Consider the following 144,179-nt stretch of genomic DNA (forward strand, 5'->3'; position numbering starts at 1 on the left):
CTCTGAGTACTTTCCTTTAGTACTTGCCCTTATCCTATATCTAGCTTGGCCTTATGCCTATCCCATGCTTGCTTAAATGCCTTTACTGTATTAACATCTACCACTTCTGCTGGAAGGTTATTCCATGCGTCCACTACCCTTTCCGTAAAGTAATATTTTCCGATGTTACCATTAAACCTTTGCCCCTCTAGTTTATGGTTGTGTCCTCTTGTTGTGGTAGTATTTCTCCTTTTAAATAAACTATCTTCCTTTACCTTGTTGATTCCCTTTCAGTTTTTATCATATCCCCCCTGTCACGTCTTTCTTCCAGGCTATATAGGTTAAGATCCTTTAACCTGTCCTGGTAAGGTTTATCTTGTAATCCATAAACCATTTTAGTAGCCCTACTCTGCACTTTCTCCAACATTTCTATATCCTTCTGGAGATCCGGTCTCCAGTACTGTACACAATACTCCAAGTGAGGTCTCACCAGTGACCTGTACCACGGCATGAGCTCTTCCCTCTTTCTACTGCTAATACCTCTTGCTAGCAGTAGAAAGAGGGAAGTGCTCATGCCGTACAGAAGATGTGATTTATGAACTTTGTGACATACCTTTATGGGTGAATCAATATTGATTTTATTGCCGGTCCGGGCACGTCACCGAAATTCAAGTCGATAACGACAATTGACGTGCCAGGACCGGCACGTCTTTAAACGGGTGCAGAAAGCGAACTATTTTCGCTTTCTGCACCGAAACGGCGTTGCTGTAATGCCTCGACCTCAAGGCATTCAGCAACGCCATGATCGGCACAAAGGGGCCATCTCTGGCCCCTCCCCGGGGCGTCAACGATCGCCTCCTAAACTTAAATGGTGTCGCTGGAATGCCTCGATCAGGAGGCATCCAGCGACACCAAACACTTACCTTTGGATGGACTGTGACCGCTCCGGAGAGCGGTCACAGCCGCCGCTGCCGGTGTTCTTCGCCATCAAGCAAGATGGCGGCGGCCCGGGAAAAAAAACAATAAAGACTAAAAAGTTCGCTAGACGGTCTCAGACCCTCTAGAGAACTCTGGCTCCACTTGCAGGTTGAATACAGGTACTGCATTCAACCATGCAAGTCAATGGAGCTCAGCTTTCTAATCACAGTGTGATTAGTAAAAATAAAATTAATAATAATTAGAAAAAAATAGTAAAAAAACAGTAAAATGTAAAAATAATTTCCCACTGATGTCACTATTAGGGGAACCTTCAAGTTGAAAAAAAAAATGTAAAAAAAAAAAAGGTAAAAAAAAGGCAAAAAAAAAATATATATATATAAAAAATATATTTTTGTGAGCAAGTCCTAAAATTAGCACATTAGCTTAAAACAATTCTCACATGGAAAGAGTTAAAATACTTGCATATTAAATGCCCATGGGGTGTCTACTTTTAAAAAATGTATGATTTGATGGGGTAAATTGAATTGGCCAGGTTCAACAAGGTCCCAATTAACACGGGGGGAAGGATGGCCACACATCTAATTTCCAATTAGAAAAATGCACACGTACCAAATGTGGCCTTTTAGTTCCCCCAAAAAATGACAAACCCATGCATGTGGGGTATCACTGTACTCAGGAGATGTAGCTGAACACATATTGGGGTATCGTGTGACAGTAGCATATACCAGGAGCTGTAAATTCATACATAAAGTATGTGTGTGGGAAAAATACACACACAAAAATACTACTGCAAACTTTGAAACAATGCTGGTGGTAAAATGTGTGCATGCAAAGAGTTAAAATACCAGCATTTAAAATACCCTGTGGTGTGTAGTTTTGAAAAATATATGGTTTTGTTGGGCACACTGAAATGGCCCGGCTCAAAGATGTACCAAATAGGGAATTTCCTGCGCTCAGGAGATGTTGCTGAACACATATTGGTGTGTTTTGTGATAGTGACATATACGAGAACTTTTTAATTCATACCTGAAGTAAAATGTGTGTGACAAAACAAATGCAAAAAAAAAAAAAAGACTACCATAAAGTTTGACAAAGACTGGTGGTAGATATGGTGCATGGAAAGAGTTAAAATACTAGCATTTGAAATACCCTGGGGTGTCTAGTTTTCAAAAATATATGGGTTTATTGGGCACACTGAAATGGCCCGGCTCAAAGATGTACCAAATAGGGCATGGGCAGTGGATCCCCAAATGCCAAAGTTCAACATTGAAAATGCGCATGCCCCAAATGTGGCCCTTTTGCCCCCAAACAGCCAGGCAAAATCATTCATGTGAGGTATCGCTGTACTCAGGAGATGTTGCTGAACACATATTGGGGTGTTTTATGATAGTGACATATACGAGAACCTGTTTATTCATACCTGAAGTAAAATGTGTGTGAAAAAACAAATGCAAACAAATTACTACCATAAAGTTTGACAAAGGCTGATGATAGAATATGTGCTTGGAAAGGGTTAAAATACTAGCATCTGGAATACCCTGGGCTGTCTAGTTTTCAAAAAGATATGACTTTATGGGGTAAATTGCATTGGCCGGGTTCAAAGATACCCGAAATGGCACATGGGGGGAAGAATTACCAGATTCGGAAAAAATGGCTTTGAAATAGCAAAACGCTACCTGTACTTATTGCCCCATAATGTGTAGAAAAAAGCAAAAAAACATTGGGTATTTCTAAACTCAGGACAAATAGTAGAATCCATTTAGCAGGTTTTTTTTTTTATTACCTTTTATAGATGAGTAAAAGATTTTTCAACTAAAAGTTAGAAACAGTCATTTTTTTCTAAATTTTTCACCATATTTTATACTTTTTTTAATAGTAAATAATACGATACAATCAAAACAATGTCATCTAAAGAAAGCCCTTCTTGTCCTGAAAAAAACAATATCTAATGTGTGTGGGTTCAGTAAACGGGAAAGAAGAAAATTACAGCTAAACACGAGCAGCGCAGAAATGTTAAAACGGCCATTGTCACGAAGGGTACAAAAAGTAAAATCAGCCTTTGTCACGAAGGGGTTAAACTTTACCCACCATCAAATTATATGTTTCTCCACATTTACATGTAACCAGTCATTTACATATCATTTCATTGAACATTCTGAAATCTTGCGCTTATGGCATTGGAGAAGTGGAGTTTCATAACCCAGCCTAAATAGAAAACAAAACCCAGAACTGTTATCTGTAATAACCCAGATTATAACCTTTGACATGAAAATCCTACAAAGTAAAACATAGTACATTGCAAACACCTAATGAACAGAAGGGGTTAAACACTTTGGCGACTTAAAGTTTCCAACAGGTGGCAGTGTCCTCAAATATCAGAACACCACCAACCCAGAGAGGAGCCTTGCTTCTCATCCTTCAGTGTATCTATATTCAAAGATGGAGGATATACACAATACTATATATTTTATATACGGACTCTTTGGTGTGGCAGAGATCAAATTACCAAAGCAAGAAGTTAACGGTAAGTTTAGACCTTCCACGACATAGTAAAGATAGAATGGGAAATAACGTATTTGGAGACATCACAGCACAAAGTCAGAATGACCTGCTGTGAGAAGCCATGCACACTTCCAGTGTACACAGAGCAGTTACCATAGCAACGAAAGACCAAGGTAATTTATCAAATACCCACCAACCCTTCTCTCAGTATGTGTATGATTATTTCTCCCCAATAAGTCATATTTTCCCTGTTAACCTGTCATGACGGCATGAGAAGGCAGACAGTACCTTGAGGAAGAAAAGACATTTTATTATGTTAGTTCTGAAATGTATTGCAGTCTCCCCAAAATAAAAAGATTTCCTTTACTTACCCATTCCTCAAAAAATTACACCGATGGAGGTATTTGTGCTAAAATTTATTAAGATGACTACATCCATTTAAAGCGGGCACATTTATTAGAGCCTCATCAGGATTATCAGCACACACTCACATGGCAGCAGCACAGTCAACCCCACTGCAGTTAGAGCCGTACAATTCCTATAGCAGATCCTCAATCTGGTTGAAGATATTGCACATCCGACTGAGGATCTGATATCAGGTCAACACACAGGCTAGTTTATAACCTTTTTATTGTAAGGGTCTTATTGCTTGAATTTCTTATGCTTTATTATACTATACTTTTTTTTTTTTTTTTTTTATTTATTTCTTCTTGACCCTGACAAATGTTCTGACTCACTCGAGAAGGGTATCGAGAGATTGTATTTTTATATTATTTGCAGTTGTGCAGACACTATTTGGTATTGTTGGATTATATTCACATACAGCTTGAGAAAGTGTTACGATATCTCAGTTAATGCTACATTTTTCCAATAGAGGAATACAAACTACACAAGGTGACTTGGCATTGAATAGAATCCTGAACGCCTTACGCACCCGATATTAAATACCCTTTCGTATCGATTGTACTGGAAGGAATAGGAGACCATATAACCAGCAGCGTATCTTGGATTCAAACAGTTCTAAAACAGCGAGGGATGAAAACAACATTCTTCCTAGGAGGGAAAGATGAGAGTTGTGTCAGATTTAACAAGAGGAGATGCAGCACATAAAACAATACATAACAGATGTCATTGAATCACACAGGCTTGCGAGCAATAATCACTATCAGCAGTCTCAACAAGCACAGGCATTGAAAGAGTTTAAACGTTTCCAGGCAGCAAAGGGGCAAAAGTTCCCAAATATAAAGGGTGGCAGCATAGCACCTGAAAGCCTGTGTCGCCGTTCTAATTCATTGCAATTCAGCGTCGAATTAGATGGGGTCACAACATTTCAAGAAACCAATATTTCGTCCACGAAACCTAGATAATTATGCCAATTCCCAATAGGAACACCAGCTGTGGATATACGGTATATTACATTCATGTACATTATAAGACTGGCACCAATAACAATAAAAACCCTGCGCGGTACAGTCTTAGTGAACTCTGTGAACAAGGAGCCCAATTAATAGCTCCCAGTAATCCCGAAGACGTAGTACAAGTTAAATATACCACATAACCTAAAACACCGCCGAAGCGGCTGCGTTCCATGGCCACCCCGCGACATCTCCGGCCGCACTTCCTGGTTGTCACATGATCTGGATTACTGCCCGTCTTCCCCGCCTTGGCGCCTTTATTCAAATTTTGCGTGGTGACGTCAGGCAGCGCGTCGGAGCCACGTCGCGGCGGGTTCATTACGCCTGCGCGTAGAGCGGCAAGATGGCGGACAGTGCGGAACTGAAGGTAAAGCGCAGCTGGAATTGCGGGACCGGGATCCCGCCCTGTGTTTATCAGGGGAATCCCTAAGTTGGTGTGTGTGGGGCCGAGATATCGGGGAGCTCAGAGAGGCGGGGATCGGAGCCGGGAGAGGCTAGCTTGGTATGAGGATGGGTGTTAGCGGCCGCTGTTATTGTTGGTACTTCATGGGGAGGAGGGGGTCTGGGGTATGAGGAGGATGAGCGGAGATAGGACCTCGGCAGTGACCCGCTCATTCAATGTCATTTATGGCCTGAGAGAAAATTGGCGAAGTCGTCGCTAACTGACAGATAATGGATGGCGATGGGATGATCGTGGTGATGATCACCGCCAGTGACACCGAGGACCCGGCTAGCGGTTAGTGGATGACCTGCTGGCTGCTCCTCCGAGCACTTGTTTGAGGAAGGTACCAGACACTTGTCGCACCGCGGCTGCTGCTGATGTGGTTTCTTGGGCCATTTTTTGTGTCTTTCCAAACTGCTTGAGGATTATTATTATTTCCTACACCCATTCCTGTCTGTCCGCTTCCCTCTCACTCACTCCCACCTCCCCCATCCTTTCTGTTCCCCTCCCCCACCCTTGGCTCAGCGTGGCCGTGGCTTTCCTCCCAGCTCTTGTCAGGATAGTCCCTGCAGGAAGGTGATCGTGAGAGGATGGGTAAGAGGCATGTCCCCCTGGGGGTTACTTGCTGTTACCGGCGTGTGGGTGAAACGGCTCTGTGAATATGGCTTGAGCTATCGCCGCAGGTCAGTGCGATGTATGGGGTCGTGCTGCTGTTGACATTGGAGATTTGCATGTTGAGGAAATGTCAGTCTAGTTACTAAGAGATCGCATCCAGGACAGCATTTTGTTCATCTGTAGGTGATCGTAGGGCATGGATTTTTCCCTGGCCCACGTGACTCATCCAGCAATCAATAATATATATATATATATATATTATGTGTGTGTGTGTGTGTGTGTGTATGTATATATATGTATATATATACACACACACACACATTCATAATAAGGAAGTGTTGCTTTACTGAGCATGTGCTGGATATACTCCTGTGTGTTAATGTATATTTGTTATGTTTGCTAACTGTTAATACATGGAGCAGCCTTCCATCAGAAGCGGTAGAGGTTAACACACGCTTGTGATGGGCATAAACTGATCCTGAATCTAAAAGATTAAGGACTGCATCTGTACATCGGGAAAATTGGGCAGAATGGACGAGACGAACGGTTCTTATCTGCCGTCAGACTCTATGAAATTCAATTTATTGAATCCAAACTTTGTATCTATTATTGGGGTAAAAGAGGAACAAAATTATTCCAAACCTATAATGCAGAAGTAGACTGCAAATTTGTGTATGTATATGTATATATATATATGTGTGTGTGTATGTATGTATATATATGTATATATATATATATATATATATATATATATATATATATATATAGTAAAGCTGCAGCGATTGTGTTAAATGATTGTCTGTCTGTTTCTCTTGGTTGCCGGGTATTTGCATTAGAACACAACCCCCCCCCCCGGCACAGTGAGTTCATCAAACCTTTCTGAGATTTTTTTGCGCGTTTTATCTTTTGCGTTTCTCAAGTGTTGTTGTTTTCCTCTTTTTCTTCCAAGTTATTCTCTGTGTATCTGACCAGTGATTAACGTTACTAATAGCCTCTTTCTCTAATTGCCTGACTTTATTGCTGCCTACGATGGCTGAAACTCTGGCCGGGTGCCGTTACATCGCAGTCATCCAAGCCTCAGTGTGATGCTGACACCGGGCTGCCTTACCGTGAACCTGTCCCGTTATTCAGTTGCTGTTTGCCAGTTGGTAGTCGTTTCAGGATTTGGGCACCAAATGTTCGCCTTCTGCCAGGGGGGTCGAAATATTTTCTCCATGTGGCTGTTGTGTCCCTTAAGAGGAAGTCAAATGATTAGCGATGCATTTTATTATTTTTTCACCCACTTTGGGTAGTTAAGCTCACCCTGTTCTGACTCCCCTCCCCCCTTTAATATTAATTTTATTAGTGAAAGTTGAGGTTTCTGGTTTGCACTAATGACTAAACTCCAAATTGCCGGGTGAAGTTTCCTGCTTAAAATAGCCGCCGACTGATGTCATAGATCTCATCAATTTAGGACTAAATCTATTAAGGGTAATCTCAGGTGTGGATTTTGGGTGCATTTTCTCTTTTCCGCAGCCAGTTTGCTCCATTTTGGTCGGTATTTCCCCTGATATAACTGTCTTAACCCGTTCTAAGTCTGACCCGTTGGCTTTGAGTCGCTCTGTTTTAGAACGCGAGTACCGAGCGCTTGTCTTTGAATGAATGGCCGTGTTATATTTGTGTGCGGAGGTTTAGCGTCTGACCCCTGCTCTCCTTTGTACCGTAACATTGTGAGGTGTAAACTCATACACACCGTAAATGCTATAAAGTCTCATTAAGGGGAAACACTTGATCATTAAGTATAGTAATCCATGCAGCGCTGCGGTTTGGATTTGGAAGAAAAGGGTTTTGCTGACTGTATTAACTCAAATGATCAAATCGAGTGCCTTGAGGTTTATTGCCAGGCAGTAGGATAAGGGCTTGTTATGTTATAACATGTTATGTTATATTATGTTATATGTTATCTGGCACATTATAGTAAGTTAGACTTGGCGAGGGAAGCCCAGCGGGGTCCCCCCCCTCTGTCTTGTGCTTCGCAGAGGCGCTTGGTCCCACCAAGGTATGACTGGCTTATAGGTAAGCAGGCTACTGTGCCAATGGGATGGACGGGTCGCATGGGATGTTTAAGGCCAACGGCCTGTTCGTATGCATAGCCGTATATTTGCTGTGAATATTCTTTCTGCTTTTGGGTCAGAGCCTCCGTCTTGCAGTGAGTCGTCCTCTACTCTCTCCCCTACGTGTTGTTAAACCTCTAATAAAACGAAATGTCCTCGCTGGGCTTAAGCTTGGGGAACATCACATATACCGATACGTCCATCTTAGCGGGGCCGCTGCGGACGAGATCACTAAATGGATGTGGATAGGGAGGGAAAAGCGTTTGGGTCGGCAGCAACCAGGTGACATCTTGACATCCATGCTCATGCGCGGTGTGCTACCGGCTGTAATGGTACGGATTCCTTGCGCGTCCTGTCGTGATGTAAAGGTTATCGTCCTCCTACCTGCTGTGTTGCGATGCTGCAAACTGGGTTACTGCGGCCAGTTTTAACCCCTTCACGACAAAGCTTGTACATGTACGGGCTCACAATGCATTGTCATTAATGGGTTTAAGGACAACTCGTCCTTCAGTGACATTGGCTTCTGAAAAAGGGGTATAAAGGAAAGGCGTTGTTGGCAGATAAGTCCATTTCTCCATCTACTCTGCATAATCACGGGCCGCCTCCTGGGTCCGGCAGATGCCATTTGAAACCGTACCTTTGGAATAAGAGTTGGCCGGGAAGCACTTGTATTTGAGAGCCATCGGTGATTAATCTTACGATTCCCAGGAGCTGAATAGTTCTGAGACCTTTACATATATTTTCACGTGGAGTGTTTACAGACTGACTTATATTAGCGGGTGATTTATTTCTATGGGTTCATATAAATAGGTCGTCGTCTTAGGAAACCTTCTCGTGGATGTGATCTCAGTAATAAGTAAACTGTATGGAGAGACGGCAAGCGCCAACACCTCTCTAATGTCCGTATAACACTCAAAAATACTTTATACCCCCCCAGAAGGGAGGAAAACAAGACACATTCTACGTATCATGCAGACTTACCTGTAGCATGTCTAACATAATTGGATCAAATCATTTAACCCCATGTATGCTCCATACACAGTATATTCATATTCACATAACACTAACATAACTATGAGAAAGTATTCCGTTTCTAGCAAGCGAGAATGAATATACGACACAAAGTCATTATAAGGGAGTTTCAGTAACACGCTGACACTTGATATCCGTGTGGCATAAAAAAGCCTATAAATAGTTAACTACTTGACTGTTTAGCAATTTCCACGTAAATGCTGGGGAATGACATTGTAGAGAAACATGAAGTTCTGTATGCTTATTGCCGGTGGATATGGCTTTAAAAGTCTGATTTTGTCTTTCCCATCTTGCGTACAGATAGTATGACGCACAAATAATACATTATAACGGTTCTGACCTTAAATGTCTAATCGTAACCCACCTAACTTCACCTTAGCGCTAAACATAATACTTTACAACTTGGCCTTACCGTGAAGCCGTCCCGTTATTCGGTTGCCATTTGCCAGTTTGTAGTAATTTCAGGATTTGGGCACCAACAGGTGTGTATCGAAGCAGGGGGACGGAAATATCGGGTAAATACGGCTGCTAGATTTTTTGTGCTTTTTTATTTATTTTTTACAAGTATTTTATTTTGTTATTTCGATTGGTATCCCCCATTCCAGCCGCTATAAAGTATCTCGCTGGCTCCTAACTTCTACAGAAATGCAGCTTCCGAGAGGGTCATCTTTGTGCCGTTTGTTAAATCCGCTTTACGGGTGACGCGTCGCTGAACTTGTGTGCTAGCGACAAACTAGTGTTGGTTTGTTGTCGCTGTACCAATATGTACATGCGCGTGTGAGCAGCAATAGAAGTCATGTTGATTTAGATTTTGAGAAATCTGTCTATTCAGCATCTAGCAGAGGAAGCGCATGGGTCAGATGTTTGCTTAACGGAAAAGAAGGCATGCAATAATATATATATACCGTATATTCCGGCGTATAAGACGACTGGGCGTATAAGACGACCCCCAACTTTTACAGTCCAAATATAGAGTTTGGACTATACTCGCCGTATAAGACTACCCCTCTACCCAGCGTACAACAACCAGCCAATCACGGCAAGCGATGTACCTTACCGGTGATTTGCTGGTTGATTTGCTGACATATACATACATGCACTGCCCTTACACACACACACACACATATATAATATATATATCTATATATATATCTACACATATGCCTGTCCATACATACACATTTATACACTGCCCTCACCACACACCCCTGCCTTTACACACACATGTATATGTATATGTATATATATATATATATATATATATATATATATATATATATACACACACACACACACGTATGTATATATTTATATATACACACACACACGTGTGTGTGTGTGTGTGTATATATATATATATATATATATATATATACACACACCAGTGTGTGTGTGTATATGTATATATATATATATATACACACCAGTGTGTGTGTGTGTGTGTGTATATATATATATATATATATATATATATATATATATATATATATATATATATATATATATATACACACCAGTGTGTGTGTGTGTGTGTATATATATATATATATATATATATATATATATATATATATATATATATATTTCTCCCCCCTTTGTCCCTTTCTCCCCATCTCTTACCTTATCTTCTGTCTTCTTTCTTCCATCCAGTTGTGGGAGCCCGATGTCTGGCACTTCAGACCTCGGCTTCCCTGCTCTCTAATCACTACGCGCCGGCTATTGATGCCGGGCGCCGGGACATGACGTCATCCCTGCGCTCGACATCAATAGCCGGCGCCTAGTGATTAGAGAGCAGGGAAGCCGAGGTCTCAAGTGCCAGACCTCGGGCTTCCCTGCTCCCTCATCACTACGCGCCGGCAATCGATGCCGGGCGCCGGGACATGACGGCATCCCTGCGCTCGGCATCAATAGCCGGCGCGTAGTGATTAGAGAGATTGGTGGCTTCGTGGGAACCTCCGGCTTGGTAAGTACCCGGCGTATAAGACGACCCCCCACTTTTAAGAAGATTTTTGGGGGTTAAAAAGTCGTCTTATACGCCGGAATATACGGTATATATATTATGGCTTCAGGAAATCAGTGCTGTTTGTTTTACGGCCGTGTATCTTCTGTATGAGCTGGGATTCTTGGTATAGGGTTTGGAAGATCGCATCTGTATTGTTTGGCGAGGGCAGCTATGGTGCAGCCAGTTCATAGTGTTTTAAAACGCTGTCTTGTGTCAGCTAGTTACTAGTTTATAACGTATAGCGGACGTGGTTTTATGGTCGTCTGTCACGTTAGTGTGTGTGTGCATACGCCAGTGGGTTTCACTTATCCGCTTGTTTGCTTATTGATGTTACGGCGGTTATAAAGATGGGAATGACTGATTGCATGTCTGGAAGTTTAAACGCACCATAACTTTTTTTTTTTTGTTTCCTCTCTACAAAGCAAATGGTTATGAGCCTTCGAGTTTCTGAGCTACAAGTACTGTTGGGATACGCCGGGCGCAACAAACACGGACGCAAACACGAACTCCTCACCAAAGCCCTGCATTTGTTAAAGGCTGGCTGCAGCCCCGCGGTTCAAATGAAAATAAAGGAACTATACCGGCGGAGGTTCCCCTTGAAAATCCTCACTCCCGCAGACTTCTCTCTTCCCAGTGTGCACTCCAGCACCATGCCCGCCAACCTGTCTCCAACCTCCATTCCTCAGCTTTCGTACGACAGCCACCCTGCCTCCTCCCCGCTGCTTCCCGTCTCCCTCCTGGGACCCAAACATGAACTGGAGCTCCCGCACCTCACAACCAACCTGCACCCTGTCCACCCGGACATAAAGCTGCAGAAGCTGCCCTTCTACGACCTGCTGGACGAGCTCATCAAACCTACAAGTTTAGGTAAGCCGTGATCCTCGGCCGTTTATGGGGGAAGCCCCTCTTATCTTGGTGCGCTGCATTCAAGAGCTTGTGATTTGGAGTTACTACATGTGTCCACGGCCCTTAACGTCTGCTGCATGTGTGCAGGTGGTTCAGTCCATCACGATCTGTGTCGATTAAAGTGCATTGTTGGGTGGATCTTTCACGTTGGAGCACCCTGGTGATCTTACTTTGTTGGCTAGAGTCATGGTGTGTAAAGATGTATTACGTGTTTACTAGCAGCCAGATGTCCTGCGTTTGGGACTTTATTCCTGTGCAGATCTTTTCGCTATTCATTGCCTCTGCTTTGTGCTAAAACAGGACTGGGAAAAGCCATCAGGTGAATGGAACCTAAAATCGAGTGAGGTCTAAAGATAGCAGTATTCATGAGTTATGTTACTGACATGCGTTACACTTTTAAGGTTGTAAAGTTTGTGGAAATGCTTATAGGATGGCAGCCGCTCGTGGAAATGGCCTTCGGCTAGCAGGCTAAGTGGCCGTCTGCCAGCGCTTTAGTATATATATGTAGCCTGCAATTAACTTTGCCTATCACCAAGCAATGTATTAATTACCTTGATGGACAGGTGTAGGTCATGGAAGGTGGAGTGATAATGTTGCTGATCATGCCCTGACCTGTAACGCTTGCTTGGAAGTGTGCTCGGAATGACCTCGATTGCTTTTTACTGTCATGGATCAGACTGACGAGGCGAGTGTCGTGTCTATCTCAACGAGAGGAGTATGCAAAGTTTGCTGGATGTTGATCGCCGTGTGTGTGGACGTTGATCCTTCGGGAAAGCCGTGATTTGGACACCTAGCTGAAATATTTTGGCACGCATCATGTCAGCTGTGTTTTCAGGATTGTAGGTAGCTGTGGGGGGAGGTGCACCCTTGGTATCCATGACAACAGTTAAGCCTATCCAATTTCCCCAGCATGAGAGATCTGCAGACTCTTTTCTAGTGAGGTCATGTGGTCCTGTGGTTTGTTTATTGGCCAATACCAGATTGTTAGTGTGTGTATAAAATATATATATATATATATATATATATATATATATATATATATATATATATATATGTCTGCCCGTTTATTCATTTATTTCATATGGCCCTTGGTGCCGAAATGACTGACACATTCTGTCCTGCTGATCTTATCTTTGTGATTATGGCTTTGTTGTCCCCTCAACCTCGTTGACTGAGTGAGCGTATTAATCTCTCCCAGTATGATCTGCCTCTCCCAAATATTTAGTTTTTTACTTTCATAGCCTAATAAATCTATATTTTTATGGATTCTTTAAATATATGTATCTTTTATAAATTTTGTTATTGGGGAAGACTGATTTGGCAGTAAAGATCTCCTGTTCCCTGTTTGTGTGACTGTGCTGGGCTGGTATCAGTCGGCTCCGTACAGTAGGAGAAACACTATGTGCCAGCGGGTCGTTCCTAGTCGCCTTGGTTTTGTTGTATTTGGATATGTTCTCCTTTATTTAAGTTTATGTAGTATACTGAACTGTAAAATGTTACCGGAAAGGGGGCATATGCGAAAAGAAAAGGAGGGGTGCGGAGGTTTAGTGTGGAAAAGGGATGAAGAAGCAAAGCATTTTTTAAATTCAAATTAGGATGTAGGCAGCTGGCTTTAGGAATGGTCCCCTTAATTATTATTTATTGTTTTATATAGCGCCATGAGATTCCGTAGAGCTGCACAATGGGCAGACAGGACATAACCAATAGCATCTAACATAACAATTTGACTTACAGAAACAGATGCCATGGGTTTGTTTGAGTGATGTACAGCGCTGCGGAATATGATGGTGCTAATAAATAATGGCCATGTGTTTCTTGGCTAGCATCCAGGGTAAGGGGCGGCAGACATAAAAATCATTATTAGAGAGTGACCTCTTCACTGTGATTACCGTACATTAGATGTGGGAGCTTAAGGTGGAAAGGTCTATTTTCAAAGGGTTGGATAATATTCCCAATGGACTAGGAAATGGGTAGGAAGATCAGTGGGAAGACAGCCAAGGTGTTCTATCACACCGTATGCAATCCGTGCTGGAAGCGCAGAATCTAGACTGAACCTAGAATGGAGTCGCTCTTCATAGAGCTGACAAGATGCTTGGAGGGGTAACAGTAGTACTGGAAGAAGATGCACCAAACTTTTGTACAGGAAGCAGGGACATCATAGTCTCATGCAGCTCATGTCATCCTCTGTTTATTAAATTTAAGATCATAAATGACCTCTGTAAGTGCCATATAAATCTACAGCAGCCACGCAGCACATGGGTTAATAAAGAGTTAGAGGCTCATCTCCTGAAATTAATCAATGTCATGCATGTCTAAATATAGTGCCTCCTGCTCTGCGAGATATGGTCCCACCCATCGGGACTCTCTCTGCACTCTTCTAAGGAATCCCTCCCCTCCCCCTTCTATCAGCACAGCACCTCCCCCACCACAGGAAGTACTCTTTACCCTCCCCCACCCATGCATGAAATGGACTCGAGCATCAATTTATTACTTCGAAGAAGAAGAGAAAAAAGAAATTGCGTTCATGCATTAAATGGGTGGCACCCTAAAAAACACACTAAACCAGAAACACCCAGCTGTGACTCCCTGTGGAATGCGGGTGTAGCACGACTGCATGCCGTTTCATTAGACGTTATTACAAATTACAATAAAGATTATTTCGGAGCTTCGCTGGACCACCTCAATCCGATGCCATTTTGGCTATTGTCTAAAATGTGGGCTTGTTAATAAAGAATTCTCTTTGCCGGCCCCAGGTTGTTTATCTACGATCCCACCGTAAAGGGCCGCAGCATGCCAGCGTTATTAGATAGACGTTCACCGCTTAAGGGGACATTATGCAGAAGAGCCTTTACACTCTTAACGCATAGTATTTTTTGTTAGGAAGAAAAACTCTTGGTAACGCATGGGGAAAAATTCTCTATTTTTATATAAAAAATCTACATGTCTGTAATGTTACCAGTGATGCTAACCATAGAATGCCGGACTGCTTAGTGGTACCTTTGTCCTAACTCTATACGCCTTTAATACATCATTCATTCCATCCTTTGTCACAGTTTACTTAGTTGACGTTATATCATGTGTGCTGAGATTATCGCCATGTGACATGGCCCTTGGATGCAGATAACGTGGACTCCTACCTGCTGTGTAGGCTTCGTGGGTTGTGCCAGATGGATACCAGCTTCTGCTAAAGAGACCAGGTCACTGAAATGCGTAAGAGACCTCTTCGGCCTTTTAAAAACAGCCAAGCATTGTAAAATGTCATGTTTATACGTTTATTTAATGGCATGCCTACAATACAGGGACCTTTAATACTTCTGCTACTGTGAAGACTTTAAAAAGAGGCTTCTTACAACTTGTGGGTCATGCTTTACGAGTGTTTTTAAGGATCTGGTTTTGGTTTAAAATGCAGACGTAACATTCTGGTGCTCGAAAAGCTAGTTCTGTTTAGAAATTGCTTGGATATACTTTCTACTTTGTTTCAAACCCTCCAGTAGCCTCCTCCTTTTGGGTTTTTGAAGGCATCAGCAGAACATGTTCCTCAGCTGAGAGGTGGACAGCGTGATGAAAGTGTGTTCCTTTAAGGGGACCGGGCAATTATAGAATTATTGTGTTATTACATTAACACTGTACAAAACATGTTTTTACAATATTACTGAGTGTGTTGCGTGTATCGAGCTTCTACATGGCTTGTGTATGTATGGAACGTGGGGGTAAGCCTGCTGCGGGTAAAAACTGCATCTAATGGACAATCGTAATTAATATAACAATAGGATCTGCGGTTAATTGGCCCCTGATTATTTATAGAACTCCATAATACTCTTTGGTGCTGTAACACAGGCATGACATAACAATTTGAACCTCTAGAAGTGCCGCTAGCGGAGGCCCCTGCTCAGTGGTTTTCCATTACGGCACAAAGTTGTTCCTTCAGGGTCAAGAAACACTTCTAAAGGCGTTTAGAAAAGTCAGAAGCTGCAGCGTTAAAGGATCAGTCGCGTCAAACATATTCTTTAAAAGTAATTTTTGCGTAAGTCTCCCTAACGATTCTGTGTTCTGCAGAGTGTTTCTACATGGAAGTGTTTAATATGATAATGCCCACAAATTTCTTCCTGAAAAAGATCTGATCATTACTGCTCTTTAAAAAAGAGACTGAAAACACAATTACAATCAGTAAGGCCAATGCGGTTTCTCCCTGAAGCCTGGCAGAAAAAAGGACATTATTGTCCCGGCTGCATGTCTGTGTATATACGGTGAAGTATGGGGACTACGCAGTCATAAAAATTTACTATACATCTATTTTCCTGAAATTATGAACAGTCTCTCATCCCTCCCTTCCCCCAACTTAATTAAAACAAGATGTCTCATCTTCGAGTTAAGCATTATTATGGAAATATTTACATTTGGTGATTTCACTGGCGTGGTGGGAGCGTCATGCCTTTGTTGGTTGTGCCGTGTATAGAGTTTCAAGAGTTCTGTGTAATGCGAACAGTATGTACATTGTTATGATACTGTATAATGTGAACTACAGGGGTATCCACCAAGCCATGTGAATTTTTTATTTTTTAGGTTTTATACTTTTGGGTTTAAATCCTTAAAATCATTAAAGACCCCCGTGGTCCTGCGTAGTGTTTCTGTGAGAGATGATATGCCCGTCTCCAGTGCCCCTCGTGCATGGTGTCCATAAACCTGTGATTTCTGCCGGTAGCCCAGCATTGCTTCTCGCTGTGCCTCTCGGACTACAGAAACACAGACCTGTTAATGAGTCTGGCTTGGTTCAGTGATCCTTCAAAGGAAGAGTCTGGTGTCCAAACCCCTCCCCCACTCCACATTCCTAAATGCATATAACAGTTCTTCATTAGTAAAGTGCAGTTTGGCTCCTACTTTCATCCTATCGCCATTAAGCACACCAGTCCCTCTGAGTGTAATGCGCGCGCAGTATTTATTGCATGGATACTCTGACCCTACATGCTCTAACACCAGCCTTGTTTGCGATACAATACAATTGACAGGCACTAAAAAAAAAAAAAAAACACACTTATTTTGTATACTATGTGGAAAGGTGTATTAACCCTTTTATTGTGTACACTGGAGCAAAGCAGGGGCAGATTATATCAAACATATGACAGCACCCCTCTGTTCTTGAGTAATGCTGGTGTGGCTGTGGTTTAAACCTTTATGGCCCATGTTCTGCAGTACTTAGAGTAGCTTAGTCTAATATTATGATCTAATAATGTTGCAAAAAGTTTGATGTAAAATCCCAATAGTTTCAACCTGCAAAATGTGGACTGTTCATTTGAAAGATTATGAGATGAATTAGAATCGTTACTGGTGTTCTGTGCCAACTAGTTAGTTTTGCACCAGAATAGGGCTCTGATCTTTGATTTATAAAATGTATATATGTGCCCAAAGCTTTGAGAGTTATGTTGAGATGGGCTCACCTGAATAGCGCTCCCTTTACCAAACCCCGGGGTAGAGGCTTCCCTAGAGTCAAAGTGGGGACATCATCTCAGGATACATAGTTTCGTTTGGGGACGTGATAAGAAATATGTTTAGAAAGGTCCTGCTTTTACAGTTCTATATCTAGAACAATCTAGAATCTAAAGCAGCTCAGAGTATGAAGAGCTCGATGCTATGAAGGTCTTGTCTTTTTGGGACTAGATTTTAACTGAACTGTTGAAGATGAGGTGGGATTGGGGTAGTTGTATTCTTGGACTCGGCCAACAACATCCAGGTGCTTGACTTTGTTCCGCTGCATGTGCGTAACTTTTTGTGCTATAGTAGTGATTTCTAAGACCAATTGTCCTTACTAACAAAAATAAATCTAAACTGGATGGTAGGATTGTGGGAGTCCACAAAAGGAATTCACAAATCCCAGGTAGCCATGCCTTCTAGATAATTTTTTGGTATGGCTCTTCATTTTGTGACATTTTATATTGACCTCATGGGTGCCCCTCTTTCTGACTCCTAAAAAATGTAAAACTGACCCCATGTTTGTCTCTCTGCCATTAAACTTCTAAGAAGGCTGATGCATTGGAATTTACGTATGTATGTATGTATGTAATAGCGGTTTGTTTGTATAGAAAGCAGGAGGCAATTAAGAAGATCTAATTGTTGACAATGGAGCGGTGAGGCTGTGTGAAGGCTGTCACCAAGTGAGAGATTGCAGCCTCCATTCTTGTGGACCTGCAAGCTGAGCGGGTTAACAAAGATATCAGATATCACTGGTGTCTCATTGTTCAGCAATAAAGCTCAACTCCGCCTCCTATTTCCTGTTTTCTACAGCAATTAAAATAATAAAAAAGTGACAAAAAGCAGCCAATCAGGAACAGGATGTCATCTTGATGCTGGGGTGTGCCATAATACATCTAAGGTATACTGCAAACTAGGTCTGCAAAAAAATGGAAAAAGTAACTTTATTTTGACATGGCATTCAAACTATATTACATGAAGACCTTTATAATATAAGATGCACAAATAATGCCAGTTACTTCACTTTTTCATTTGTAATTTGTTCTAAGGAGCTAATCTTATTGGGCGATCTGGTTTTGTTCATTTATTTTGTTGTGTTTTTCCCCCTGATTTTTCTGAACGTTTCCATCTTTTCGGGGTGGGGGGGGACTTTTTTCCTATGGCTTCAAAATTTCTGGAAATTTTACATCTCTACCACAAGCATATAGCTCTGCGTTATAGGATGCTTACTGCCTTTTGGCTGTATGGTAAATTGTGACTTTCGTTTTTGCTCAGTAGTACCAGCTTTGTGCGTTTCCTTTCTGAATGCCTTGTTCATTTGTTGGGTACTTTTATTTATTTTTTTATATACGGTCCATGCTGCTCTTCTCTTTAGTCTTGTGTTGAGTCAATAGTTACTTCTCTACAGTGGCTTTGTGGTGGTTTTCACTGTTTGACGCTTGGGGTAATGCGGGAGGTCAGACTTGTTGCGGTATTTCCGGTAGGACCATTGGTGCCCAATCCTATGTTGAACATAGAGGAGTAGTGATTTCCATTAGTGAATGCCACCCACCTTCATATATAGGTAAAGGGACTTTTTGCCTTGATGTTTGGTCTTCCAACCCATATCCACATATGTTGATCTATACATAAAGCTTTACCTATGGATTGTGACTACTGCTCTTGGCCTACGCAGGAGAGATCTCCATGCATTCGTGTTCCTCAGTGCACTCGGAGTGGACAGTCTTGTTAATCCAATTGTATCTCAAAATCCCTTGATAATAAGAACTTCCTCTTGATAAATTGCACACCATTCCAGTTGTATCAATTAAAGTATTTATTTCCATATGTATAATTTTATATTGCCTGTGAAATGCGCATAGTCTTTCTGTTGTATAGCATGCTTACACCTGTTTGGTAGGCCTCGTATTATACATTTGTATTATTTGAGCCTGTGACTAGCTCAGCGCACCAACATTTTTTCTTTTCCCTTTCTGTTGTCTAATAACAGCTGTTTATGGGTTGAGGACAATGTCAGCCCTGTTCTACTGCCCTCTACTTCTCTTATATCCGGGGGCTTATGATTTATTATGCTGTTTGCTGGGCACAGGTGTAAGTGTTACACGCGTGTAATGTATAGCTATGTTCCTGCTTGATGGATGAAACCTGCGCAATAGTAGCAGGTCACGTACACCGTTATGTATCTCGGGAGATGTTTAGAAGTTGCTGCAAAATGGTAATAAAGGCTATGTAGAAACATTCTTATTTGAGTATGGGGGGTTATGGCGTGGCTCATTGCTCGGTTTTCTGACCTGTTTTTTGTGTCTTTCCAGCCTCGGACAACAGCCAGCGCTTTCAAGAAACCTGCTTTGCTTTTGCATTAACGCCACAACAAGTCCAACAAATCAGCAGCTCGATGTAAGTCGCCCTCTCCTTCCCTCTGCTATCTGCCCTGCCCCCACTCCTCATCATTCCATTCCCCATCCTCCCACTCGTCACTTGGCAGCTCCACATCTCCTAATAGAATCAGTGTGCGAGGGCTAGAGTTACATCTGTGGCTGAAAGATAATTAAGGGTTGTATTTCTAAGGAAACAGAGTGGGATCCTGAACAGGCAGCATTAGATGATTTTCTCACAGGTTCTGACTGTCCTTTCGTGTCTCGTGTTTTACCAAGAGACTTTTTCCCATGTTTTAAACCTTAATGTCCATTATTTCACTTCTTAACAATTTACTGGCAGAGGATCGGAAGTAAAATCCCATTTTCCTCTCAGGCTTCTCTTCTGCATGGATGTTGTAGGGATGAGAGTCATCCCTATGTGCTTACTCTGACATACCTTTTCATTTTTTCATCAGGGATATCTCGGGGACAAAGTGTGACTTCACTGTACAAGTGCAGCTCAGGTGAGTTCTCCATGAGATGCCCCAGAATGTGCCTTCTATCCACCGGTTAATGTAGAGTTTAATCAGTGAATCGTGACCTTCATGGCCAAGAGGGATCAGGCTAAAGGCTCCTCAGTACTGACCACATTTGTTGTCTTCTCCTTCTTGTAGGTTCTGTCTATCTGAAACGAGCTGCCCTCAAGAAGATCATTTCCCACCCAACCTGTGTGTGAAAGTCAATGGCAAACCTTGTAACCTGCCTGTAAGTGTTCTTTACTTGAACTTGGGCTATAACTCTCTTAGGTGGCCGCATTGCCCATTTTCCCCCCCAGGGAACACAATGGTAGCGCATGTGGCTGACCAGCTCATTTAAAGTGTTGTCCTAATACCCTCCCTAAACCAAAATGTGTTCTTCTTTTTGAAACGAAATTATATCCTCTATTGCAGGGTTATCTTCCACCAACCAAAAATGGGGTTGAACCAAAGCGACCAAGCCGACCAATTAACATTACCTCACTTGTGCGACTGTCCACCACCGTTCCCAACACAATTGTGGTTTCTTGGACAGCAGAAATTGGAAGAGTAAGATTGCTGTTACCCCCCCCATACGTTCTTCACGTTCTGTCATATAGTGCCTACTTACAACAAAAAAGCAGTGTATACAGGAATGTACCATAAAAGATACTAAGAACGTGTTTGTATACGGCGGGCCACCTCTTCCTGATTGTTCGATTAGTTTCTAAGTCTCGTGTGTATTCTGGTACTTCCCCGGTGGTTTCTTTTTGAAGTGCTGCACTTAAGAACAGCGCTAAGAGTGCCCCTTAAAGGGCTTACGTTTAAAAGCTATGGTAATTGTTCCTGGGGCATAGAAGTTTTTTTGGTTTTTTTTTTCACCTTGGTGTATTTTTTTTTCTCTTGTTCTGGGATCTGACTCTTACTATAAATCTTTTCATAGAATTTTTCATTGGCTGTATATCTGGTCAAGCAACTGTCGTCGGCCATCTTGTTGCAGAGGCTACGGGCGAAAGGGATCCGCAACCCAGACCATTCCAGAGCGCTCAGTAAGACTGCTGTTTGATACCTTCCCCCGGCACGCTCTTTTGTTATTGCTGGGCATTCTTTATGTTAAAACTTAATTTAATAAAGCTAAAGTAGTCCATATAACTAAGGTGGGGGCGTCCAACCAGCTGCTGCAGGACTACATCTCCCATACTCCTCAGCCAGCCCATTAGCTGAAAGAGCATTATGGGAGATGTAGTCCTGCAGCAGCTGGAGCGCTGCCGGTTGGACACCCCTGAACTATGGGGTAGTTTTGTAGCGGGACTCAAATCAACTCAAGTAGGTTTTTGTTTTTGCTCATTACAATTTTATATTGAACCGTGTGCCTTTCCATTCCTCTCCCCTGATTTGACTTATTTGTGTACAATGTTTCTGTAGTTAAGGAGAAGCTCACAGCAGACCCAGACAGCGAAATTGCCACAACCAGTTTAAGAGTTTCCCTCCTGTGTCCGGTAACTACGTCTCTTTTTTTATTTTTCCTCTTATGCTTAGAAATAGTGTATTATTGTTGCCCATTTTTGCTGTAGTTTCTCAGAGCCTTCTTCATCTTAGTGTTTTATTTTTATCACTTTCGATATTGCCAACGTTGAACCTTTTGCTAATAGACTGGCATTACCCTGTTTTTATACAGATCCGAAGGTACATATTAGTAAATTTGCCTGGTTTAAGTTGTCAAGAGTTTCTTTTTGCTGATCCAGGGGACTTGTAAAGCCTTGGAACGTTTTTTAATCCACATTTTCACATCCTCAGCTTGGCAAAATGCGCCTGACCATCCCCTGCCGATCGCTGACCTGTTCGCACTTGCAGTGTTTCGATGCCACGCTCTATATACAGATGAATGAGAAAAAGCCCACTTGGGTGTGTCCGGTCTGTGACAAGAAAGCCCCCTACGAGCATTTAATTATCGACGGGTGAGCCGATCATGTGCTGTAAAATATAGACTAATTCAGTAACAAATTAAAACATGCATGGAAGGGGCATAAAGCCATCCTGATCTAACGACTGATCAAGTCTACATCAGGAAAAATGGGCAGACTGGATGCGCTGAATGGTTCTTATCTGCCATCAAATTCTATGTTATCTTCCATACTACCTGTTTGTCACCCCATTCCACCTTTAAAAGCAGATGATCATCCCCTTAGCCCCTGCTGATTCTGAAACCCAGTGGTAAGAGCTGGAAGTTGTGACACTTTAACTCACTTTAATAGAAGTCTCGCACGTTCAGTGAAACATGCTGATTATGTGATGTCATCTTCTGAAGTTATGTTTCAGAAAATGTTTTAAACCGGTTTTTTCAGCTCTTTCCTTAGTTAGGGATCATTAAGGGTGTGGATGATATAAGTCTTGGCGTATGTATGGTTTAGATTTAATACCAGATAAAACTGTGCACTGCTCTATTACCCATTTTAACACTATTCATTTCTAATATGTTTCAGTCTTTTTATGGAAATACTAAAGTGCTGCATAGACTGTGATGAGATCCAGTTTAAGGAAGATGGGTCTTGGGCTCCCATGAGGTCAAAGAAGGAAGTACAAGAAGTCACAGCTTCTTATAACGGAGTGGAGAGTGAGTGCAGGGAACGGGGTGGGAGAGCGTTTGAGTTTGCTGAATCCTGTAGTAACTATATAGAGCTGTCACATAAATGTGTATTGAGTTTTCATCTTATGTCTTGGTTTTTCCACTGTAAAAAAAAAAAAAAACGTTACATTTTGAAGCAAAATCTTTAGTTTCCAACCTTTCAGCCATGCTGGTAGCCTTTACAAATTTTAACAATATATAGGAACAGCAATCGCCTTTTAGATGTATTGGGATTAAAAACCTTTTGTGTGGAGCGGCTCCTAAACCTTTTTACGTGTGTGGTGTTTCAGGTGGATGCATCAGCAGCACAGTGGAGCACCAGGTGAGCTCTCAGCAGTCAAACAAGAACAAGAAGGTGGAAGTGATCGACCTGACAATAGACAGCTCGTCTGAGGAAGAGGAGGAGGAACCCTGCTCTAAGCGGAGCTGCCCGTCCATCACGCCGGCATCTCCATTGAGCAATAAAGGGTGAGAATCGGCTGCAAATACCAGTGCAAGCTGGTACGAGTGCCCCAAAACCACCATGCCCGATAAGCTGAGCCTGTACTCTTTTTGTCCTAGGTTGCCCAGAAAAACATAATTTTCGTGCCTACTCTAAAGATTGTTATTAATAATGCTACTTACCTTTAGTTCCTTAAAGGTCACAACATTGTTCCTTGTAAAAACATGTAATTGACTCCCCTTTGGCACCAAGGTTGATCCCTGCTACGAATGTTTGAAACTTTGGGGGGGTGAAATACTTATTTCTCATGAGATCGTGCCTTCTGACTGCTGCCTCTCTCTCTGTTTTCCATCCCAGTATGGTCAGTATCCCACACCAGGCCTCTCCTATATCTCGGACACCCAGTCTGCCTGCTGTGGATTCTACTTATATCAACACCCCTATCATTCAGGACTACAGGCATCCCTTCCACATGACACCCATGCCTTATGACTTGCAAGGTAGAGACTATATTGTCTGTAAAGTTTCCGCGGGGTTTCATTCGGCTGATGGGGGTGAGACGCTCATTAGGGCTTAAAGGTCTCAAAGGGCCAGTCTCTGTATGTTTCACACTGTGATATTTGTTATATTTGAATTGACAGTATATATCACTATGAACTATTAAATTTTATAATACACTGTTAGGCGTAATTAGCTATATAAGTGTAATGCACGCTGTCCAAAATTAAGGAAACATTGGGAGGGTGTTCTTGATGATTTACAGTAGACTGTAAGTTTTGTCTTTCTCTTTTATAGGTCTTGATTTCTTTCCATTCCTTTCCGGAGATAACCAGGTGAGTGTGTGTATTTTTCCTTTTCTTTTGTCCTCCTTATTTGTAAGAGGGTAATCGATGGTTATAAGCCATTGTCTCAGTTGAATATCTGCTTCGCATCTCTTATTTCAATCACACTGTATGTTAGGTTGCCATGACGTTTGCAGGGCTGCCATCGCGAATCCAGTGTAGCGGGTGATATGAAGCGCCCAGCGTGTGCACGCTAGGTGTACCGGATTCGCGATGGCAGTGTGTATACTATAGTGTCAGTGTGTATATATATATAGTGCCGGAGTCGGTCTGTGAGTGTATATGTGTGTATAGTGCTGGAGTCAGTATTTCTACTGTTTTGTAGTTATTAGTTGTGGTGCTGGAGTGTATGGTGTTCCGTGTGTTACAGTATGATATTAGCATAAGTGTATATCTGCATAAAGCATTAGAACGCGTGTATTATGTTAGCATGTGTGTACGTTAGTGTGTGCGTTTGTGAGCATAAGATGTTTGTGTGTGTCTGTTAGTGTATGGTATTAGAGTGTGTAAATATATGTTGATGTATGGCAAGGCTTGACAAACCCTGGGCGCAGGTTGGGTAATAAATGAAAATAAAAACATGATTAGGGAAAAAAAAGCTGGCTACTAGATCCAATCCAGATCTGTCCACCTTGCTTTATGTGATTTGTTGGATGGATTCCTGACTTGAAGCTCTACTTTTTTTCTGTACAGCATTACAACACCTCCCTGCTGGCAGCGGCGGCTGCTGCGGCCTCCGAAGAAACCGATCTGCTTCACTCTTCCCGCTTCTTCCCTTACACCTCTTCGCAAATCTTCCTGGACCAGCTAAATGCGGGGGCAAGCGCTTCTCTCCCAGCAACTAACGGAAGCAACAGCGGCAGCAACAGCAGCCTGGTGTCCTCAAACAGTCTACGCGAGAACCACAGCACGGCCAGCCGGGGGCCAGCAGACAGTTCGTCTCTCTATGGCATCATCCCAGACGTTATCTCTTTGGACTGATATCCCTGTATCACCTGATTCCTTTATTTTATTGTTTTATAACGGAAATGCTAAAACAAATCTAACAAAAAAAACACAAAAAAACAAAAGACATGTACAGAGAACAGAACTATATTTTCAGTTTTACTTTTGTATATAAATCAAAGACTTTACTCATCTGGTAACAGAGATATGGACCCACCTCTTCCCCCTGCACTTCCTTTTCATTTCCAACTGGACGCTGGAGACAGACTCATGGTCCGGAGACCTCCTTCCCAGTTGATATGTTTTCTTTTGTTTGGCATCGATGCCACCACCGGTTTTATTTTCCAAACCCTTGTAAAATAGGCACAGTATTGGTTACAGAAGCCCCACTGAGGGGGTACAAATCAGTCATTCACGGAAGGAACCTAAGCTGGAGTGATTTTGTTTTCATTTAAATTGTGCACTTTTAACAAAGTATTTATTCAAACAGAGGTCACAAGCAGCAGGAGTCCGCCGTAGTATCTCCATCTTACTCGGAGCTTGGAGGGGGCTGGATGGTTATTGATGGAAGTCTTTTTGTTTTGCTGCCAATTGGACGTTTCAAAATGGAGCACTTCAGCACCAGACGATGTTTATAACCATTGAAAATGTTAAACCCGGCCCATCAGTCCCCATGCCAGAAGGGCAGAGAGTTATAGTAATGTGACTTAGTCCTTGACCCTTGGATGGTCCAATGGCTCAATTAAATTTGCTTTCTTGCTGGTTTAATAATGCTTTAAAGCATTATCAACTGTATAAACATGATGGCACTGTAACACAACCCCCTTTACAAAAGTAACAGAGCTTTGGTCTTCCCGCTTCTAGTTAGATGATGCTTCCAGAATCTTTGATGCAGTCTGAGGAGTTCTGCCCAAGTTCCATATCCACACATGACTGTTCTTTTACCTGTTGTGATCAAATAGTAATTTGATTATTTAGCAGGGTGACACCCCTTTTTTGCTCTTTTTAAGAGTGTTTTAAGACCCATGGCAAGATTTATTGATGATGATGATGATGCTATCCTGTGAAAATATCAGTTCATTCCTTGCTTCAGGATGATGAATGAGAACTGCATTGAGTTCCCCATGTGCTCGCTAATATAAGGAGATAATCTGTTGTTTTTATAGTTTGTTTCTTGTACTCACACTCCCTGTTGGTTGTTTAATTTCTTGTTCCAGTCTCGAGTAGACAAGGGAGCACGTTAGATGTGTGTGTGAAGACTTGAGTTTAAGCATAATAGCTCCAAAACATTTACTTATGTTCCTAGGTGCTTAATTGCATTTTCTGGTTATAAGGTTACATACCTTTTACTGCTTCCTTAAATTAAAAAAAGGACTTTATTACATTTTTGTATAACCTTGGGCCACCATGCACTTTAGGCACGGATATATATCCCATCCATACTGTTTATGTATGTATGTATACATACATACAGTAATGTTCAAAGGTGGAGTTGCTCAGAAATTTCCTCGTTTATAAATCAGTGGTTTCCCGCTAAAGTAGTAATTTTCAACATTAACAATGTCTGCACTGTATTTATGATCCATTTCATCGTTTATAAAAAAAAAAGGAAATTTGTAAGTGACCCCAAACTTTTGAACGGTAGCGTAACTTTTCTATAACTCTCTTTCTGGACACATCCTCATAGCGTGGTAGCCATGGTTCATAAAAAAATATTTTGTGTTTATTAGAAACGTCATTAAAAAAAAAAAAAGATTTTAGCAAACTAAGAACTGGACATAGTCAAAACGAAATAAGCATACATTTTAGGCTATTTGTATTTGTTTTTAGCCTGTCTGTGAATTTTAACGGCCTTAGCTGGTTATGTACCTGAGAGCGCTGCCCATCTTGAGACCACAGGCGAGAGGCTGGAGTCTGTCCGCCGGACCCCTAGTTGACCGGAGACGTTGTCTAGTAGCTAAAACTCACTTGAGGCCACCTTTAGTTAAAGGGTTGCCAAAATCATATGGCGCGCTCGAGCGTAGCTCCCGGGTTAAATATCTGGAAAAGTTGGTTGTTCAGAGGTGGTTTTGACCTCCAGTTTGCCGAGTTAGTGAATAAACCTGTGTATTGCAATAATATTTTGCACCCTGCCAAGGTCCTACAGTCCAAAGCATGTACAGAATGAAGGATTGTCAATGCCCCCTATAGAAGATGATTATTGCACCTACTTATTTCCTAAGTAAATAAGACAATGATCCTGAACAATTGCAAGTAGTTGTTGTCCCTGTCATGGGTGCAGGAAATAGAAATCTATATATTTCTATAACGTTCTTTCTTGGCAAGTTGTCAAGCGTACAAAAACCTGTATTCCTACTGCTGCCGCAATAGTGGCTGTTTTTAGCATCGTATGGCAGCCTCACATCTTGTGGCTTCTATACTATCGTGCCAGTTTTTTTAGATTTGGTTTTTAAACATTTTTTTTTTTTTTTTTTTACCAAGGCCATGTTTGGAGTGTGATCGGCCTTTTAGTTACAAGTTTCTGCTCCTTCTTCTACCATTTGTGTCACAGTGTACCCAGTGGTTCTCTCTCCTGTGTGTATATGTAATAGATTACATATGGCACTAATGTGGAGGGTCTCGTACCGTCGGGAAGCAAAGGGTGCTGGAAGTTAGCTTTGTTTAGGGTAGAACCGGGGTGTTCTTCAGGCACCGGAGTTCTTTGGCAATACACTAAGTAATGCGTCTCAGTGTTTTGTGTCTATGACCCCATCGTCCATTAAAAGTTGATGCCGCCACGTTATCGGAGTCCGCTGTAACAGATTTTCGACGTGTCTCTGTGTTTACCGAGTGAGATGCCGCAAGTTGCACGCATCTGGATTTCACATCCCTTCTTGGGGGACGGGGATTAAACATTACGATATACAAGGCAGGGTGGTGTGCTGCTTGGCCAGCCATGATCTTCTGAATGAGGTTCTCTACAATCTTCTTGCCGTCTTGGTCTCTCTAAGGCTAAACGCTTATTGTTTTGACCCAAGCTTTACAAATGCTGGTTAACTGTTTAAAGACCACGCTCTGGGAAGTGTCTTTAGGACCTTCTTAAACAAAGGGGGGCAGTGCCATGCATAATGCCGAGTGTCCATCTGTGTCGGCTAAAGCTTCCAAAGCTGTGCCTTGTGAGCGGTGAACATTACTATAATTTCTCAATGTATCAGTCGTCCTCTGCTGCTTCCTTCGCAAACAATACCTTAAAGTGAATGAACTGTGTGCAGCCAACTTGTACACCTAAGTAGGAACTCTCAGTGCTCTGTAGCCAATCTTAGAAAGTTTGTGTTCTGTTTTGTGGTTTCTTTCCACTTTTTTAAAGCTAATTTTGCTAGCGCTGGGGATTTGGTCCTGCTTACTCATTATATTTTCCCACGTAAGCAGCAGATTGGGCAGGAGCTGATGTACATACCACCAACCGGGGCTTATCACTGGTTTCCATGAACTGTACCCGTAACTCATTGCCTTAAAGATGTGTCCATATGGCATGCCAGACCAGCTGAAAGGCTTTTAACCCTGTGAGTACCAGAGGCATGTGCAGTGTCACAAACGCCCTCTGGCTCTCGGGGGGTTAAAACTTGTATAGTAGGCCAATGTCGGTTTGTATAAAGTACCAAGTGAAAATATTTATTACTTGCATTGGAAAAATTGTTTACTTATTGAATGTTTCCTGTTTCTGTAGAAGTCTTTAGATGTAATAAAAAAGCATTCAGATGTTCTGTGGTTGACTTTTCTCTTGGATGCTCAAACTCTATGCAATTCTAACCACTAGATAGGTTTATATGACACTAGAAAATGCTGAGATTTATGGCCCATAAAGGAACTCGTCTAATGATGTGGGAGTCACGACAGTTAGGATCTGTTCCAGGTAAATGAGCCACCATGCTCCACTAATGGTGTGGTTACTGGACCCAGGGGACTATGTATAAAACAAAATCCTCAACCGGAGTGCTTAGCGTGGAGCAATCGGCAGGGACGCGGTGTTGGTTGCTCAGTTGATTGCGCATGTCAAGCACAGTGAGAGCTAGGCCACAAAGCTCATCTCTACCTGTAAGGTGAAAGAGGCAGGCCGTGCTCTGTGTGATGTAGGCACGTTAACACCAAGAAGCTACAGCACCGTGGAACCTAGCTGTGCTTTTTTATATATATATTCAAACTTTTACCCTCTGGTAAGTATAGCATACAGGAAAGTTTTAACTTCACGGTCGCATTGCGTTTCTTTCTGATTCATTATCTGTGCCGGCTGGTTGGGCGTCGTGATGATGACCTCAGACCTGGGTGGAATGCTTGAGTTAAACCGGATCTACCGTTTTTCACACCGTTCTTACAGCAGCCAGAGTAACGTGACGATTATTCCATGTCACTATTCATTATTTTGATGGAATGTGATAGTCCGTGCAGTCCCAACCGGACAAAGAGACCAATAGAACTGAGTACCGTGCAAGAATAGTGTGAAAGCATCTCCTACACAATGCTACGAAAATGTCATGTCTATTTTAAAGGGGACCTGTCCTCCAGCCCCTGTCTGCGTTGTGTAAATGTAAAGAGGTCACCTTTTAAAATGCTTCATTTTGTTCATTCAGTTATTTATTCCACCAAGAAGGTTATGTGTTGGTAACTTAAGGAGACGTGATTGAAACGGAGGGAAATTCAGAACAGGAGAACGGTAAAAAAAAAAAAATTCTTCAACTGCAATATTTATTTATTTTTGGTCTTTTATAGCAAATTACCATCGAATGCCGGTCTAAATGTATACTGTAAACATAAGATAAGCTCTACTTTACGTTTTCATCTTAATGAAGTCTACTTGCTCCGCTTCTTCATTTTGTGTTTCCTGCTGCTATTTTAAGGCCCTATCCTCTGGTTATGCAAACATTTCTGTTGTAGAAGTTTTTATGGTTGCAACCCACAGTAACAACATATTACTTAGTGTTACCAATAGCAATCCCTGATGTTATTTAACTGTACTGAAAATATGACCTAAAACATGTTAGATACTGAGAGGTTTATTCACTAAAGATAGTTTGCTGTTGTAGTTTTACCCCTTTTTACGTCACTATATATATATCATGAATGTCCAATCCCTCTCTACCGCAGGAAGAGTTTGGCTGGCCGTGTATGATGTTTAGTTAAATCGGTAAGATTTCCTTTGTCTTCTCATTTATTTAAACATTACGCAAGGCCGGCTCAGCCCTTCTCGCTGGAGTAATTGCAAGTGTTGGCTCTTTATATCCCACAGTTAAGTGAGGGAGTTGAAACCGCAACAATCTATTTAGTGGCTGTGGTTGAAACATCTTGAGTTCTGGCATTATAAGAACTAACAGATGTTCTACCGTAGTAGATCTCCAGTAAATTTCCTTTCTACACAATATACCGTATTGGCTCGGATATAGGCCGCCCCCGTATATAGGCCGCACCCTAAAAGTTTGGTGCTTTTTTAAAGAAATTTTTTTTCTTTAAAAAAGCACCACAAAAAACATGCTGCCACTCTGTCCCCCCCCACGAGATATGCTGCCACTGTCCTCCCTCCCCGAGATATGCTACCACTGTCCTCCCTCCCCCCGAGATATGCTACCACTGTCCTCCTCCCCCCCGAGATATGCTGCCACTGCCCCCCCCCCCCGAGATACGCTACCACTGTCCTCCCTCCCCGAGATATGCTACCACTGTCGTCCTCCTCCTCCCTCCCCCGAGATATGCTGCCACTGTCCTCCTCGACTTACCGGAGCAGACTCCCGGGTGTCTTGCGGGGCCGGCGGGGGACATCTACGCAATACGCGTATGCAACTTCCGGTGCCCGGGAGTCTGCTCCGGTAAGTCGGGGGTGGGCAGAGGTAAAACGCATCGTGCGGACGGCCCGCACGATGCGCTTAGACAACCTCCCGTGCCGGCACCCCCCCCCGTGGGAAGTGCTGGCAGGGGAGGCTGTCTGAGCATATCGGGGAGTAGGATGCAGGTCCCCTGCACCGCTGCGGGGGATCTGTATCCTAACCCCGCTGCAGTCCCGGGCGTCGGGCGCTAGACCCCGAATATAGGCCGCACCCCCACTTTAAAGACTTAAAGTGGGGGGAAAAAGTGCGGCCTATATTCGAGCCAATACGGTATTTTAATAGTAGAGTCCCAAATATCATCATCTGCATCAACGGAGAGAGAAAAAACATGGAATGGCGGATCTACATGAGATACACGGATACTCCAGGCTATTAAAAGATTTGCATAGGATAGCCATCTGTGCAGGCTTGCTAAAAAGAAGTCTGAAAACTTCATCATGTACCCTCTTAACATGTGGGGAAACAATTTGTGAGGCAAATTTAGGTAATAGATATTCTTTATTGTTACCATGCTTATGCTCTTGGTGTGACATCTTGGTACCAGGTCTCCATGACCTCCTGTTTGATCTCTAGACATGGAGTGAATCGTGTCTAGCTGTACCCATTACCTTCCTGGCTCCCAGATCAAAATCTAGACTCCTAGGCCAATAAGGGTATGTCAGGTATGGTGACCCTATACCGTGTATCAATAGAAAGGGTTATAAGGGGCAACAGTTAAAACGAGCATATGCAATTGGCGGAATCAACTTATTGTACTGGAAAGCCCCCCCCCCCCCCCCCCCCCCCACACACACACACACACACACACACACACACACACCTTGTACCTCCTAGATTGAAGAAGATTGGGAAGTGCAGGGGGAGACATTGGGCCTAGCTGGCAGAGAGTCAAGATGGGTACAGTCATAGTCTGGGACATGACGTGTGAAGTAGATGGTTGAATGACCAACTGTAATTTAGGGTGCAGTAAAACGTGTCTAGTCGCTATTGGCAACGTGCAGTCCTCCAGCCATTGCTTGAATAAAACTCCCACGTAAGCTGTAGTCCGTGAGTAGATGGAGGATCACAAGTTGCCTTAGTCAGGTCTAATAGGAGAGCATCTAACATTCTAGAGACAAATGACCACAGGGTCCCAGATCTTCCTACTTGCTTTCCAGGATGCCACGCCATCATCTCTCGTTGGAATCTTGCTGCTCGTTTAGTAGTCAGGGGCCGGTAGTGTTATCTTCCTTACAAACTCTTCATATTTAAGCATCCCGTCAGGCCCAATATGAGCATCTTTGAAGAGGTCATCAACTAGCAAGAAACAGCTGAATCAGTGTATTATCTTACAGAACAAGATCAAGATATGGACATGCAACCTTTTCCTAAGCAAAGGTTAAAGGGACAAAATAACCTTTGTCGTACAACAACAGCATTTTATGTATCTCTGCATTTCAGGGGCGTTATGGGGATCATTTATTTTATAACATTTGAGTGATTTGCTTGATATATTGATAAACACCACCCTTCACACATGTATCCCATATACATATTATTCTGCTCTCATATATATTGAGTGATCCTATGCTTTCAAAATATTGTTGCACATAATCTGAGATATTATATGAGGAGATTGGACTAATTGCATGCAATCCCTGGGTCCCAATGTACCTTCTTCAGGTGTCAGTTTTTCCCCCATCTGAGTAAGTTTTGCTCGCAGTTCGGATACAGAGATAAGGCCGTTCTTTCGTTTATCCGACATGAGCATGGCAACGAGGATCTCATTCTCCGGGTCTTCCTGCTTCTGCTGCCGGTACATGATTGTCAGGAAGGTAGAGAAATCCACTTCACCATCTTTGCCTTTAAAAGACACTCAGATTACGGCATTTCCAACAGGTATTGTTCTCCATCGCACTATGCGCCCAACATGCTATATCTCATTAGAGAGTTTGATATATATATATAATATATCAATTTTACGACATATTAGATGAAAGTTTATTTCAAATGAGAAGCTTTATGTTATTGAGAGGGTGGTAGATAAATAGAACAACGTCTCAGCAGACGTGGTAGAGGTTAATACAGTGAGGGAATTTTAACAATGCATGGGATAGACAAATGGCTGTCATGAATATTATACAAGGCCAAGGGCCAATTAAGGCTTTACAGCAGAGAAATGGACGGATAAAATGGTTCGATCTCGGTTCTTCTGTCAAAGTCTATATAGTTACCTTCCCGTACATTTGTTACAGCTAAATAAATCTATATACTTTTAAAAGCCACAACATTGAGGGGCTTATTAGGTTTCAGAGTGTACTTTTTACTGTCATCTCTACACACTAGAGACCGAATGATTGGCTTCTCGTTCATGTCCTGTGTGATTATACCCTCCATTCAACTAAAATGATGTTACAAATTGATTTGTGCCCAGAATCATCAATGGTGTCCATTTAGAACCCTTTTGTTTGCAGAGTCATTGTGGCCCAGAAAGACAAACCTGGAGAAATCTTGATTTTATTATTATTATTATTAGTACCTGTAGCATGGCGGGTGGTGTTTTGTTGGTCTGTGAATCGCTCCCTTATCAATGTATGATAAATAAACTTGCCATTATCCTCCTGCACACCATAACCAATAGAGTCTTTGCATCTAAATTCCGAAGGAGGAACATCGCATATTGCAGCAAACTTGACTTCGTTGTAAAGCGATCTGCGGGTTGCGGATGACGTGTAGATATCTCCGGCCTACTTTCTGTGTACGGATATGGTATTTTTTTTAGATCTAGGGTTTTTTTTTCGAAACACAGTGACCACTTTGGGCAGTGGCGGAACTACCGGGGTCGCAGGGGTCGCGACTGCGACCGGGCCCTGGAGTTCTGCCAGTCAGGGGGGCCCAACGGGTGCCGAGCAGTTGCTGAAAACGACCGCTCTTGGGCCCCCCCAACTCTTGGGCCCCCCCAACTCTTGGGCCTCCCTGAGTGACAGAAATCCAGGATGCCTCTGCTCCCCGCCGCTGCCGCCGTGCCGTCGCCTGCCTCAGCACTGCCCAGAGTGCGGTGTTGGGAGCGTGAGGTGTTTGTCTATGTCAGCAGTGAAGCGCCGGCACCCGAGACAAACGCCTCACGCTCCCAACACAGGAGTTGACGGTAAGTGACCTACAAAGGGGGGGGGGGGAGGGAGTGGGTAGATCGTGAGAAGGGGGGGTAGGGAGGGAGGGGGTAGATCGTGAGAAAGGGGGGTAGGGAGGGAGAGGGTAGATCGTGAGAAGGGGGGTAGGGAGGGAGAAGGTAGATCGTGAGAAGGGGGGGTAGGGAGGGAGAAGGTAGATCATGAGAAGGGGGGTAGGGAGGGAGAGGGGAGATCGTGAGAAGGGGGGGTAGGGAGGGAGAGGGTAGATCGTGAGAGGGGGGTAGGGAGGGAGAGGGTAGATCGTGAGAAGGGGGGTAGGGAGGGAGAGGGTAGATCGTGAGAAGGGGGGGTAGGGAGGGAGAGGGTAGATCGTGAGAAGAGGGGGTAGGGAGGGAGAGGGTAGATCGTGAGAAGAGGGGGTAGGGAGGGAGAGGGTAGATCGTGAGAAGGGGGTAGGGAGGGAGAAGGTAGATCGTGAGAAGGGGGTAGGGAGGGAGAGGGGAGATAGTGAGAAAGGGATAGATGGGTTGGGGGTGGGGGGGCCCTGAGGTTTCTAGTTACGCCCCTGACTTTGGGCATTAATATGGTAAAATAGTGGAAGCCCAGGCCTTTAGGTTCTCAACTCCATAACTATTTGTTATGTATGAGTTAACTGCCCCAGTTAAGTTGCACAGCACTGCTTACTTTGCTAATTATAATTAAAAGGTAGTAATAATAGGGTGTTACTGGGATCATATATATCTAAAGGCAGCTCAGACCATGGGCTGTATACCTTGTAACATAGTATTCCAGATGCCACCTTGTGGCCATATGTGGAACAACATGTAAAACCAAAATGTTTGCGGAATGCTCTCAGAAAGAAACACAGGGTGTTCAGGTAGTGTGCGCTCTATTGGGTCTATTAACCAAAGGGAGAGCTGGAAGGAGAGTCGTGGCTCTTACTCTCTCATATCACTATTTATTATTATGGATCAACACTAGCAAGTTCCCCCCAACAAGAAGGGATGAGCCTGCCCTGTATAATGCATACTTTAATGGGGGGGGTGTATCTCACTGATTTAACTATACATTACCAGGGTCATCCAAGCTCTTCCAACAGTAGAAGCTCACAGGGGATGGGCCTTCATAATGTATATGAGCTGAAACATGACTCTCCCTTTCGACGAATAGACTAAGTATTGCAATCATTTAAATAATCAAATTTAAATATTTTCATTCTGTTTATCATTTGTATATTTTATGGAATCTCTCGTGTTGTTCTGTCGCCGCATCATACCAATTTTTTGGACTTGCAGGTGCCGCGCGACTTCACTTTGGGTGGGACACGTTCCCAGGCAGCGCATCACGGTCTGAAGATCCAAGGCTGGGATTTTACCTCTACCCTTCTTATCGTAGAGAGAAAAGCATTCTTTGAACTCTGCGTGAAAATAAGTGAGTTAGAAAGGTGAAGCCTGCAGATTGATTTTCTACAAATGGATGCTTAGCTGCAGCGACTTGATAAATATTGTTTGTTTCTGCGCTTTTTCCATTCACGTTACCTTTTTTTCATTTAAAGGGCAGGCTAAATGGGGTTATTGGTATCTATACATCTATAAACAAAAGTCAAGTCTCTAAAATCACACGTTATAGAAAAAAGAATCTGATGTTATTATTCTGTTTAAAACGAATGCATGTAAAGGATTAATGAGTCTCTAATATATTTGCTGCTTTAACAAATATAAGTCATCTCTGCATGTTTTGACATGTTTTTTAGCGATTGGCACTCTCGCATATTCTAATTCTATAATCTCCATCATGAACGACTATGAAAAATGTGTTTGGACAAGTTAGGTGTTCTAGTCCCTGGCAGCTGCAGTTGCCCATCCCTGGGATGGACTCCATACACTTTAACGTAACGTTTATGAGTAAAACCCCCCAACGTGCATTTGCCCCTCTCCCCACCACCCAGCTATATGCCGTAAAGGAGGTTCGTTTGGCCAAATGCATCTCAATGCTTGTGAAATATCAGTCAGCTCCAGCACTGGCTCTGTGAATACTGCTCTGAACTTGCGCAGAAATCCTCAGGTAGGGCTGCAGCTTCTACCTCATATAGGTCATGTAGGTAAATACGCAGAGAGAACTTTGAATTGCATTCTTCTTTAATGAGGCTATCAAGGAAAGTAAACTATCTGCTTAGGTGCTTCTCCAGCATTGTGCTTGATGACATGTCACACGAACTGGTGGACAAATATAATGACCCCGATGAACCACAATAGTTACCCCACTGGCCAAATCACACATCACGCGACCACTATAGCGTGTTCACTCACTTTGGATATCATCCTGAGACAGGAATTTGGCCTGCGGAAACAGTATATAGACAAAAGACCTGTAACTATGATATCACATACCCCGCCAACAAATACCCCGCCGCATCCTTTGGAAATGAAGTGAATATGTTTTAGGCCGATCAACTCATATTCAGCTCAATTTATTCTAAAGCGAAAAACAAACAATTTCTTAAAATACTTAGACTTTAAGACCAGGGAAGCTTTACGTTAATAGTGAGCTGTAGAGAGAGCTTATATGAGTGAGACATTCTACCCCTCCAACTTTAGGAGCATTCAGACAAATATAAAGCTGGTCCAAAACATCATTCTTCTTTTTGATATAATAAAAAATGACACATTTAGTCCTGACACCTCAATTGACTAGTGACTTCTACATTAAAAGAATAATTAACCCCGATAACAGATTTGATTGGAATGCTTTGCGTCAATCTCCCAGTCCCTGTATCTGCTGTTGGAAGACCCCTTTTAGCACGACCAGCGGGGTAACTTACCATGTTATTCCCAGTTTGCTTCCTGCTTTAATGCGAGATACTAAAGTCCACACTGGAACATACTGGTTATTGTGGGATGGGTACACTGCTGCCATGGAGACCCAGGGTCAGATTCCAGTCCTTCTGCACCAGATGCATGCGCGGCGGAGTCTCATTACCTTCACGTTAACAACTGTTACAGGACACCTCCATGAAACATGCATGGGCTGCAGGTAATACATCCTTCCCGGTAACTTAGAAGCCATTTGTATTGCGCCGATTCCTCCACTACCGTAATAAAAAGTGACATTTCTTCTGTAGACCCCTCACGTAACGTGCAAAACAGCTTAACGGACAAAGCATGACCATGTTTATCTTTATCCGACCAGCGAATGGTCATCAGATGTCCATGAAACCCGGTTTTATATGCGTGTCTAAATAGTATAAAGCAGATAATGTAGGATGGGTACAGGTTAAGGAGAATAGCTAGGATTTCAGTAAAGACCTATATGTCTGATTTTTTTTAAAAAAAATATATATATTCAGAAGGTCCTTCTATGTGAGAAGTTTGCAAAGCAGGTCTATGAATACCAGAGATCGAGCAACTTGTTCCTCACGGGAGACCAGGCCACTTTTGGTAGTTTTTCCATCGTTAGATATAAATGACCACCATCTAAACAGTTTACACTTTACCTAGGAAAACCTAGATTTTTATTCAGGTGAAGTGAAGCTATTCATAGTTACCGTATTTTGTTTAAGGCAAACTCTGTATCATCCAATCACACAATACTGATGTAAGAATACAAAGAAACATTAAAAAACAACCCAAAAGAAATAGTAAAAGTAATGAAAAAGAAATAATCTTCTAAAAAAGCTACGACCCCACATTTTGTTCATATATGTGCAGCGTTGCAAGTAGATAAGAATAACACTGGTTCTAGTGCTTTAAGTCAAGTGCAGGGAATCTTAATTGGGCATCGCTTTTGGGCAATGGTCATTTACCCGAAGGTCCTTCTGGGCCTTACATCTTGTGAGACACAATAAAGTTAGGATGAACATAGATGGCAGCCTTGATGAAGCAATTAATTTATTTTCTGCCATCACTATCTATGCATCTATAAATCTCCAGCTTAACCACGGCCATCTAATCTCCGTGAACATCATCTACTGAAAACAACCTTGGGAACCGACCAGGGGGCCAACAAGCAGGTCTGGACAGCATAGCAGGGACATGTTCTCTCTCCAAGCCTTGTTCACGTTACAGGTCACATTAAAGGTGGAAAAAGTTCTGATATGATTTATCTTTGTCTCATTCTTTCACATCACAAGAACCTGGCAGGGGTGTGTAGACTTTTTATATCCACTGTATGTGTTACTAAAGGGCCGGTTTACAGTATAAAGCAGGTTACACAGTCAAGGTAGAAATGCGTACATATTAAAAACAACTCCATTAAAGAATAAATAGGAGAATGATGGATTTAGTGTCCTTTTCCCAAGATCCATGGAATATAGTTGGTTCCTGAGCACCTAGTGGAGATCCAACCGCATTCAGTGGAAGGTGTTGATATGAAGGGTATAAAAGGCCCAAGGCTCGGGGATATATATAACCCCAGGGTACTTCTTGCGCAGGACTTTGTCATTCCAGAGCCAAATGATCCAGGCGGCAATGAGAAGGAGGGTAGCGGAGAAAGAGAACAGCAAGAAGAGGCCGTTGCTGTCTAGATGTAAGCCCTTGCGTTTCTGATGAAGGATGATCGCCATCATAGCAAAGAACGTGAAGATGAAAATAATGAAGATTTGTCCCTCAGTCACCAGATACCTGTGAACGGAAAACACGAGAGTGACATTAACATAACTCTCCAGAACACACAGAATAAAAGGAGAGAGGACTACTAACCAGTAGTAAAGGCTGCTGGGGGCGAGCAGAGCCCAGGCTGATAGCGGCATTCTGGTCTCCCCCCGTGAAGTTGTGAAGCAACCGGTGAAGTAGATAAACAGGATAAGAAAAAAAGGAATATACCTGTAATGACAGAAGGGTTTATTAATCGACCAAACAATACGGCGAATGCGTAATGTAATAGACTGCCAGGAAAAGGACATATAGCCACCGAACAACATCCAAACACAGCCACTTTCCAAAGCCGTAGCTGAAGGGGAATTCTTGCATCCTAGAATTATGGCTACTCTTCCACTAGCCAATCGATCACATACACTATTTGACCAAAAGTATGAGGACACATGGCCAGCAGGCCTATATGAGCTTGTTGGACATTCAATTTGCACAAATTAGCACGTGAACTCTGTAGTGAGAGACGCTACCGAGGACAGGTGATTTTTACACACTGCACACTCCAGCAGCCCGTCTGCCGCTCTGTGGTTGAGCCGTTACTCCTAGACGCTCCACTTCACAATATCGGCACTTACAATGGAGCGGGGCAGACATTTCACAAACGGGATAGCAGCAGAGGTGGCATCCTACCACCGTGTCACAGTCACTGAGCTCTTCAGTACGACCCATTCTACTGCCAATGCTCGTCTATGGAGATGGCTGCCTGTGTGCCTGATTTTATACACCTTTTAGCAATGAATGTGGCTGAAACACTCAATTAGGAGGGATGTCCACATACTTCTGGTCATGTAGCATATGATTTAAATATAATCACATTCAATAACCCTTTCAGCACAAGGGACTGGGACAGATTTATTTTGTTACTGGGGGTCTACGCCAATTGTAGTGTTTCTCCAGATATATTTAGATGACAACCCTATAAACAAGCTTACACTCTACGGAAACCTACAGAATATGTTTTTCGGAACAAGTTAGGCTATTCATAGATGCCATAACTAATATATAAACCAAACCAAATAATAATAGTAATTAAAAAAAAAGAAATCCTTGACTCTCCTTACTGTTTCTCCATTATATTGTGTTGTACATACAAGTAGATTGTACATGATGCCCATGTAGGTGACACTATAGCATGCTGGATAAATAGACATTGTGTTAACTGCCACAATTATACTAAAATAAAAACAGTTTAGTGTGAAAATACACATTTACACAGGTATGACACCTTTCTGCACCTGCTTTTGTGGACTACAACTCCGTATCAACCTCATCATCATCATCATCATCATTCATGCAGTCAGGGTAGCTGTAGAGCACAAAAGCTCATCTGCACATTAAAATGTAGGTTATAAAATATATATTTATATAGAGAAATATCAGCCTTCCATCTCTAATGGAAATCTAGCATGTAAATGTAAACGTACACCTCTAGGTGGAGGGGCCATTGGCATGTATGGGACACATGGGTGGTTCCTTAGCTGTACTTAGCTCTAAGGGTTAAGTGCGATTCATTTAGTTGTCCTCATGCCGAATGAAGATTCTCTATCAATGGATTCATGTCAAGTCAAGTCCTTACCACATGGAGTGGCCGAGGTACTCGTCGTAGTAATACAGCAACTCAAAAGAGTCAACCTGTTATGGCGACAGCAGTGGAGAGACATGAGGGAAGCACACATGAAAGGGTTGAAGAGCAAGAACGAGTATAAGGGGTTAAGAAAAGGATGAAGAAAGAGGCAAGATGAAAGAAAAGGACAGACAGGCGAGGAAAGAAGAGGAGGGGGTAGGAGTATGATGTGAATGAACCATAGGAAGGGTACCAAGAACATGGAGGGAAAGCAGAAGCCACAAGGGAGATAACACAAAACCAATTAGTTCAGCGGCAATTATCACATTTTACAGCGAGCCATCACATGCAGACGTAACAAACGAAGATTTCTGCAAACTAAGCCTACTGATGCCCCTTCCATGACCGGGGGTCCTCCTATGCATCAAACCCATATGTTTAAAGGATGTTATGCCCTCCACATTCTCACCAAGGTAGGAGGCTGCAGGTTCTGCATGATGGGGTTATCCCGCACTGACAGGTGCAGCTGGTAACCGCTGAAGATCAGCCTGTGGTTGACAGAGTCCCCCACCAGATGGATACTGGCCCCCATCACAAACGTTATGATGCTGACATAGATGACAGAGTTCGGGAGAGTCTTCGGAGATCGGTCTATCAGCTGAAAGACACAAAGAACATTCAAAGAACATTCAAAGAACATGCAGCTTTGGTGCTAAAAAAAACAACCCCAAACCACCCAGGTCTCTCAGTAGTAGATTTACTAAGAAACTCCAATAAAGGGAAAAACTCCAATCTAGAACAACACTTTCAAGCTCTACACTAACGTGTTGTGGTTTATTATTCACCCGGTTTTACCTTCAGGAGCAGTAGTGGAGTTATAATGTTATATGCCATGTGGAAATAATCCCCTGCGCTGGGTTTATTCAGCGGGAACCAGTCCAACGGGAGTAGAAGCTGCGAAAGGAACCAGACAGATGGGTAACGTAGCGCGTTCTTTACAGGTAGTCAGATCAGTCATCGGACCAGAGGAACGACCACCTCCACTATCCTAATCTTAACCTGCCCAGGAATAAGCACGTTTTTCCTACCACATGATCGGTGGCAGCCTGTGGCAGATCCAGCAATTCTTAAACCATTTACTTCTTCCCAACCACCCTTACAAAGGCTGTCTGAACGAATATACAATGTAACAATAGAGAGATAACATAATGGGAGAATGAGATCTTCCCATGACGTGCATGTACAGATGAAACAAGCAGCGTGTAAACACAATCACATCAGGTTACTGAACAGAACGACAACCTGTCGGGTTTGGAAAATGTGATAGACTCGTTAACTGTTCTCGTATTAATTCTTTATGGTGTATTATCTAAAGGGGGAGTTCACAGAAGAGTTGTGTTTCAGCTCTTTGACTTCACTGTACATCTTCTGCAGTAAGCTCTTGACCCACAACTCTTGACTTAGTGAATAAAGCACCTTGAGGCAGCTATTTGCCGCTCTGCAACTCCTATCACTGGATAGATTTCCAGAAAGCGCTGAAACAAACACACTCGGTGACCCGGCGCCTGCGATGCGGAGCATCACGTTACCCCGCTGGATAAGGTGTCAGTCAGCAGATCATCCGTGACAGGCGCAGGCAGGGTGTGAGCGCACGCTTCCCAGCATCACACCTGCTCATCCTCACCCGTTAAACATTATTATTACATGCTTTTGTCATGTGATCTTACGGTACCTTACAGCGTAAACATTAAAAGCAGCCACACGGCTGACCGCTGACTAATGGAAAGACAGCAGCTTGTGAAACGATATAGATGAGTCCATCCGCCTCTAACACGGGGGCTCTCCGACAGATCATTCAAATGATTTCAGGATCTCCTGTGCTCAGTGGTGTACGTAGACCTAGGGCCGGTCTGTATGGGACCGCTGGGCTCCTTTGGTACAAATCTCTAAGACATCAGCACTGATAACACATATGACATCATATGTTTGCAGTGATGCATTTATGGGGCCTCTACCCCATTCTACCCCAGGGGTGTCCAAGGACAGCACTCCCATCACTCACTTCTGTGATTTCTGTCTTTCCATGTGGCTGAACCCGCACTAATGTTTAGAATAAAAACCATCAACGTATCAGCCGATGGCGAGCGTTCTGTAACAACACCCCACCGCTATTACACACCGTACAGAAAAACGCCCCACCGCTATTATACACACCGTACATAACAACGCCCCACCGCTATTATACACACCGTACAGAATGCCCCACCGCTATTATACACACCGTACATAACAACGCCCCACCGCTATTATACACACCGCACATAACAACACCCCACCGCTATTATACACACCGCACATAACAACGCCCCACCGCTATTATACACGCTGTACAAAATGCCCCACCGCTACTATACACACCATACATTAACAAGGCCCCACCGCTATTACACACACCGTATACACGCTGTACAAAATGCCCCACCGCTACTATACACACCATACATAACAACGCCCCACCGCTATTATACACACACACTGTACATAACAACGGCCCACCGCTATTATACACACACTGTACATAACAACGGCCCACCGCTATTATACACACACTGTACATAACAACGCCCCACCGCTATTATACACACCGTACAGAACGCCCCACCGCTATTATACACACCGTACATAACAACGCCCCACCGCTATTATACACACACTGTATATAACAACGCCCCACCGCTATTATACACACACTGTACATAACAACGCCCCACCGCTATTATACACACACTGTACATAACAACGCCCCACCGCTATTATACACACCGTACAGAACGCCCCACCGCTATTATACACACACTGTACATAACATCGCCCCACCGCTATTATACACACACTGTACATAACAACGCCCCACCGCTATTATACACACACTGTACATAACAACGCCCCACCACTATTATACACACACTGTACATAACAACGCCCCACCGCTATTATACACACACCGTACATAACAACGCCCCACCGCTATTATACACACCGTACATAACAACGCCCCACCGCTATTATACACACCGTACATAACGCCCCACTGCTATTACACACACCGTACATAACAACGCCCCACCGCTATTATACACACCGTACATAACAACGCCCCACCGCTATTACACACACCGTACATAACAACGCCCCACCTCTATTACACACACCGTACATAACATCGCCCTCCCGCTATTATACACACAGTACATAACAACGCCCCACCGCTATTACACACATCGTACATAACATCGCCCTACCGCTATTATACACATCGTACATAACATCGCCCCACCGCTATTGTACACACCGTACATAACATCGCCCCACCGCTATTATACACACTGTACATAACAACGCCCCACCGCTATTACACACACTGTACATAACAACGCCCCACCGCTATTACACACACCGTACATAACAACGCCCCACCGCTATTACACACACCGTACATAACAACCCCCCACTGCTATTATATACGCCATACATAATGACACCCCACCGCTATTACACACACCGTATACACGCTGTACAAAACGCCCCACCGCTACTATACACACCGTACATAACAACGCCCCACCGCTATTATACACACACCGTACATAACAACGCCCCACCGCTATAATACACACCGTACATAACAACGCCCCACCGCTATAATACACACCGTACATAACAACGCCCCACCGCTATTATACACACCGTACATAACAACGCCCCACCGCTATAATACACACCGTACATAACAACGCCCCACCGCTATTATACACACCGTACATAACAATGGCCCACCGATATTATACACACCGCCCATAACAACGCCCCACCGCTATTATACACGCTGTACAAAATGCCCCACCGCTACTATACACACCGTACAGAATGCCCCACCGCTACTATACACACCGTACATAACAACGCCCCACCGCTATTATACACGCTGTACAAAATGCCCCACCGCTACTATACACACCATACAGAATGCCCCACCGCTATTATAACACACAAAGTACAGAACGCCCCTCCGCTATTACACATACCGTATACAGAGCCCAACTATTACATAAACATTATATATATATATATATATATATATATAAAATGCCCAACTACATAAACAACACTTTTTAGGGCTGGGCACATGATAGAATATTTTAAGCGCTTGTTTCGGCTCATCATCAATACGGTAGAGCGGTACTAACCATGACAATTGGACGGCCAAAGTCAAGGAGCCAGTTCTGAAGAGTGAAGTAGAACCAGAGATCCAGGTGGAAACGTGACGTTCTGGAATCACCTTCATTCTGACCGGAGCCAAGTCTGTGTGAAGAAAGTATATGATATATAGTATCAGTGCCAGATGCAGACACCATGAGCAACTCAGAGACATGTGATCAGTCATACAGCTATTCACTCACTCAGAGATTCATTACCAGTTTTGGTGTTTGGTACGGAGATGGAGGAGGTGGTGGTGGTAGTAGTAGTACATACCTGGCCGGAGATCCCGGGGTCGGGGGTTGTCGCCGCCGCATCGAAGTCTGCATCCCGCTCGGGCTGTTTCCTCTGTCTGTTCACTCTGAGCATCACACTCATAGGCGGTGCTCCAATCCTGCTTTCTGATTGGCTAGTACTCAACAGCGGTAACCATAAACGTGCGAGAGATGGGCGGGGCGACAGAGGTGGCAAAAAATGAAAAAGTAAAAAAAAAGTAAAGCGAAACATGAGCGATCAGGAGAAGCGATGAGAAGCGCGGACAGCGGAGCGGGGAGATAGGGGCAGAGAAAGACGTGCAAGCAACAGCCGCAGGATACACGGGCTGTCCCGCCGATACGGAGTATATATAAAGAATATCCAGCCTAGGGTCATCAGGCGTAGTCTTCCCACCTAAACACGTTTATGGTTCTTTTAGCACCAATCCCTATTGTAAATTGGAAAGGGTCCCCTAATCCTGCACCCCATCCCTGAAACCGTCAGCTGTTCCTTTTAGTAATGAGGTTTCAAGATACGTCAGAGGATGGATACAGCCCGCTAATTTATCTGTACAATAGGAAGCCGACGCCAGGAGTCCCGACGTAATTTAGACACAACAACCGCTCAGAGCCTCAGACTGCAAAGCTGGGGACTCCCGGAACCAAAGTAAAGTGGATACATTCTCCGGCGTACACTTCCGTGAACGAACAGGAAGTGGGGATCGTCGGTCTTCCTGCTGCAGCCCCGGGATGGCCCTGGACGGGCTGGCCGGCTATGTGTATAAAGCGGCGGCTGAGGGTCGGGTCCTGACTTTGGCTGCCCTTTTGCTGAATCGGACGGAGTCGGAGATCCGGACTCTGCTGGGCTCTGTCACTCAGCATGGCGGACAAAGATCCACCCCGCTTATCATCGCCGCCCGCAATGGGCACAGCAAGGTGGTGCGTCTCCTGCTAGAGCATTACCGGGTGGATACGCAGCAAACCGGCACCGTGCGCTTTGATGGGTGAGGATGATAACACGGGGACCGGGGCTGGCGCGGACACGCGTGTCAGGCACCAGGCTAGAATAACACAACGCATCCACGTAGCTGATGTTAATGGGAAATGGATAAAGCCGTAATGCTTATAGAGAGAGCGGCGTCTGTAATGGAGCCAAGTTAAAGATGTAACCTTAGAGATGTTTGCCCCATGGGAGAGGTCTAATACCACCTAAAGAAGAGACTTCTGAGGTCCCAAAAAGCTTGTGTGAGTCTAAAAAACTTCTAGTAAACACTACAGCTGATGCTGCCATGGTTACCTGTATGTTTCTGTAGGTGATTAGAAACGCTAGTTATGACTCCCTTTTTAAATGTTTTAAGGCGGCTGTGCTGCGTTGGAACAGGCTTATAAATATATTTATATCCCGCAGATATGTTATCGACGGAGCTACAGCTCTGTGGTGCGCGGCCGGAGCCGGACACTACGAGGTGGTGAAGCTGCTGGTGAGCCACGGAGCCAACGTGAACCACACAACCGTCACCAACTCTACCCCTCTACGGGCCGCGTGCTTCGACGGCAGGCTGGACATCGTGCGCTTCCTTGTGGAGAACAATGCGAACATCGGCATCGCCAACAAGTACGACAACACGTGCCTGATGATCGCTGCCTACAAGGGCCACGCTGACGTTGTGCGTTACCTCTTGGAACAGAAAGCCGACCCAAATGCTAGGGCTCACTGCGGAGCTACGGCTCTGCATTTTGCAGCAGAGGCTGGACACTTGGACATTGTTCGCGAGCTGGTGAAGTGTAAAGCAACCATGGTGGTCAACGGCCATGGAATGACCCCTCTTAAAGTCGCGGCTGAGAGCTGCAAGGCTGAGGTGGTGGAGCTTCTTCTTCAGCATTCTGATTGTGATGCGGAGAGCCGCGTGGAGGCGCTGGAGCTTTTGGGCGCCTCCTTTGCCAATGACCGGGAGAATTACAACATCACCAAGACCTACCAGTATTTGTATCTAGCCATGCTGGAACGCTTCAGAGATCCTGCCAACATTCTCCGTAAGGAGGTTCTACCTCCTATTGAGGCGTATGGAATGAGAACAGAGTGTCGCAACCCGCAGGAGTTGGATGCTATCAGACATGACGCTGATGCTTTACACATGGAGGGCTTGATCGTGCGTGAACGGATACTTGGATCCGACAACATTGATGTGTCACACCCGATCATATACAGAGGGGCTGTGTACGCAGATAACATGGAATTTGAACACTGTATTAAGTTGTGGTTGCATGCCCTGCAGCTGCGTCAAAAGGGAAACCGAAACACACACAAAGACCTTCTGAGATTCGCGCAGGTGTTTTCCCAGATGATCCATCTCAACGAGCCCGTCAAGGCATATGATGTGGAGAGCGTACTGAAATGCAGTGTTCTGGAAATAGAGCGTGGGGTATCACGGATTCGGAATCCCCAGGAGCCTGATGCCCACTCAGCAGTGGAAAACCACGAGTGCAATCTTTATACTTTTCTCTACCTCGTCTGCATCTCCACAAAAACACGATGTTCAGAGGAGGAACAGTCTTGTATCAACAAGCAGATCTACCGGTTGGTGCATCTAGACCCTCGCACCCGGGAAGGCTGTAGCCTTCTGCACTTGGCTGTAGACTCTAGCACCCCGGTGGATGATTTTCACACAAATGACGTTTGCAGCTTCCCCAGTGCCCAAGTGGCGAAACTGCTTATAGACTGTGGGGCAGACGTGAATGCCACCGATAATGCCGGTAACAGCCCGCTGCACGTGATTGTTCAGTATAACCGTCCCATTAGTGACTTTCTCACGCTGCATTCCATCATAATTAGTCTAGTGGAGGCCGGGGCCCACACAGACATGACTAATAAAGAGAAGAAGACCCCGCTGGATAGAAGTACCACTGGGGTATCTGAAATTCTACTAAAAACGCAGATGAAGCTGAGCTTAAAGTGCCTGGCAGCTCGTGCTGTGAGACTCCACAATATCAAATATCATAATCAAATTCCCAGGAGTCTGGAGGAGTTTGTGGAATTTCATTGAATGCTTATATGGAGAAATTATATATATTTTTTTCAGTCCTTCTGAGTATTTTCAGGGCTAGATGTGAATAATTCCTGAGGGTCCCTTTTTCTCCTGCAATAGCCAACAATATGACCTCTTCAATAGTATGAAGTTCGTGTTCCCTGCATTTTCAGTGACCGGTGTATCCCTGTCCTGTTAAACAGGCGTCTATACAGGGAAGCTGCTTCCAGACTATTGCTCAAAGGTCTTTGAGACATAAGGTGCTGAGGTTGATGTCATATTTCTGTCAAGACTGGGTACGCCGATAGGATTCACAAAACACATGTATTTTTAATTTATATTCATTTGGAGTTTTATTGTTAAACAAATGTATTTTAAAAAACACACATTTCCTCTGAGGATTTTTTTTAAATCGCTCTTTCTACAGTCCTGAAATCATGGAAATAGGGAAAAAAAAGATTTTATTTTTAATTTATATATTTTAAGTTAGGGTTATTATTGAAATCAGCTTGTGACGTGTTGTCACTGTAATGCAAAATAATTGCCAAAATCGGCACAACCCAAGTGAGCTCTTCTCCAATTCTAAAAGGACAGGTCAACGTTTTAAACTGTCCTCGCTGACTTAAATCAGGATTCTCAGAACTCTGGTTAGAAAGTTCTGTGATAATGTGCTTATATGAAGCCAGCAAACTCATTGCTTTTGGTGGCCTAGAAGACACGGACCATTGTGTACTCTGAATAAGCAGCGTGCATCATGGCGTTACATTGGCCACCATGCAAGCCTTCTGACCAGACTGGTGCTCAATGTAATTAACATTTTATTTACTCCTTAATGTGTTGGTGGGAACATAAGATTATATTCAGGGTAGAGTAGAACTATCAGCCTAACTGGAGAAGATGACCATGTTGGACATGTTTTCCAGGACACACGCATAGATGTCACATATTGCTGACCAGCTCATGTAAAGTGCTGACCGGCCTCTTGTGGGATGTATAAACTCATGGAAGGGAATCTCTTACTCGGCGTACTGGAAGAAAATGATGAATGTGGTTTCCTTATTTGCATTCCTTTGACGGCAGTACTGGGCCACAATGGACCTCAAGGTGTTGTAGACTGCACCCTTTAGCATGTTTTGTTATCTTACGCCGGACCATTTGTTCCCCAGCTCTACTTTCAAGGCCATACTATATGGAGGGTTATTGTAGTTCCATAATACTAGTTCTTTTTACTGATTGTTTCCAACAGCATTATTGTGCTCCTCTCTTGGTACTGATAATATACCAATGAAGCCATCTCTTTGCAGTGTGACTTCAGCCATGCAGCCCAACAGGATGAATGTAACACGTGCTTCCGCCTTTTCTGTCTTGGGCACTGGCTGTAGTATGGCATTCTCCACTGGGTTAACTTCTCATCCGGCTTCAGTATGATTACTTTCATGAAACCGTGACTGTATGCTATACAGTTTGGATAACGTTCCTGTTAATCCAGAACTGCTTATTGGGCTGGATCCAGTTCCAGGTTTTTATGCCTTTGTGACACTCATGGGTTAGCACACCATTTACCCCGTATAGGGTCGGTGAAATATAGGGGAACTTGCTGGTAACCTTTAGTGCCTTATTCCATTAATAAATGGCATGATGTAAAAGGGGGCTTCTCTGTTATTGCCATACAATGAGTTGCTAATGTTTTGATCAGTGCTTATCAAGGTTAGTAATGCATGCTAGAGTTTGGGATCATGCAACCGGTTACATACAAATCCTGGAATGTCTCTCAGGTATAAATTTAAATCTGTATGCGGAAATTCCTTGGTTCCATCTGATATATAAATCTTATAAAACATCCCATTTTGTGTTTTCTTTTTCTGAGTAAAATGTTTTCTACCCTTTCATTGCTATCGTTTTCTCTCTACACTTCTTAATCACAGATAAGCCACTTAAAACTGCCTCCGGGCTTCGGGGAAGAATCCGTTGCCTCTGTGCTTCCATGGGATTTCTCATGAATTATTAACAAAGATTTACATTAATGGTTCACTTCAGTTCCATTTTCATATTAAATGCATATTGGAGTTCTTGTGTGGATGCTGATACCTTGTGTGCACGCAAAATGGCACAAGCATTAATTACAAGCAAAATCTTCCTGCTTCTGTTGTTATGATCCAAAGTTTCTTGCCACCAATTGGTTACTTCAGCTGTCAATCAGTGGCAGGAAAGGGCACCCATTGAAATAAATAGGAAGACTTTACATATGTGCATTCGTATCTATTGTGTACGCACACAGCGTTCAGCAGAGCCAGCACTGGAGTGCATCACATGCAGGGAGATATTTGGCCAAACCCATCTCTTGCAGGGCATTAAGCTGGGGGTGGGGAAAGGGGCAAATTCATTTACAAAACAGACAATGCACTTTGATGTCCATATGCATATGATCACCGAAATCAGGAATCTGCACACACTCCCCACAGGAACTCAGGTGCTTAGCTGTGCCAAGAAGGGCCAGCTCCCCAGTAAATCAAAATAGAAAAGGGTTACCAACAACGTTTCGACTTTGATAAAGATCTCATCGTGAGGTCGAAACGTTGTTGGTTTTCTCCTTCAATAAATCTGCCTGATGGAACCCTTGAGTGCCTGGAGCCCTTTTCTGTTTTCATATGCATATGATGGCTGGAGTGTCCCTTTTAAATGTTTTCTTTGGGAGACTTGTCAGCCCTCTTGGTGCGATGCTTACAATTCCAATGCTTGGTGACAGTTAAGCACCATGTATAGGACTTATAAGCTTTCCCACCTTTACAGACTCAAGCAAAACGTACTACTAATTCAGCAGGCTGCAGCAGTGAGATAGTGCTTCACCTGGAAGCAAATGACCTTAATGTACATGTCTTATGTATTATACCGCTATGGCTTTACTAATAGATCGGTAGGTTCTAATTGTAGCAAATCATTGGTTTGCTGCCATGCTTACTGGATACGTTCCATATTGCCCCCCCCCCAAAATAGATCGGCCAACTTTAAAATAATATTTAATTGTTTTAAATACCACAAAATACAAAACCAAGCACGTCAGTAACATTTACTATGCCACGGCAGTGGGGAGAATTGCAACTTTCCTTTGCAGAGATGAAGGTGCACGGTTTGCTTTCTCTTACTTCCAGCGGGTTCTCACCGCGTTGGATGTGACTCCGTAAACGCTAAACATTAGCAACAAGGGCTGGGGATTTGAGCTGAATGTCACTAGAAACAGATTTACAGTAACAATCGTTCTCTCCACAGAATATCTGTTGGCAAATAAAGAAATGCTTATCATCAGCACTGGCCAATGCATGCGAACAAGGTATTCCATCACATATTCCTGAATCTACTTCTTTTCTATGATTTTTATATATAATATATATATATCTCATGGTTTTTTTTTCTTAAAGGAAAATGTCACGTCAAAGTTTTGATATTTCTTTTTGGGTAAGTTAAACCTTGTGTGGCCGTGCAGTGTCTTTGTATGATCTCCCATGCTCACCTGGCTAGCGTGTTAATGGTACATATGGGTCCTAGCAATAAGGAAAAGTAATTATTACATTTTTTTAATTGTGCAGTATGTGGGAGCAGAAGAATACGGAAAGCGTGTTAGAATTTGTAAGGTGGATTCCAATGCGGTAATACCGCCCGATTAAGCTAAATGTATATGAAATGTCATGGCTGTGCCTTTGAATGTCAGAATTTGAAAATATAATTCAGTAATTGAACTGAAATGCAGTCATTTAAATAAAAATTTGGCTCAGTGCTGGATTAATTTCAGATTTCTAACTCCTCTTCATACCTTTTAATGTATAAGGATATAGCTGGTTACTGCGGCTTAAGGCGATAGTAAACAGGGGCACAATCGGTGCTTAGGATGCTTTCAGAATTTAAGAAACTAAAGAGAAAAGATTAAAAGCTGGGATGGGATCTGTGCTGTTGTATCACAAAAATACAGAATGCTAGGTACTGACATCGTGGCTACCTGGTACCGAGGGTTTGTCCAGCCCTGCTCTTAGCAGCTTTGTTCTGCGTATGGCTGGGGAAAAGTGTTTTTTATTTGATCTTCAGTTATTTTTAAAGTGCTTTCATCATCGTTACAGAGATCCATAACAGCAGACATAGGGCATTCATCACATATACATTTTGTATTTAAATACACAACGAAGGGGAGAGGGGTCTCGCCTAGATAACAAAATTTAGTGGAACTGGACCCCTTAATCCCATTTTTCTTAAATTTAGTTCATAAATAGATTGGCAATATTCTGTGGATAGAAAGAAGTAACAGGTGAATGGTTTTCAGTTTTATAGTAAGGGTTATGTGTTTTTTTTTTTGTTTTGTTTTTTTTTTAATGTTCTGTCAATGTCTTGAGGATGATAGCGCTTTTGTATGACCATAACATTAGAACAATTCTCTGATCAGTGTCTTTGGTTCAGGACCTGATCCAGTCTTTCAGTTGGTTATGTCCTACGTACCATCCATAGAATAAGCATCAGTCTCAATGATGCAGGTTTTGAAAAATACTATCATTTAAAAAAAGAATCCAGGTCTGTTAGGGAAAGGTCCTGGGGAAATGGGCAGTGGTCTCCACCTTTCTGGTAGTGAAGGACTAATCCCTGAGCAGAACCTGTCAGAGCTTTGCGTATTCAGGCAATGGCTGAAAGTCCAATGAAGGTAAACATTAAATAAATAGCGGCCCATATCCCTGAAGGAGGGAGCTCCTCTTTCCTGCTCCCTGAGGGTGTATTCAGTAATAAAATGGAGTTACTGAAGACATCATGGGCTTGGTACAGGAAGGGGCTTTTCTTGACGCTCCATTTTTTTTGTAGTTCTTAAGATTATATCCGTCGTCTCCCTCCTGCCCGTCACTTTTTTACTATTTACAAGGGCAAACAAAGGGTTAAATAGGTGAAGCCCTTCCTCTGGGCTTTACTCCAGAACCTTGTCCTCTTCCTCTCTCTCGGGGTGACTGCGTTTAAAGAATCCCAGCTACACAGAGAAAGGAGATAAGAGAAAACCCAGTTAATGTTTATGGCAGCACAGACTGTGTTTGCAGACATTCACATTAGAAGTTTAAGAATTGCGTTCTTGTTGTTGTTAATACTAATGCTTTGTGGTCATCTCCTGAACTCTTGAATCTGCTATTGATCCTATACCCACCAGCAAGTGCACAAATTGTTCAACCTGTAAGGGAGTGTTGCCGTTTATAATTGAAACATCTGAAGGAGGGAAAACCTGCTGGTGGTTATTGAGATCCGACGTGGCTTTTGTACACTATAGTAGCAGGGTATAGTCTAAAACCAGAGGGTTGTAGATATAGTGTAAGGAAGTTTTACTTCACTGAGAAAACAGGGACTTTTATGACATTGCATTCTAAATACAAAGTGATTACTATGTAGCTGGTTCCCCTCGGGAGCTATAACGGTTTCCAAATTTCCCACATGATGGAGCGTTTCTGTAGGAATTTCTCTCCGTTTATCTAGCAGAGCATTTGTAAGGTCAGTCACTGATGTTGGACAAGAAGGGCTTTCAGCATACCAAGAAATTTTGAACAATGCTATGCTTCCATGTGTCTGAGCGAGAGGTAGTAACTAATGATCTGGTTCTATTAGCAGTCAGATTCAGTCATGGGAAGAGACACAGATTGGAGAGAAACAAACATTGACGTAGATTTAAACTCTCATCTTAAGGGCAACATAAGTGATTTAGTAACAGCTAATTCTGACACTACAAAGAACGCGTGAGATGCGAGACGCATTCTTTCCATTGCTTAACCTCTCATTTTTACCACTTGTCATTTTGCCCATTCTGCTTGTACAACACAACGTAACGTCAGCATACTAGCATTGTTCCTTTTAGTTTTAACAAGTCTCTACCTAATTTAAGGACCTGCATTTAATCCCTTTTCTATCGTGTATTATCCTCTCGGATTGAACACCTACTCTGCGAACGCTTCTGAATTGTTAGTATTGATAATATCTTGCTCTTGTAACAAGATCTTACATGCAGGACTTGTCATTCCGTTCCATTTCTTTTTGCCTACTAAGTGGAATATACAGACTATGGAATAATTTATAATGAAAGTAATCCCTAAGGAAAAAGCCACAGGACGTCAGACCCAACACATTTTGCTTTTCCAGAATTGCCCAGTGATGTGGGTGCAGGCATAATAGTAACAATACGATGGCGCGCCATTTATAGAACATTTACTTCTATATGGCCGTAGATGCCCCAAACATACTTAGTAAACACTAAGGTTTAGTAACAAAAGCAAAATGTAATATGCCAGTTATCAACTCTAGAGTCATCTAGGAGTTTTTTGATTAGACTCCACTGGGAAGTGGTAAATCCTGACTCAGGTCTATGTCTCTTGTAGGAAGCCTCACTAGAGAATTGGCTTTACAGGTAAAGTGGAATCATATATTCAAGAACAACTTCTAGGTAGGCATATCATTTCTGGAGTGAAGTTTTATATAGAAGGTCCAGTTAGCCCATCAGAGTGTATGTCTTAATGGATATATTGTCCTGGGCCTAGTTAAACTGTTTAATTAAGGTCTTGTACTGAAGGACATCTTATAGGGTGGACATGAATGGTCTTCTTTACAATATCTTGTATTATATTTTAGGGACATTACCACTGGCTAGTTGCAAGTGGAAATCAGTGGATAAATGTGTTTCCTTCCACTAGACCCCTTAGTTATTCTATGGAGCCTACAGACTGGTAAAACATCACAGCATAAGATGTGGTTTTCACTTTCCATCCAGATGGCTTCTCAGACAGCTGAACTTTTAGTAAAACATAGGACTGAATCCATATGACATGCAGATGGAGCAGAATTGTTTTGAAAGTAAAGAGGAGCGGAGTTGAGAAGACTCAATGTGGAAGAAAAAGGCAAGGAGCTGTCGGATAGAGAGCGAAAACCAGATTAATAATTTGGCAAGATACTGATCCAACGACACTTTGTTTTCTTCATCAAACATTCCAGATAAGAGGAGATGATTCCATGCTGGGATATTCTGTGCTCACAATACCCGGAAGCTGCCCGAGTAAATATACCCGTGAACCTCTCCATTCGCCCAGTCTTGTTTCCTTACCTTCCAAAGAATCAGAACCAAGAGTGCCAGGAGTAGGAGTCCTCCTAATGTGCTGCTGATTATAATCCATATGGGGACATCCCATTCCTCCTGCTTGGAGATGTCAAATGTGATCTGAAAAAATACATAAGCTAAGGATCAATACCTATAGCACTTAAGCAAGGGGATTCACGTATAGAGTGCAAACTATTGAAATTAAGAATTGGTGCATATACCTGTGTTCATTTGTGAACAGTCTTAAGATACTATTTAAAAATAATGTCTGTTATGTTAATTTGGTGCCATGATATGCTGCCAGAAGGCCGCCGGTGATTATACAGGCATAGCCTCATAAGTACTCTTCACAAACTGTCAAATAGCTTTTTTAACACTAGGTGGGAGGGTTTGATTCTCTCTCAGTTAGTGTTTCCATACGGTGAAAGACGTAATTCTTACTAACCAAGTTCTTTTCTCCTGGATGATTTCAAATTCCTGATAAACAGTAGTTGGAAGAGAGAACTTGAGGGGATGAACACTATGAAGAGTGTTTGGGGAATGATAAGGTATGAGTTGTGGCCAGGAGAGGGCAGTAGAGAACCTATTTAACTTGACATTTAAGACATGCAAACCATTTAAACTAGGCATGGTTTAATGTTAACAAGCAAAAAATAAATGTATTTTTTTTTTTTTTTTACAGAATTTGCATAATCACTGAAAGTCTTGCCCCTTTAAATGTTAGTGAACAGCCACAAGAAATTCACCGGTGAAACAGCATACTTAAATGAGCATGGGTGTTAATTATGTATATGTGTCATTCCGTGCCATCACCTGTCGAGTAGGATCTTCCTCGGGGTAAATAAAAGGACTGTGGAATTGGCGGTTTAATGTTGCAGACATAACCAGTTTCACCGAACGGAAATTCAACTGCAAGAAGAAAAGCACGTTTCAAAAACTTTTTTGACATACATTCTTAACACATATCACAAAGACTGAAGTTCTGTGCATTTCTCAGGGTACCAGAAAAAAAACGAGGATTGCACAGGGAGAACCTCTGGTGTTCAGTGGGGGCCACACACAGAGGCTTACTCAGGGACCCATCAATAATATAGCTCTGCTTCAGGGCATAATTCCCCATAAGGAAGTCCTAACACTGATCACTGCGGGCCTCGTCAACTGACATCCAAGGCCGACACAATTAGTAGAAGCCCCACCGATCTCTGTTCAGATTACATACACCCAGCCTACACTATCTCTATAATAATAATAATTAATAATAATATATAATATTATAATATAATAATAATATATATATGACAGACTTTGGTATCAAGCAGAAGAGCACCAACTTTTTAAACCTAAATTAACGGCAAAACATCCGCTTACTAAAATACAAAAATTGATAACCAGTGTCAGCTCCTAGAGGCAATTTTACTAGCGTTTTGCCCATAAGCGCATTTTAATGGCATTATACCGCGATTAGCCCTTTAGGAGCTTTGGTTGTAAGTACATGCCTGTCAGGTAATATAAATGATACAGAACCCGTGACTATAAGTAAGGTTGGGAATATATTTGTCCCGACCTGTATGTATTGTATGTTTTTCTAGAGCTACAGCTGAAAAGGCGGTGAAGGTGAAAATTCTTCATACTCTCACTCAGGGTTGTTTGGTAAAGTAAAACTTCATACCCCAAATGTTGTGTACAGAGAGATTTTTGATATATAAGAATTATGATTCTATTTACTGTGTCCGCGGTACCGCTGGCTTATTATATAGTAACATTATTGTAGAGCATCGGTAGACTAGTGTTTATGCCCAGAGGTGGATGAGGAGTGCCTCGTCTTCCTACTTCATATGTGCTACCGGTTCTTACCGCCCGGAACGATTTCCTCCACAGCTGCCCGTGCACGGTGAATGTGACCTCATGGTTTGATGCCAAATTCAGGTTGCATTCAATGGACACAATATCTGAGTTACTCTTGTTCTGAAAGAAGCGAAAAGTGGTACTGATTTTTAGTAATTTCTACTTAAATCTGTGAAGAAAAAGTGGCAGGCTAAAGACAAGACTAGCTGTCATCCCGTAATATATGTCCTTAGTACAAAGATTTAATATGAGTGCGGATCACTCCTATTACATACCAGCTGAGGGATGTGACTTAAATCTTCTTTAGATGGTTTCCTTCGGTAATCAGTGCCGTTCCCCCTAATGCTGCAGGCTGCATTCTGTTACATACAGAGTTAAAAAAATGTTTTGATGGCTGGCAGATATTTACACAAATACATTAAAGCTTCAGAAGATGAACACACCTGGTCACTTATTAGGTCCTTTAAGAAGAGCAGACGGTTCCCGCCACGGGTAGCCACAGGGACTGAGATCTCAATGTTGACATATTCAGAAAAGAAGCCTAAATTCTGGATCTGGGGAGAGGACGTCTGTTTCAGTTCCACATAAACACTAAAATAACCAACTATAACTAAATATAACTATAACTATGCAATATGTAACTAAATATAACTAAATTAACTTCCAGGGAACAATTGAATATTTTAAGATTGGCAAAATTGCCTCATCCTAATGCAGAGTTAATAAAGTGAGATGAAAACCCAGTGATTTTCCTATTGTGAGCAGTAAAAGTAATAGTGGTATTCAGTTAAAAATACAATTATTTGGGTTGTATAGATTTCATTTTGGCTTTATAATACTGTATTACAAATATTGTAGTAAACATATTGTAAAGAATAGTGAAACTATAGGATTAATCATATAACAACTAGAACCTCCATTTGAAAGTAAAACGTGCTGTTAAAATCTTAGCTTTTTGTGTGTTATGTTTTATGAATGAAAGGTTACCAAATTCATTCAGATTTTTTCTAATGTATTGCACACGGAGTTTGCCTTTACCATAAAGGTGCAGTTGAAAGGAGGTCCAATAGCATTATAAGGATCCTTTGATCGATCAGAGGTAATTTCATATTGATCCAGTGTAGAATGCCTATGAACAAAGAAAATCTACATCAAAACCATGCAATGACCTCAGGACTACCGAGGCTTCTGCATCCCTGCGATATCATTCTTTAAATTTCCCAGAATTCTTACTATTGTGGTCTGTATCTGTGCAGGAGATGTATCGACATTGTGATCACGAGTGACCAGATGCTCCCTTGATTACAAACACGTGTCTCAATATCGCAGGATCCCATCTTTCGCGTTCGCACATGTGTCCCCACCCTCCGGCATTGCACTGATTTTAATAGTCATATTTTCTGCCTATAAATGTGTCAGGTTCTTAACATAAGTATTTCCTGTCACACCAGATCTGTTTCTTCTGCTGGCTCTATATAAAAGCACAATATGTCTCTACTGCATTCAACCACCCTCACTCAGAACTCTCAGTCTTGGGGTCACCCAAAGGATCCTGAATTGTTCTATCTCTCGCTAATGCTTGGCACCAAAACATTGCAATAGATGATAAAAACATGTCGGGGAAAAAGAATGATGCTTGAAATATTCCATCATTTATTTCCACAATATAATGTGGACACAAATAGAAAGAAATGGGTCCTCCAAACGAGCTCCTAAAAATGTGCATTAACTGCTTCGCACAAATTTAATTTGTCTAAAATGCAGTGCGTTGCAGCAAAATATTTATGAACACACATAATCCGCATTAATAGGCCATGAAGGAGATGACACCCTGCTCATAAGAGATGCCATGGGATGAAAGCGTACCTGGTGAACATAAGATCCGATTCGTACTTCAGGTTGAAATCCAGGAGAACTTCATTGTCAGACCGTGTGTCTTCTAGCTCTTCACTGTCACTGTCAAAGACAATATAACTATTTCTGGATGTGATGCATCAACTGAATCTGTGGGCGCTTGGCACCAACACAATTGCCGAGATCAATATAACAGGCATGAACAGTCTATAATGTGGAAAAACTGACCTCCAACACAGTAAGTCCCAAGTACTAAGTTCTAAAGTAAGAATTGAGTCCACGTTGAGGATATCAAAGTCATAAAAAAAATTGTAAAGTGAGGAGTTCAGCATACCAACAGGAACTCTTATTGGTTTTCCCTGTAATTGATTGACCTATTTGTGAATATATGTAATTTTCCACAAAGTACTAACAGACTAAAGGCCTATATAACCAACCAAGTCTGGCATTCCTCAGTAAAAGTCTTGAATTCAGAAGCTCCGCAACATGGAAATATAGTAGTGAAATAAATAAGATGCTTACTCAGTTATTGTCATATGAAACACATGAATTACATGAATAAATATGGATTTACTTAATATTTACATGGTTTTAATGTATTTAGAAAAGGAGAAGCTGCAGAGCAGAACCATGGGAACCTTGGTGAGAATTGGAGAGAGACAAAGCCCACCTGTTTGCCGAGAGGTAGATTTGCAGGGATGGGAGGAAGAGGGATTTGCTAAATTCAAAGTCCAGCCGGAACATCACCTGTCACAAAAGATGGACATACAAAAAATTCAACACAAATCTATGAATTGTGGGATGAATGGTTTAAAGAATTTTATTCACAACATTTTCTCCATACTACACATCCCAAGCTCTCAGTCCTGCTCCATATAGCCTATGTCAGCCACTAGTAGCCATGCACTCCCCGATATGACAATTCCTTGTTAATTATTCTTATTATAATTGTTGCCAATCAACAGCTTATGAAACTAAACAGGTCTTGAAACAAAGGACCTCATGGAGTACAAGTATAATTAAAATTAGTGCCTATTCAATAATGCTGCTTCAGTAATATTAACCACCCTGTTATACTGTCCTTATAAAGCATGTCTTGAGTATGGCTTGACTTAGTTACAACATATTCCAGCCATTATCCTGCCATGGGTTTGCCAGCTGCCTGGCTATCACCACTTACCTTGGCTTTGGCTCTAAAGAAGGGATAGCTCACATTACAGAGCTTGGTGTGCGGAATCTGCTCATCTGTCTTACATTCGATTTTCACGTCTGATTCCTCCTGTAAGAATTACACTGCGTTCAATACATCGCGTATCTCTGACAGTATGATCGGATTTCCACAAGATAAATAATACTAAGAGAGTCTGCTCTTTCAGAATACTCCATTACTCCCGAACCTAGCATCTGTTACTGGATAACCATTCTGGAACTTGGAACTGTACCTTGGGGACCAAGCTGGCAAACTGCAGATTCTGTGAGCAGGAAATGTTGAGCACGGTGCTGTATGCATTCTCCCCTCTATTTTCTAACAGCACCTCCAATGCTATCCGCCGCTTGCTCCTCTGAATAATAAAGACAGAGTTGTCGAAAGAGTGGATGAACGCCGTGCAATCCGGTGGGGGTTTCCTGAGAGAGCGCTGACAGAACTCCCTGTGAAAGAGGGTCTGTCAATGCCAAACATTCATCCATGGCCAAAGTACTGGCACAAATACTAAACAAAAGACCACTACCGTTATAGATTTTACACACAATCAGTTTTACACCAATCAGTTTTTTGTGTACAGTTGCATCTCCTCTGTTTAATTAAGTTTTTCGTTTTCCTTTTTAAATCTCCAACATTAAATGAAATGTTGGAATTTTAACCAAATGCTTTGACTGGGAGTCAGATGCCACTTAACGCTACATCGCGGCAAGCGAGAACCATTTGGTTTTAACTCTGGATCCCTGTTCACACTGGGAACTCCGGCCATGATTAATGTTCACCAGAGCCGGCCTTAGGTGTTCTGGCGCCCTGTGCGGACTACTCCTCTGCCGCCCCCCCATCCCAAAAAAAGAAAGGAAAAAAATCTTGTCACAAAACACCCCTTTCTCACTATCTATCCCCTCTCCCCCTTTATCACTATCTACCACCTCTGCCCCTTCTCACTGCCTTCCCCCCTCTGCCCCTTCTCACTATCTACCAACTCTGCCCCTTCTCACTGCCTTTCCCACCTCTTCCCCTTCTCACTATCTACCACCTCTGCCCCTTCTCACTGCCTTTCCCCCTCTGCCCCTTCTCACTGCCTTCCCCTCCCCCCTCTCCCTACTTCTCATTATCCTTACTTACCTTGTAGAGTCCTGCGGAGGGAGCGGGAGGCGTCCGTCTTCCCGCTCTGCCACGGTGCACGCTTCACAGCATATTTCGGTACTCAGCATGAAACGCCGGCACCACGACAGAGTCACGGAGAGTGAGGGGCGCTGAGCGGTTGCTGAAAACTTCACGAGTGCCCGCTCTGCACCCCTGCCCGGGACTTAAATTAAAACATTGTTTTTTTTGTTTTAACTTTATTTAACATCCTCCATATTAAAAAAAAGTTAAAAAAAACTTTATTTAACATGGAGGATGTTAAAAAAAGTAAAGAAAAAAACAAAACAATGTTTTAATTTAAGTCCCGGGCAGGCGCCCCTGTTGCCACGGCGCCCTGTGTGGCCGCACAGGTCGCACACCCCTAAGGCCGGCCCTGATGTTCACAACAGGTTTCATGAGTATACTCACAATGCAGTGGGGATATCATGCTTCACATCCAGTACAAGATCAGATACACAGTGTTCATCTTGGTTACAACCATTCCAGAATGCGACCTGGTTTAAGAGAAGAATAGCCACTGTATACTGTCAATCGAAATGGACAGCGTAAATAATATGCTTTCCAATTTACCTCATGTAGTTTGACATTGTAGGGAATCTATTACGTTTAACATATGAATGTTGAATACAAAACAAAGCGAAAAATGTAATTTACTATTGCATCTCAATGTGTAGAAATTTGCCAGAAAATGCTGCCATGGCTGATGAATTTAACGAAGCGCGTCCTGTGTGGCTTCTTTATTGTGTCCATGTATCCCAGCCAGGTGGACATTTTTTATTCATTAATTTTTTAATTAATTAAATTTTTCATTGATATATATTTTTTTCCTTTTTATATAGTCATATTTACTGTATTTTCTTTTTAAATACTATGGTGATTTTTAAGAAAATACTTTTGTAATTTCTTTTATATAAATATTACATTCCTATCATATATAACGCTTTATTAGCTAAGTGCTGCTGCTTCTGCACTGAGAACATTTCACTAGCATTATATATTGTATTAATTCCTTATATTTGCTTCCATTATATTCAATGATTGACTTATTTACAATATATTTATTGAATAAAATCTATGTTTATATATATTGCGGCATTGAGTAATTCTATTTGTATGTACCAGAGTTTGGTTACATTTTAATAAATGGTAGAAAATGTAATTTGGAAATAAAATAGGCTGCCGGCATGGGCATGGATTTTTTCCATGGGGGACAAAATATCCTCCCCACTTTTCCGCTCTTCCACCCCTATACCTCCTTACATCCTCCCCAGTAGAGGATCCCCATCCTCAGTAGAGAGGTTTCCTGGTCGAATGAATATGTTAGTTACCTATTAATTAAATAAAAAATAGTGTGTAGTGTAGGTCACCACAGCCCCCGTCTATAACTACATTTCTCATGATGTTCAGCTAGCAATATAGCTTGCTGAATATTATTGTAAATGCAGTACAACAAAAGTTAGTGTTTGTACTAAAGACTAACCTTCAGCACTCGAGTTGTTGAGTACTCACTTTCCCATAATGCTTAAGATATTAGATTGGCTAAGAGTCATGGGAAATGTAGTCTCAACAGCTGAAATATTAACTAACCCAAGCTGCAATACAAGTTTGAAATTAACTACTTTGTATCTGCAGCATGCAAACTGTGTCTGCCCAGACAGGGACTATGTGCCTGTGAAGGAGCAGCTGCCAGAGTGAAAGTGAGAAAACCTGCTAGAGGGAGAGGAATAGAGCAGACCAAACCACTGTGACAGCAGGGGGTGTACAGAATTAAATAAAAGTATTTTCTCTCTATATATTTGTTAGCCTATTGTTCCAATTGGCCTCTTTGAAATTCTGGGGGCCCTTCTGGACACCCATGGCTGCAGGAGCCTGGTTTTGTGACAATTGTTTTGTGAATAAAAGTCTTATTCTGGAAAACAGATTTCCATATGGGGAGAAGGGGATATCTAGTCCAATGTAGAGCAATACACACAAACACTAGTCACAAATAGGTAGCCCACTTTAGATTTGATGGTAACAATATAAAAGAATACATTTTTAATATTTTGCATTTTACGGTAGAAGCATCTGAGAGTGCTGCCAACGACAAACACAAATCCTTTGGTTCACACATTACTTACAGAGGCTTTCAGGGATGTTGGCCAATCTTCTTGTAGCACCGGACCTGAGTCTGAAAATGCCAGTTCATATTCCAGTGAAAAAGTGATAGGTTTCACATAGTCCGCTGTGTCCTACAGAAGAATAAGAAGTTAGGTTTGAAGACGTGAACATAATACGGTGAATGTTCGTCTGCACTCTTCTTGGCATATTTCACTTAATGTATAAATCACTCTAAATATATGTCCTACAGCGGAATCACTACAAATCATTTCATGCTGTGATTCTACCATGCAACCACTTTCTGACCCACCAGAACATGGAAGTTCAGCTGTTGGCACTGACTATGCCCACTGGTGGCTCTGATGGTTTTCACAAAGTGTTTATCTCCTCCAATGTCATCAATCACAGCCCGTGGTGTGTACCTTCTTTCATCTATGGTCACGTTGTACTTAATGGCTGAAAAGACAACATTATCGATAGTAAGATCATGGCGGGTCCTACATACACCTCTATTTTAAGAAGTATAAGTTCATGGTCTGAGTCGTCATGTGACATATAGTGCACACCAAGAAACAAAATAAAGGTACAAACTGTGAAGCAGAGGACCAAATATAACAAATAGAAACAAACTGCAGGGCAGTTCCACAATAGCCAGGAATGAAGTGCCATCCATCTGCACCTGTGAAGTAGTTATAGAGCTTTGTGGCCCGACATAGGTGATTGAAATAGACACATCTGATATTAAACATATTCAGTTTGCTCTTTGATGTGACACACAGTGTTGCACGTGTATAACTACTAGAGGGGATCAGAGATTTATTTGCACTTACCTACAGCCTGACCCTGGAACTGGGCTGCTTTAAAAAAAGGGGCAAAGCAGACAAAGGCTGCCATACACGTAGCTTCTCTCCCATTCCGGTGGCACTCCTTGTTGAAGATGTTTATCTTTGGTGGCTCAAAATAGATAGTGGCATTTATCTGTACCACGCTGCGTGCCCTAAAAAGAAACACAAATGCTAGACAGCTGTCCGATATACAATAGCAGCAGGATAGTATAGAAGAGCTACTACATTATATGATTATTAACTATGTCTGTAAGTCATGAAGCAGTTTAAGATGGAATCTGTTAGATTAATAAATGGGAGTTAGATACACTATATGGACAAAAGTATTGGCACACCAGATAATTACACAGACAGTTATAACAACTTCTGGGAAGACTTTCCACAAGATTTTGGAGCATTTCTGTGGGAATTTGTGCCCGTTTATCCAATAGAGTATTTATGAGGTCAGGCACTAATGATGAAGGCCTGACTCGCAATCTCTGTTCCAGTTCATCCCAAAGGTGTTCAATGAGGTTGAGGTCAGGACTCTGTGTGGCCGGTCAAGTTCTCCCAAACCAAACTCATCCAACCATGACTTTATGGGCCTAGCTTTGTGCACTGGGGCATACTGTAATAGGGAAGGGCCTTCCCTAAATTGTTCCCACAAAGTTGGAAGCATAGCATTGTCCAAAATGTCTTGGTGTGCTGAAGAGGGTATACCAAGGCATTTGGACAATTCAGCAGCCCATTCCTATTATCATAGGTAGAGTGCTGAGGCAGCATTATCACTTGAGGGGTGTCAACAGAGCTGTCACAGCACTATTTTAACACAGCTTTCGGTGTGGAGTATTCTTGCCTGGGGTGTAATTTTGTCTAGGATCACCACTGTCTGAGGTTCTGCAATGTCAAGACATTGGCCTAAAATATATGGTTGTAAAGATTCTGTAGGACCAGTCCAACACACCACAACAACACAGCATTCCCCATGGATCCCACTGCTAGGTCCACCAGTCCATCATCATTCATATCCATCTCTCCATGGATGCTGCTGCCAAAGTAGGCCAGTCCAGGGGCCAGCTCTGCGGCAGCGATGCGCTGCAAGGAGAGATAGGAAAGAAAAACGTAAAGATTAACAGGTTTACTATTATAACACATGTCAATTTTTTTAAATTATTATAGGAAGTATTAACCTATTGAAGAAAGTAAGTGGATTACCTTGATGTGATACTTCATTTAACAAAAATCATGAAGAAGGAACAAACAGGACAACAATAGGGCACAGTGGAAAGAGTATATACATTTGAGTAAAGAAACATTTGGAGATTGCTTTTTAAAGAATTGGTTCTGTAACATTATAAAGAGTGGGTCTGATTTTCACAATGCAAAGTTTTTCACAAACCTTATAAAGAGCCCTTCCAAAACATGAATTACCTGTTTATGTCTCTTCAGAATGCTCTTTTTCATACCATGGAAAATATATATCGCTCCCTTGTTGTCATCTTCTAAAGGCGCCCCAATCACGACATCATTGTATGAGTCTTGGTTGAGATCGGGCACAGCAGCAATGGATGATCCAAAACGTGAGTTCTGGGAGCTATCCCAGTCTCGCAAGACTCCATCTGGGGTAAGCCGTTTCTAGAATAAATGTAGTACTATAAACATCCAGGCCTCAAATACCGACTTACACACTTTCCAAAAAACAGTAGGGATTCATTATGCTACTTATAACGTAGGCTAATCTCCAGAATCTAATATTTATCTACCACCCTCTCAGTAAAGTAAAATTTATTTTCATTACATTGTAGTCAAACCTCGGACTATATGAGCAAATACTCACCTCTTTCAGACCATACATATATACCCGGCCCCTCTCTCGTCCATCACTGAAGAACATTGGCGCGCCAACCAACAATACATCTGTTATTCCATCACCATCTACATCCACCGAGTCCACTACACCACCAAAATATGATCCAATCTAGAAGGGAGGACATGAGCCACACATAACTTTATTCTCATTCTGCCCAGACTGCGTTGTTTAGCATGTCATCCTCATTAAGAGCTACTAGGGATACATGAAATTCAGGCTTCAACTTGGAATAATAACCAATGATTTAATTTTGAATACACTGGATCTAGTTTATTTTTTTATTGTGAAATGTTGCAAAATAGTTTAAACCCTCCTTGGATTTGCTGTTGATGTAACAAGTAAACTGCGGTCATTTGGAACAATGTGCTTACATTGTTATGTAAATGCCAGCCATATTTCCACTGGTAAGAACACCGCAGGCTGTGTGACTAACTCCAGCTCAACCTGTCCTGTATGTGAAGCTCACCTCATAGGAAAGACAGTAGTAGGGAAAGACAAAAGGACATCTGAAGGAGAAATAGAGAGAGTGGCACAGAAAGAGAAATCTGAGCAGAAGAATAAGTAACAACTACATATGATCAAGAACCGGTAAAAGGAGAGCAATGAGAAGCTATAGAAAGACATCAAGATAAAAACAAGACATACTGACAGCAGTAGGATTGCACATACAAAATAAGATTTATTCACTAAACCGTTACTTTTAAGAGCGTTGCTGTGAACTGAAATAGTTCAACCTACCAACTTCACTGTTGGCTGAAGAAAAGAAGTTGATTATACATAAATCTGGTGAAACAACATTGGAGAAACCTCACAGATATAACTATGTGTTTACACAGCGCCAAGGGCAGGTCCTTCATAGTGACGTATGATAGTCAGTGAGTTCAAATGTTACATTGCACCTTGATGTACTTTCTGATTGTTTAGTGAATAGACACCCCTAAATGTTGCCACACTGTATTTTTTGATGAGCCATGGACTTCAAGTGTTTTTTGCATGAAAAATCACAATCTAAGACAAATAAGTATGTATTCCACGGGTCTTGGAGAAATTACATAGGAGAGACACCAAAGAGTAAAATGGTCAAAACAGAAGAATCCATGTTGGCCAAATGATAAACCAAAGAGAAAGAAGAAAAGCATTGTACGACAGACGTGCTCTTAATAACCCTAAAACATAGATGACCAATTTTCCTTGTTGACAACAAATAAATAACCAATATGGGGTGAGCTCTATATTGGGGTGAACTCTATATTGCTTATTTATGTCGGCCAAAGGCACTAGGCATATCATAATGACCTTGTTTTGTCATAATAAAAGAAAACAAATGTAAACATATTTAAACTCAAACTAGTCTTGGTTTTGTTTTGCATTATTTGCAAGCACAATTTAGAAATTCACATGCCCCTCAGCCCATGATCAACCTCAGCTCGCCTCCAGGTACCTGCTCTCCCCGTAATGCTTGGTGGATAATCAGGTTGTCCATGCCGTGCATGCTGAAGAGAATCACTTTCCCTGTATGGTTGAACCGTGGAGCCCCAGCGACATAGAGCCTGCCATGCTGGGATGTCATCACGGAGGTGACCGTGTAACCTGCAAAGCAGAAGTAGGTTATGGAACAACATACATTACTTATCAAACATTTCCCACACAACCCCTATAGAACAGAGCAATGAACAAATAAAGCAACACAGCACAAGAAGAGCTTTACAGAATCTAGATTTTCTTTAACCTCCTTGTATATATTTTTAAAAGGCAAATTACTTTGGAATAAAGTTCTGCTCATGTTAGTCTTGATTTATGAACCATATTAAATGTTCTGAACCACAGCATAATAGGAACTTAATGTTCTATCCCTAACCCTTCATTTCAATGAAATACATTAACAACGCCACTCTTTTAGAATTGCTCATAAGAACACTGTTCTAAGAATCTTTCTTATCCTCACAGTGTGAGCCGAATACTTGTTGTTTAGGTGGTTTTACATAATTATACACAAAAAAAGTCAATTATTTAAACAGTAAATATCCAACGTTCATTCTGTTGACTTAATATATACCCCCTATTCCTTCCCGTTATTAACTGTTTGTTACTTACACGTACGTGTATTACATTTGATCTTGCTAGAATTCAACAGATAAAGGGTTACACATAGGTGAGAAATACTAGAGATTATATGTAGAAGTCAGCTGAGAATCTGAATGCATATCTTGGCTCGTGGATGCTGGCTGTACGCCTTCCAAAACAATATTGTACAAGCTGGAAGTATGGGAGTAAGACAATCCTAAATCCAGGAGTAGGCCTCACACTTCCCGCAGCAGCCAGTATTAGGTCTGTGGTGGGGTAAGCAGCCTCAGGCAGAGGGCCAGGCTACATTTCCACTGGACCCAAAGAAATTAGATCCATCCTGAATCTTGTGGATATAAAACACTTATTTTTCCCCCCCACAATTTTCCAAGTAAGTTTCCAAGACATAGATCGGTATTTAGAACTGGGCATTAACCCACAACTTGCCCGAGGACCAGTACACTGCGAACTTGGTACTAATAACTTATTGTCACATGTATTATATAACAACACACGGAATAAGCACATCAACTATAACCCATAATAGAAATATATGCATTGGCAGTGCGAAAGAAAATCTGGTCTCTTACTTAGGCAAAGTGTTAAAAATAGTAACTCCAAAATACTTCTTGTCTGCTGAAAGAATAATGTATTCAAAGCAGAACCACAATACATTACTCATTTGTCTATTAATGTCTGTCTTACTCATGATGAATGTTGTTCATAGGGTTGCCAGATGGAGTATACAAAAATACTAGACAAGAAACAGTCTGGCAGCGCAATTTATGCATATACCTGGGCGCTCAAAATGTTTTCCCGGACAAAACCTCCTATTACTGGATATTATTAATCCATAGCTATATCTCTGTGGGATGCTTTATATGAATAATTCATGAAAAAACAAATAGCTTTAAATAGAATGATACATCGATGCATTTATATTTCTTTGAATTCCCAGTAATAATGATGTGTTCCTTAATTATGTAGTATTATTAATGTTATACAGAGTAAATACTTAATTTTTTGTGCATGCTTGTAGGCTTTAACCATCTATAAGTTACATCATAATGTATTGCGCCACTAGCCTTTCCCATTTAATACATACATAACTACTCGTAATTGTATATGTTACCTTAAGGTATCCAAACATTTTAAATATATTATAAATGCTATAACAATTAGTGTTCTTTCCTTCTTCTTAAACAACCATGTTATAGAACACTAGTGGTCGGTAGTTTCTATGCCACTACAATCACCATCACTTTGCCTTTCCCATTGTTACCCATTTAAACATCCTTTCATTACCAAGGTAAGCTGCGTGGTTCTTCAGCTCATCAGGGAACTCTTTCAGGTAAGACTCCCTCCGTGGTATTACTTTTCCACCGCTGGTCTCCTTAAGAACAGCTCCATTCCAGTCATATGCTCCTACGGCACCTACTATTATCCCATCCTTCAAATGACATTGTTTTGGTTAATACAATTGTTTTAGTGGTAGTTTTTGTACACGTGGTGCAAGATAATTGAGCAGATTGTTCTGTGCAAGGTATTTTTTAAGCTTTTACATGCAAATTGTTTTGCTCAGTCAAATAAGTACTTAAACATAAAGGAAATCTAGTAGAAAACCAAGAGTGATGAGCGTCACACGAAGGTAGACGTGATATGTGGTAGTTTGCAGTGAAACGCATATATAGATAGTTGTATAAGGTAAATATATATTTTTATTATTAGTGGCAAAGGTTTTGGTTAAGAGGTATGTTATTCAACGTGGTTGGAACAGGTTCTGTGAACTTAATGGTGTAATCAACAATACATCCCTTTTATGCCACCATAATCACTAGTGGGTCTACCATTCATTTGGTGTTTCTTGTCTCAGTAATTTTAAATGTCCCAACTAACTTTTCCAAACTTTCTTAAAAACGCCATGCCAAAAATCAGAGATGGATGCTGACAGTTTTGACACCTTCTTTTACACAACCACATTCAAATATGGCAATAATAATGGTTTAAGGTAAAAACAAAAATGGACCAAACAAATTTAATATGACAACAAATTATATGCAGTTCTTTATATTGTTCGTAATTAATTATCATTCATTATGCTGGCACGCACTAGACACATTTTTGTATGACTTTTAATTAATAAGACTATTAATTAACAAATTGTTAGTACCTGTTTCTGGCTACTCGGTATTTACAATTAATTACTTGGTTGTGTCTCTTACCTCCACCGCATGCAGTGAGAAACCAGCCTGTGACATCTCCAATCCAAAGGATGTCTCATTCTTACTTGTTCCTGCAATTATTATTAGAAAACAATCTAAATTACAAAAGTACAAGCATTAATGAAGTCACTGGCCAATTTCGTACCAATTGGGGACTGAAATTGCTAATCAAGGAGAGTCTGGTATCTTTGTAAAAACAGCTAGAGCATTGTACTGGAGAACATACCTCCTTCAAGGCTAAATATCCTTTCCCCAAGTGCATCCACAATGTCTTTCAGCGCAGCCTCATCTGTTACATTAAAAAAATGCTTGTCATCAGGGTCACTGGCAATGAACTTTATTTCATTCAAGAAAGCTTCAGGATTAATCCCTCGTCTGTTGTAATAACCCAGAACCTGAGGAAACAGTAGATAACAGAGTGACATACACTGCAGAACACATTAAACTTAGCCTGACCCTTGACATGGAGCTTTTATTTGCTCTGGTGGGGCTAACTCTTATGAATAACTTATTGGGGGCTTTGTAGCACAAAATACTCTACATAGATCAATTGAAGGAAAATGGTGGCTGTTGTGATGAAGTTTTCTTGTGTGTTGGGATCGATCCAGCAACAGTTGGAGGCATCCATGGCACGTATGCCAAACATCATTGTACTGAAGGCAGTAAAAGATGGACCTTTACCTGTTCCTTATGATATCAGAGGTTACACCGTTCCCTACCGAAGGGCCTTGCTGTGAAGAACTCACCGCCACTGCATAGCGTGTGATGTTGTCCCTTTCACTGCTCTCTATCACTCTGTCCAAGTCTGGGCTGTCGTGTGACTCTCCATCTGTAATAACAATCATCACTTTCTTGGCTCCTTTTCTTCCACCATGCTGGAAAGCCTCTGAGCTGCAAAAACACACTCACATGTTACCTGGAGACACCTAAGAGGATGCACGAAATCCATAGAGACCATATAATTCTGATAATTATAAGTTATTATAAAACTCTGTTTTACCCTTAAGCAGCGTACATATACAAATGGCCACGTTAACCTCTGTCTGTGCATGCGCTCCCCGTCCTCACCGTGCTTTCTCGATTCCCAGAGCGGTACGTGTTTCAGTACCCCCTCTTTGCTCAATGCGTTTTGCTGCCTCTACCACTTCATTCACTGAGCGAAAGTCGTTGAGATGGAACTCATGTACCACATCCTCTCCATACTGCAGCACTCCAACCTGTCAGGAGAAGCAACCACCTTGAGGTTGACTTGGGATAAAAGCCTTCTGAGGTGAAAACCTCAACAGTAGGATATGCTACATAAATGCTACCTGTATCTGCCCGGGGCCGACATAGAATTTCTGTAAGATGCTGATGAGGAAACTCTGAACCTCCACCCAAGGGTAGATACTGTTGGACCCATCCAGCACAATGACAATATCCATAAAAGTTGGGCATCCTGGAATGGGAAGTTTAAAATACGTATTAGGAAATGTCTAGTACGTCAAAGGACAGAAACTCAAAAAATATGTAAAACATCCTATGTTTAGCCTATGTCATCAGCTTTAAATTAAGATTCAATAAAACAACATGAGTATCTTATCATTATCCTCAAACACTGACAAAACACAGCCATTTGTATCATGGTCTTCATCCCTGAAAACCAGTAAGATTAAATATCTACCATGAATGGATCAGCATCTGTTTTTCCATAAAATAAAGCGTTATTTGACTTTTCTTAACAATGAAACAACGTAATTCAAATCCAGACACGAGCAGTTAAAGCTTTGTTGTCGAGCTATGCGAAAAACAGCCCCTGAGCTCACTTGTATTTTTAAACATTACATAGATCTTACTCACTCTGCAGAGCCGGGGCCACTATTCTAGAGAAGCGGAAGTTGGAGTTGACTCTGGAGCACATTCCTGTGGTGTAATAAGAGCTTCCACATTCATGGGACCAGAGAGGGCTGCAAGCCTAGGGAAGGATAGTTGAACATACTGAAATGAATATACGAGGGATGACTGAAAGAGGAGAGCATAGTTTGAGTAAAGATGGTTTATAGAGAATGGGTTATTCAAAAAGGAAAATAGATACTGCTCTGTAAAGAGAGACCAGGACATGCTGTATTCTGATTATGGACCCATACGGATAGGGCATCTCATGCATGAAGAGAACAACGTATAACATAAGGAGTTAACAAAATCTAAAACATGGAGATAACGGGTGTCTTGCATGCAGCAGATAGATTGAGTTGAAGAAAGGGAAGATATGATGCTACACTGGGAAGATAGGGTATACATGTTACAGGGATCATATGGTATTCTGTCTTTACAAAAATTATACCGACAAAGAAGTAGAAAGAGAAAATGATACAGGTGCCGTACAGAGTGAATAGTAAAAGAAAAAACATTCTGGCAAAAACATGATAAGCACTCTATTTATCAGATGTGACCTTACCACAAAGCTATTGTCCTTAGGGTTTGTGATTAAACTCATTCCCAAGCGCATGTTATCCTTCCTTTCTGATACATTGGACAGCGTCACCCTGCCTGAGAAACCGCAAGTTACCACATGGAAAGGCATTTTGGGATGGATCTTTAAGTCACAACAGAGTCCCAATGGAACAATCATAGGACTTACCACCAAAACGGAAAATGCAAATGCCAATTAAGGTAGCTGCCTAAGGACATGGAAACTTCAACTGAGGAGGACTTTATTATAAAACAGAACCAGACAAAGGGAGGGTGAATACAAACAGCTGATGCACGAGCCGTCTTTTTCATGTGGACTTTATGGACTAACTATGCTTTACCATTAAGCACATCATAAATACTTGATGGTCCAGAATATGGCAAACAAAAGCTAAAAACAAGTGTGTTCTTCATTCTAAAGTCCATCAGATTCTTTTTTATGTAACATGCTACATCATTTTACAGTCCCCCTATATACAGCTGAAAACTGTTATTGATGTACTTCATCATTAAACAGCAAATTCTCCATCTTTAGCAGCCAGTAAACTTTTTTGAAAAAAAACCAAAACATTTTTAGATTCCCCGAAAGAAGCCAATGTTATATTTTCTTTCAGCATTTTAAGAAAATGATATACATTGTACATTTTGTTTTATAAAGGCTGCCATAAAATAATTTGCATTGACCTGTATTATGTTGATGTATGGTAGGTGGATCATTTCTGGAGTAAAGGTATGTGCCTGTTTTATTCTATGAACTATTGTCCATAAATGTACTGTATGTATAAGGTAAGGTCTTGCTTGCAAAACATTTTAAAGACGGAATTGTAGAAGTATTTATCTAAGTGTGTTCCAAGTTAATTACATTGATTGTTTTTTGACCATCAGCCATTTTTCTGATGGGCACTTTTTTGATGGGCACTCCAGGACTAGGCCCTGGTCTGTCTTTGCACTGCCATATCTACTTTTGACAATTTTTCAAAGGGTTACCAGATTTTTGCTCAAGTTTCAATGTTGCCTGTACTGTTCTTTTTGATGATAATCCTCACCTGTTGTCTCTGTTAGTCAATTTGTTCTGTTACATACTACTTGTTATGTCCTGTCTACCCACTGTACAGTGCTACGGAATTTGATGGCGCTATATAAAACAATAAATAATAATAATAATGATAATAACTGTTGGCACGTACTGTAATATTTGTTTTTTAGGTCACAACAACACAGCCTAGATTTTTCAGGGACCCAAGACAGGGATTTGTCGCTTACCAATTCCAAGTTTGGTGCAGTCACTGGTTGTGTCATTGGTGACGGAGCATTTGTATATGTCTCCTGTCCTCTGCGCTCCATTCATTTCAAAGGGCGCTCCCACCACCAACCTGTTAAGCAGAACATAACACATGGATATCCACCCAAAACTGTTTATCTGTTAACTGTTTATCTCAACTCAATAAGACATGTTATAATGGTTGGTTGTTGGACATCTAAGGCAGGGCCAGCCTTTGGGGTGTGCGACCTGTGCAACTACATAGGGCTCAACACCCGAGAGGGCTCTGCTGCCTCTTCTGCGGGAGTCTAAGTGTCAAGTAAATTGGGAAAAGGAGAGAGATAAAGCTGGTATGTTGCCAAGTACTGTAAGTCCCAAAAGAATTTCACATGGAAAAAAGCAGGTATATGCATAACAATACCCTAAATGTGCTATGTATCTCTAAATAATTTGTAGTGTCTTCAGGGTTCTAAGAAATTTATGAGCAAGGATTCTCCTACTTAAATTATGTTTAATACCTACATTCAGTGATAAATATGGTCTTTGTAAGAGATGGTCTTGTGCTATTTTCTTGCCCACTGAACAAAGCTATAGATAAAAGGCAGGTCTCATAAAAAAAACCTTAAGCATTAAACAGACATAAGAATAGTTTTGAGGAAAATTATTTCTTATTTTTTAAATGTTATTTTAAACTTACTTTATTTGTAGACCTGGGTGCTGTCAACCATCACATTTGACATTAGGATTCTACTCCCAGCTGTTAAAGTATAGGTACCTACAACATCATAGTGCTTGTATTAAAGTAGGAGCCACAGGGTAAATTAATCCATGGATTAAATATACACTATATGGACAAAAGTATTGGGACGCCTTGCCATGACACCAACAGGGACTTTTATGACTTTGCATTCTAAATACATAGACATTAATATGTAGGTCCCCCCTTTGCAACTATAAGAGCTTCCACTCTTCTGGGAAGGCTTTCCACAACATTTTGGAGTGTTTCTGTGAGAAGCAAATTGTCACATAAACATTTGTCACAGGATCACTTTTCAGTGGCTGCTATGGTAACCTTAGATCACCCTGTGGCACCCCACATTATCACCCCAGTAGCGCCCCCCTCGTCATTACCCCCCTGGTGCCCCCCTCATCACTTATACAGGAGGATTGCTGGCACATGTCTGACCCAGGACAGGGACCTCAACCACTGCCTCCCCCAGACCTACCAACCTGAAGAAGACTTTCTTCTCTGCTGCTCAAATTATTATGCTCCTTAGCACGTCATACAGAAACCATACCAGGGACACTTATGCAGACCTCAAATTGTACAACTGGGCTGATGGGGTGAATGGTACTTAGTGAAGTGGCCCCACAGTCACTCTAGGCCAGAATAAGCCATCACACTGATGATGGTAGACATAGTCCTCCTTCAAATCTCATACAATCATGGACTTTAGGATGTGCACACTATTCTGCTTATTAAAGGGTTAAAGACTTATATAGGACTCTTTAGGAGCATAGCGATGAAAACTATATTTGAAAGACCATATGTCACTGGCTATAAAAAAGCCAGCCAATAGAAACTGGCTGACATCTATGGAAAGATTTGCAATAGGCATAGGCACCTGCATGTGCCATAAGAAGTAATGAGAAAGAAACCTGCAAATACATCTCTGTAATAACTACATTCTACACGCCATAGCATAGACGTTCACTCACAGACATATTGGTTCACATGCAGCTCTGTCTGGAAAGGAAATTAAACAGGATTCAGAACAATGAAGAAGCCGGTCACACGATGGCTTTCATCTCACTAGGCATACAGTCTTCAGAATCATCATTCCACTGCACCTATATTATTACAGTAATGAGCTGAATAGTTCTCATTTGCCATTAAAGTCTACGTTTCTATTGTTTTTTAAAAACTAATATGTGAGAACGCGTATTACCTTCATTATTAAGATATAATAAATTCCATAAACCTAAAGTTGTTATACTCAGGATAACTTTGCGCCACTAATCCCTCGTCCTCTCAATAAATTAATACTTTTTTTACACTACTAATGCATGACCCTGTGCAGTGGTTACATTTGTCATAGCATACAGAAATATTAATTGACAACAACGCTGTGCCTTTTCATCTTCTTTGTTACGCCGTTCATGGAGAACATTGAGCAAGTTGAAGAATGGCAACATTATATTCTCTATAATTTCCAGCTTCCATATCTTTTGTCTGTCCCTGTCCAGTAATTTAGAAGTTAAAGACTGGCTAAGAGGGATGTTATATAATTCCGCTCACATCAGAGTAGACACAGAAGGACTGGGATTCCGTCCATAAGTCTGAGAGAATTGTAGGCAGAAGCCAAAATGTATTCAGCAAAACCATATGCTATAAATGTGAGAAGCCTACCCATATGTGCATGGGTGTGGAGCACCTACCTTTAATGTGAAAAACACACAATACAGAACAGAATAGTCACAGCTCACAAACTGGCAAATTAGGTACCCAAACAAAATACATAACACCCTACGTGAATCCTATTCCTGGTCCTGAAAGACTCAGCGCTTCATGCTGTGCACATGTGGCCTCAATGGTGATGGGGACATTCCAGAGCGACAGACAGAAGGAGAAACCTTCTAACATCTGGGTAAAGGGCTACGAGCCAGGAAAAAATAAGCAGAAGTATTACCAAGAACCGAGACAGACTTAGGAAACTATCATTAGAGGGCTGTTCACTTTCCATTCCTTTGTGCCTTCACCAAGTAAGAATGAGCTCAATAAAGCTGATGACTGATGAGTGATCAAGGCACATGGTGACACATTGAACTTATGACAACCTTAGGCAACATCACAGTGATATATCACATTCACTGAATATTTGTATTTTCAATTAACAAAAAGTAACTAATTCTACAAGTGTAACCCAGCAAAACCATGTAAAATACCAATACAATACACTACAATAAAATACAATAACAAACACTAAAATGTGCTGTTTTAGCTCCCAAAATATCTGCATATACTTCATGCCTAATTTTAAGGAGCACCAGGATGTTAGATGCCGTTGTTCTGTGTCAGGTTGCACCCCAGATTGAAAGTAGTACATTACAGAGATCTACCCAAACCTAGGGTTCTTACCAGACCACCTCCTTGCGAATGGGGAAAAGTTTTGAATAAAATATTTCTGGACAGAATTGAATCTATAGGAGAGGATCTACTGGATCAAATTATGTGCAAGGATAAGAGTGGATGTCTGATGGCAATGTGAGTAGAAGAAGGTAGGGCTACCAGATGGTGTGTGCAGGAGTGGAAGGGGCTGCCATACAGTCAGGCCCGGTGAGCTGCTGGCCATTGGTGTTCCCTGCTTACTCAATCTGTCAATCCAGAAGCATACCTTAAAGTGCCAGGTCCGGTTTGTCATTGGCAGTCTGGCCCTGGATACAGTATTGTGCGACCTGAGGAGGGGTTTTTTTATATGTGTGGGCTGCTAGATAGTATTGTGGGTGAAGAATGTGGGTGAAGACCATCATTTCTCTTTTTCACATAGACACAGATAATCATATCGTCTCTGACTGAAGGAAATCACATAGGCACATGAATTGGTATTATCGTGTGAACCATTATCTCTTCTCCTTTGCTGCATAGTCACTTACTTTGGCCAAGATATTTGTTTACAAAGTACGATTCCTTACATCACTTTTGTTTCCTGAAGGCTGCATGGAATTGGCACTTCTTATAGTCATGACACTTGGTGCTTCAAGAAGATTGCATAAGATGAACTCATTGCTGATTCATTTTCTGGTATGAGAAGTGTCCCTTAGGTCAACATTAAGATACCGGAAAGGCGTGACAGATGCGAGACTGCATTTTTACTTTACAGGGTCCCTTAGCAGTGACTCAAACTATTCATCTGACCACACTGGCCTAGGGGACATGACTAATCTATCATCATAAGGAACTTTTCCAGATATGACAATTCTCTAGTATCCTCAATTTAGACACTCCTTTTTCCTTACATCATTTCTAAAACCCTTGATCTTTTTTTTAATATGTACAAAGATCATGATTCTTAATCCGTTCTAGGTCTTGTCTTAGATTCAGGGTAGGCATATGCCTGCCCCATGCGTGTTTCAATTCCTTCACTGTATTACCCTCTAACACTTCTGCTGGGAGGCTGTTCTACTACTATCTCAATAGAGTAAAACTTCCTTATATTACATCTATGCCCAGGACCCTCCAGGTTTAACTATGTTCTAACATTTTTCTTTCATTAAAATAAACAGAGGTATGTAAAGTATACATGCTTTCCTTCACTCAATATTTTATATTGAATTATAATAAAAAATATTTTGGCTTATGGAACCTTCATGGAAGCAGGATGTGCCAAACTTGCAAAATCTTTTCCTATCAACAGAAAAACTGTATAAGCTACACATACTATCTGACAATTATGCCTTACAATATCAGGAATAAATACTTTGTAAATGACATTTGAATTTAGTTTTTCATGGCTAAAACACACTTATAATACATGTACTCAAATAATTCAAACAAAAACAACAGTATATAAAGAGCTCGCGAGCGGGGCCCTCATAAGCCCACCACTCTTGCCAGGAACTTTGTGTAAAAGTACCATAAGGCTAGATGGCAAGCTCACCGGCAAGGTTCTCAATGTATTACGATAATGAAGTCGATAGGGTCTGAGTGAATGATTTAGTTCTCTTGTAATAGACAAAGGGTGACAAGTATTTACTATTTGCAGACATATTTAACTAGTAAGTAGTATCTTGCTTCCACAATTTGAAACCAGGAATATGATTTGCAATGGGTTATAGAGCAACAAGGCTGATGCGGCCGGCAAGCACTACTTTAATTTTTAAAAAAAAAAATTAATATGGCAAGCCATATTAAATGTAAAAACAGAAAGTATTAAAGTAGCGCAGGCCGGCCACATCAGCACCCAACGGCCGTGTGCGATGGCCGTCTAGTGATGGGCGCAGCGTGAGGGGTGAAAGCTCCGCCCCCTCGCACGGACCTTTCACCCCTCACGCTGCTCCCATCACTATGCGGCCATCAGATTGTTGGAAATGGAATCTAAACGGCCGCTTCGTGCTGATGCTGCTGGCCAGCGCTACTTTTAATACTTTATTTATTTATTTTTAATATGGCAAGCCGATCCGGGATATTAAATAAATAAAAAAAGGATTAAAGTAGCTCTGGCCGGCGGCATCAGCACCCAGCGGCCATTTAGATTTACATTTCCAGCAATCTGATGGCTGCCTAGTGATGATTATACTGAGAGCAGGGTGAGGGGTGAAAGCTCCGCCCCCTCGCACTCAGACTGCTGGAGCACCGGATGTCGTGTCAGTGACATCCTGTCAGCATAGAGAACGGCAGTCTGCAGCTACCAGAGGACGGAGGTCAGGATGAAAAAGCCCCAAAGTGGAAGAAGTAGAAGGTCAGTAAACCAATTTATTTTTTTGCACAAACTGTATAATATTTTTTTGTATTTTTTAAAAACAAAAACAATCGGTATGTGTGTGTATGTAAGTGTGTCCGTGGGGGACAAACAACATAATGCAGAAATCTCTGTGTCTGTATGTGTTCACAAGTTCAGCTCCCCAGTGCCACCTCTGTCCCCTTTCAGCCCCCCCCATGTCATTGCTGTCCCAATTCAGCCCCCCATGTAATCTCTGTCCCCAATCAGCCCCTGTCCCCATTCAGCTCCCCAGTGTCACCTCTGTTCCCAACTCAGGAGGCAGAGTGCCCCATGATATGCCTTTTAACCCCCTTTATGCCACTCTGTCTCCAGAAATGCCCTTTAACCCCCTATATGCCACTCTGTCTTGATAAATGCCTTTTAACCCCCTATATACCACTCTGTCACTATAAATGCCTTTTAACCCCCTATATGCCACCCTGCCTGCAGAAATGCCTTATACCCCCTATACGCCACTCTGTCCCATGATATGCCTTTTAACCCCCTATATGGCATAGTGGCGTATAGGGGTATAAGGCATTTCTGGAGGCAGAAGGACATATAGGGGGTTAAAATGCATTTCGGGGGCAGAGTTGCAAGCCTGGGGCAGATGTGCATAACTGGGGGGGGGGCAGGTTGGCAAATAAAAGGAAATAAAAACAAAAACCAAACATGTAGATAGTGAGAAGGGGGGTAGAGGGGGTAGATGGTGTGAGAGGGGAATAGATTGGGTTGGGGGGGGCCTTAACAGATTCTCGCACCGGGGCCCTGAGGCTTCTAGTTACGCCCCTGATTAAAAGCCTACAAAATCCTGAAATAATAATTTGCCAAACATGTGTCCTGAGATGGAAATGCTGTCCATTCATGTCCATAGTTTTGTGTCATGCAACAGCACATTGCTGTAAAAGATAAAATCCATCACGAGATCTGTGGGTTTTGAGGTTAATTACAATAATGTAAAAAAGTTGAAATCCCTTGCAAGATCCCCTTGGAGGATTGTGGTTAGTCTACCTTCCAGTGAAAATGACTTACCTTGTTTACTGAAGATATGTTTTCTATGTGTAATTCCAATGTATACTCACTTTTGTTGCCAAGGTTTAGACATTAATGGCTGTGTGTTGAGTTTGAAGGGACAGCAAATTTACACTGTTATACAGGCTGTACACTCACTACTTTACATTGTAGCAGAGTGTCATTTCTTCAGTGTTGTCACATGAAAAGATATAATAAAATATTTACAAAAATGTGAGGGGTGTACACACTTTTGTGTGCGTTTTGCGAATATAGTGGCGGTAAAACGTACACGAAGACGAAGACACACAACATGAAGAATCTTCGTCTTTGTCTACTAATCTCCCTGGTCCCTTCCCCATCTAGCCTACCTTATCTCCGCAGCATCGCAGGGGTTGACGGAAGCGGAAATCCGTAGGTTCGCCTTCAGGGGTTAAAGGCCGTGCCCAATTGGTTGATGCCAGGGGAGGACGTTGCAGGCGACTAATAGGCTCGCTCGCACAGCCTTTTTAACTCCTGACAGCGAACCTACGGATTTCTGCTCTTGTTAACCCCTGCGATGCTGCAGAGGTAAAGGGAGCGGAAATCAGTAGGTTCACCGTCAGGGGTTAACTTGGCCAGGAGAGACCACTGGTCTCCCTGCTATAACAGTTCTGTACAAGCGACTTTAGTGGTCATTCATACGGACTTTTAACTGTTGTAGCAGGGAGACCAGGAGTCTCTGCTGGCCAAGTTGCTGGGCCAGGATTTTTAAAGTCTGTACGAGCCACTCTATTGGTCGCCAGCAGGGGGCTCGTCTGCCATCAACCAATGAAGTACAGGTGTACTTCATTGGTTGATGGCAGAGGAAGCCCCTGCAGGCAACCAATAGAGTTACTCCTGGCGCCAAAGCTGCTGCGTAGTCCATACGTACCGTGTTAACCCTGTATTAACCCCATAAAAACCGGAAAAAAGAAGAAAAAACGAACACGAAGAACCCACACGAATATTCGCCCAAACAGAAGACAGGAAAGGACGAATATTCGTGGAATACGGAGATTTTTTCCCCCCACGAAGAGTTGGCCGGCGCCCAAGTCTAGTACATATAGTCTTGAACCAAAGGGCAATTTTTGTAATTCTATGCTCTCTAGCTTGGTGACAATGGTTCTCCATCACCTATTTTCAGACCCTGAGTGATGGGGGTTGTTTTCAACAACAAATGAGGAGAATGCCAAATGCTGATCTAGTCCCTTCCTTTTTATGATTTCTGCAGAAAAAGCCAAGCCAGCACAGAGGATTCCTAAATATCCCAAATGAGATAGAAACACACCACAAATATGCAAACATATGGAGGATTAGTTCATTGTGCTATCCACATACGTTTAACCACACAACTGCTTTATGTTTGTTATCAAAATGAGAAAGCTCTCGTTGTAGGAGACTCGAAGAGGCATCTATTTCTCTTGGAAGTCTGGGATTTATGGCAAAAAAAAAAAAGAGTCATCAATTTCTTTTTAAAGCCTGCTCCCTCAAATAATTGATCATCATCAGTTAGCTGATAGAAAATGTGCAAACTGGCTAAATTTGCACTTCCACGTATAATAACATCCATTTAGTAAATACTAGACTTGTGCATTCGTATTCGGGCGAACATGAAAAGTAACACGAAGGGTGCGTTTTCGTTGTTCGGCCCGAATATCGAAGAAACAAACATGGTGGCTGCAAAACATATACAAAGACACACAACACGAAGAATCTTCGTGTTCATCTTCATCTTTGTTTACTAATATCCCTGGTCCCTTCCCCATCTAGCCTACCTTATCTACGCAGCATCGCAGGGGTTAACGGGAGCGACAATCCATAGGTTCGCCACCAGGAGTTAAGGGGCCATTAGAGCGACTATATTGGTCACCTGCAGGGGCCTCCTCTGGCATCAACCAATAGCGTCGCTCTTATGGACATTTAACTCCTGATGGTGAACCTACGTATTTCCGCTTCCATTAACCCCTGCGATGCTGCATAGATAACGGGAGCAGAAATCCGTAGTAGAATTACGTTTATGTGAGTAAAAAAGGAAAGCATCTTGTTGGTTATTTCACCTATGTGTCAGGATTGGCTTTGGAGCGTAAGAGCAGAGGATAGTCCAAAACAATGTCAGGAACAGTCCAATAGGTCAGGGGCCGGCTGCTATCAGAGAAAATGGCAGTCCAAGCTAGGGTGAGGCAACAGGCAAGCGGGGTAGTCCTATAGGAGAGCCAAAGGTCAAATAACGGAGAATCCAAAAGAGGGTCTGTAGCAAGGCGAGCAGAGACAAACAGGAATCTACGGCTTCGGCCTACTCGCGGAGCTTTTAGAAGGCCTGCAGTGATGGAGGGAGGTTGGGGAGAGCAGGTAAGGGTGAGAGGGGCAGGACACGATGTGTTGCTTGGGAGCTGGAACTATGTTTTTGATGTTTTGACTGTGATTTATTTACATGAATACACGTTTGTTTTTGTTGTTTTTTTACAAACGGTTAATTATAAACAGAAAAAATAAATGAAAAGGGACACCTTAGACATTGTTAATGAGATGGATGGTGGATTAAAATATCATATAATAATATAGCCTATTCCGTGTCTAACCACATCTTGTGTTCTCTTGCCCAGTGCTATTGGGTGAAGGTAAGAATATATTCTGGGAGCATAGAACTCACTTATCCCCCCATCCCTTGACCATTGGGGGGGTTACACACGTGTTACATTCAGTGGGGTAGGTGGAACAGTTCTTTTAATACCGGTCACAACCCAATAATTACACGTATCACACTTAGCAAGGTGAGTTCCATGCCAGGTAAACTGAAATCCATGAATAAAAACATATATAAGCTGTTAAATTGTTATAAAAAGTGTAATATATATATTTGTTTATAAGGGCATATAGCAAGCAAGCATAAGTATACTGAAACTCACAGTGATTAAGATCAATAGTTTTTCATACAGATACATTTTAGCGACATCATTTTATTAGAAATATATGACACATTTGTATAGATCTCTCCCTTCCATTCTCTAAAGGGGGTCTTTGCCTGAGTGGCATACAATTCAGATGTTCCCCCCCAATTCTCCTAAAGTATTTTTAAATACTAGCATTGTACATGTGTGAATATAGACTGTACAGTATATACCGTATTTTGCTGTCAGAGAGAACTCTGATCTCTGACAGCTGGGGAAGGTCTGTGCGATGGACGCAGACAACCCCCGCTACTAGCCACACCTCCTTCCGGCTGCAGCGTAAGTTGTCTATGCGAATCGCGTAGACATCTACACACTGCCCCGGCTGCACACTGGGGACTCAGAAGCACCGGTACGTGGGCCGGGCAGGGGACAGACAGGAGGATCCAGGTCCCCTGCAGCTGCGGGGGATCTGGATCTTAGTCGTCTCATAGTCAGACCTATTTGAGGTCTGATTATAAGACGACCCCGATTATAAGACGAGGGGTATTTTTCAGGGCATTTGCTCTGAAAAAAACCTTGTCTTATAATCGAGCAAATACGGTATATATATATATATATATATATATATATATAACATCCAAAAATAGTTACCGGCACTCCAGGGACTTCTTTAAAGAAGTCCCTGGAGTGCCGGTAACTATTTTTGGATGTTATAAGATTTGCTGTTGCAGCTACTTGGCACCGGGCTAAAAAAGTGGTGATTGGTGTGCAATTGTTAATTTTGGACGTTGTATATATATATATATCTATATATATATATACAGAAGAACAACCATCCATACAGAGAAACACTTTATTGGTTTAAGAAACATACCATTTCTTGTTGGCAATCTGATGTTGCTGTATGGTGTAGCCAAAGAAAGCCTCTTTGGACCCAGGGATAATCTTCGGCTTCTTATGATCGATATTGAATGCGTTGCTTAAGCCTACGATTGAAAAGAGTAGAAACATTGAATACGATGAATGTGATGTGCATACCGTGCACTTGGTAAAAAGCACACGCAGGGTTACTTGCAGCTTGGCAGACCAATATATATTTTACTTTTCCAGTGCATAGCCAAAAAAAGACTTCACCACATGCCAAAAACACTAAGAGACACTTCCAAGGCTCCCTACCCCTGCATCACGGTACTCCCATCATCCTGAAACTAACTAACTGTAGATGTTGTTTTGACCAAAGTTGAGAGATCGTGACAATCACCCCCTGGTAATGTACCGGTATGACGGCTGTGCCACCACACAAGTGATCTAACTATTATTCAGAATTTTGTTGCAATCACGGCATAAAATAAGGGCAGAGAGTTTTTAAGATCACATTACAGTATTAGAATTTTATGAAACTTAATTTTACCTTTATTTAAGCCATTTACAAACAGTTTTTTCAAGGATAACCTGGAAGGAGGTGCAATTATAGGACATCAGCTACTTACTTATGTATGGGTCTCATAATATATCATATCTTAGTGGGCATTGGGTTTATGGCCTGGCAATTTCTGAAAAGAAGCCTTGAGCATTACACAGAGAACAAGCCCTTAAATATATGGTGAAATCAACAGCATTAAAAATGTACCATCTGTGGGATATTCATGGACAAGTGTACATATAACACGCAGAATGAGTTCATGATAAGTTGCAACACTGGGCAAAAAAAAACTTGTAAGGCGTTATAAGTCTGGAAAGAGTTTTCTTCTTAGCTAATGAATAAAGTGTAACAGTCCTCCAAACATCTGGACCACATCTGGATCTCAATCGAATGATCTGTCATCTAGCTATCACTACAAAATAATGGTGAATAAACCTCAGGTAATGTTCTCCAAATGCTTATATGAGTCTTAATTTCTGACATTTTAGGATTTGGCTGACCTCGCAAATACTCTACAGGATGAATGGGCAAAGATTCCCACAAAAATGCTCCAAAATATTGTGGAAAGCCTTCCCAAAACTGTTATAACAGCAAAGGGGGGACCAAATACATATTAATGTCTATGTATTTAGAATGCGATGTCATAGAGGTGTAATGGTCAGGTGCCCCGATACCTTTTGTCGATATAATGTATATGTATAATTGTAATTTAAAAATATGTAAAGTAGATACAATATTTAACATATTTCACATGAACATGTAACGATATTTATTTTATATAACTAATTAAACTTCGCAGGAGTTGGGTTGAGTTGAACAAAATGTAATCCTGAGTAGAAAATATAATATTATGGGTATCTCACAAACCGAATCTCTAAGGATCGTGAAAAAGAACCCTACTAGATTCAACACTAATTCTATGCAGCTCACATGGTTATATGGTGTGGTGTGGTATTAATCAAAGTTAATTTCAAATTGAAATCAATGAGGATTCAATCTAGCTGAGCTCAGGACTTTCAACAACATCTTTCAAAGTGTTATGCTACTAATGTGTGGGGACATTTGTCCAGAGGACTAATAAAGAAGGATCTGGTAAGTATAAACTTGACATTAAGTCATAGATCAAGCCACACTAGCCAATAAGTATTCTTGCAGGCTTTGTACAAAACTGACTTCCTTTTTTTGTTATCAATATCATTATAGCTCATGTTGAATTTTAGAAGATTAACATCTAAAAATTATTTGCAAATAGTTTTGAATAACCATAGAAGAAGATGTTATATAAAACATTATTTGAAAAGTAGATTCATAAACATAGAAGCCATTAAAATGGTCAATGGTACAATGGTCTTTTTTTTTTTACACCAGAATCACTTATATACACTTAACCCACCCACACAATGGAATTGTAAGTGTAACATTACATGGTCTATTCCATCTTAGATCATAACCAGAACTACCACAAGTCATTTTGTGCTACAAGTACATTTCTGAACTAGAAGGCCAACTCACAAGTTGGTCATTTATGCTTCTAACGCAACATTGCGGGATCTGTAGACCATGCTCTGAGAGTCACATTCCAGAATAAATAAGAGAACCCAGCTTTTCAGTGAGATCACTTAGTACCAGATAAGCAAATAGAATCCCGCACTCCTAGCAACACAATAGTATAATTTTAAAGAGAATAAATATTTTAAGCCTTAGGACTCTGAGAGAGTAAAACAGACTCCAGTACGCTATCATTGCAGAGGGTTGCTATTTCTAAGCTGAATTCAAATACCACTGGACTCTGCAGAGTCCTAAATAAGTGTACACTATGCTTGTACCATCAGACTTAATCCAAAATGAGATGAAAACAGATGATATGAGTGCACAACCCTGCAATGCTTATTGTGGCCCCTGAAAACCCCCTACCCCACTAGGTCACAGGCCCTAGGTAGTGTGGATGACCTACTAAACTGTGCTTTTAGCACAAGCAAACCGTTGTCCTTTTCCTACAGTAACTTAGCATTGGTTACATTCCCAGCATTGAAAGCGTAGCATGTGCTTGTGTGAAATTAAAGGATGCTCGTGTGTGTAGATTTCATGATTTATAAGACAATAAAGGTGCCGAAAATATACCATCAGTGACCTTGCCTCGGAAAAAGGCATTCGGCAAAAATGAAAAAAAAGTTACTTCTAAGGAGTGAACATTGAAAAACTTTACTGTGCTATAATGCTGTTTGAAGTCTGTCATGCTATTTAGTGAAGTAAAAAGTTTCTCCAGAAGGTTACTTTATAGGAAGGAATTTATTCCTGTAAGCCCATCTGGCAGCAATGCAATGAAACCATCTGCTACGTACCCTATATTTGACTGTAGACTGTAAGCTCTTCAGGGCAGGGACACCTTTCCTAATGTAGTCAAAAGGTCTGTAGACTACTGTACTAGGTATATGACTGCATTTATTGTACCTCCACCTTTTAATATGCAATAAAATGTAAAGCACCAAATACATCTGTCAGTGCTTAAGGGGAGAGTCTACTAAACCCCACTAAAGAAGAATACATTAAAGTACTATATTGAAGCAGCCAGTCAGTGGCAAGAAAGCACTTCCATTGATATCAATGTCACTTAGCTGTTTTCATGGGAAATAAGGAAATTTCTTATTGCAAAAGGTTTTTCTATTGATCAATAAACCTTTTAAACTTCAACTAGGATTAGCGAACATAATGCGCCATTGGGAGTGATGGGAGCGATAAAGGTCCTATGAAGATATTCCATTAAAATCAGCCGTCTCCAGCTACAATAGTCATTTACAACATTATCAGCGTCTGCACTGTATTTCTGATCCATTTCATGTTATTTTAATGGACAAACGTTGCTTTTCATTTGAAAACAAGGACATTTCTAAGTGACCCCAAACTTTTGATCGGGCTTGTGCGATTGTAGCAGGTTCTAACATTCAGGGTAAAAAAACATATACCATATATATATATATATATATATATATATATATATATTTATTTATTATTTGAGTTGTCCAACTGTGGCATTCAAAAACTGTAGACAAATCAGGTTTTAGGATAGACACTCTTTTGAATGATACACAATTTTAAGTGTTTAATGTGTTAGCGAGAGAAGTTCTAAAATAGCTGCAGGATCAGTGGCATAGAGACTAACACAATTCTTTGAGGTTTAGCAGTATGCTCCACATACGCTGGGCACTTCCAGCTCACACTGACATAACATAGCATCCATAATCATTAACACTTTGATGGTCAGTAAGCACAATGCATTCTGTTTCTAGTCGTACAACGCCTTCAATAATACAAAAGGGACTCAAAAAACTAAACAAAATAAATCAATGAATTTAAAAAACTAAAGGAGCTTTGAATATCTCACTAGCGGAGTCTTGGGGAAATTGGGATGTGATGTCATTATTCACCCCTTAATCTCCCATAAATACAAACATAGCAAGTTTGACATGCCATGTATAATTTGTCTGTTGGGGAAAAAAAGTTAGTTACATACAGAACTCTGTCCTGAAAAAACCTCCAGACGAAAAGTGCAGAACCCACAGGAATGTCGTAAAAAATTGAGAAATGAGCTAGGTCGGAGTTAACCCATTTAAAGGTTATAGCAGAGGGCGTCACAGCATTGTTTGCAATTAAACATTTATTCGTAGGAGAAATAACAAAGTTTTGCTTCCCTACAATGTGTCGGGCAGTTGATTGGGGGTTTGGCTGGGAGTTGTTGGCCAGTAATAGTGACAAAAAGTTGAAGAGAATCCCTTTACAATGAAGGACAAGATGGTTATGTTTATCTGTAGCACTAAAGTAGCTTAGGAAAGGACCAGACTTTCTTTTATGTGGGAATGATGACTGTAGTGTCACTGTAATGATAGTGTGTACAGTAGTGCCACTATGGACATTCTGTTGTAATGACAGAGAGAGCCAAGTCCTTGGCTTTGTACATCGCTACAGCGGTTACAGATATATTGCACAGGAGCCTCATCACTTTACAGAGCAGTAACACGATATCCTAAAAGGAACTTGCTGATCTGTGAGAAGAGATTTGTAAAGCACATCGTCAACGTGTAATTTGTCCACATGTTTCATGTTATATAAAGCCAGGAAATTCCCTGCTTAACCCTTGTAAAGACATAGGATGATACAGAGAGTGGAGCACTAGTGGGAAATCCAAGGTTGTTTACAGATACCAGCGACACGTGCCACTGTCACAAACACGCCCGAGAGCCAAAAACATCATTTGTTTAACAATTTCTAAGAATTAGAACATATTTCCAAGGAATGGGCTGGACCCTGAGCTCAGACCTTAGTAATTTCTGCATATTATTATTTTTTTCGATTAAAAAGGTTTTTATTGGCATCCAGGCACAGCATATAACAGAACATGCAAAGAAAATACATATAGGTCAGAGTAAAGCGGCGCCCAGACGCCCATTTTTCGTTTTTTTGTGTGAGATTATGACGTGCAAATAACAGAAACATCGTCAGATAGTAACCAATGTAACGTAAAACAAGTGCATACACAAAGCAACAGCGACGTCACTGGTGTTGCTGAAAGTCTCAGGCCTCACCGAACTAAGGTAGTGAGGAGGAAACCAACATGAGGAAAAAAAGGCTCAGAGACAGCTACATCCAGGACCATGCCTGGTAAACATAAGCACGATATGAGTTAGTGTAAATATTCATGGGAAGGAAAACCCTCCCAGGGAATGGGCCAACCCGTAGGTAGAGTCCCCAGGCCGTGGCACCATACGCCATCAGGCAGTGGAAAAAAAAAAAAGAAAAAAAAAAAAAGGGGACGGAACAGCCCTGGTGGGCAAAGATCCCAGTACTGGGACCAGGTGAAAAAAGGGGGAAACACAAGGGGAAGGGGAGAAGAGGGAAATCGGGGAAGAAAGGAGAGGGGGCAAACAAACGAACAAACAGGAGAAAAAAAAAAAAAAAAAAAAAAAAAAAAAAAGGGGGGGGGGTGAAAGGAAAGAAAGAGACCACACAGCACACCAGAATGATACCTCATAATGCTGCTATCCGCCTCGTGGAGCCGTCAGCGTAAGCAGAAGACATCCAGGGGGTCCACACCCTCAGGAAACTGTCAGTAGTGTTGTGTATGTAAGCAGTGAGTTTTTCCATGTGCATGATATGCCAAATTTTAGCTAAGATGTGCTGTCGGGAAGGGATGCACGTATTCCAATTTTTAGCAACAGAGAGTCGCGCAGCCGCGCATATCCTGTGAATAAGACGTTGGGTGTACCTGGGGAATCGGGGGTCAGGATGATCTTTATTAAGCAAAGCCGTTAAAGGGCACCTATCAACCCGTGTGCCCAAAAGTTCACTGAGAAGATCAAAGACCCAGGTCCACATGTCCACGGCCAGAGGGCACGTCCACCACATATGGAAATACGAGCCCCTCTCTCCACAACCTCTCGTGCAGCCATCCCCGGAGCCCGGGAAGATCCGGGCGACCCGGGAAGGGTGAAGATACCACCTACCAACCACCTTGAACGCGCCCTCCTTAATGAGAGTGTTAGCGGTAAGCGAGAACGTGTTAGCGTATATTTCTGTCCAGTCCAGCTGGGTCAAAGGTACCCCGAGGTCACCCTCCCATAAACGACAATGGGAAGGGGTGACCGAGAAGGCATGTGTGATAAGGTGGGTGTAGAGCTGCGAAATCGCGCCCGGACGTCTGTCCCCAGCCCAACACAGTCGTTCGAACGGAGTCATAGGAGGGAAGGAGCGGGGAAATTTGAGCCCCGTCAAAAAAGAACGAAGTTGAAGGAAACGAAACGTTTCCGCGGGGGGCATCTGAAAAGAAGCAGTGAGGGTACGCACAGTGTGGAAATAGCCCTGGTGATACAGGTGACCAGTCTTCGTAAAACCGTGAGATCTCCACCATCGGAAGGAAGCTAACTCCAACCCCGCAGGAAAGGCAGGATTACGAAACAGAGGGGTAAGGGCAGACGGCGCGTGGAGCAATTTGAGTTTCGATTTAAGACGATCCCATAAAGAGAGGGAAAAGGACAGGGTAGGGCTAGCAGCGCAAGATGGGCGCGCGCTCCCCCCCAACCAACAGACCTCCGAGATGTCAGGCAGATGGCACAGATTCTCCTCGAGGGGAACCCATCTAGGGGCTTGAGAACCGAGATGGACCAGCGCCAATTGCGCCAGCTGAGCAGCATGAAAATAGGACAGCAGGTGAGGGACCCCCAGGCCCCCCATAACGCGTGACCGGTAGAGGTGATCACGACGCCATCTCGGTCTGGCCCCCCTCCAAACAAAGCAAAAGATCTCCGCCTGAAGAAGGTCCAGGTCCCGTAGCACCAGAGGGATAGGGAGAGAACGGAAGAGGTAGAGTATCTTAGGTAAAAGTGTCATCTTGACACTATAAACTCTACCGAGTAGGGAGATACTATAGGGCTGCCATCGACGTAGGTCACCCTTCAGTTTCTGCAGCATCGGGAGATAATTAGCGGCATAAAGATCGGGAAGGCGGGCAGTCAGGTACACCCCCAGATAGCAAAGCCGATGAGGCTGCCACTTAAAATCAAAGTTCAAGGCTATAAGTTTAACGGTGTGGGAAGGTAAAGAGACATTCAACGCCTCACATTTAGAACTATTGATCTTATAGCCCGAGATGGCCGAAAAGCGGGACAGAAGGGCATACAGGTTTGGCAGGGACACCAGGGGAGAGGTGAGGGAAAGAAGCACGTCATCAGCGAAGAGACTAACCTTGTAAGGAGAGTCGCCCACCTGCACCCCCTTAATGTCTGGGTGCAGACGAATAGAAGCCGCCAGAGGCTCAATACACAGAGCAAAAAGAAGGGGAGAAAGGGGACAGCCCTGCCGCGTACCATTGCGGATAGGGAATGGGGAGGACACAGCCCCCCTGGTGTCCACCACCGCGCTAGGGGAAGAGTAAAGACCACGCAGAGCAGTGAGAATACCCCCAGTGAAACCGAAAGCCCCGAGCGTCGCCCACATATAATCCCAGTCGACCCGGTCAAACGCTTTCTCCGCATCCAGAGAAAGTAACAAGGTCGGAGACCGAGCCAACCGGGACGCATGAATGACCCCCAGGGCGCGGCGGATATTATCAGGGGCCTCCCTACCCAAAACAAAGCCCACCTGGTCCGGGTGGATCAGGCGTGGCAAGCACGGGGCGATCCGCAAGGCCAGAATCTTAGCATAGATTTTGACGTCCACATTAATAAGGGAAATAGGACGGTAATTGGAGCAAAAGGAAGCATCCTTCCCTTCCTTGGGAATCACAACAATTTTAGCGGAAAGCATCTCAGGAGGAATCGGGGAGCCCGAGAGGAATTTGTTGAACAGTACCGCCAAGTGTGGGGACAGAATGTGTTTGAAGCGCTTATAGTATGCGGCCGTGAACCCATCAACACCGGGGGCCTTAGCGCCCTTCATGGTACTGAGGGCCAAATCCACCTCCTCCGGAGTGATCTCAGCAGACAAACGGAGCACATCAGCCGGGGAAAGCGACGGCAACCGAGAGTCACGGAGGAAATCCCGCATAGACTGGGCAGTGTGGGGTGTATGAGAGGCCTTGTGACCATCATAAAGCGAGGTGTAATAGTCAGTGAATTGCTTACAAATGATATCCGGGTGGGAGGATGTCTCCCCCGAGGACGTATGGATTTGCCGAATATGATGGGATCCCGTGGCCAAGCGAAGACGTCTCGCAAGCATGGTATCGGGTTTATTGCCCTTTTCAAAAAATTTTTGGTTCGTCCAGCTAATGGCCTTCAGAACATCAGCCGAAAGGATCAAATTAAGTTCCCCCTTTTTGACTAACAAGGAACGAAGGGCCTGAGGGTCCCCAGTTGACTTATGTCTACGTTCAAGGTCACGAATCTCGGTCCTCAAGAGGAGCTCCTGACGGAGCCTCTCCTTTTTCTTTTGGGAGGCCAGACGAATAAAGGAGCCGCGGATAACCGCCTTGTGCGCCTGCCACAACGTCCCCTCCGCCAAATCGGGGGAGGAGTTCAAGCGGAAGTACTCCTCCAAAGCGTCCGTCACAGAGTCCCCTATGGCCTGGTCCGCCAACAGGGAGTCATTCAGCTTCCACGTGGCTGTCGGGCGACGGGGGGAAAGATCAGAGAACGTCCCCTCAACTACACCATGATCAGACCAGGTGATCTCGTGGATGCGGGAGGATCGCAGAGAGCCAAGTATATTTTGCGATATAAAAATGTGGTCTATGCGGGAGTAGCTGTCATGTGGGTTGGAATAGAAGGAAAAATCCCTGTCTCTGGGGTGAAGCGTGCGCCAGGCATCAAACAAATTCATTCGCCGCAAGAAAAGCTGAAGGGGCTTGTATGAGGACCGTGGGAGAGTGACACGTCGAAAGTCAGACCTGTCCAGGTAAGGGTCCGGGGTAGCATTAAAGTCCCCACCCACAATCAGGGCGGTGGACCTGGGTACGTCAAGCAAAGCCTCCAGTCGCGAATAGAAGCCCGAGAGGTTGGGAGAGGGCGCGTAAACATTGAGGATACAAACGGCCCTACCAAACAAGGTACCCTGTAAGCGTAAGTATCGGCCATCAGGGTCCTTGACCAAACCAGTAGGGAGAAAATCGAGCCGCTTGTGCAACAGAATAGTGACCCCATTGCGTTTCGTGGGATTAGTGGCATGAAAGTGTTGGAGGTAATGTTTGCCCCAATACCTAGGGACATGGTCATGTTTAAAGTGCGTTTCCTGCAAGAGGACTACGTCCGCGCGTAAGGCAGAATAGTTTTTGATAGCTTTGAGACGTTTTTGCGGGGAGTTGAGGCCATGTGTGTTATGGGTGATTACCTTCAGGGTGGACCCCCCAGACGACTCCAGCAGATCCATCAGGCACCACAGACGGCCGGCTCAAAAGTAACTAGGCGGAAGGTGACCCTTGAAAAGAAAAACACCAAATAAGTAAGAAGAACAGAGAAAGAGGGAGAGGAGAGAGAAAGAAGGAGAAAAAAAAAAAAAAAAAAAAAAAAAAAAAAAAAAAAAAAGAGGTACCACAGGGGCCGGGAAGGGGAATCCACCTACAGGAGCCCAGGGAAAGAAATCGTGGAACGATCTCAAAGAGAGAAATGTAGTAAAAGGAGAGTCAAACGTGCAAGGGATAAGCCCCCCAATCACAGGAGTGAAAAGGGAGTGCCTATGAAGTGAGATCACAAACGAAGAGCAGGACCCTCACCGAGATCGGCGAGCCTGTTCTATGGGGGGACCTGGGAGACCAGACGGAACCCCCCCGCCGAGAACAATATAGCGGAACGGAAATTAAAATGAAAGAGGAACTCAAACAGGAAAAACGGCCGTGTGTCGAGGTGAGTGCAGACATATGTGTAAGAAAAGAAAAAAAAAAAAAAAAAAAAAAAAAAAAAAAAAAAAAAAAAAAAAAAAAAAAAAAAAACAAACCCCTTAAACCCACACAAAGCACACGATAGCGATGCAGTAGGAGCACATCCGCCCCAGATATGTTCGGTAGAGCTTACTAAGGCTTACAAAGGTAGCAAGGCATTAACCCCCTAAGGGGAGAGGCGCTAAGAGGAGCCGTTAAGGAATGGAGAATAAGTATGTATAAATAATAAAAAAAAAAAAAAAAAAAAAAAAAAAAAAAAAAAAACAAACCTCGTGAACCCGTATACAGAAATAAACAACCTGAGCTATACAGGGGTAGAACAATAATAAAAGTAATAAATCACAATAATAATAAAATAATATGAAAAAAAGAAAAAAAAAGGCTCATAGTCCCTTCAGGTAGGAGGCACCGAAGCGGGATCTTCAGCGATGTCAGCTGCCCCCGAAGCAGCCTCGTGTGGAGGAGAGGGCAAGGCAGACTGAGTAGACCGAGGCCGAGGATCCATCTGTTGTTGCAGGCGCAGGACTTCTGGGGTGACGGTGATCCCCAGGTGCTTCAAAAAGTCCGGGCCATCGAAGGGGTCTCGGAGAACGTGCAGAGCGGAGCCATGGTGCGCAATAAGGCGAAACGGGAACCCCCATCTGTACTTGATCCCATTAGAACGAAGGAGTTCCGTGATGGGTTTAAGCACCTTCCTCTTCTGCAGCGTAGAGGGAGCGACGTCCGCGTAAAGATGAGGTGTAATACCGTCTAAAGACGGAGAGCCGTTGCGGACGGCCCGGAAGATCGCCTCCTTCGTGGTATAATGGTGACACTTAAGAATAATATCCCTCGGATTATCCGACGGCGCGGGGCGCGGCCGAAGCGCACGATGAACCCGGTCCAGATGTAAGTCCGCAGCCGAGGCCTCGGGCAAGAGAAGACGGAGGTAGCGGTCAATAAAATCAGGTAAGGGCGCCGTTTCAGGCACATTACGCACCCGAATATTGCAACGCCTTGATCGATTGTCCAGATCCTCGACCTGCTCCTGCAAAACGTGGTATTTGGACTGGAGATTTGCCATGTCCGCGGCAGCGGCCTGGTGATCCTCGGCCAGAGCCACGTGGCCACGCTCGAGTTCTGTGGTGCGGGATTGCAGGTCACGAACCTCCTTGGTCAGGGTTGACAGACCATCTTTAATGTCGCGGTGGAGGTCTTTCTTGACCGTCTTGAGGAGGTCAGTAAGGTCCGCAATATCTTTCTTGGTGCATGGGGAATCCAAATCCTCATCCCCCGGGTCCGGGCCGCTTGAGGCACGCGGCGCCACGGAATCTTTCTTCCGAAAGTAGGAAGCCACCGCAGCCGATGTATCCCTCGGGGGGTGTTTAGGCATCGTTGCCTGTCGAGATGGGGCACAATAAACAGCTATAAATGCTGAAAAAAGCGGAATTTCCCGGCGGGTGAGTCAGGAGCAACTCAACGTGCGTCCATCTTGGTCGAGCTCCAGGACACGCCCCCTCTGCATATTATTATTAACCATTTAACCATTATACAGGGCTCTCTCCAATTTACTGAAAGATGTTTGTTGGCTTATAAAGCTGACTCCTATTGCTCCCTATACCTGCTCCATATACTTCAAAATGCATCAGTATATCATCTTTGGACCTCTTATTAATCCATATAATCACCCCCCCCAAAACAAAATCACCCCCTGTTGTTCCTTCAAATGATGACTTTCCTTACATAACTCCATCTAATATGAACCACAAATTATCCAGAGCGCCCCCTATCGATCATTTTGTTACCCATTCAGCTTCCTTTAATATCTGCTGTTTCACAAATTTCCTAATGTTTCATATAAGGGCTCCCTATAACCCATTCCAATGACTCCATATAGGGCCACATGGCCTCTAGCAATAATTACTATCAAGACATACAACTTACATTCGGTAACTACTTCAACCACGCCATCACCCCTGCACACAGCTCTTCTTGCTTCGCTCATGAACTCTTGGTAATTCATATATTGTCCAACATTACCTGGCACCATAGGAACTATTCCAAAGGTGCCAAAGAACCCAACTGTATAATTCTCCCTGTTGCTCTAAATAATGCTGATTTTAACTTTCTGACACAATATTGTAATAAGTCTTATTATTCCGCACTTGACTTTGCATCTATAATTATTATGTATTATTTGGGATGTGCCAATGTATTGTTTCACTCTCTACAGCCTCCTATAATTGTTATTAGTTAAAATTTCACTGATTGATATGTGTGTAAGAGAAGTGATGCATTTGGTTCCCTAATGTCTCCTGTTTGTGCCAGTGTTCTAGGTATTTGTCTTGCTTTTAATATACCCTCCACTGATCCCCCATCACACCTCTCTCAGGACCCCCTCTGCTCTGATTTACTCATTCTTTCCTGAAATATTTGCGTTTGTCGATGTTCCTCGGGAGCCCACAGACCTGTCCTCCGCTGCTGCCTTTTGGTCCTGAGTTCCCCAAGTTCTGCAGCATCTCCAAAAGATGCCAAGTTCAGCACCCCTGCCCCACTCTGTCCCCCAGTCGTGCCTTTCATCTCTCCAGCCCCGCTCCTCACATTTCTGCTTTGCTTTGGGATTTTTGGCTGACAGAGATTTTGTTTCCAGTTGCTGCCAGATGTTGAGCTCTCATAGAGAGTCCGGCTTTAGGAAGAAGGGGAGGAATCCCCCTCATTAAAGGGACACAAAATATAATTCACATACCAACGGTGGCTGACGGTACTTGTCAGTCCTAACAAACTGTTCCTAACAAATCACAAGTAATAAGATAACCCTATTCTGATGGTTCAAAACCTTACAGTTTTACCCTTCAGTTTATCTGCCGATAGATTCTTTATTTGCATGTACTAATCTATCATTTGATATATCAATCAGGTTTCTACCTACTTCTTCACCGTTTGGTTCTAGAAGACCCTCCACAATATACATCACACTTCCAACCTACTACTTTTGTCTACCTACCTGCATTTTAAGAAATCCACAAGTCTAAGAGTTTGTATATATATAAGGTACCAATGTATTTATCTGCTTTTATATCCTTTCAAGTTCATAATCATAAATTAGTTTAAAGTTAAAACTCTTTTTATGAACAGACGAGTCATGTCCTGAGTTGTCACATTTCATCAATTTCAAATACTACTGCTTCTAGAGTACTACAAACCAGATGGCTATTCATTCAAACTTTCCTAATTAGCATAAGAATCTGCACCTAATTTATCAATTTAGAGGAACCTGCTGTATAGAAGACGGAGCGCTCCAGCTGACAAACCTGTCTGAAAAATGAACGCAGGACACTTGAGAAAATGACCTGTGTGCACCCTGAACAGCAGCGAGTAGACCTTGCTGCCAGCATAACACAGTAACACAAGGTCCTAGTTTCTCACAAAGGGTTAAGCAGAGGATGATGTGTGTCCACGTCCCCGTCTGGAATAGAAAAGGTCCGGTTATTTGTCCAGCTCACCTGGCAGGAGGCACAGAGCCCAGGCAGTGAAGAGCCCTCTGCATATGTCCATGCTCCCAGCACCCTTACTCAGGGGGAGACTGTGCCAGACTGGTAGCTGGAGTAGCTGTCACTTTCCCACTCCGGTCTGCGTTATTCCCTGGCTCCAAGACTGGAGAATTTCATAGCAGACTAAGGAAGTGGGAGGACCAGACTCTGGTAGGAGGTGGAAATGATATAGAGGATAGGACAAGAGGAGAAGAAGGTAAAGGGACATTAATCACGAAATTATTGAAAACTAAGGAACGTATAACCCTATGTGGCCCCTAAATACACCCAAGGGCCACTTCAGTCACCATAGATACATAGGAAAAAGCAGAAACCACATGTATGGCTATGGAAAAAATGCGATGCACAGTAAACTTAGTTTTCTCAAACCATCTAATTTTACAGGAAAGTAGATATTGGTCTAGCAGAAGAAGGTAGCTCTAGTACTTTGTGATAGCCCAGGGCTGCTCTGTTTTGGAGATTGTGGGCCACTCAAAAAGTTTGTGTTTCTCTTTTTTGGCGTGTTTCTCTTTACAGTTCTGCACATATAAACTAGTCCAAATGAACTTTAAATATGTCAACCTTCACCTGTAGCAAGGGTATAAAGCTGCTAAGGTCTCTAGCAGCATACACAAGATATTTGTTAACAAGTAGCTCACATTTCCATAATATAAGTGCACATAAGCATACCTAGGAACTCCCTATCAGTGGCTTTGTTAAAGGGTGCAGCTCCTCGGCCCTGAGAATTAAGGAAGTGAACTGGAGACCCGGGGAGGCACAGCTTCAATCAGAGACTCCAGGTTAAACATGGAGAGTAACACATTCTCCCAAGCAGTCCCTTGCTGGTTTCTGAGCTAATGATTTAACCACTAAAATGCAGAAATTACCCGTATTTCAAATGCTAGGGAGCTTCACTATCTTTCTAGACCTGACTGTTCACTAAACTCTGACTTTTTGGAGTTTGCAATGAACTGAGTATTTTGGCTCACCCACTTCTGATTGAATTAAGATGAGCCAAACCAAATGCAAGAAATGACTCTGTACAATGCATAGTTAATATAGGATGACCTTTAATATAGCTATGCATAACGCAGGAGAAGCTGATCTGGGTTTTCCCTTCATAATAAGTGATCTCTATGGTCTAAGTGGCCCAACGGATTTGAAAGACAATGCACTTAGCAGACAAATGAACTTGTCCAAACAAGAACGTCATGGATGATCCAATAAGTAGCCAATAAAGATACAGTGAGAGTGTAAATTGTGCCTAAAGTCCTTCTAAGCTAGAAACCCCAGTGGTTGTATATGGACCACACAATGATAATTTAATGCAGGGGGCCAAAGCTCAAATCAGAACAGCCCAGTGGGACAATTAGAACCCCATGTTCCCCTTGTCAGCCCTCCCCTGTCTAGGTTGTATTTAACCAAAACCACCAAAGGGCGGCATACTGTCCACAAATGTCATCCATGAGGGGACAAGTGCTGTAGTGCTAATAGTTGATGAATACACCTGTTTGTGGAAACTTGCAAAAGCAGCCAAACATCCTCAATAAAAAGGTATAACGTGTACATTTTATTTTTCCAAAATGTGTAACTTTTCATTTGTAAACATTAACATCTCATCTGACACTTCACTGTCCGGTCTTACAACTTGACCAAATCTCCCCAAGTTTGTAGGAAAGTAACAGCTAGTTTAGACTGTATTAACTTATCTCATGGTATGTTATATACAAATACTGATATGTGGAACTCCAATTACCACTTTTGTCCAGTTGGAGAATTTTTAATCAAGAACACTCTAAACAATCTCATCCAAGCCCATCTCTTTTCATTTTTACAGTTATCTTTTATGAAGAACTGTATGAAATGTTTCTGCTATATTGTTGCCCACCACTTCATGGAATGCAATTAAGTCTGACATGATCTGTCCTACATAATTTACCTTATGCTAGACAAGAGAGAATCTTTGAAGATCAAAAGCAATGGTCTGGCTATTCCACTAAGAACCAGGAGATGTAGACATCTGTCCCTAGGGCTTTTTTTCTATTTTAACTTAACTTAGCAGGTTTATCACTTTGTCCTGTGCCAGCCAAGCTTGCTTCAAGCTTTTTGGAACATTCATCTGAAAACCTGAAGGCATTGATTCTTCATTGAATATTGAGTAATAACTCCTCTCCATCCTCTCCATATTATTGTCCCTCAATGTTGCCCTTAGATCTTAGATTCCAAGTCACAATAATACAGCACTGGAGCTTCTTTATGACCATTATATAAGTTTACATATATACATATTGTACTGAATTGTAAAATATAGGATTTGAAAAACTGGACAGCTCTTTAGAGCTCCATCTAGAATAGTGAGAGTGTCTTGGAAACTTTCACGTTTCGGGATCATTGCTGGGTAGTTTTTACACAGGCCGATATGCAGTGGCGTCGGCAGGGGGGCCAGAGGGGGCCATGCCCCCCCCACATCATGCTGTGCCCCCCGGTGTGCCCCCCCCAATTGAAACGCCGTCTTTTTTTTTTTTTAATAGATCCGGAGGAGAGAGAGAGGCGCCGAGCGGTAGCTGAGGATTAAGTTCTCAGCGCCAGTTTGGCGCCTCTCATTCTTCTCCGCGACCGCGAGGCCTCTGCCTTGGTCGCAGTGCCGGCATTTCAAGCCGAGCGCCGGTATATGATGTCATATCCGGCGCTCAGCAATGAAGCCGCGCACACTGCGGCAGAACCAGGAAGACAGAGACCTCGCGATCCCGCCGCTGGACTTCTACAAGCCCAAGGTAACTGAACTTCAAAGGGGGGGGAGAGGGTAGAAAGTTAGGAGGGGGTTAGAGAGTGAAAAGAGGTAGATAGCAAGTGAGAAGAGGTAGATAGGGATAGATTGGGAGGGAGAGAGGGGGTAGTTAGGATAGATTGGGAAGGAGAGGGGATAGATAGGATAGATTGGGAGGGAGAGGGGGTAGATAGGATAGATTGGGAGGGAGAGGGGGTAGATAGGATAGATTGGGAGGGAGAGAGGATAGATTGGGAGGGAGAGGGGATAGATTGGGAGGGAGAGGGGATAGATAGGATAGATAGGGAGGGAGATGGAGATATTAACATATATTGGCAGCAGGGGCTAATATTAATATTTATTGGCTGCAGGGGCTGATTTTATATATATTGACTGCAGGGACTAATAATATATATTGCAGTAAGGGCTAATATTAATATATACTGGTACCAGGGTCAAATATTAATATATATCGGCAGCAGGGTATAATATAAGCATATATCCGCAGCAGGGGCTAATATCAATATATATCCGCAGCAGGGGTTAATATTAATATATATATCAGAAGCAGGGTGTAATATTTCTATATATCGGCAGCAGGGTGTAATATTTCTATATATCGGCAGCAGGGTCTAATATTTATATATATTGTCAGCAGGGGCTAATATTAAAGAATGAGAAAAAACTGCCTAACGTGTGTGTGTATATATGTGTGTATATATATATATATATATACCGTATTTTTCGCTCCATAAGACGCAGTTTTTTTCCTCCCAAAGTAGGATGAAAAATCAGCCGCGTCTTATGGAGCGAAGATGCAGGCAGGGAGGGGGGGGCAACGATATACTCACCAAAAGTGTCCCGGACAGTCTCTGTCTCGCTTCGCCGTCCAGGGGAGGTCTTCATCTGGAGACCGCCGCCCAGTAGCGTACCTAGCGGGGGGCGGGGGGGGCGGTCCGCACCGGGTGCCGCTCATCAGGGGGTGCCAACTTGCCGGCACCCGGCACCCCTCCAGAGACGGACAGTAATGTCCGCCGCTGGAGGAGCAGGCTTGCAAGAGAGCGGTATCGGAGGTCTTTAACAGACCTCCGGCTCCCTTGAGTGATTTTAAGCCGGTTCCCTTGAACCAGGAAGCCGCGCCCACAGTGCCCTCTGACCCGGAAGAAGACAGAAGAAGAGGAGCGAAGAGGAGGATTGCTGTAAGAAGAAGACTGCTGTAAGAAGAAAAGAGGTAGAAAAGAAGGTAGGAAATCATTCAGTAAGACTGAGTGACAGTGAGGGTGGATTGGTATGTGTGGAATCTGTGGATTGGTATATGTGTGGATTGGTATGTGTGGAATCTGTGGATTGGTAATGATGGTTCTTAATGCTGCTGTTGGCTATTGTTCATGTTAAGTTATTCAGTTATTGTAATAAATATTTTAGCCCATTTTTTAGCTCAAAATATTTTTTCCTTTTTTTTCTCCTCTAAAATCTAGGTGCGTCTTATCAGCAGGTGCGTCTTATAGAGCGAAAAATACGGTATATATATATATATATATATATATATATATATATAGTGTATATGTACCGTTTTATAATTGGCCCCCCTACTTTGATCCCTGGCTCCCCATGTGCCCCCCCTAAATGTGAAAGCTGGAGACGCCACTGCCGATATGGTCACGTGTATTTAAATGGCTTGATGAAAGAGTAGTCAGTATTGTTAATAGCTGTTAGAAAATATCTATTAAAAACAACGGCACTTTTCCCTGACATTTTGAGTATTTCTGCATGTATCAGCTAAAACCAGTTGCTATTACTGGTTTGGAAAACATTTGTCTTGTGGTCTGCTACTGTTCAGTGGTTCGTTAAGACCAGGGGTCATGTCCAGGTGGAAAAATGCTTCAGATTATGTAAAATGCATTAAGAAATCAGTGATTATGATAAATAATTTCATTTAAATAACATCATTGCTACTGAGTAGAAGTATATATTCACACCACCAAAAAAAATGGATTTCATATAAATGCCATTCAACATATTGTGTTACATTTATTTCGAGTGACTAATTCAACAAGCATGGTGTTAGCCAACAATTGTCTTAATATAGCAGAAATCTCTGAATACCCTTGTCTTCTAAATCATGTCCAATTACCTTATTATAACAAAATGTCGAGTGAAAAATATCTCCTGATCAGAACATGGTTTAAGACACCAACACACCACAACAAAAACAGTAGTAAAAGCATCACAATCAATCATTTTAGGACATACTGAAAGTGTGGTAAAAAAAACTGTCATAAAAACATAAATGCCTGACTTCATTTAAACATAAAGTACCTTAAGCAATCTATACAAGCTGTAGGAACAAGGGCTGGACTGGACATCTAGCACACTGGTCAAATTGCTGATGGGCTGCTGGCCATCAGCGCCCTATACTCACCAGATCTGTCGCACCAGCGGATATACCAAACCGCATGCAATATGAGGATAAAAACATGGCAGCACTTACGTCATCAGGAGGCCTTTGGCCTTCATTCATTACATTTTTTTGTTTACAAATCCATAAATACAACTTAGTTTTTCCAACGCTTTAATTTACAACCCCCTTACCTGTTTAATCTGAATGTACTAGTAACTACTACAACATAACTTTGAGGAATTTAAGTATGCATAGTACATACCTCCCAACATTTCAAAATGTGAAAGAGAGACACTTTTTTTTAATCACCAATACAATTGCACTTTACAATGCCGCGCTTGCATCGCTACTTAAAACACGCTACATTTTTGTCAGCATAGTCATGCATTTTAAAAATAAAGAACACATCGAATTCCCATGAGGCTCAGTCAGACATACTACTTCCGTGATGCTGGCTGAGCGTCATGGTTAGTGCAGCCAACAGTAAAGCTGCAGATGCTAGCTGTGAACTAAAATTCCTATGATTCTCAGCCAGCCAGGTGTCCACCATAATGCTGACTATCATTGGAAGAGTAGTCAACAACAGCAGAGATTTATTTTTTTTTATTAAAAAAAGGCTAATATTAGCCTCCCTCCCAGGACCCTTACACACTGCCTTTACACACACCATAAACACACATATACACATACAGTGCCCTTACACACACACACACACACACACACACATATACACATACACTGTCCTTACACACTGCCTTTACATACACCATAAACACACATATACACATACAGTGCCCTTACACACACACACATATACACATACACTGTCCTTACACACACTGCCCTTACATACACATATACACGTACAGTGCCCTTACACACAGGTCTGAAGTGACAGGCCTTGCGCTCCCACCACAGGATGCAGCTACACCTGAGGTGAGAACGGCTCTCTCCTGACCATACCTCTACCCCTGATAGGTGAGACAGCGGTACAGAGACCCAAAATCCGGACTGTCCTGTCCAAGGCGGAACAGTTAGGGGGCATGAATTAGTATAGGAATAAGGATATCCTGAAGAAAATACAAGACCAATTATGGTCTGAGATCTTACAGGAAAACATAGCAGATTGGCAAGATTTGGCTTATAATTTTTCACATTTTATGTTTCTAATTTAAATATTCCCATATCTGTTATTTGGCCGCTTTAGACTAAATGTGAACCATACGTATTGCAATTCTAACATTCAAAACAACACCTCCTGTTTTAAATGTTCCACTTCAGTTTTTGTACATTGTGTAAATTGAAAAGCATGTAGAAGAATGTAAGGTGTTCCACTGCTAACGAGCCAGTCCTATTACTTATGTCTGTTATATGAGATTATGTGCAACTTGATTACCATCATTTTTGCAACAAGAGCCATACCCTTCATTCATGTCTTATTATTCTTTTCACAAGAGGGCCTGGTGTGACCCGTGCTTCGTGTTTCTTTGTACGAATTCAAAATTGTCTAGAAACGGCCCTTCTGACCTGGACCGCACCGATCCAGAGTGAGTAATTTGTCTGAGTGTGTTTGCATATACAGTATTTGCTTGATTATAAGACAAGGTTCTTTTTCAGAGCAAATGCTCTGAAAAATACCCCTTGTCTTATAATCGGGGTCGTCTTATAATCAGACCTCAAATAGAGGTCTGACTATGAGACTAAGATCCAGATCCCCCGCAGCGCTGCAGGGGACCTGGATCCTCCTGTCTGGTAATCTCCGCTGCTGGTGCTTCTGACTCCCTGGTGTGTAGTCGGGCAGCTTTATAGCTCATAGCTTTTATTAAAAAAATAGTTTACATAGTTTACTTGAATTAACATTTACTAGTAAAACTTTTTTCCTATAGGGTCGTCTTATATTCAGGCTTTTTCTTTTTTTCCTAAAGTAATATTTAGATTTTGGGGGGTCGTCTTTTAATCAGGGTTGTCTTATAATCGAAATACAGTATGTATGTATATATATATATATATATATATATATATATATGTCAAGGTATTTCTTCTGGAAAACTTGCGAAATAAGATGTTTAAACCAGATGTAAAAATAGCCCAAGAATGATTGTGGTCTTGAGTTCTTGCAGGTAGGCTAAGGAAAAAAGAAGGGTTATGAAATCAAAGAAATACTTTTTTTCTGTTAATAGATTTGTTTTCCTCTTACTTTGCAGACCGTGTCACAGGGCCAAGAAACCTAGCAATGATGACACTCTCCATGAATTTTCCCTTAGAAGGCTATGCAAAGCATTTTTATGGCATTACCTCTCTAAAAAATACTGCTGCCCCCTCTAAAATGGAACAGTTAAAGGAAGTTAATCAGATCTATGAATTTAGGCTGATGTGAGGTTTGGGAAGGAATTTGCAGGCAGATATTTTTTCTGTTTATAGCGTACCTTGCGCAATATGAGGGACAGGCAGGAATGTTCAGAAAATAAATGGAATAGACCACTCAGGACATAGATGGATCACAGGAATTCATTAAATCATGGCTAAAACCGTGCCAATAAAAGGGACAGATGATTAGCTCCTGAAATGTCACAATGTCCACGGAAATGACCTAACCATGAATTCATCGTTATCACTCAATATTTCCACACAGCTTTGAAATGTCCTGAGCTTTCTCCAACCATGCATATTAATTTAACTTTTTATCCCTTTATGCCTAGGCACCATGTGAGTCTGGTATTTTATAAGCTCTCCTGACAGCTCTAAAGTATGAAGATGGCAGAAAAAAACATACCCCAGGAGCTACCACTAAAATTGCTTTTATTATCATAATATATCACATTAAGAAAGGGAATCCCAAGATATATAAAAGGGGGTGGAAAAAATAGTAGGGAGTCTTGGGATATGGAGAAAAATTAACTGGAGACTGAAGAGAAAGTGAGCTAAGTTATGGAATAATGAAAAAGGCTGGCTTACGTGTGGGCGGATGAATGATTAATCGAGGAGTGAAACCAGCCACAGAAAGATAATACATTAAAGCGAAAATTATCAAGAATGAAAACTAGGATTTGGAGAAAAGAAAACATGTGCGGGAAAAAGAGAAGATGATCAAATAAATTTTTTTTTAAAAAGTGAACCAGAGTGGTTAGGCAAAGAAAATGCAACGAGTGAATGATAATGTACAGAGATTGAAAAGGAATTTATTTGCCAATGGGTTTTAAGGATCTTAAAACTACAAGGTTTGGGTTGAATTCTAGTAGTAGAATTGTGGTAGTAGTGGTGAAAAATACTTGGTTAATGATTCAACTCCATACCTTAAGGGGAATATATGGTTGCTGAACCTAGACTGCATGTGCCGGAAGTGCCGGGACCGGAAGTTGTATACGCGTATTGCGTAGATGTCCCCCGCCGGCCCCGCAAGACACCCGGGAGTCTGCTCTGGTAAGTCTTGGGGGCAGAGGTAAAACGCATCGTGCAGACGTGCCGGCAGCAGAGGTTGTTTACGCGCGCATCGCTGCAGCCGGTGAACGTCTGCGCAATGCGCTTAGACAATCTCCCGGGCCGGCACTCCCCCCGTGGAGTGGGGAGGCTGTCTGAGCGTATCGGAGAGTAGGATACAGGTCCCCTGCACCGCTGCGGGGGATCTGTATCCTAACCCTGCTGCCTGCCCGGGAACTGCATGTCCTGGGCGTCAGGCCCTAGACCCCGAATATAGGCCGCACCCCCACTTTAAAGTGGGGGGGGGAGTGCGGCCTATATTCGGGCCAATACGGTAGTTCATCGAGAAAACATCACCGATTAAAACTGCTGCAGGGGATGTTGCAGGGGATGATCATTAACAAAGGTGTTACCCTTACCTATTTAATTTATATTGTTGTATTTTTATTAGTGGATGATTTATAACTTATATATATTCACTAAGGATTGTTTTTGACATACTTTTTACTTAAGTATTATGAAATTAATTGTTATCTTTCCATAGTATACTGAGTGGGAGACTTGAAACATTCAAATAAGCAGGGGAAAAAGATAGATATACATTTGGCACTGTAGGTCCTCAAATGTGAAAATCTGCCAATAAGGCCAAATTAAGTTGTACCCTCTAGTAAAATTGTACAGGCATATGAGTAGCACATTGTGAGAATGCCAAGAAAGGCATCCACAGGAAAAGCAAAGGAAGGAAGATGGGAGATGAAACAAGAAATTATCAGAAAGCATTTCTCAGAATAATTAACCTATTATAGAAACGTCTGTACTTTAAGCCATCAAAGTGTTGAGAAAGTAACTTGACAATGAACAAGAGTGGCTTGATGATCATGTAGCATATGCAGGTTATATACCCTGAGGCTGATTTGAGTTTGGGAGTGGAATACCGATGTATTTCTGGGGAGACTCCTTGCTTTCCTGCCCAGCCCCCTCTTTGGTCTAAGTCACCCTTTGCTGATCTGCCCTAACCAGACTCCCATGAACTAGCCGGCTATGGGGGCTCTACATGGCCGGAAATGCTCCATATGCCTAACCGGGACCTAGCTAATCCATGGAACTGCATGGAAACCCACCGACAATTAGTCGCTATTTTGGGGTTAAACTATGCTCGTGGTGGGCCTTTTTACCTTGGCCTTATTACCAATCTTTAGGACCGGGGTTTACCCAGTTGCGGCTATGGAACTCTGGTCCGGCTACCGGGCGGACTATTCCTGGGGACATTTCCACCATTGTCGCTCAGGGTCCCGAGGTCCGATAAAGTCACGTTTTGGACCATAACACCGGGATTGATACCACTTCTTCGGGATCACCCCAGTGACTCCTTGTCGGGTAGGCATTGCTGGCCATAGAACTGTATGGAGACGCTGGGCTGTCTTGTAGTTGGCGGGATTAAATCCCTAATCCTATCATGTTTGGTGTATAAATAGCTGTTCTGTTTTTACCTCAACATGAGTGTTGTCTTATGCTTGGAGTGGGCTGCTATGATAATTTATTGTCACACTGTGTAGCTAACCTTCAGCTAGCCACAGTGCCAACGCAGCTCAGGTGCAGCGGCATCCCCCTTTTCTCTACAACCCTGGTTTGGTCTGGCGCTGAAGTGGTTAATCACTGGAGTCCTGGCAGGAAGAAGCAACTTTGGCGGGAGTACTCAATCGGGGTACAGGGCGTCCCATCACAGACAGCTCTTTCAGGGACGTCCTCTCTCTCAATTGGAGGATCAAAGAAAGGACGTCACCGGAAACACTGCCATTTTGGCGGAAGTTCCCTCCGGGTTATGTCCCGGAAGATTGAAGATAGTAGATAGCAGAGAATGGCAGAAGATAAAAAGATAGGAGATGGAAAAAGATGGTTGTCAGAGAAGGTAGATATAATTTAGAGAGCATGAGACAGAGAGCGAACGAGAGTGTATGAGAGTGTAAGTGAATATAGGCCCACGTTTTTCCGATGAAAATTCAGAGCTTTTTGCTTAGTTTTCGTTTGCTTTGTGCAGAGCCGTAACTAGCTCCTTTTGCGCCTGAGGCAAGAAAGGAAAATTATGTCCCCCCAGCAATTTTTTTTTACAGAAGTTATTTTATTTACACTGCCCTTACATGCTGTCTTTACACACACACCTGTCCATAAACACACACATACACTGTCCTTACACACAACTGCCCTTACACATGACTGCCCATAAACACACATATAGGCATACACTGCCATTACACACTGCCTTTACACACACCTGCCCAATAACATGCATATACACATACACTGCCCTTACACACAACTGCCCTTACACACACCTGCCCATTAACACTTATATACACATACACTGCCCTTACACAACCCTGCCTTTACACACATATACACACACACCAGCTTACAAACATACAAATGCCTACACTGCTCTTACACACATACTGCCCATACACACACCAGCTTACAAACACACACATATATACACATACACTGCCCTTACACATGACTGCCCTTACACATTGCCTTTACACACACCTGACCATCAACACCCATATATACATACACTGCCCTTACACACATCCTACCTATGCATACTGCCTTTACACGCACATGCCCATAAACACACATATACACATACACTGTGCGCCCCGTGCAGCTGCGCCTGAGGCAAGTGCCTCTCTCGCCTCAGCCTTCCTATGGCTTTGTGGGGGGCCTGACCTTGTTTTCTTGGCTTCATACAAATCACCGAATTTACCAAAATTCTCAAACTTTTCAATTGATACAAGTTCAACTGCACAACTCTAGTGACAGGCGAGATGTGATAGAAACATTTAAATACATAAAGGGAATCTACACAATAAAGAAGGAGAGTATATTTAAAAGAAGAAAAACTACCACAGGAGGACATAGTCTTAAATGAGATGGTCAAAGGTTCAAAAGTGATATCAGGAGGTGTTACTTTACTGAGAAGGTAACGGATGCATGGAATAGCCTTCCATCAGAAGTGGTAGATGTTAATACAGTGAAGGAGTTTAAGCATGCATGGGATGGGCATATCCTAAATATAAGATCAGGCCTGGGATTGTGCAGACTAGATGGGCCATATGGTTCTTATCTGCCAACAAATTCTTTGGGTACTGAACTGTAAAATGTAAAAAGAGTCCAAGCTACTTGACTATAATATGCAAAGAACCGATGATTATTTCAGGTTTGATATAACACCTGCTCTAAAATATGTGTATTTTATATAGGAATACCCATGCAGTGTTCATGTTCTGATCTTTTTGACACATTACAAGCAGAAATATTGATCTCATTGCTGGCACCAGTAATCCTCTTGTGCAAATGTTCTCCAAGCCAGAATCTGAAGTTATAAAGGATTATGTATAGGAAAATGTTCTGCAATGCTTCGTTAGAAAATGCATGTGCTTACAATAAAGTGGGTGTTGTGTTTTTGGTGTGAATATCTCATTATGTTTTCCCAGCGTACAGAATAAAAACTTAAGACTGTCCACAATTGGGGTAGTTTCCATAATAGCATTTAAAATAGCCCCGGAATAAACCAGTAAAAAATTTAACTAATGTCAACCAAGTTGGAAAGTTACCTTATTTTTGGAATTTTAGAAAGAAAAACTGGAATTGAGGTAATTAGGGGTAGACAGCATTTAGGATTCCATAGCCAACCTAATGAGTTGTCCTATTGCAGAGTGCATACGTAGTTCAGTCTTGAAATCTGGAGATGGATACAGATCAATAGTTTTTCCACTTCTGCACGTAGTATTTAGAGCTTCTGAGCTCCAATTAACCATGCCATTCCATCTACTCTGATGAATTTTTAAACAAAATCCGGCATTAGAAACTTCATTCCTGCTACTGTTGGTGAATTCTAAAGCAGTTCCAAGAAACAATGGTTTAGTCACTGAAATATTTGTCTTATTCATATTTTTGCCAGGAAAACTTTATTATCATTTGACACAGCAGGCTTTTAAACAGAGCTGGTACTACATATAGGCAAGTCTACTGCATTAAAGGTGCCCCCATGCAGATCCACTGGAGGAGCAGGGTCGCTTGCGTATGTCATGGTTCTCCCTCCAAACGGCCCTCATCCCTCCTTTTCAATTCTGCTGAAGCACTTTGGTGGATCTGGTGGAGGTGAACCGATATAGACTGAAGCGGGGGGAAGCGGGATCATGCAACATCTCAGCTCGCAGTGCGTCAAGCACAGGCTGAAGCTTTGTGTGGTAAGTGGCCTACATGTATGTGTCTGTCTGCGTATCTATGTTGGTGTCTGTCTGCCTGGGTATGTATGTTAGTGTCTGCCTGAATATGTTAGTGTGTGCCTAGGTATGTTATTGTCTGCCTGGGTATGCATGTCAGGGTCTGCCTAGGCTTACCAGTGAAGCCACACACACCACCGAGCAGTAAGACAGAGGCCTCACACTCCCAACACAGGGAGTTATTGGGCAAAAGGAGAGAGATACATAGTGAGAAAGGGGAGATACAGTAAGAAAATGGAGAGATAAAGGAAAAGCTATAGGGGAGAGATAATGAGGAGAAAGAAGAGAGGTGGGGATAAAGGGAGAGAATGAGAGATACTGAAAAGTTGCAGATAAAACAAAAAAAGGAGGAGATATGTGGACAAGGGTGAGGGATAATGTTAAAGGAGATGGAGGAGAGGAGAGAAAGAGAAACAGGTGAGATGACATAATGAGAAATGGGCATAAGGGGGCAATGAGAAAAGGGAGATATGAGAGGAGAGATAAAGAGAAATGGGAAAGATGAGGAAAAAAAGAGGTGAGCTAATGAGAAAAAGTGAATCAAAAAAAGGGGAGATATAAAAGAGAATATTTTTAGTTTGGGGAAAAGAGAGAGAAAGAGGAGGAGAGATAAACTGAAAGGTGAGATAGGGAGAAAGGGTGAGGTAAAGAGAAAGAGGATGAGAAATAAAGAGAAAGAGGAGAGATAGAATAAAGAGATAAAGACAAGGTGGAGGAATAAAGATAAAGGAAAGAGACAGAAAAGGGAGAGATAAAGAGAGATTTCAGGATCTTGGTGCTGAGGCCAGACCTATGGGTAGCAGGGCTGGCCTTTGGGGTGTATGTGACCTGTGATCTATATTTGCAATGTAGGTGCCGTCAACGCAAGGGGGGTGGCAATGTGTATGACGTGCTGGTATGACACCACCCTCAAGGGCAATACACAAGGGGCGGCAAAATGAGTTTTTACCTAGTTTTTACCTTTGCACCAGCTTTGCTTTCAGAGTTTCTTGTCACTGAACCTGAAAGACTCTCTTAAAAGTTTTTTGTCTTTGCATGATTAATCTTATATATATATATTATAACCTCTCCAGGAAATAATAAAATGACCGATCTTCTAAGGTTTATTTACTTCACTTAATTTAATGTAATGTTTTGTTTTAGTGCAACAGCACTCTTAATGTCTGGGAGATTCAGGAAATAGCAAATTCCTAAAGCAATCTGACCTGATTTAAAGTCAAGCGTACTCTAGTTGTGATCAAGATGTACCATGAATTCCATGCACCTAATTCAGGCTTCCTAAAGAAACCATATGGGGGACAAGATCCCTTGTTAATTTTTATCCTATTAACTTATTTGTATTTACTTTCTAAAGAAGAGAATATTAGTGATAAATAGGTCTAGTGTTGTTGTTGTAATTACAATATTTATGACTGTAGAAGGAACTTAATACTTAATCTAGTGCAGTATTTCTGGAAATCAGTTACAATTGGAAATGTATTTAGTCCATCTTGGCGAGGTGCGTGGGCTCAGTACCTACCTTGTTCCAAGATCAAGGAATGCTGTCCCCTCCTCTACTCATTTCTATAAGCTGACAGCCACAGTCCTTTTCCCTTTTTTATAAATCCTGCTGTATTGCTAGCAGGACCTTAAACAAGCCTTGGTGGCTTGGTTTAAAAAAAAGAAGACAGGTTTATAGTACTCTCATTGACTCTCTCCTACATATTCTAACTGTAAATACTAAAATCCAACTGGTTCAGAGACATATACAATCTTTTTACTTAACGTCCCACAACCTGGAAAGAAACTTTGTTTATGTTTCCATCACCTAGATTGCCAGATCACTTATTTAAGGGATTCTTGCTACAGTCAAATCAATCTCTTCCAAGCAGCTAGCTGACACCAACTTCTGCCTCATTCACACGCAACCTCCTTACAGACTGTGAGCTTGCAACAGTGGGGCTCTCTTTTTTCTCATTCTGTACCAATATGTCTCAACCTGTGTTAATGTTATTGTTCATTTTTTATATTGTCAGTTTTAATATTATTGTAATAACACTGCATAATCTTATGGCACTCTATAAATAAAACGTGATACGTTATAACTCATCTTTAGCACCTAAGTCTTCCCCAAGTCATGCAGCAGTTTTAATAACAATAATAATAATGATTTGGGATATGCATATTATTTAGTACTGCATATTGCATATATAATATTGCATATATATAGTACTTGCCGTCTATATATATACCGTATATGCAATGGTAGTGTGAGGCTTTGGTCAAAAACCAAGTGTTCTTTGGAATATGATGAGATTTAAAATAAGACATATCCTCTACAATAGTCGTCATCATCATCACCTTACAAACCAAAGATTGGGTGGCAGCCATTGGCATAATTGTAGATACGTGCAGCTTTAGACTAGAGTCTAATAAATACCAGGGCAGGCATACAGGAAAGCACAGATTCTCAATGGAGTATTACGTTCAGTCTTGTCTTCATCCAGAGCAAGGGGTAAATGTGAGAGTGGCGAGTCTGCAATGTTCTCCTCTGAAGAAATGATGACCTTTGAAGCATCACATATGGCAAAAAGACCAAGTGATTCACTATTTCCTGCTTTAATGAGTCCTACAAGGATAATTCAATAAAATGTATTATAAAATTTGGTGTAATTGTGTTCTGCCTTATAGTTCTTGAAGGACTTGGATTTAGCAGTAGTAATTGCTCATTGTAAACCACATGTAGGAGGCCCATGACATTGTAGACACCTTCCTAAAGGCGCACCTCCAGGGGCGGGCTGGGCCGGGGGGCAGGGGGGCAATTGCCCCCCAGGCCGCCCTAAATCCGGGCCGGTGGGCCGGACGGACGACCGGCAGACGAGAATTCAATGCGTCAAGCGTACCTGGCGGGGGGGGGCGGTCCGCTCCGGCTGCCGCTCATCTGAGGGCTGCCACCATGCCGGCACGCCTTCAGAAACGGTGCGCACGGCAACTGTGTCTGTGCGCCGGGACTTGATGTCAAATCCCGGCGCACAACAATGAAGCCACGCCCACTATCTTCAGCGTTTAGTACACCGGAAGGACAGGAAGAAGAAGAAGAAGAGGACGAAGAGGAAAAGTGAGAGTGAAAGAAGAAAAGGTAGGAGAGAGTGGATTAGTACGTGTGTGAGAGTGATGGGTGTTATGCTGAATGTAAGTGTGTGAGAGTGATGGGTGTTATGCTAAATGTAAGTGTGTGAGAGTGATGGGTGTTATGCTGAATGTAAGTGTGTGAGAGTGATGGGTGTTATGCTGAATGTAAGTGTGTGAGAGTGATGGGTGTTATGCGGAATGTAAGTGTGTGAGAGTGATGGGTGTTATGCTGAATGTAAGTGTATGAGAGTGATGGGTGTTATGCTAAATGTAAGTGGGTGAGAGTGATGGGTGTTATGCTGAATTTAAGTGTGTGAGAGTGGTGGGTGTTATGCTGAATGTAAGTGTGTGAGAGTGATGGGTGTTATGCTGAATGTAAGTGTGTGAGAGTGATGGGTGTTATGCTGAATGTAAGTGTGTGAGAGTGATGGGTGTTATGCTGAATGTTTGTGAATGAGGGTTTCAGATAGCATGGATGTGTAAGTGTTGGGGGATAGCTTGGCATAGGGAGTCCGTAATCACATTCCTTTCATGCCCAGATTCCATCATGTAGTGGCTGCCTAGGCATGATAGGAGTGTGATTGCTGTTATAAATTATTTTTTGGTCCAACTTCGGTGTGTTAACACTTTTATTGGACAGAATAATTCAGTATTAATATATATATATATATATATATATTTGCAAACAGCAATCACACTCCTTTCATGCTAAGTCAGCCAGCACATGCTAGAACCTGGGCATGATAGGATTGTGATTGTTGTTGTTATATATATATATATATATATATATATATGTTAATATTGTTGTTGATTTTTTTGTTTTATTTTTTGTGTTACTTTTAATAAAGTATTTTAAAGTTTTTTTTTTTTTGTTTTTTTTTTCAGTTTTGGCCAAGTGAATGCTGAATTTTCAGTTTCAGTACAGAATGTTCATTTCGGTGCATCCCTACTATATACTATGCCAGTCACTAAAGTGGTAAGCCTACACCACATCAATGTTTGGCTTAGTATATAGTGATAGGGGTTGTCGGTGTCTGGCTCAATGTATAGGCACGCATTGACGGTGGTACCGCATAATCCCTAAGTATATAATGATAACAGTAATGCTGTACCCCTGTCAATGTTTGCCTAACCATAGAAACTATGCAGTTTTAAAGTGTGTGTGTGTGGGGGGGTGCCACATACAGGGTCTGCCACAGGTGCCAAATACTCTAGGTACGCCCCTGCATCATGCGGCTGTCAGACCCAATGGCCATGCCTCAGCTCCTCTTCCCACGTCTTAAAAGGGGTGTGATGAAGAGCTGAGGCATGCGGTGTGTGCACGCCGGCCACTTTAATTTCATTAGGCGCTGGTGGAGTGACTGCCGCACGAAGGCCGCTTTCAATGTCGCTCGCAGCCGCTTTAATGGTGCAATGGGCCAGTTGACTAGACTTGCCCCCCAGGCCTTAGGCTGCCAGCCCTCCCCTGCGCACCTCTGTGCAAATATTGGAGAATAAATGTCACTGTCCAGTTTTTTATTTCACGCTCTAGATATGAATAAGTAAGTGACTCTGCTTCTAGAAATGCCTCCACATCTAAAAATAAGAAGAGGGCTAGAGAGACCTTAAACAGGGCATCGGGCCACGAAGCTATAGAAGAATCTTGCGTGCCTAAATGTAGCTCTATTATTAAATACAAATTAGACATTGATTAACATATCATGAACAGGGAAAGGCAACTCACTGTAAGCAGCAGAGGCAAGGTTTAGCCCTAGATGCGCTTATTACTAGATAATGGGCCAGCTGTTAAAGACCACAATTATAATCAATGCTTGTCTCTAGATTGTCACATGAAGCCAAACACAGGCTGACCCAGTGAAAATCGTGCATGTGGCAATCTGGATTGAATAGTGACCTGACTGAAAATAAAGTCCAATATGCCCACTGAATACCCTCTCTCCCCACTAACAGCAATCATCTAAAGAGAAAATTATAACATTTTTCAGATAAAAACATCTGTCAGTGGGTCATAGCGTTAGTATTATGACTCGTGGAATGACAGTGTCTTATGTTATACACTGGTTACCAGGCTACTGGTCCTCAGAGGGAAATGCAGAGCTTATCAAGTCGTTTCCTACTCCATTAGGGCATCGTGATGCCAATGTCAGTTTTGGTGGGCAGACAGACATATTTTGAGTAATCGAGATAAACTCTTATTTAAGACTCTTCTATATTTTGTAAGTTCTTCGTACGAACAAGAAATCCAGAGCTGACAGATGCTGCAGACCACGGAATGCTAAACACAGCTTGGAGAACCATATCATGAAATAGACAAACTTGACGTATATATATATATTAATAAGTGCAATCGGTCACGAGTAAAGATCCATTACAGCGGCAGCCAAAACAATTTCCGGCAAAATAAGTGGGAAAGAGTGGTGAAGCCAGATGGCTACTCCATTTTGTTATAAATAAATAGAACTTCCTCTTCATAATGCATCACTTCTAAAAAAAAAAAAAAAAAAGGTCTGTAATTTGTGAAATGGATAAACCTGAAGAATTTGTGGTTTCGCCATCTCACTCCTCCATTTTTCCAACACCAGGGAAATATCCAGGTGCACAAGGGAAGGCAGCTTGCCCAGAGTAGTCGCCTCCTGGGATGCACAGGGCCCTGAACTGGTGCTCCTGAGGGACCCTTGAATGACCCTGCCACCATCGCTGTCTGCATCAACCCTGAGAGCAGCAAAGATGGCGTCCAGATCCATGCTTCTCAGGCCATATCCAAGCTCAGCACCCACAAGCACTGACCGAGGTCCCAGAATGGTGCCAAAAAACCCTGGGGACACCCCACCCCAACAAACACAGCCAATCACACAGCACTCACGCACTCACCGTATACTCATACATGTGCCCTGTCTATGCTTGTTCCCAGGGGGCTTGCACACTTCCTGTGTGATGATACAGAAACAATTTCCTAAATTTTTATCAACAAGTAGCTGTTTTGGCTGTTTATGATATAGCATTGCGCAAGACATTATGTTGCAATCTGTCGTATAATCCTCTGGAATTCATAGATTTATACTTATAAATATCCTTCTAACTCTAACACACATGGTGAGTCAGTGTACTCAACGAAACGAAAACTTCTGTGAAAGTAAAGGGCAGCTAATATTCCAGAATACAGAGAAATGGGAAAAATCTGACAAAGCAGTGAAATATAATGGGCTACCTATTCTGTAGTGAGGTCCTTATAAATATTACACTAACCCTAATCAAATACTGTGATCCTGACCCTTTGGTATATGTGGGTTAAAAGTATCATCTGGTTCCAGGTGAATTTTATTTTAAAGAAAACCATGAAAGGAAAACTTCAAAGATACTGAACTTCAAAGAGTTTAAATTACAACCAAATTCTAAAAGATATTCAAGAGAAAAAAGAAAGCATTATGTATTGACCATGACATTTAATCCTCTATCGCAGGGGCGTCTGTATGGACTGCTTCAAAGGCAAAATGCGATGCACACGTATCCAGTCTCCTGCGGCACAGATAATGCTAAGTGAACACTATCCATTCCTGTACAACATACATTTACTAATAAACAAAATGTTAACGAAATACAGAAAGGAACGAGCCAGAATGTATGTGCCAACTAAAGCAACTTTACTGGATAAGGGGCAGCTTCTGGAGCTGGATCCCTACTGACCATTCTTCCTCTACTTGGTGGATGACTCATTAAAATAAATTAATAGTCACACGTTAGGTTAAATTTACCAGGAAATAAATGTCTAATGTGACCGCTACCTTCACAATACCCCCCACCCCTTTTGAATCCATAACCCCTTAAGGACTAAGGTTTATTTTTTATCTACATTTAAAGACCACTGATTTTTTTAAATATTGGTTAAACCATCATTCAGTACAAAACAAAATATAAAAAATGGAAAGAATTCAGGAAAAAAATAAAATGTTCAAATGTTTTACCTATAAAAATTTTACATAGCCATGGTATGTCATGTTTCTTTGATGCACCCTAAATTTATGGATCTAAGAATTCTCCCTCTAACCGTCCCACCCTTCCAGCTGTAAGTGAGAAAATGGGGACGTGATATTATGGTCTCCATCTTTAAGGGTTAAAAACAATATTACTTCCTGTTACTGAAATCAAAGCTAAACTGACAAATATATTCAATGCAATTTCAAAATAGCTAAGTGGAAACCTTTGTGTAGACATAAAACATTTCTCAAATAAAGAGTAGTACAGTAGTACAGCTTGCCCAACATGTTCATTCCTATTGGCCCAGGAAGGTATTCATCCAGGTTAAAAAAAAAAGTTGCATTTTCAGTTGAATTTGGGGAAATCACTTGAAGTATTTGTTGTGTTGAGCTTTTTCAATTGCTTTTGTTTGATTTATTCATTGTAAACAGCTAAAATTGTAAAAAAAAAATGACAATAAACCTGATTTGCAATGCGAATTAAATAATTTTGATTGCCACTGTTTAACCATATGTCAGCATGGATGTATATGTATAAGTGTATGTGGGCATGAATGTCTATGTATAAGTGTATATGACCATATATGTAGATGTATAAGTTTGTGTGAGCATGAATGTGGATGTATATGTGTGTGAGAATGGATGTGAATGTGTATGTGGGTGAGCACAGATGTGTAGGTGTAAGTGCATGTGAGTATGTATGTGTAAGTGGTGTGAGAGTGTGTTAAGATGAGTGGTGTGAGAGGAGGGAGTGTGCGTGTTAGAATAAGTGTGTACATGTGTGTTAGTGAGTATGAGTAAGTGTGCGTGTTAGCGTGTGTTAATTTGTGTGTTTACATATGTGTGCCATAGTGTATGTTGGAGTGGGGGCAACGATGGCACATACAAGCTGTTTGGGGTACTGAAAACCTGGAGCAAAGACAGCAGAGGTAGGCTGGTAAGCTGCTTGAGGAAAAGGTGGCACTCACAAGCAGTTTGCATAAGAAGGTACTCACAAGCTGTTTGGGGGCAAAGGAGGCACTGTGGGACCTGTTGCTTGGTGAAGTTGGGGGGCCGCGGGCAATGGTGCCTAGTCACGCCCCTGCTCCTACTCATTGGAAATCCAAGTAACCTTTTTATTTGCATTGTAATGTACCAATTATTTTCATTTAGATTTCATTCCAATTAAACAGTTTGTACTGGTGGATAATAGTACAATTCTGTAAGTATGGTATGTTTCCAAGAATCAAGTTTGATAAATGCCACAGATCATTTTTTATTTGTTTGTAGGAAACAAATAGAGGCCCTTTACCACCAGGGTTATGATGATCCACTCCAGTGTGAGTGACTTTTGTGGAACCCATTATGTCTTATATTACATACACATACAAATGCTCCATTACAGTTACTCCTCTTTTCTTTGTCTGTGCTTTAGCTCTTCCATTGTCTCTTAATTTCTTTCCACTCTTGACTTACCTTGAGTTCTTCCTTGTTAATGCAATTCCCTGCTATATTAGATTCTACCACAGCTATAACTTCCACAACTTCAAACTTCAAACTCTCCCTGAAAGTTCCCCTGTTAGAGAAACTCTTCTAGAAAGATTCCTCAATGGGTATACGAGTCCCCTATCAAGAATACCTCTCTGTAGTGTCTTAACAAGGACACTTGTTTATGTTAGGACATTTCTTATTAATAAATTATAATATTTATTTATATATATATCAAATAACAGATGGAATAAGTATCTTGTGGTAATACCTTTTTTATTGGACTAACAGAATTTTGGAATGACAAGCGTTCGGGAGCTCTTCTCCCTTTCTCAAGTCTAAAACATTATATTCAAAAGTTTGGGTTGACTTAGCTGTTGTCATGGACATAGTTGCAAAAGGGTTTTGTAATAATAAATTAGCCTTTTAAACTTAAACTTGGATTAGTGAACACATCGTGCCAGCAATGTCTGCACTGTATGTCTGATCTATTTGATGTTATTTTAAAGGACAAGATTTGAATGGTAATACTTAATCCCTGCGAGCAGAGCCATCAGCTGCAGGTTACAGCAGCCTCAGCTGGCAGACAGATGCGTCTTTTGCTTGTGCTCTCTTAGCATCACACTAGACATTACTCAGTTCTTCCACGTGGCCAAGATCAAGAGCCTTCCATTAAAACAAGGATATTTAGAATGCGTTCTGTAGTCTCTGGGATGGTAGGTGGAATATGTGCAGTAACTATCATTCTCCACCAGGGGGAGACTGTCACCAGCCATATACAATACACACACAGAGGACAAAAAACTGTTAGATGTGAATGAAATTTGCACCCACACAGGGAGCCTTAGATAATCTGCCACTAGATGGACACCTAGTCCTATGAACAGACTGTATGTATATTTCTTGTACTGTGTATGGCAATGTCTTACCCTTATGCGTATGGTCAGAAGTCATTTTGCTTGTTTTTTTCTTACCAATCAATAATAATGCAATGTAGCAGTTTACTCAGCTATAAATAATTAACAGAGGCCTTGGGCCATTGATGGTTATCCGTAAGACCCCAGCTGTCATACACTACATTAACTACCATGCAATCACTGCCAAAGGAAGAGTGACAGACACCCTCTGAGAGGAGAGACAAAGTGAAGATTTCAGACATCCTCTATGGTTCCACCTGCCTCTAAAAAACATTTAGTCAAGAGGGGCTGGAGGCTTCTCTCTTCATTTTGAATCGTTTTGTGTGTTTTGTGCTACTGCCGAAATCCTGCTAATCCCGTGAGATACTACAATCTAAGAATGTGCTTCAGTTTTCTAACTGGAAGCGCTATGGGCTTCAAGCAGCTCAACAACACTGGTTTTACTTCTGAGTGAGATAAAGCTGCCTGGGCAGGAGTGTATTCAGGCATAGGCTTAGGGCTCCAGGTACAGAGGGTATTTGTCAATAAAGCCCTCCGTGCTCTGCTGCTCAATGGGCCAGTTACAAGCGAGATCAATGATTTTCTTATCCGGCCCATTTACTCTATGGTGGACTGCGCTGAGCCATCACAATCTTCATAGCATGTAGTACCCAGCACTGCACACCTGTAAGACACAGAGGACCGACATATGACATCATACCCTGATCCTCAGGTTAATATGTATATGTACCTGGGTTCACCCTTATCTGCTATGAGGTCAGAAAGGCTTAACAGTACTGGTTACCATAGCAATTACTCATCAAACCATAGCTTTGTTATTTCCATTCTATAACAAAGACATTTATCTCGTAACAACATTGCAATATGTGTTCCTGGGGAGGTTAAATTCTACACCCAATATATTCTCTAACTCACTGGAACAGAGTAAAAACCTGTGTGACAATGTGCAACTCACCGAGGCGTGACCCACAGTCTGCCGCATGGTTAAGCTGTGCATGAGGGTCACTCAGCTCCATTATGGGTAATGAGCCGTGGCACTTGGAAGGTCATTATATTCGGTCATTGAATCTTCATAGCCAAGGTCACAGAGGAGATGGTATGGCAGGAAAGCAGGGACTAATTGTTGTAGCCAGGGACAGACATATTGCCACCTTAAAGATGGATTATATACCAGACATTGCAAAATGTAATATTTAAAAACTCAACAAAATGACACAGATAAGATTTAGTATGCATGCTATCAGGATGTGTTAGCAAAATCTAAAAGACGGGCAACATTTCAGTTGCTAACGTATTTTGTCTTTTTTTAGTATATAAAATTATCTATTGCTTTTCTATGTATGTTCAAACATGTTCTACACATCAGCACTGATTTGTTTGGATACATGAGGGAAAACGTGAGAGTAGCGATACCAAAATAAGTAGGCATGGTCACTAGTGGTGGAGAGTTGCTGCTTCACCAGTAGGATACAATCGATTGTAGGTAAGTGTCCCTCATTGGGGGGTAAAGCTGCTGATGGAATGGGCACAAATGGAAGTGGGGGCACTTGTATGTGTGTCTACAGGATCTGCATTGGGGCAACCGCATAGAATATAGCCCTTACGAAAAATTACTGCAGTTTTTCTGAAGTAATACTGCTATTTTTTGGACATGAAAAAACTGCAATACTGCACTTTTACTGCAGTATTACTGCACATTTACTGCAGTTTTACTGCATTTGTACTTCACTGTACTGCAGTATTACTGCACATTTACCGCACTTTTTTTTTTATATTGCAAACCTACAGTTGTACTTCAATGCACTGTAGCTTTATTGCATTTGTACTTCCGTACAAAAATAACTGCAGTACAACTGCAGTACAGTGAAGTACAAATGCAGTAAAACTGCAGTAAATGTGCAGTAATACTGCAGTAAAAGTGCAGTATTGCAGTTTTTTCATGTCCAAAAAATAGCAGTATTACTTCAGAAAAACTGCAGTAATTTTTTTGTAAGGGAGGTTAAGCCGTGCTACCTGTGTTAACCCCTACTATTAATATGAAGAACGTAGGGGCTACTCCGGTTGGCCACCCTCCCTTAGTAGCCTAACACTATTGGTCGCTCTTGCCCATACCAGAATATGAGGAAGGTAGGTGGCCTTCTCATCACTGTTTAAAGAACTGACTCTCCCCTATCGGTTGTGTTTTCCCCACCGCAGGGGTGGTTGTTTACACACTGATATTTGTTGGTACCTCTATGTAATCCTTTGCCCTACTTTGATTTGTACTGGATAAAAGGCTATATTTACCCCCAGCAGTTTCTCTAGTTATCCCCCCTTAACCATGTCTCTGCTGGTTCTTGGCAGGACACAAAGCCTCACAAATAGCTATATTACTTCCATATAACAGCAGCAGAAGATCCTGGAAGAGGGATAGCTGATGGTGATGGCCATGGCTTAACCCTTGTAGCCCTGCTTTCAGGCACACAAGCTCTCTCTCTAAGGACCATTTCAATCTTTCCTCCCCTAATGTCCCTCTTTTCTAGGAGCTCGGAATCACAACCAAGAGAGGGCCCCCCACCAAAACTCATAGACTAGGCAAATAGGGCATTATTCAGAGAGGCAACAAAGAGACCTCCACAGAGGAGACTGGAGTATCTGTCCATAGGACCACTCTAAGCCATACACTCAACAGCACTGGGCTTCATGGAAGAGTGACCAGAAAAAAGCCATTGCTTAACGGAAAAATAAATGTTTGCAGTTTGCCAAAAGGCATGCGAGAGACTCCCCAAACATGTGGAAAAAGGTACTTTGGTCTGATGAGACTAAAATGAAGCTTTTTGACCATTAAGGAAAGCGCTATGCCTGGAGCAAACCCAACACCATCCCACAGTGAAGCATGGAGGTGGCAGCACCATGCTGTGGGAATATTTCCTTCAGCAAGGACTGGGAAACTGGTAAGGAAGGAATGATGGCGCAAAATACAGGGAGATTCTTGAGGAAAACTTATTTCAGACTCCCAGAGATTTTAGATTGGGATGGAGGTTCACCTTCCAGAAGGACAATGACCCTAAGCATTCTGCTAAAGCAACACTCGAGTGGTTTAAGGCAAAACATTTAAATGTCTTGGAATGGCCTAGTCAAAGCCCAAACCTCAATCCAATTGAGAATCTGTGTTATGACTTAAAGATTGCTGAACACCAGTGGAACCCATCAAACTTCAAGGATCAGTTTTGCCTTGAAGAATGGGCAAAAATCCCAGTGACTAGAAAAAGGAGGCTCTAGAAAGTATTGACTTGGGGTTGTGTGAATAGTTATGCACGCTCAAGTTTTCATTTTTTTGTTTTATTTGTTGTTTGTTTCACAATTAAAAAAAAATCTTGCATCTTCTAAGTGGTAAGCATGTTGTGTAAATCAAATGATACAAACCCCCAACAAATCAATTTTATTTCCAGGTTGTAATGCAACAAAATAGGAAAAATGCCAAGGGGGTGAATACTTTTGCAAAATTGTCTATTTTGTGTGATCCTACAAATACACAAAAATGACGGCAATCTCCAATGAAACATTATTGATAATAATGGATTAGTGATAATGATGTTGATTGACACATGGATAGCTCACACACCCTTAAAATGAGTTTTCTGTTCTGTTATTCTGCTCTCTTGCCCTACAGTGCATGCCTTTGCAATTTACTATAGATAATGTGGTCAACCTGTCCTTCTCAGAATTGTGTGCAGAGCAATTAAAAGTAACATTTAAAAATGGAATATAAGTAAATGTATATGCTAATCACAGGAGTAAACACTGTGTACCCCTAAACAGTACACACATTGTGTCGTTTGATTGGTCCAGAATTCCTTTTTGTGGCTCTGTAGAGATTTAGAACGTTTTTTGGAGAATCTGTTTACAGAACATGTTTGTTCGATGAGTTTGTCCAAATTACATACATTGCCTGGTAATGACACCAGAAGTCCTACATCAAGAGGCACATGGCACTTGAGGACTCACTAGTGGAGAGGTTTGTACCTCCACCTTTACTGTCATGGAGGTGGAGGCACAATGGTGGCAGGTGCTACTACGCTGGGCACTAGTTGGCCCACTTAGCAAGGGTTACCCAGGGACCCATTATTATTATAGTTTATAGAAAATTGGAAAATAGCTTAGAGAGAGACAACAAAGTTTTCCTAAGGCATCAGTTTAGTGAATATACAGGACCACCTATTGACAACATAGTATAAAGCTGTTTAAATTATAACTTAATAATCCATTAACAACAGAGGAAAGCAAGGGGCCCTCGATAGCTTTATGGCTTTGCCCCATAAATGTTCAATGCCAATTTGGACCATTCGTCTTCTCTTCGAATCAGTGATAATAAGGCGTCCCTCTCATTATGTGTCTACTCATAAAAGCCCATAAGGAAAGTTCTCTCAAACACCTTGGCATGGTCTGCTAGCCCCGGTTCTTCTGGAAAGAGATAATTATATTTTTAGCAGCTTCCCAGGCGACAGACTTATTATGGGCTGAGGGTATTTTTTTTTCTGGAGCGCCTTTAGCTGAAATGATATTTTAACCGTTTCCTTGACACATAGGTGTACTTATCAATTGTCACTAAAGACTTGATTATTTTACACCGGGCGGTAATACAGTGCAACAATAACCGTGGTAGAAAAAGAACTGTTAACAGCAGCAGAGGCGCTTCCTGTCTGATCATTATGGATGCAGAGTGACATCATGATTCTGCTTGCAAAGGATGGGAATAATGAGGAGGAGGGGAGGCAGCACAGTGTGAGCGTGTGTGTCTGGAGGCAGCCACGCACAGAGCAGTCAGAATACAGCAGCCCAGCGCTTGGTCCCTCTGAACTCATACAGCTCTGTATGACTATCACCAAGGTAAGGTGACGGTGTCGCTTCCAGCTCTATGTGGGTAACAGGCAGAGGCACAGGGAGGGGGCGATAGAAACATGGAGTCAAAGATGGGAAGAGGAGATTAAACAGCAATGTGGGGAAGGAGTAAAGGATGGAGAGCTGACAGTGACAGGAGCCGGGTGCTGTGTGTATGTAATGCTATAAATAATCACATGCAGTCGGATAGAACAAGGAACTGCATTTAAATTAAAAGTGAATTGCATGTAGTACAGTCTATAGTGCAGGAACACCTCAGGGCCTCGGCAATTCTCTACTACATTAACATCTATGTACAACCCCTGTTCACATGGTGACACAGATCTGCATGGTGACATGTAGCTTTTTTCAGAGATTATTCTCATGGTCGCCATATGATCTCCGTATAAGAGGGATCAGATAAAATGTGCCGTGAGGCAGGAATAACAAGCAGCACATGGATATCTGCGCCTGTCAATGCCAGCTGCTGCTTAACTCTTCCAGAGTGGGAGAAAGTAAAGGTAAAAGGTGCCCAGGGAGGGGGTAGAAAGTCATTGGGAAGATACAGTGGGGTCTCGTAAGGATGGGTATGGTTTAGTAACAGACAGTAGAATAGATCTAAGCGCTCGTTGTGCGGTTGCGGTATTTTTTTGAACTTTAGCGAGGATCAGTGTTGCTGTGCTATGCGAGAATGCAGTTTATGCACCAAGAGCTGCGCACAGATTTCTAGAATGCTGGCTGTGCCGCTATGAAAGAACCTTCAGGCACATCTGGCAATGACACAAAGTGAATAGTAATCAGGATTAGTGTTCATACCATCACTACCAACCCTCCCAGGTTTCCAAAGTCAGTCCCTGGTTTTGTTCACTTATGACGTATATTTTCATTATATGTTATTCCCCAAAATCTGATTTACCCTGTTTATTTATCATGTGCTGGTATGATTGTTTTTAGTTTTTAAGTTCTTCATGTTGCAAATATGTAGAGAGTACAGACTTCAGAATAAAGATAAAACTAGAATTTGCCCACACAATCAAATCTGGGATCTGTCACACATAGTCCCATCATGTCCAAGGGCTTGAAAGGTCTGCATATGTTCTGCAGGGTCTTCTGTCCCCCACCATGCGCAGAACATAAGATACAGACGGCTTCTGTTCTTGGTCAGTATCATCATTTGCAAGGGGCTCACACAGGATGTCTATTATATAAATGTATAGATATATATATATCTCTTTGCCCGGGGCAGCTGTGTGCAATGAATGTGCGTGGGGTGGATGCTGCAGTGGGGAGGTGCCTCCTTCTACCAGGCTGCAGCAGTCAGGCAGAGTAAATTACATCACGCAGGATACAGAATGCAAGGCTGAGATGTGCTGCAGGAATTAGGGGAGAATGCATGTGACCAGATCCTCTGGAGACTAAAAGTCACAACAAGACAATTAAGCCTTGTTTTCAGACACAATAACCCCTTTTTTTGCGTAGTGCAAAGAAAATGGTTTAACAGAGACCCTATCAGTCTGCATCGCTAACCAGTGAAAGAAGCAAAAGAAGTTATAGGGTTGTGCCAGATGACCCATAGGATCATTTAAATGTCACATTACTGCAACAAAGTTATTTCTCAGTTGTGTTTCTATATATAAAGCCTATTTTACATACCATACAGATATAGGGCAAAACGCAACTTTATGTGAGAGTATCAAGTCCTGTCCTTGAGGAGCCTGAATGGTGTTATAATAACAGTGATGCACAGTGTGAGCCGCTTGGATATTAATTAATTACAGTTATCCTAAACTTGCGTTAAATTTGGGGTCCTCGAGGATAGGGTACCATGATTCTTACTCACAGAACTTTCTAACCCTCTGTCTTCTTCTTTTTGTGTAAAAAGACAAGAAATAATAACATAGTACATGTTGTTCACATTGAGGAGATAAATGGTAAATATTCATTAGAAATATTCTTAACTATGCATGGCCTGTGTCTTCCTAAATGCACCGGATTTGGAGAAATGATCATATCAAAATCTGATGAGCAGTGGGGGTTTATTCTGGTCCAGTTTATAATGATTAGCATTAAATTCTAAAAAAAATTATATCATGTTCTAGCTTCTGCTCAATTCAACGGACTGTGTCCTGGTGAGACCAGCCCTTTGTGAACAATTTTGTTCCTGCCCAATGGAAGCAGGAACGCAGAGGTCTGCCAGTTTGCTCTTGCTTTTCCAGTGCTGCGCTGACTGTCAGGTGCGCAGTGGGAGTAATAAGTGTGGCGACCGCGGCCACCAATGCATCTGCAGGGGCAAAATCTGTTTTCCTCCTGCAGCTTCATCAGCGGTCACTGCCACATGTATAATTAGATGGCCGGTGTAAAGAGATCTCTATCCAAATTGCACTGAAAACAGTCCAAATAAATAATAAAAAAAGCCCTTTGATCCCATTGCCCTTGCACTACATGGAAAAAAAAGTGTATGAAAAACCCTTGGTAGTGAAGGGGTTAATTTCACTTTTCACTGGTGGGAAAGTCCTTCTTTGACAATATTGACTACACAACAAATCATCTTAAAATCGTATGCTTTTCTACAGTGTTTGTGTGTAGATGTAATTTTATTCTTTTTTGTTTATTGTACCCGCACAAATTATGTATTGGTTTTTTTTAGGATAAGAAGAGCTTTCTTTCGATAGCATTATTTTCATCATATCATATAATGTATTATAATAAAAATTCAAAAAAACCTTTCTAACTTTTATTTGAAAAATCTTTTACTGATCTACAAAAGCTAATTAAAAACCAGCTAAATAGATTCTAATATTTGTCCTGAGTTCAGAAATACCCAATGTTTTTTTTTAAGTTATAGACCATCGAGTACAATGAATACAATTTGCATATTGCTATTTTATACACTATACTTTGGGGGGGCAAGAAAAGTTTTTATGGTATTTTGTGGGAGGGGCAAAGGTTGTTTGGGCACCTTTTTTTTAATTATTCTTTTATTTTTGAAATGTTTTGACATTTAGTTTGACATCACTGGAGATGTAGCAAACTATAAAAAATAAACTATAAAAAGACATTTCACTAATCACCCCTGAGTACAGTACTTGCTAAACTGTGAGTTCAAACATTATATCTCATTGACATCGCTATGCATTATGAAGGGTCATTGATCTGCCCCTTTATAATCATACCTGGGAACTTCCCAGGGTAGGCTACCTGGAGCTCTTCTTTTTCTGGGGGAGTGTTTTTTTTGAGGGGTGGGGCTAGCTATGTGTGAAGATAGCCATGTATAGGGGCAGGGCTAGCCCCTGACAGCCTTAAGTGGGCGGGAGTGGGAGATGAAGTAGGCGTGTCCCAGTACCACTCCAATGACTGGAGAGAATACATGGAGAGTCCCCAGGTATGTGAATAATGCATAGTAAACTCAGTGTGAGATTGACATTGATTTAATTGTGCATTATGTAGGGACCAATATGGAAGCCTCAATGGGACCAAGTTGGGTGCTGCTTCCATGACACTGACTGGGTTCTTTATATGAATTTGTTATTAGGACTCAAATATGACGTCACAGTCTATGATTACCTTACACAATTAAGGGTTTCATGGGCATACATATGTAAAAATATCTTACTATATTTACTAAGCAGCTAACCACGTGGCTAAATCTCCTTTGGGAAAGGGTTTCCCGTTAAAGGAGGATAAATGTTTTATTCCTGGCATTATGTTATTGCTGTTAATTAGCTGTTCTTCATTAGTTCTATGTAATGATGATAATAAGATTCACAAATACAGACTAGAAATGGAGTCTCAGTCCGAACGATATATGCTCATAATCCAAACCACCTTCATTTCCACTCTTGTCAGTCTCTGTTTGCTGCGAGCGAAGGGTTTCATATTGAACACATCTCCTTTTTGACATGTTGTTGACTACCACCTTCACTGGAGGTTGGCTCCATTCCTCTTCTGTCCAAATGTTATGCACTGCATGTCATCTCCTGTTTACTGGCTGTACAGCGCTGTAGAATAATATTAGCACAATTAAAAAAAAAAAAGTCCAATATATCAGTCAGCCCTATCTGAGCGATCATACGGCTGGAATAAGTTAAACAGCTGAATATTTAAGTTTTTGGGTTTTTTTAGCAAAGATAGAAATAAAATAAAAAGGCAAGGAAAAAGGGAATGTTGCACACAAAAGGTTACCAGACTAGTCATTTAAAGGTGTACAGAAGCGTTGGGTTGGCCTTTGGCACATACTGCACAGTAACATGTAGAATTCATAAAAGTCATAGAATCCATACATTATTCTGCTCTGTCTCACCAGTCCTTAGGTGAGGTGGAAAGACATGGATCCGATTTTAAATTATTTACTTGCCAAGACTGCACAAAATCAGTCGAAGTGATGATTTCGTCATTGCCACCACATTACAACACATTAACCATGTTCATTCTTTATGTTTACCGCCGTAAGTAATATTGACAGCTGTGCAGGCAACAGGCAATGATTTTGACGTTTAGCTTGCGGACATCAAAAAGTGTAACAGAGCATCCCAAACCTAATTGTCACATGGGCTAACCCAACTATCTTAATGCCATCAGATCAGTCCTGCTGTGAACTCATCTGCATGCTACTCTAGGTAACTCTGTGGATACATGTGGGAGGGTGAGCAATCACTCGAACCAAGACGACACTAACCCATCCTCGCCCACTTGCCAACTGCCCATAGGAAACAAAGATTTCAAACACCTTAATGTAGACCATTGCACAAAGAGAATATCATTTGCGGGTGACAAGATATACAGAAACCTCTCTGAAAAGGATTTATCAGCATTTTTTTTAATACAGTAAGAAAATACAATGTTTATCTTTGGAGAGAGAAGGTGCTGATGGTGCCTGCCTCTCAGGAGTGCACCTTCTACATTCTACATGTGCTATATATATATATATTGCAAACAGATCGGTCACCCGATAATCCCTTCTGCCAGCTTTAGCATTTGCAGGATAATCTTCTTACTGTTTTTTTATTTCTAAGCCCAAGATGCCTTGTGATTTCACTCAATTGATAAGAATTGTGACCTTAGGGCTGCATTGTGTAGGGCCGCAGTGGGTACCAGGTCCTCAATCTTTGCCTTCTGGGGAAGATGCTACAAAGTAACTTCCACCAGTGAATTCCTGCTTTAGTGAAAAAGAAATGTAGGCATTTGCCATGTATTCATATAACAAGCAAAGTTGCTTTTATAAACATAACAAGCAAAATAATGTACATTTAAGTCAAGGTGGCCATGTCTAAAAACAACTCTGCTCGGAATTCCTAAAAGCTTCCAAAGCACTCTAAGAGTTCTAGGTGGAAAGATGCAGATAAGTACATGAGATTTGTCACGTTTTGATTTATTACTGACTGTTACTTGGGTTTCCAATTTGCGTAGCCTGCTATTTTATACACAGCACAGGGTGTAAATGCAGGCTTCTGGGCATTCCTCCTACATACAGGGCCGGACTGGGACTGAAAAGCAGCCCTGGAAAAATTTGGAGACCAGCCCCATCAAGTTTATCTCATGGTGGCGCTCTTTAACCACACGCACCCCTTATACACACCCGACTCACACTATTCGCCATTCTTTTTATCTCATTATTTGTATTAAAATGCCAGAAAGCAAAAGTGTTAAAAGGCCCTAATAAATTAAATACATTACACATAATGGGATCAAAACATTTACTACTGCGAACATTTTAGATGAAAAAGTTCAGTGGAACAAAACACTGATCACATTATTCTTCACGATATTCTGGTAAGAAACTTTTGTTTCTTTATTAATTCATGTAGACTATTTTTTTCATATTTAATATAAGCTATGATTGAGACATGTTTGTTTTTTTTTCCTTTTATTTGCCAACCTACCCCCGAGTTATGCACATCTGCCCCCAGGCTTGCCACTCTGCCCCCCTGATATGCCTTCTAACCCCCTATATGCCACTCTGCCTCCAGAAATGCCTTATACCCCCTATATGCCACTCTGTCCCATGATATGCCTTTTAACCCCCTGTATGCCACTCTGCCATATAGGGGTCAAAAGGCATATCATGGGACAGAGCGGCATATAGGGGGTATAAGGCATTCCTGGAGGCAGAGTGGCATAAAGGGTGTTAAAAGGCATATCATGGGGCACTCTGCCTCCAGAAAAGCCTTATGCCCTCCTATATGCCACTCTGCCTCCCTGATATGCTTTATACCCTCCTATATGCCACTCTGCCCCATGATATGCCTTTTAATCCCCTATATGCCACTCTGCCTCCCTGATATGCCTCAATCCTCCTATATGCCCCTCTGCCCCGTGATATGCCTTTTAACCCCCCTTTTGCCACTATACCTCCAGATATGCCTTTTGACCTCCTCTATGTCACTCTGCATCCAGAAATGCCTTATACCCCTATATGCCACTCTGTCTCATGATATGCCTTCTAACCTCCTATATGCCACTCTGCCATATAGGGGGTTAAAAGGCATATCATGGGACAGAGTGGCATATAGGGGGGTATAAGGCATTTCTGGAAGCAGAGTGGCATAAAGGGGGTTAAAAGGCATATCATGGGGCACTCTGCCTCCAGAAAAGCCTTATGCCCCCCTATATGCCACTCTGTCCCATGATATGCCTTTTAACCCCCACATGCCACTCTGCCTCCCTGATATGCCTCAACCCTCCTATATGCCCCTCTGCCCCGTGATATGCCTTTAACCCCCTTTTTGCCACTATACCTCCAGATATGCCTTTTGACCTCCTATGTCACTCTGCATCCAGAAATGCCTTATACCCCTATATGCCACTCTGTCCCATGATGATATGCCTTTTAACCCCCTATATGGCAGAGTGGCATATAGGGGGTTAGAAGGCATATCATGGGACAGAGTGGCATATATGGGTATAAGGCATTTCTGGAGGCAGAGTGGCATAAAGGGGGTTAAAAGGCATATCATGGGGCACTCTGCCTCCAAAAAAGCCTTATGTTTCCCTATATGCCACTCTGTCCCATCATATGCCTTTTAATCCCCTATATGTCACTCTGCATCCAGAAATGCCTTATAACCATATATATGCCACTCTGGCATATAGGGGGTTAAAAGGCATGTCATGGGACAGAGTGGCATATAGGGGGGTAAAAGGCATTTCTGGAGGCAGAGTGGCATATAGGGGGACACACTTACATACACACACATGCTGATTTTTTTTGTTTTTAACACATTCAAAAAAATATTATACATTTTGTACAAAAAAATACATTACTTTACTCACCTTCTACTTCTCTTGACTTCCGTCCTCTGGTAGCCGCACACTGTTCTCTCTCCTGACAGGATGTCACTGACCTGACATCCGGTGCTGCAGCGAGGGGGCGGAGCTTCCACCCCTCACGCTGCTCCCATCACTATGCAGCCATCAGACTGCTGGGAATGTAATCTAAACGGCCGGTGCGTGCTGATGCCCCCGGCCGGAGCTACTTTAACACCTTTTTTTAATTTATATGGTAAGCAGGATCGGCTCGCCATATAAAGTAAAAAAAAAGTATTAAAGCAGAGGCGGCCGGCGGCATCAGCACGCACCGGCCGTTTAGATTACATTCCCAGCAGTCTGATGGCCGCAAAGTGATGGGAGCAGCGTGAGGGGTGAAAGGTCAGTGCGAGGGGGCGGAGCTTTCACCCCTCACGCTGCTCCCATCACTAGGCGGCCATCGCACACGGCTGCTGGGTGCCGATGCGGCCGGCCGGCGATACTGTAATACATTTTTTAAATTTAATATGGCAAGCCGGACCAGCTTGCCATATTAAATTAAGAAAAAAGTATTATAGTAGCGCCGGCCGCATCGGCACCCAGCAGCCGCTCAGATTAGATTTCGGGCAGCCTGGGGGGCAATTGCCCCTGGTCCCAGCCCACGGACCTGCCGGCCCACCGGGAAATTTCCCGGTATCCCGGTGGGCCAGTCCGGCCCTGCCTACATACATCTGCTAGCAGAGAAAGGGAAGAAAGAAAATGAGCCATAGGAGGAAATCTTAAGTACTAGAGAGTAAAGCAGATCTGTCACATTTTTAAATCCTGTAGTGCATTATGCTAAATACACCTATAGTAAGGTATATATAGATTCAAAAAATGAAGACAAATTAACCTATATCATGGGAATAGCCATGTTAACTTTCTGTTCATAGGATCTGTATGATTATTCCTCCCCATTGATACTTCTTTTATGCTCGCCGTTGTTGCCACAGATCTCACCTTGTCTCATCTTACCTTGATGTAAAATAATGCCTTATCTTTAAACAAAATATCTCCATATCTCAATCTTAATACAGGAAAATATAAGCTAGGGGATATACTTTATAATTTGAATCGTGGAATGCTAAACTGTCCTATTTTATGAAGGCGCAAGGAAGCAGATGTAAGAGACAGTTGCATTATTGAGGTCAGAGGCTGTGATTTAATGGTATTACTGGTAGGGGGAGGATACGCAGGGATTTGCAAACTGGAGCAGTGGGTGAGTTAGAGATAGAGAGATTAAAATGAAGGAATCCTCCGCCTTCTGGGTGCTACATATGTAGTTTCATTTTGGGACCAGGCTGGGACTTCTGAAAACTTACCTATAAGTAAAGAAATCGATGATGTGTGTTCGATGATACAGTGTTTTGGTGTACTTCCTCATTTTAATCCAGGAGAGATGCTTACATGGGATGCTAAGCACTGGAACAGGAGACTGAATAAGAGTCACTTTACTAAAACTTTACTAAACTTTACTAAAACTAGCATATTCTTTTAAAAATGCAATAGCAGTAGAAATGGACTGATCACTATAGTAACCTTTTTACCACTTAGCATCATAAAATCTTTTTTATACATAATCACCAATGTAATGTTATTCTGCTGACATCACAACGTCAACAAATGACAGTGGAAACAAGCCTTCATTATAAGAAGCAAGTGTAAGGACACAATCTAGATATGGGCTTGGATTAATAAGGCGATTATATGGCATCCTCTAGATCTGATGGAAAAGCAAAGGGCCTAAATTTAACCCTACTGAAGGAAAAAACCCAAACCATTATTTTGCAGGTAAATATGGTAGTGAGATATATTTATACGGTATGCCAGACCTTAACATTAAATGATTGTAATAGGAAAATTATATATATATATATATATATATATATGTGTGTGTGTTTCCAAACTCCTGCGATGATGTCAAACGTCAGAATGTTATGTTTGACATCTTCTTAGGGCACCTGTGTTTTAAAACAGAACTAAAAAGCTGTTTTAATCTCATATCAGTATTGGGTAATGATTTTATTCCCCAGGAATTTGATCAATCACCCTCATAGCCAATGGTTTAAGTAAAAAAGCATAAGACCCTCTGGTGTGCCCAGAGGATGAAAGCCAATACATGAGTCATGGGACATTATACTTGATTACTTTTAATTTGTCTCGCGAAAGCCAAATACAAGTGAAAAATGTCCCCTGTAGCGCTACAATGATCATTCAACCTAATTTAAATAATGAAATGATAATTTTGGTATGCTGAACCTTCAGAATCATGAAAACTTAACAATAGGTGAAGTGCATTGTATAAAAAAAACCAAGGCATAAAAGAAATGCAGAAATAGGATCATTAAATGAGATCTGTATTTAATATATGTTACTTCTTATACAGCTTGTATAAGTGAATCTGGCAATAAGTGAAATTGTGGCGGGGCTCAATACAGACATGTAACAACTACTTAACACAATGAATGCTGCTCGGTGATGTCCCTTTTCCCATATTTCAAGAACAGATCCATTATTTTGCAATTATGTTGATTATAATGAATAGCTAATTATCAGTAGAATAGGCAAGTGCTGAGATATTTGAAATACATGCAGCGCATCTATAGTCTGATATCAGAGGATCCAACGCGAACTGCAGAAAAATAATAAAGAATATAGTAAAGATATTTATAATATGACAGTAAAGATGCAGCCTTTGTGAATGTTTATAGTTTTGTTTCTGTCCGGCACACAAAGTGTTGCATTCCCTCTATGTTGTTACTTTGAATCTAGTGCCATGTAATCTTTTCCAAGATAGGCTGATTGTTCATGTCTGGCACAGATCTACAACCCCCTCACCCAGCTGCAATCCCCGCAGATCTGTGAATAGGATCTTTCTCTGCTTTTCCGGCTGCGCAGGCTCCTGTTCGCACTGCAGTCATTAGAAGTCTTTCATTCCATGCCACTTGGAGAAAGGACAAGCAAAGGGCAGCTTGCTGCCAATTCCCAGCTCTCGGCTAAAGTCATATTGCAGACCCAGATCTTATGGCACAAGATTTAAACACAATGAGCAAGAATTACACACTACCCCATTGTTGCCAGGCAACTAAACTTGACAACGGCCCAACGCAGGCCATCCCACACAACGCAGAAATCCAAGAAACAGATTCCATCTGGAAGCAGAACCAAAGAACGGGAATGATCGGCATGAGATGGGCAGAAATAAGTCCAATAGACACCACGGTTGGAAGGGGGCAGTTAATTATGGATAATTGTATTTCCCTGGGGCTAGTGAGGAAAAATATATATGCAGGTTGGCACCTGTTTCCATGGGCATCTGCTGGCAGAAGAAGAAGATGCGCAAAGGAACCTAAAGAGCAACTGTAAACAGAATGAAAAAAATCTACTTACAAATAATTTGACTAATGTACCAAGCAGCGCCCCGTCCGTGCCAGTGGCACAACAGGCTGCAATGCCAGGACAAGCAAACATTGGGTGTTTAGTGTTACTGAATACTATTTCTGATAGACATGGTACTTCCGGTAAGATGAATAAGGGGAAAAACTGCCCCTGTGATGGTAAAAAACAACGCTAATCTGTTACTCTTATCAGTACCAGGAACAGGGAGCGTGTGATACAAAACTCTATATCAAATCTCAAAACAGATACCCCTGAAAGAATCAACAGGAATGTTTTGTTGGTTGCTATGGTGATGCAGCCATTATTTTCCCTGGAATCTCTTTTAATAATGCTGAGAGATGCTAAATGTTGTGTTCTTAATGGTACACGGCGAGTACATGCTACATGGGAAAGCAGTGTACTCACTGTCCGCCTACAATAAAAGTGTTTGCAATGTGCAAACCCCAAATCCATTGCTCTGTGAACACTGCTGTGTTTTACTTACTGGAAAATCTCTCCCACCCACGTAATCTCCCCCCTTGAGCAGAATTCGATCTGAGAGTTAGCGAATCAGGTGTAAATACATTTGTTATTTATAGTTCTATTACTTGGCGTGTTGCGTGTTGAAGAGAAATGCATTGTTACAATAATGGTCAGAACAAAAGCAGAACATGTCATATCAACTCCCCCGCATCTCCTATCTCCTGTAGAGCCCCCACTTCCTAGCTCTGTTCGGGTTGCTGTGGGATTAATTCTCAGAGGAAGCTGGTTATAGAATAGATAGAAAGCTCTCTGTTGTTTCGTGGAAGCAGCCTCATAGCTTGATCTATACAATACAGCACAAAAATAGGATCCTAGGCAGCCCCCTGCAAGTACTAGCGCCACCGAATGACATCACGCAACATCTGACATGGCCACTTGTTTGGACAGTGGTGTGGCTAGACTTTTTAAAGTTATTTTATGACCTATTGATAGCTATTTATGTAACTGAATCAGGGGAAAGAGTATTGTATTATATTTACACAGCGTCATTTACCAACACATTTCTGCTGTTTATATAAGCAGTGTAATATTTAAGGCTGTACATGCATACCCACCAAACTGCTCAATAATACATGCATACCCACCAAACTGCTCAATAATACATGCATACCCACCAAACTGCTCAATAATACACGCATACCCACCAAACTGCTCAATAATACATGCATACCCACCAAACAGCTCAATGATACAAACATACCCACAAAACAGCTCAATAATATCATACATACCCCCAAAACAGCTCAATAATACATGCATATCCACCAAACAGCTCAATAACACATTCATACCCACCAAACTGCTCAATAATACATGCATACCCACCAAACAGCTCAATAATACATGCATACCCACCAAACAGCTCAATGATACATACATACCCACAAAACAGCTCAATAATATCATACATACCCCCAAAACAGCTCAATAATACATGCATACCCAACAAACAGCTCAATGATACATGCATACCCACCAAACAGTGGGTATGAAGTTGGTACCTTTTATTGAATAAGCATAGGAAACATTGTAAAGTTTTCAGGACTTCAGATGTTTCTTCTTCTTTCCAGCTGATAAAGTGACTCCATTACCAGCCTAATGAGGTGTGCTTGGAAGGTGCACTACTTACTACTGAAACAATACATAAGTTAGGTTTTATTGTAATGTTATTGAGATAAAATGTAGACTGGTTATTAAAGTAACCATATATGGCTCTGCATAGAAGCAGAAATTAATTGCCAATAATGTCCCATTATTGATCCATTCCACAGTGCTGTACAAGGGGCAAGACGTGTTGGGCAATCAAAATGTATTTCACTTTATTTCAATGCTGTCTTGTTTTACATTTGACATGGTACAATACTATGGTTCTAGATCACAGCCTCTTCCGTTGACCTTTTTCTTTTTTTGAAATCCTATATTTAAACCATGATTTTTCAACAAAACACCTCTCCTGTCCTCCAAGCTAAACCCATTTAGATAACTGTATAATTGTAAATCATGCACCATGTGAGTCACCTTCTTTTGGATTTATCCAGAATCTGGATATCCCTAATGAGCTAAAGTATTAAATACTAAATTGATTAAAATGTGTAACAATGGTTTGGGTACTACTACAATACCGGTATATATAAAGGGGAGATGTAGCGGCTTCTTAGGGAAACGCACTTTCTTTATAGATGGGAGTGAACAGAGTGTTTTAGAAATGGTTAAAAATGCATGACTGTAGGAGAAGGGAGCAGAGAGAAGGGCATTGTAAGGAAGACTGTGTGAATGGAAACAGGAGGAAGGTCAGGCCAGTAGACAGTAAATCCATTGTTACCCCACACTGGTGGTAAAGCCATTTGTGTGCTAGGACATGCATGTGACATAAAACATGGGATTCTGAAAAATTGTTAGCACTTTCCAAGTTAGGTTATGAGATTGAATCATAGTTAGGTTATTACATTTGTATGTCCAACTACAAATTACCGTACTTTCCATATTAAGGGTATTTAGTTGATTAAAAGCCTTCCAACAATTCTTACTAATGCAGGGCTTGACAAATTTGTTGTGAATCTAGGCGCCAGCTAAAAAAGTTAGGTGCCAGGAGTTTTTTTTTAAACTAACAGTAGGTTAGGAGTGATCTGATCATCATCAGCCCACTTACTAAACTCACAGCATTTGACCTGGAGGAACCCTGGACTTTCAGGTCAGTGCTGTTTTTTTTTTTGTTTTTTTTTGTATATATATATATATATATATATTTATTTTTTTAATGCTTTCAATGCTGATTTTCCATTGGAGCACAGCATTGACTGATATTTAGTCCCCACAAGATTATGGGGACAAATGTTAACCCCTGCAATGCCACGAATGTGTTATACACAATTGTGGAATTGAAGGGGTTAACGCTGCACTGTCGCTCTCATGGAGCGATCAGGCAACAGGGGGGTGTTGGGGCTGCTCTCCACACTCATGTGGAGACCAAAGAACCCTCTCCCCCTATCTCTGAAGCTGCCTCTGGCAGCTGGGACGCAATTGCTGGTCTATAGACCAGCCATTGCAGGGGGAGTCTCTGATGACTGCTGTAGGCTTCCATGCCTACAGGAATCATCAAAGGGCTTGTGGGGGCTCGTTTTTGCTGTTGCTGGCCTGCCTGGAAGGCTTCCAGGCAGACCACCAGCAGCAGAGCCCCTTACAAAACGGGAATTAACCCCTAAATGCCGCGATCAGGCAGCAGGGGGGTGTTGTGTCAGGTCCCCACACTTGTGTGGGGACCCAATCAACACTGAAACCCCTTTCCTGAAGCTGCCTGTGGCAGCTGAAAACGCTATTGCAGGTTTTCCTGCAATCGTGGTTTCAGCCTACAGGATCACTCCGTGGGAGTGATCTCAGGCTCGGGGGCGGGCTCTGAGTGGCTGTGCTGTCTGCCCAGACTCTGGGCAGACAGCAGCAGCAGCGCCCCCGCGTGGTGACGCGGAGGCATTTTTATGTGGCTGACAAACTCCTAGGCCATGGTGACCTGGCGCCTGGGATTTGTCGAGCCCTGTACTAATGTATTATTTTACCCAATAGCACTAAGACTAATTGTACTGGAAGCAATATGTTGAACACTGCAGCACAAACACTTGAAGTGGATGGGCATTGCTCAGTAATAAATGAAAAATAAATAATTAAAATTCGCAGATACACAATTAACAGCAGGGCCGGCCCTACAATGGAGCCGGCCCAAGCGCTTTTTTTTTTAAGCGGAGGAGAGAGAGGGGCGCCGAGTGGTTTTCGCTTACCCGCTCGGCGCCCCTCTCTCTCTGTCCTCTGCGGCGAGTCTCCGTGCTCTGTCACGGTGCCGGCTTGTAATGCTGAGCGCCGGAAGTGACGTCAATTTACGGCGCTCAGCATTACAAGCCGGCACTGTGGCAGAGCAAGGAGACTCGCCGCAGGACTGTTTAAAGGTAAGTACCGGGGGGGGTGGTTAGGGTAGATAATGGCGTCGGCGAAGTTTAAAATGCCGCCCCCCCCGGCGTCGGCCGGGGGGGCGGCATTTTAAACTTCGCCCCAGGCGGCATTAAGTCTTGGGCCGGCCCTGATTAACAGTAACAATAATACATGTTAAGGTATAGTGGTACAGGAGGAGAAGAGGGTCCTGCTCTTGTCAGGGGCATATATACTTCAAGTCACTAAGTTCACCATGTATAATGACAGCCACAAGAAGCTTCTCCTGCAAGAAGAGCTTGTTTGGCGCTATATAATGCAAAGATAAATGAGATTTATTAAGAGCCTACTGGGGGAGCTCCTTCACAGGTTTGGCTCTTCATAATGCATAATTATTAGTTGAAATTACAACTCCCCAGCAAACTCACCTGCAAACTCCTGCTAATGAACACAGAATGTTAACAGCAGATAAGAACATTTTGGCCCATCGAGTTTGCCCATTTTTTTGTGTTGTAACGACTCAAACCTTAATCGGTACTTGGTTTTGTCTTTAGCTTTATGCCTATCCGATGTGTGTTTAAACTCCATCGCTGTATACATTTCTTTGCTTTCTTAAATACAAGCAATCTGCTGCTTAATCTTTTAATCTGCAACAGTGTAGTTTACAGTATAACCAGTATATTTAAAAATAGGAGTAGGCCCTCCAAAACTTGCTCTTGTACTCATTACAGTAGAGTTTTTGTTAGTTACACTAGTTATTGCAGCCCAGTGATCAGTCCAAGCCACAGGAATTGTATGAACGCAACTAATTAGGAAGGAGATATATAGCACCATTTACGGCTGACAACAACTGCATGTAGATACAGTCGTAGGGACGCACATGTAGATAAGAGGACAGCGGACATGTGCTAATTCTTTGTAGCACATAGTGCCATATGAAGGCTGTTTTATTACTCACCTATTTTTATCCCTGGTCCATGACCATTGGGTATTTTTAGCATTAGAAAGAATAGAACATTGATTGAACAGGATGCGATTACGAGATATATGCTAAAATTGCAAAGCAGATACAATTGTGTCCTTATGTTTAGAACACAAGTTGAGATTTTGCTAAACCCCCTTCTAAAGCACCATTAGTCAGGAGCCCTTTGCCGATTAGCTGTTGCCTTGAAGAAGCTGAGATCTTGGAAGGTCCTTCACTAATGGTATTATTTAGGTCAGGAGATCTGACAAGAGGTTGTTCCAGAGTCAGGAGGAGACAGTTCATCCATGATGATGGCTGATCAGATTTAGAAACTGGATTAGACAGATCCGAGCATAAGCTTAGAACTCACCAGGGAGGATGAAACATCTCTTGAAAAATCACCGACATTTGATTTAAATTTTAAATGTTTACATAGAATAAGAATACATGTTTTTTGGGTGGTTTGTAAGTAACAAACAATCTGTGGTAGAATGGTTGATGAGAAGTACTGAAGTAAGAACATTCGATTTCTAAAATAGTGCTAGATTAATGGAATAGCTGATCATCAAAGGTAACAACCTGCTTCAGTGGAAAAAGGTTATTTGGTTATATTGAATTATATTGAATTAGCATTTTTTTTTTATTTCAGTGAAATAATTCTTAAACATATCCATGTCGACAAAAGTATTTTATTTTGCTTGCTTTAGTTTATAATATGTGATTTGTAATGTTAAAAAGTGTGCAGTGTCCAGTTAACTGGCTGCATAGTGCAGGGCTAGCATGGTGTTTCAGGTGCCTTATTGCTTCCTGCCCACAGATGTCATGGCGGCCACAGTATCGCAGTTCCAAGTTCCGAAATGTGTATGGAAAGGTGGCGAGTCGAGAGAATTGTTATGACTGTATACCGATCACCAAGAATGTGCACGACAATCACTTCTGTGCCGTCAACGCAAAATTCCTGGCGATTGTCACCGAGAGTGCAGGAGGAGGATCGTTTCTTGTAATCCCCCTTCACCAGGTGGGTCATGTAATGCATTACATATGCATATCTCCCACTCAATATATGTATAGAGCTATATTACTAGGTTCCGAAAAGATCTGGGGATAAAGACCATTAGTTATCAGACCTTTATCCTGGAACTTGCTTACTCTGATGATCTTTATTAAACCAGCTGTATATTTAATTCTGTGATGCCCTTGCAAGCATGTCCCAAATAATGCAGGGTAATGCATGCAGAAACATCATATAGCGTGACATCTATCTCTACTACACACAGAAGAGAATATTTCACATGTAATCAATATCCACAAATTCAGGATAATGAGGTCAATAGAGGCAGAGACAGAAGAGCACTCAAATTGTGGAAGCATTGGCACTATTTATGATCATTGTAAAGATCAGTTGGCAGTATTACACACTAGACATTTTACATACAGCTGAGAATAAAAGTGAAGCCATGGCGGTGCTAAAATCCCTAACCAGTCTGGGCTGAACATGAAATATTCACAACTCATTGACCTATATAATCCATTCTCACATGAGTTGATCTTGCGAGGGTGCGTTGCAGCATCCCATCAATGATGGAACAGACTGGTCAAGCACTCTTTCCCTTTTAACATGCTGCACTGCATAATATTAGTGAGTATGACCATACATCCACCCAAACAGAACTAGCTAAGATCCTAACTTATGTTTTTATGTGTGAATCAAATTTCCATTTCACTTTAAGCTGAGGCTATACTTTAACAAAAGGCAGACGATGGAGGGAATTACAATAGCTGGGTAAATCTACATTATAATTTTTAGTATGAAGTTTTTATAAGCATCTAAAGTATGTAGGGAAGTCTAATATTGGTCAGTATGATTGCTAATGTCGCACAGTTGTTCATGGGGGGCGGGGCTGTGTGCGCAGGTGGAGGGAGGAGCTACTGACAGGTGTATCTGTCTGTCCTCCTCCCCCAGGTCTGCACGGTGGGGGGTTCACCAATGCAATATTCTGTGCCTCCCCCAGACTGGTCGCATTGAGCCCAATCACCCGAAGGTGTGTGGGCACCAGGGCACAGTGCTGGATATTAAATGGAACCCGTTTGTGGAGAACATCATCGCTTCCTGTTCTGAGGACACTTCGGTGAGTGATGCTGCATGTAAATGTTAAGGAAACAGGGAAATGGTAGTATAATAAATCATTCTAGCCCCAGAATATCTTTCATTTTACCTTATTAGCAGATTCAGACAGATGGCCTGCCTTCCGGATGGCTTCCAGCAATGTACTGCTTTATCAGTACTCTTTATTCTTAAGCTGGTACTTTATTGAAACAGCCTGTTTGTCCCTTTTGCTCGGAATATAGCCACAAATCTCAGTGCATACATTATGAGTGTCGGCCTGACAATGCGATATGAATCCATACTCTTAGCAGCTTTTGGTTACCATTTTTTTGAGTAAACTAAGTAATGCTAATTCTGACGATCTAGCTTGGAGACCGGCACATTATTATAATAGTGGTTCTGTAGGAGGCGAGCAGGCGCTGTTCAGTGTACGTATGCCATAGGTCCTGGTTCACAGAGTTTTCACCATATCTCACCCAGCGGTGCATTAAGCGAAAAGATAAAGATGCATTCAGGCTCTGATGGGGCTCCATAGGTCACTGGAGAATCACTAAGAAACTGCTTCAGCCTTCTATATGGTATATAACCAAACATCCCATCCGCAAAGCATGTATAATGTCTTCTCTGGGAGGGAACACAGAGTACTCTAGTATTGGTGTCAAAACGAGCTTGCGTGTTTCCTTTTCCTCTCAAGTTCTTGTCAGTGGCTATATGTAAAATATTATACCTCCCTTTAATTGCAGTACTAACTGTATGGTACTAAGTACACCTGTTAGGGCTACATAATTTAACATATACATAAAAACATACAAACATAAGTGATTTCATTTACTCCGAGAATAGCCAAACTGTTTCAAATTATGATGAAATGCAACAATACACAAGGTACAGAAACCTCCATTGTAAACTTCATATTTTTAACTGTTTGTATTCTGCAGGTGCGAATATGGGAGATTCCAGAAGGGGGACTCAAGCGCAACATGACAGAGGCGGTTCTGGAGTTGTATGGGCACAGTCGGAGGGTGGGCTTGATAGAATGGCATCCCACAACAAACAACATACTGTTTAGCGCTGGGTACGACTACAAGGTCAGTTTAGTGTTAACTTGATGCATATTCTCTGATGCAAAGGCGATATTTAAAGAATATACATTTCTTTCAAAACCCAGCAAGTGTGTGCTTCTTCAGAAATTCAATCTCTCTGTGTTACAGAGGCAGAACACAACTTTGTCTGTGTTAAAATTACCAAATGCCTACAAAATGATAGAATGGCCATGCCCCTGAAATTAACAATAATTCTGCATATATATGCATTGAGGAACACCTTCCCAGAATAGTGGAAACTGTTATAACTGCAACGGGGGGGACCAACTACATATTAATGTCTATGTATTCAGAAAGCAATGTCATAAAAGTCACTGTTGGTGTAATGGTCAGGTGTCCCAATACTTTTGTCCATATAGTGTACCTTTTCATTTGCATATACCAGATATCTATCTCCGATTATCCTATTTATCATCTGTTTTATATGTAAAAACATTCTGGATAGTGTACTGCTAACTAGATCTTCCAACAGATCCTTATTTGGAATCTGGAGATTGGGGAGGCAATGAAGATGATTGATTGTCATACAGATGTCATCCTTTGCATGTCATTCAACACAAATGGGAGCCTTTTGGCCACCACCTGCAAGGATAAGAAATTACGTGTATTGGAACCTCGCTCTGGACGAGTGCTACAGGTACAGGGTACTCCTCCTGAAATAGCCCACTGCACACAAGCTTACCTTCTTCAACATACTTTATACACCATGGATTTGCACCATTC

At 42.0% G+C, this 144,179-nt stretch overlaps 6 protein-coding genes across 6 annotated transcripts in view; 3 read left to right on the plus strand and 3 right to left on the minus strand.

Annotated features, from left to right (window-relative positions):
• Positions 1-5,133: 5,133 nt before the first annotated feature.
• Positions 5,134-25,243, plus strand: PIAS1 (protein inhibitor of activated STAT 1). The gene is made up of 14 exons (XM_053464303.1): positions 5,134-5,202; positions 11,442-11,886; positions 19,704-19,788; positions 20,225-20,272; positions 20,423-20,513; positions 20,699-20,833; positions 21,207-21,312; positions 21,689-21,762; positions 22,061-22,221; positions 22,747-22,877; positions 23,180-23,357; positions 23,689-23,831; positions 24,127-24,164; positions 24,867-25,243. The coding sequence occupies exons 1-14, from the start codon at positions 5,179-5,181 to the stop codon at positions 25,152-25,154; spliced, it is 1,947 nt and encodes a 648-aa protein (XP_053320278.1). The 5' UTR covers positions 5,134-5,178; the 3' UTR covers positions 25,155-25,243.
• A 6,903-nt stretch (positions 25,244-32,146) lies between these two features.
• CALML4 (calmodulin like 4) lies at positions 32,147-36,945 on the minus strand. The gene is made up of 5 exons (XM_053464492.1): positions 36,905-36,945; positions 36,393-36,423; positions 35,360-35,500; positions 32,627-32,815; positions 32,147-32,269 (listed from the first exon to the last, which is right to left on the minus strand). Exons 1-5 carry the CDS (start codon positions 36,905-36,907, stop codon positions 32,172-32,174), a joined length of 462 nt encoding a protein of 153 aa, XP_053320467.1. The 5' UTR covers positions 36,908-36,945; the 3' UTR covers positions 32,147-32,171.
• Positions 36,946-38,160: 1,215 nt separating this feature from the next.
• Positions 38,161-45,017, minus strand: CLN6 (CLN6 transmembrane ER protein). Its single transcript, XM_053463211.1, has 7 exons — positions 44,830-45,017; positions 44,544-44,658; positions 41,152-41,250; positions 40,766-40,954; positions 40,309-40,364; positions 38,781-38,903; positions 38,161-38,702 (listed from the first exon to the last, which is right to left on the minus strand). Exons 1-7 carry the CDS (start codon positions 44,880-44,882, stop codon positions 38,432-38,434), a joined length of 906 nt encoding a protein of 301 aa, XP_053319186.1. The 5' UTR covers positions 44,883-45,017; the 3' UTR covers positions 38,161-38,431.
• Positions 45,018-45,453: 436 nt separating this feature from the next.
• FEM1B (fem-1 homolog B) lies at positions 45,454-48,963 on the plus strand. The gene is made up of 2 exons (XM_053463210.1): positions 45,454-45,811; positions 46,216-48,963. The coding sequence occupies exons 1-2, from the start codon at positions 45,558-45,560 to the stop codon at positions 47,849-47,851; spliced, it is 1,890 nt and encodes a 629-aa protein (XP_053319185.1). The 5' UTR covers positions 45,454-45,557; the 3' UTR covers positions 47,852-48,963.
• A 3,223-nt stretch (positions 48,964-52,186) lies between these two features.
• Positions 52,187-97,571, minus strand: ITGA11 (integrin subunit alpha 11). Its single transcript, XM_053464815.1, has 30 exons — positions 97,440-97,571; positions 84,045-84,156; positions 73,770-73,879; positions 72,493-72,584; positions 71,895-72,009; positions 71,366-71,493; positions 71,124-71,272; positions 70,802-70,946; positions 70,282-70,450; positions 70,056-70,126; positions 69,139-69,283; positions 67,211-67,359; positions 65,737-65,877; positions 65,331-65,534; positions 64,864-64,994; positions 63,906-64,072; positions 63,386-63,531; positions 63,096-63,206; positions 61,384-61,469; positions 60,071-60,278; positions 59,809-59,907; positions 59,299-59,375; positions 58,641-58,730; positions 57,813-57,903; positions 57,218-57,328; positions 57,050-57,133; positions 56,784-56,894; positions 55,743-55,838; positions 54,936-55,049; positions 52,187-52,829 (listed from the first exon to the last, which is right to left on the minus strand). Exons 1-30 carry the CDS (start codon positions 97,489-97,491, stop codon positions 52,770-52,772), a joined length of 3,564 nt encoding a protein of 1,187 aa, XP_053320790.1. The 5' UTR covers positions 97,492-97,571; the 3' UTR covers positions 52,187-52,769.
• Positions 97,572-124,585: 27,014 nt separating this feature from the next.
• The window catches only part of CORO2B (coronin 2B), a 22,850-nt gene continuing 3,256 nt past the window's right edge, over positions 124,586-144,179 (plus strand). The window contains exons 1-5 of the mRNA XM_053463535.1: positions 124,586-124,675; positions 141,064-141,264; positions 142,259-142,375; positions 143,292-143,441; positions 143,929-144,093. Of these exons, the coding sequence (XP_053319510.1) occupies positions 124,661-124,675; positions 141,064-141,264; positions 142,259-142,375; positions 143,292-143,441; positions 143,929-144,093 (648 nt within the window). The 5' untranslated portion in view covers positions 124,586-124,660. The remainder of the gene's footprint in view (positions 124,676-141,063; positions 141,265-142,258; positions 142,376-143,291; positions 143,442-143,928; positions 144,094-144,179) is intronic.

This window comes from Spea bombifrons, chromosome 4 (genome assembly GCF_027358695.1).
Source record: "Spea bombifrons isolate aSpeBom1 chromosome 4, aSpeBom1.2.pri, whole genome shotgun sequence".
NCBI classification, from domain to species: Eukaryota; Metazoa; Chordata; class Amphibia; order Anura; family Pelobatidae; genus Spea; species Spea bombifrons.

Bases quoted from the DNA above. Each gene is read 5' to 3' on its own strand.
- CALML4 (XM_053464492.1), bottom strand. The intron at 32,816-35,359 runs GTATGATGCGGC...TGTCTTTTAAAG, and splicing joins CCTGCAAGTCCAAAAAATTG to GCAAAGATGGTGAAGTGGAT. The intron at 32,270-32,626 runs GTACATTGGGAC...GTTTCTTGCTAG, and splicing joins AAAACTGACACCTGAAGAAG to TTGATGACCTCTTCAAAGAT.
- ITGA11 (XM_053464815.1), bottom strand. From the start codon at position 97,491: ATGGACATATGCAGAGGGCTCTTCACTGCCTGGGCTCTGTGCCTCCTG. The intron at 64,073-64,863 runs GTGTGTTGGACT...GTTTCTTTTTAG, and splicing joins GGGAATGCTGTGTTGTTGTG to GGCACGCAGCGTGGTACAGA. The intron at 63,207-63,385 runs GTGGGTCAGAAA...ATTCTTCTGTAG, and splicing joins AGCTGAACTTCCATGTTCTG to GACACAGCGGACTATGTGAA.
- FEM1B (XM_053463210.1), top strand. From the start codon at position 45,558: ATGGCCCTGGACGGGCTGGCCGGCTATGTGTATAAAGCGGCGGCTGAG. The intron at 45,812-46,215 runs GTGAGGATGATA...TATATCCCGCAG, and splicing joins GGCACCGTGCGCTTTGATGG to ATATGTTATCGACGGAGCTA.
- CLN6 (XM_053463211.1), bottom strand. From the start codon at position 44,882: ATGCAGACTTCGATGCGGCGGCGACAACCCCCGACCCCGGGATCTCCG. The intron at 44,659-44,829 runs GTATGTACTACT...TTCTTCACACAG, and splicing joins ACCCCGGGATCTCCGGCCAG to ACTTGGCTCCGGTCAGAATG. The intron at 40,365-40,765 runs GTGAGAATGTGG...TCGCCATAACAG, and splicing joins ACCTGCAGCCTCCTACCTTG to GTTGACTCTTTTGAGTTGCT.
- PIAS1 (XM_053464303.1), top strand. From the start codon at position 5,179: ATGGCGGACAGTGCGGAACTGAAG. The intron at 11,887-19,703 runs GTAAGCCGTGAT...GTGTCTTTCCAG, and splicing joins CATCAAACCTACAAGTTTAG to CCTCGGACAACAGCCAGCGC. The intron at 23,358-23,688 runs GTGAGAATCGGC...TTTCCATCCCAG, and splicing joins TCTCCATTGAGCAATAAAGG to TATGGTCAGTATCCCACACC.